Genomic DNA, 140,962 nt, shown 5'->3' with positions numbered 1-140,962 from the left:
AGACAGAGGCAGAGACAGAGACAGAGACAGAGGCAGAAAGACAGAGACAGAGACAGAAAGACAGAGACAGAAAGAAAGACAGAAAGACAGAAAGACAGAAAGACAGAAAGACAGAAAGACAGAAAGACAGAGACAGACAGACAGAAAGAGACAGAAAGTCAGAGAAAGAGACAGAAAGACAGAAAGACAGAAAGACAGAAAGACAGAGACAGACAGAAAGACAGAGACAGGCAGAAAGACAGAAAGACTGAGACAGACAGACAGACAGACAGACAGACAGACAGACAAAGAAAGATGACAAAAAGACAGAGACAGACAGAAAGACAGAGACAGACAAAAAGACAGAGACAGACAGAAAGACAGAGACAGAAAAACAGAAAAACAGAAAGACTGAGACAGACATACAGAAACAGACAGACAGAGACAGAAAGACTGAGACAGACAGTAAAACAAAAAGACAAAGACAGAGACAGAGACAGAGACAGAGGCAGAGGCAGAGGCAGAGGCAGAGACAGAGACAGAGACAGAAAGACAAAGACAGACCGAGACAGACAGAGACAGACAGAGAGAGACAAACAGAAACAGACAGAGACAAACAGAGACAGACAGACAGAGACAGACCGACAGAGACAGACCGAGACAGAAAGAAAGAGACAGAAAGACAGAGACAGAGAGAAAGACAGAGACAAACAGAAAGGGAGACAGAAACTGACAGAGACAGAAAGACAGAGACAGAGACAAAAACAGAGACAGACTGAGACAAACAGAGATAGACAGAGACAGACAGAGACAGACAGACAGAGAGAGACAGAGAGAGACAGACAGAAACAGAGACAGACAGAAAGAGCGACAGATAAAGACAGACAGAGACAGAAAGACAGACAGAGAGAGACAGACAGAAAGAGACAGAAAGACAGAAAGAGACAGAAAGACAGAAAGACACACAGACAGAAAGACAGAGACAGACAGACAGAAAGACACAGAAAGTCAGAGAGAGAAAGTCAGAGACAGAAAGTCAGAGACAGAAAGACAGAAAGACAGAAAGACAGAAAGACAAAAAGACAGGAAGACAGAGACAGGCAGAAAGACAGAAAGAGAGAAAGACAGAAAGACGGAAAGACAGAAACACAGAAAGACTGAGACAGACAGACAGAGACAGACAGACGGGCAGAGAGAGACAGAAAGAAAGCGACAGAAAGACAGAGACAGACAGAAAGACAAAATGACAGAAAGACAGAAAGACAGAAAGACAGAAAGACAGAAAGACAGAGACAGAGACAGAGACAGAGACAGAGACAGAGACAGACAGACAGAAAAAGACAGAAAGTCAGAGAAAGAGACAGAAAGACAGAAAGACAGAGACAGACAGAAAGACAGACAGCAAGACAGAGACAGGCAGAAAGACTGAGACAGACAGACAGACAGACAGACAGACAGACAGACAGACAGACAGACAGACAGACAGACAGACAGACACAGAAAGACGGGCAGACAGAGACAGAAAGAAAGTGACAAAAAGACAGAGACAGACAGAAAGACAGAGACAGACAAACAAACAGAAAAACAGAAAAACAGAAAAATAGAAAAACAGAAAATCAGAAAGACTGAGACAGACATACAGAAACAGACAGACAGAGACAGAAATACAGAGAGAGACAGAGAGAAAGAGACAGAAAGACAGAGACAGACAGAATGACAGAGGCAGAAAGAGAGAAAGAGAGACAGAGAGACAGAGACAGAAAGACAGAAAGACAGAAAGACAGAAAGACAGAAAGACAGAAAGACAGAGACAGACAGAGACAGAAAGACAGAGAGAGATAGAAAGTCAGAGAAAGAGACAGAAAGACAGAAAGACAGAAAGACAGACAGACAGAAAGAGACAGAAAGTCAGAGACTGAGACAAAGACTGTCTCAAAGACTGAGACAGACAGTAAAACAAAAAGACAAAGACAGAGAGAAAAACAGAAAGACAAAGACAAACAGAAAGACAGAGACAGAGGCAGAGACAGAGACAGAGACAGAGGCAGAAAGACAGAGACAGAGACAGAAAGACAGAGACAGAAAGAAAGACAGAAAGACAGAAAGACAGAAAGACAGAAAGACAGAAAGACAGAAAGACAGAAAGACAGAGACAGACAGACAGAAAGAGACAGAAAGTCAGAGAAAGAGACAGAAAGACAGAAAGACAGAAAGACAGAAAGACAGAGACAGACAGAAAGACAGAGACAGGCAGAAAGACAGAAAGACTGAGACAGACAGACAGACAGACAGACAGACAGACAGACAAAGAAAGATGACAAAAAGACAGAGACAGACAGAAAGACAGAGACAGACAAAAAGACAGAGACAGACAGAAAGACAGAGACAGAAAAACAGAAAAACAGAAAGACTGAGACAGACATACAGAAACAGACAGACAGAGACAGAAAGACTGAGACAGACAGTAAAACAAAAAGACAAAGACAGAGACAGAGACAGAGACAGAGACAGAGGCAGAGGCAGAGGCAGAGGCAGAGACAGAGACAGAGACAGAAAGACAAAGACAGACCGAGACAGACAGAGACAGACAGAGAGAGACAAACAGAAACAGACAGAGACAAACAGAGACAGACAGACAGAGACAGACCGACAGAGACAGACCGAGACAGAAAGAAAGAGACAGAAAGACAGAGACAGAGAGAAAGACAGAGACAAACAGAAAGGGAGACAGAAACTGACAGAGACAGAAAGACAGAGACAGAGACAGAGACAAAAACAGAGACAGACTGAGACAAACAGAGATAGACAGAGACAGACAGAGACAGACAGACAGAGAGAGACAGAGAGAGACAGACAGAAACAGAGACAGACAGAAAGAGCGACAGATAAAGACAGACAGAGACAGAAAGACAGACAGAGAGAGACAGACAGAAAGAGACAGAAAGACAGAAAGAGACAGAAAGACAGAAAGACACACAGACAGAAAGACAGAGACAGACAGACAGAAAGACACAGAAAGTCAGAGAGAGAAAGTCAGAGACAGAAAGTCAGAGACAGAAAGACAGAAAGACAGAAAGACAAAAAGACAGGAAGACAGAGACAGGCAGAAAGACAGAAAGAGAGAAAGACAGAAAGACGGAAAGACAGAAACACAGAAAGACTGAGACAGACAGACAGAGACAGACAGACGGGCAGAGAGAGACAGAAAGAAAGCGACAGAAAGACAGAGACAGACAGAAAGACAAAATGACAGAAAGACAGAAAGACAGAAAGACAGAAAGACAGAGACAGAGACAGAGACAGAGACAGAGACAGAGACAGAGACAGACAGACAGAAAAAGACAGAAAGTCAGAGAAAGAGACAGAAAGACAGAAAGACAGAGACAGACAGAAAGACAGACAGCAAGACAGAGACAGGCAGAAAGACTGAGACAGACAGACAGACAGACAGACAGACAGACAGACAGACAGACAGACAGACAGACAGACAGACACAGAAAGACGGGCAGACAGAGACAGAAAGAAAGTGACAAAAAGACAGAGACAGACAGAAAGACAGAGACAGACAAACAAACAGAAAAACAGAAAAACAGAAAAATAGAAAAACAGAAAATCAGAAAGACTGAGACAGACATACAGAAACAGACAGACAGAGACAGAAATACAGAGAGAGACAGAGAGAAAGAGACAGAAAGACAGAGACAGACAGAATGACAGAGGCAGAAAGAGAGAAAGAGAGACAGAGAGACAGAGACAGAAAGACAGAAAGACAGAAAGACAGAAAGACAGAAAGACAGAAAGACAGAGACAGAAAGACAGAGACAGAAAGCCAGAAAGCCAGAAAGACAGAAAGACAGAAAAACAGAGACAGAAAGACAGAGAGACAGAAAGACAGAAAGACAGAGACAGACAGACAGAGAAAGAAAGACAAAGACAGAGAAAAACAGACACAGAGAGACAGAACGAAAATGACAGAAAGCCAGAGCCAGACGGAAAGACAGAGGCAGAAAGACAGAGACAGACCGAGACAGACAGAAAGACAGACAGACAGAAAGACAGAGACAGAGACTGACAAAGACAGAAATACAGAAAAAGAGAAAAACATTCCTGTTAAGAAAAGTTGTATTAATGGCAACAAGTATTTGATTTATTATTAGACACTGCGCTGCTCACGAAAGTGTGCTGGCCACACCCCATTGGCGTGGGATAGTGTGCCTGGTCTATGTAATTAGAGCCCATTATCTAAAACTGTTGGTCTTACATAAAAATGCACACATTTTATTGCATTCAATGTTTAAAAAAATGTATATGGCTCTCACAGATACACATTTTAAAATATCTGGCCTTCATGGCTCTCTTCGCCAAAAAGGTTCCCGACCCCTGCTGTAGGCGAAGAGGCACTACTACTCAGAAGAGAGCTCCGCATTCGTAGGGAAGTTATCCACAGGCCGAGATTGGACACGCTATCATTTCCAGATAATTTTCTTTTCGAACGGTACCGCTTCACTTCACCATCCATCACTTACATCCATAATCTCATCCGTCAGGACATTCAAAACATCACCAACCGTGGACGTCCACTGTCATCCACCCAGATTCTGTGTGTTGCTCTTCGGTTTTTTGCCAACGGAAGTTTTTTATATAATATAGGTGATGCAGAAAACATTAGCAAGGCCACCGTCTGCAGAGCTGTGAGAAAAGTGTCCCTAGCACTAAAAAGACGAATCAAATCCTTCGTTGTGTTCCCGGGACATAAACCCGTGGGGGTCATCAAGGAGGACAGGTACAGAGACAGAGACAGAGGCAGAGGCAGAGGCAGAGGCAGAGGCAGAGGCAGAGGCAGAGACAGAGACAGAAAGACAGAAAGACAGAAAGACTGAAAGACTGAAAGACTGAAAGACAGAGACAGAAAGACAGAAAGACTGAAAGACTGAAAGACAGAGACAGAGACAGAAAGACAGAGACAAACAGAAACAGACAGAGACAAACAGAGACAGACAGACAGAGACAGACCGAGACAGAAAGAAAGAGACAGAAAGACAGAAAGACAGAGACCAACAGAAAGGGAGACAGAAAGACAGAGACAGAAAAACAGAGACAGAGACAGAGACAAAAACAGAGACAGACTGAGACAAACAGAGATAGACAGAGACAGACAGACAGAGAGAGACAGAGAGAGACAGACAGAGACAGACAAAGACAGACAGAGACAGACAGAAACAGAGACAGACAGAAAGAGCGACAGATACAGACAGACAGAGACAGACAGACAGACAGAGAGAGACAGAGACAGAGACAGACAGAGACAGCCAGAGACAGACAGAAACAGACAGAAACAGAAACAGAGACAGACAGAAAGAGCGACAGACACAGAAAGACAGAAAGACAGAAAGACAGAAAGACAGAAAGACAGAAAGACAGAAAGACAGAAAGCCAGAAAGTCAGAGAAAGAGACAGAAAGACAGAAAGACAGACAGACAGACAGAAAGACAGACACAGACAGAAAGACAAAGACAGACAGAAAGACAGAAAGACAGAAAGACAGAAAGACTGAGACAGACAGGCAGACAAAGACAGACAAAGACAGACACAGAAAGACGGGCAGACAGAGACACAAAGAAAGCGACAAAAAGACGGAGACAGACAGAAAGACAGACAGAGACAGACAAAGACAGAAATACAGAAAAACAGAAAAACAAATAGACTGAGACAGACATACAGAAACAGACAGACAGAGACAGAGAGAGACAGAAAGACAAAGACAGACAGAGAGACAGGAAGACAGAAAGACAGAAAGACAGAAAGACAGAAAGCCAGAGACAGACAGACAGAGACAGAAAGAGAGAGACGTCGACAGAAAGACAGAGACAGAAAGACAGAAAGACAGAAAGACAGAGACAGACAGAGACAGAAAGACAGAGAGAGATAGAAAGTCAGAGAAAGAGACAGAAAGACAGAAAGACAGAAAGACAGACAGACAGAAAGAGACAGAAAGTCAGAGACTGAGACAAAGACTGTCTCAAAGACTGAGACAGACAGTAAAACAAAAAGACAAAGACAGAGAGAAAAACAGAAAGACAAAGACAAACAGAAAGACAGAGACAGAGGCAGAGACAGAGACAGAGACAGAGGCAGAAAGACAGAGACAGAGACAGAAAGACAGAGACAGAAAGAAAGACAGAAAGACAGAAAGACAGAAAGACAGAAAGACAGAAAGACAGAAAGACAGAAAGACAGAAAGACAGAGACAGACAGACAGAAAGAGACAGAAAGTCAGAGAAAGAGACAGAAAGACAGAAAGACAGAAAGACAGAAAGACAGAGACAGACAGAAAGACAGAGACAGGCAGAAAGACAGAAAGACTGAGACAGACAGACAGACAGACAGACAGACAAAGAAAGATGACAAAAAGACAGAGACAGACAGAAAGACAGAGACAGACAAAAAGACAGAGACAGACAGAAAGACAGAGACAGAAAAACAGAAAAACAGAAAGACTGAGACAGACATACAGAAACAGACAGACAGAGACAGAAAGACTGAGACAGACAGTAAAACAAAAAGACAAAGACAGAGACAGAGACAGAGACAGAGACAGAGGCAGAGGCAGAGGCAGAGGCAGAGGCAGAGACAGAGACAGAGACAGAAAGACAAAGACAGACCGAGACAGACAGAGACAGACAGAGAGAGACAAACAGAAACAGACAGAGACAAACAGAGACAGACAGACAGAGACAGACCGAGACAGAAAGAAAGAGACAGAAAGACAGAGACAGAGAGAAAGACAGAGACAAACAGAAAGGGAGACAGAAACTGACAGAGACAGAAAGACAGAGACAGAGACAGAGACAAAAACAGAGACAGACTGAGACAAACAGAGATAGACAGAGACAGACAGAGACAGACAGACAGAGAGAGACAGAGAGAGACAGACAGAAACAGAGACAGACAGAAAGAGCGACAGATAAAGACAGACAGAGACAGAAAGACAGACAGAGAGAGACAGACAGAAAGAGACAGAAAGACAGAAAGAGACAGAAAGACAGAAAGACACACAGACAGAAAGACAGAGACAGACAGACAGAAAGACACAGAAAGTCAGAGAGAGAAAGTCAGAGACAGAAAGTCAGAGACAGAAAGACAGAAAGACAGAAAGACAAAAAGACAGGAAGACAGAGACAGGCAGAAAGACAGAAAGACAGAAAGAGAGAAAGACAGAAAGACGGAAAGACAGAAACACAGAAAGACTGAGACAGACAGACAGAGACAGACAGACGGGCAGAGAGAGACAGAAAGAAAGCGACAGAAAGACAGAGACAGACAGAAAGACAAAATGACAGAAAGACAGAAAGACAGAAAGACAGAAAGACAGAGACAGAGACAGAGACAGAGACAGAGACAGACAGACAGAAAAAGACAGAAAGTCAGAGAAAGAGACAGAAAGACAGAAAGACAGAGACAGACAGAAAGACAGACAGCAAGACAGAGACAGGCAGAAAGACTGAGACAGACAGACAGACAGACAGACAGACAGACAGACAGACACAGAAAGACGGGCAGACAGAGACAGAAAGAAAGTGACAAAAAGACAGAGACAGACAGAAAGACAGAGACAGACAAACAAACAGAAAAACAGAAAAACAGAAAAATAGAAAAACAGAAAATCAGAAAGACTGAGACAGACATACAGAAACAGACAGACAGAGACAGAAATACAGAGAGAGACAGAGAGAAAGAGACAGAAAGACAGAGACAGACAGAATGACAGAGGCAGAAAGAGAGAAAGAGAGACAGAGAGACAGAGACAGAAAGACAGAAAGACAGAAAGACAGAAAGACAGAAAGACAGAGACAGAAAGACAGAGACAGAAAGCCAGAAAGCCAGAAAGACAGAAAGACAGAAAAACAGAGACAGAAAGACAGAGAGACAGAAAGACAGAAAGACAGAGACAGACAGACAGAGAAAGAAAGACAAAGACAGAGAAAAACAGACACAGAGAGACAGAACGAAAATGACAGAAAGCCAGAGCCAGACGGAAAGACAGAGGCAGAAAGACAGAGACAGACCGAGACAGACAGAAAGACAGACAGACAGAAAGACAGAGACAGAGACTGACAAAGACAGAAATACAGAAAAAGAGAAAAACATTCCCGTTAAGAAAAGTTGTATTAATGGCAACAAGTATTTGATTTATTATTAGACACTGCGCTGCTCACGAAAGTGTGCTGGCCACACCCCATTGGCGTGGGATAGTGTGCCTGGTCTACGTAATTAGAGCCCATTATCTAAAACTGTTGGTCTTACATAAAAATGCACACATTTTATTGCATTCAATGTTTAAAAAAATGTATATGGCTCTCACAGATACACATTTTAAAATATCTGGCCTTCATGGCTCTCTTCGCCAAAAAGGTTCCCGACCCCTGCTGTAGGCGAAGAGGCACTACTACTCAGAAGAGAGCTCCGCATTCGTAGGGAAGTTATCCACAGGCCGAGATTGGACACGCTATCATTTCCAGATAATTTTCTTTTCGAACGGTACCGCTTCACTTCACCATCCATCACTTACATCCATAATCTCATCCGTCAGGACATTCAAAACATCACCAACCGTGGACGTCCACTGTCATCCACCCAGATTCTGTGTGTTGCTCTTCGGTTTTTTGCCAACGGAAGTTTTTTTATATAATATAGGTGATGCAGAAAACATTAGCAAGGCCACCGTCTGCAGAGCTGTGAGAAAAGTGTCCCTAGCACTAAAAAGACGAATCAAATCCTTCGTTGTGTTCCCGGGACATAAACCCGTGGGGGTCATCAAGGAGGAATTCCACAGAATTGCAGGTGAATGTAGAAATCAGTTAAAATGTATGATTATAAATCATATTCAGTTAATGACATGGTGCTGCAACCTCACACTGGGATTTGTCATTTTAATTTCTTTTAGGATTCCCTGGTGTGATAGGGTGCATCGATGGGACGCACATTCCCATCGTTGCTCCTTCAGAAAATGAAGGAGACTATGTGAACAGAAAATCCATTCACAGCATCAATGTGCAGGTAGATTGAATGTCAGACTGCATCAAACTGCAAAAACTCAAAATCATACCAACAATATTTGTTTTATTTCTCGTCAAAATGTTTAATTTCTGATCAAAACGAATCACACCTAAAAGTAAATTGTTTTTAGACAATGTTCATGTGTTTCAATCACATTTCACTTAAAAAAATAATTAGAAAAATCTGTCAGTGGAGCAAGTTTGTTATTTCTACTTATTTCAATTGAAAATGTGCGTGAAACAAGTGAAAATTGCCTGAAAACCAGTTACTTTTTATGTGGTGTCTTAAGTGTAAAGACATTTGATGAGAAATGTAGACCAACTACATGGTCACCCATGGTGAATCGAGGGAACGGGGCTTCATTGATTAGGGCTTTTTAAAGTCGTGGTGCACGCGCTTAACTCAGAGTGAACAAACTCTGTGTTGATTGAACCAATTGAAATCACCTGTTCTGAAACCCGTAAGTCAGAGTTTCCTGTCTCAGAGTAGATCAACTCAGAGTTCAGGGTTAGACTCCAGAGTTGGTTGAACCTGCTTCGTGAAACGGGGCCCAGGAATCACTCATCACGTAAGGGTTAAGCTGAAAGTTATAAGCATGGCTTCAGATACTACTCACATTGCACAGCCACTACAGCATGCTACCCTCAGGTCAAAGATACAAATCACTTACATTTAGGACTAAGAGAGCCATGTCAAGTTTCTTTTATCATTGATTTTATCCTGTGTTACTGTGCTAGCAGGCTTTCTTCTCTATTGTTGATTGCAAAATGGTTGATTGTATTTGTTGACAGTATGTGTTGTATGTATTATGTCGTATTGTTGGGTACATTAACTGCACACGCTTTGATGCTCTGCACAAATGAAGTTCCTAATGGATAAATAAAGTAACTTGTAAATTGTACTGTATAAAACTGGTAGCTGGGTTCCCAGAAAGTTACCGTAAAAAAACGGTGATATCACTGTTACATTTACAGTAGTACACTGTAAAAATAACAAAAAAACTGGCAGCTGGGTTGCCAGAATTTTACTGTAAAAATGACTGCGTTCCTGCATTTTTAATTACAGTAAAATATTTTTATTACTCTTTATTTTACAAAAAGCTGATGTTTGCTACAACATTTAACTGTAAAAAGTATTTTTTTACATAACAATAAACCTATTTTTATTTTACCACATTGTCTTTACTGTACATAAAACTTGTGTTTTTGTTGAAATTACTGTTATTATGTATAGATTTTTTCAAAAATTTAAAAAATCTTCTAAATAAAATGAAAGGGATCACCATGTTGTTATAACTCAATGTAGACATTTATTGATTTACTTATTTATTTTATTAATATTTTCTTCTCGGACAGACTTGTCCACAAATGATAGGTTATAAACATGGAAATAAAAAGACCTTGCATGATATCACAAATACAAATTATATATATATATATATATATATATATATATATATATATATATATATATATATATATACATACACACACACACACACAAACATGTAGATATTTATTATTAGAATTTTTTTATAGGTAGTTATGTGCAAGATAATAATAATCTAGTAAGTTGTCAAGATAAACCCATCAAATATTAGCGTGAAGTATTGTTGTGTAACGTAGCTTTATAGTAACACCGCACATTGCACTGAAAAAAATAACTAATTGGACTAACGAAATTAGTAGCCAGACGGAAAGACAGAGGCAGAAAGACAGAGACAGACCGAGACAGACAGAAAGACAGACAGACAGAAAGACAGAGACAGAGACTGACAAAGACAGAAATACAGAAAAAGAGAAAAACACAAAGACTGAGACAGACAGAAAGACAGAAAGACAAAGACAGACAGAAAGACAGAAAGACAGAAAGACAGAAAGACAGAAAGACAGAAAGACAGAAAGACAGAAAGACAGAAAGACTGAGACAGAGACAGAAAGACGGACAGACAGAGACAGACAGAAAGACAGAGACAGACAGAAAGACAGAGACAGACAGAGACAGACAGAAAGACAGAGACAGAGATAGAGACAGAGACAGAGGCAGACAAAGACAAAGACAAAGACAAAGACAGAAATACAGAAATACAGAAATACAGAAATACAGAAATACTGAAATACAGAAAAACAGAAAGACTGAGACAGACAGAAAGACAAAGACAGACAGAAAGACAGAAAGACAAAGACAGACAGAAAGACAGAGACAGAAAGACAGAGGCAGACAGAGACAGACAGACAGACAGAGAGAGAGAGAGACCAAGACAGATATACAGAAACAGACAGACAGAGACAGAAAGACAGAGTGAGACAGAGAGAAAGAGACAGAAAGACAGAGACAGAAAGACAGATACAGACAGACAGAGAGAGACAGAGAGAAAGAGACAGAGAGAAAGAGACAGAAAGACAGAGACAGACAGAAAGACAGAGACAGACAGAGAGACAGAACTACAAAAAGACAGAAAGACAGAAAGACAAAGACAGAAAAACAGAGCCAGAAAGCCAGAAAGCCAGAGACAGACAGACAGAGACAGAAAGACAGAAAGACAAAAAGACAGAAAGACAGAAAGACAGAAAGACAGAAAGACAGAAAGCCAGAGACAGACAGACAGAGACAGAAAGACGGGCAGAGAGAGACAGAAAGATAGCGACAAAAAGACCGAGACAGACAGAAAGACCGAGACAGACAGAAAGACAGAGACAGACAAAGACAGAAATACAGAAAAAGAGAAAAACAGAAAGACTGAGACAGACAGAAAGACAGACAGAAAGACAGCGACAGAGACCGAGACAGACATACAGACAGACAGACAGAGACAGAAAGACAGAGACAGAGAGAAAGAGACAGAAAGACAGAGACAGAGACAGACAGAAAACAGAGACAGACAGAAAGACAGAGACAGACAGAAAGACAGAGTCTGTCAAGTCAACCTTGTCCAAAATAATTTAGATAAGACAAACATGAAAAAAAAAATAAAAATAAAAAATAATTTTCATAGCCCTCATTAAGGAAATAATAAATTTTCGTTGCAATTATCACGTTATCTTGCTAAATTAAACACGGGAGATCAGGTGGGAAAAATCTGAACCGGAAGTGGGGATCAGCTTTAAGCGCACCTGGGCGTCTGCGTTAGGGCGCACTTCCTTTTTTTAGCAGGTAAGGCTGCAGACAGGTGGGATCGAAAGGTAGTCAGAGCTGTGTCCCAAACCTTGTGCAAGCTGGAGCTACAACACTGAAGGCAGCCGTTAAGAAATTCCCCTTGATATTAGCGCTGTGGTTTGACGCACCCGTGCCACGTAAGGCACAAGTCTTTTTTTTTTTTTATGAGACTTGTGCCTCGCTAAATATAAACCAAAAAACAGCAAAAGCATCGAGTGGATCCAGTCTTTCCTCAGTGTGGCTACTCAGTCCCCCTTTTTCAAGTTCAGGGGATGTGCAAGGCAAGAAGAAACTGGTCAGAGTCAGAGAAATGTTTTTGCCTTCTTTAGGTCCTGCCAGGACCCCTGATGAACGTGTGGTGTTTTTTGTCCACCTTCCGGATGGGAAAAGTGCCATTTAAACAGCTCAAAGGAAGTAGAAAAAACATGAAAATGACGTGAAAAACAGGCAAAAAACTAAGCATCATAAACGAGGGATTTTTTAGGTCCTGTGGGAGCCCTAATGAATGGTGTGGTGGGTTTTGTCCTCCTCCAGGATGGGAAAAGTGTCATTTAAAAAGTGACAGTCGTGGACCTGATAAACTGCCAAAAAACGAAAAGGCATACAGGCAAGATACAAAAACACAGGAAGAAAAAAAACAATGACAAAAGCTTTGCGGCCAAAATATCAAGAGGTTGAACAAAACAACACCTTGGCAAAAACCAACGGGCTTACAAAATACAGATTAAAAGACAGAGAGCGAGTGAACAAGGGAATCATGCATGTGGTGGAAGGGACAATCTGGTGATTAGTAATTCTTCTTCTTTTGGTTTAATGGCGGGTTGCATCCATGACTTTAAAAAAGGTGCATACCGCCACCTACTGTACCAGAATATGTACGTATCTATGGGCACTTTACTTATTTTATGTTCGGATGAGTAGGAGAGATATCAAATCATATTACTACTCCTAATGTTAATATTGAAATATTCATGATAATTGTAATATTTTAATTAATTTAATTATTGTAATAAATCTTTTATTATTTTATCTATATTCTTTTATACAGTCCTGTGCCCTTTAAATACCTTATCACCGCCCTCTGTATATCTGTAACACCCTCACCAACTGTCCCTAATATACTCTCCATGCTCCACTCCTTTCCTATTTTAGTAATCCTTTCCCTTAGCTTCATTCGCTCTTCCCTATATTTCCTACAATGTAGCAGTACATGTTCCACATGTTCTATGGCCTTACATTCTATACATACTTCACATGTGCTTTTACCTACTAAAAACAATGTTTTATTTAACCCAGTATGATCAAATCGTAGCCTTGTTAAGATAGTTTCCTTTTTTCTGTTTTTCATCTTCTCACCCCTTGTGTTTTAACATCTTTTTGTACTTTGTAGTATTTGCCTTCCCTTTTTATCTCTATCCCATCTGCTTTGCCATTTTCCATGATTTGTTTTTTGATAATTGCCTTTATTTCTCCTTTACCCATAGGTACATTAATCATGTCCATCATTCTCGTCCCTCTTTCAGCTATTCGATCAGCTCCCTCATTCCCCCTCCACTCCGATATGTGCAGGTACCCAGCAGAATCTTATTTCTATTTTTAACATTCTTAATTGGAATAGGCTTTGGTGTATTTCCAATAATAAATCCTCTCTACTTGATTTCATACTTTTAATACTGTATAAGGCTGACAAAGAGTCAATGCAACATACCACTGTCTCTGGTTTAACTTTCTCTATCCATTGCAATCCCATAATGATTGCCATCATTTCAGCTGTATAAACTGAGAGCTGATCTGGTAGTATTTTTGCAATACTATAATTCATTGATGGTATATAAAGTCTGATCCCCACCTTCCCTTCTTTGTTTTTTTTTAGCCATCTGTATATATATCTAAGTAACTATAAGAACATTACTAAAGGGTGTTGGATTAGTAATATCTATAGTATTTAATTTATATTCCTCTGCTATGCCTTTAATTTTCCATCCAAAGTTATTGCTTTTAGTTGAATTATACACCCAGCAGTCCTGGATCACACTCTTAGCCAAGTTTCCGTGTCGGCATCCTACATCCATCAGTCTACTCCAGTATGTCAGGCGATTAGTACAGCTGTGAGCAGAGCTTATGTAGTCAGGAGGATGATTGGAATCAGGTGTGTGCAGGAGTGGCCCACCTGCTGCTGGTCAGGATGCACTGCAAGAAGAAAGCAGCAGGCGGCAGCAGAGTGACAAAACACAAACACTTGGTTCGGTTCACTATCAAACATTCATTGCAACCCACTATATAAAATCATAACATTGAGCAGCAAAATAATTGGACTACAGCAGGGCCCCGTTTCACGAAGCAGGTTTAGTGAAAACTCGGAGTATGTTAACCCTGAAATGAGGGAAACTCTGAGTTTTCCGTTTCAAAAAGGGAGGTAAGTCAAACCAGAGACAGAGGAGTAACTCCAGCCTGTTTCACAGAGAGAGGTAACTTAACCTCGGTGTCAGTTACTATGGCAACAGACTCTGTGAACATAACCTGGTCGGGACCAGGTTTTCTTCAATTAACCTCGAGTTTCTTTCTGTCTCCGCCCTCTTACGCTACACACGGTGTGATTCATTCATTGTCGTGCGTGTTTAAAGCCAGTTTGGTCGTTTTTCTTCAAGGTGTGCTGTGTGTCGCATTGTTTTTTGAACCATGGCATGTCCGTTTGTAGAAGACCCTGTAGACCAGAGGTAGGGAACCTATGGCTCGGGAGCCAGGTAGGGCTCTTTTGATGACTGTATCTGGCTCTCAAGCATTTATTACCACAATAAACATTTATTTTTGCTAACATTTTAAAGTAAACCATCACACAAATGACTGTAAAAAATAATATTAAAAATCAACAACTTTCTTATGCATTTTAATTTGTCCATCTATATTCTGCTGCAATACGGCCAACCATATCTATCTTTCCTGATGATATTTTCCAGGTCAAACACCAAAACTTGATTATTACTGGGTAATGCTGTAGTCTACCTCGGTCATTGAGATGTCAAAAAAACATGTAAATGTAAACTTTCCTCCTTTAGTCAAATAGCTAAAGCTGCAGAACCAAGCCTTCTGACAAAGATGGCCAAAAGAATGAAATACGTCTACGGAGTACGGTGCAAAACTATGCAGCAGCAGAAGTTGTATTAATGGCAACAAGTATTTGATTTATTATTAGACACTGCGCTGCTCACGAAAGTGTGCTGGCCACACCCCATTGGCGTGGGATAGTGTGCCTGGTCTACGTAATTAGAGCCCATTATCTAAAACTGTTGGTCTTACATAAAAATGCACACATTTTATTGCATTCAATGTTTAAAAAAATGTATATGGCTCTCACAGATACACATTTTAAAATATCTGGCCTTCATGGCTCTCTTCGCCAAAAAGGTTCCCGACCCCTGCTGTAGGCGAAGAGGCACTACTACTCAGAAGAGAGCTCCGCATTCGTAGGGAAGTTATCCACAGGCCGAGATTGGACACGCTATCATTTCCAGATAATTTTCTTTTCGAACGGTACCGCTTCACTTCACCATCCATCACTTACAGTGAAGAAAATAAGTATTTGAACACCCTGCTATTTTGCTATTTCTCCCACTTAGAAATCATGGAGGGGTCTGAAATTTTCATCGTAGGTGCATGTTCACTGTGAGAGAGATAAACCCAAAAAGAAAAATCCAGAAATCACAATGCATGATTTTTTAAAAATTTATTTGTGTGATACAGCTGCAAATAAGTATTTGAACACCTGTGTATCATCTAGAATTCTGACCCTGAAAGACCTGTTAGTCTGCCCATTAGAAGTCCACCTGCACTCCATGTATCATCCTGAATCAGATGCACCTGTTTGAGGTTGTTAGCTGCATAAAGACACCTGTCCACCCCATACAATCAGTAAGACTTTAACTTGTAACATGGCGAAGACCAAAGAGCTGTCCAAAGACACCAGAGACAAAATTGTACACCTCCACAAGGCTGGAAAGGGCTACGGAGCAATTACCAAGCAGCTTGGTGAAAAAAGGTCCACTGTTGGCGCTATCATTAGAAAATGGAAGAAGCTAAACATGACGGTCAATCTCAATCGGAGTGGAGCCCCATGCAAGATATCACCTCATGGGGTCTCAATGATTCTAAGAAAGGTGAGGAATCAGCCCAGAACTACACGACAGGACTTGGTCAATGACCTGAAAAGAGCTGGGACCACCGTTTCCAAGGTTACTGTAGGTAATACACTAAGACGTCATGATGTGAAATCATGCATGGCACGAAAGGTTCCCCTGCTTAAACCAGCACATGTCAAGGCCCGTCTTAAGTTTGCATATGACCATTTGGATGATACAGAGGAGTCATGGGAGAAAGTTTTATGGTCAGATGAGACCAAAATAGAACTTTTTGGTCATAATTCCAATAAGCGTGTTTGGAGGAAGAAGAATGAAGAGTACAATCCGAAGAACACCATCCCTACTGTGAAGCATGGGGGTGGTAGCATCATGCTTTGGGGGTGTTTTTCTGCACATGGGACAGGACGAGTGCACTGCATTAAAGAGAGGATGACTGGGGCCGTGTATTGTGAGATTTTGGGGAACAACCTCCTTCCCTCTGTCAGAGCATTGAAGATGGGTCGTGGCTGGGTCTTCCAACACGACAACGACCCGACGCACACAGCCAGGAAAACCAAGGAGTGGCTCCGTAAGAAGCATATCAAGGTTCTAGCATGGCCCAGCCAGTCTCCAGACCTGAACCCAATCGAAAATCTTTGGAGGGAGCTCAAACTCCGTGTTTCTCAGCGACAGCCCAGAAACCTGACTGATCTAGAGAAGATCTGTGTGGAGGAGTGGGCCAAGATCCCTCCTGCAGTGTGTGCAAACCTGGTGAAAAACTACAGGAAACGTTTGACCTCTGTAATAGCAAACAAAGGCTACTGTACCAAATATTAACATTCATTTTCTCAGGTGTTCAAATACTTATTAGCAGCTGTATCACACAAATAAATTGTTAAAAAATCATGCATTGTGATTTCTGGATTTTTCTTTTTAGTTTATCTCTCTCACAGTGGACATGCACCTACGATGAAAATTTCAGACCCCTCCATGATTTCTAAGTGGGAGAAATAGCAAAATAGCAGGGTGTTCAAATACTTATTTTCTTCACTGTACATCCATAATCTCATCCGTCAGGACATTCAAAACATCACCAACCGTGGACGTCCACTGTCATCCACCCAGATTCTGTGTGTTGCTCTTCGGTTTTTTGCCAACGGAAGTTTTTTATATAATATAGGTGATGCAGAAAACATTAGCAAGGCCACCGTCTGCAGAGCTGTGAGAAAAGTGTCCCTAGCACTAAAAAGACGAATCAAATCCTTCGTTGTGTTCCCGGGACATAAACCCGTGGGGGTCATCAAGGAGGAATTCCACAGAATTGCAGGTGAATGTAGAAATCAGTTAAAATGTATGATTATAAATCATATTCAGTTAATGACATGGTGCTGCAACCTCACACTGGGATTTGTCATTTTAATTTCTTTTAGGATTCCCTGGTGTGATAGGGTGCATCGATGGGACGCACATTCCCATCGTTGCTCCTTCAGAAAATGAAGGAGACTATGTGAACAGAAAATCCATTCACAGCATCAATGTGCAGGTAGATTGAATGTCAGACTGCATCAAACTGCAAAAACTCAAAATCATACCAACAATATTTGTTTTATTTCTCGTCAAAATGTTTAATTTCTGATCAAAACGAATCACACCTAAAAGTAAATTGTTTTTAGACAATGTTCATGTGTTTCAATCACATTTCACTTAAAAAAATAATTAGAAAAATCTGTCAGTGGAGCAAGTTTGTTATTTCTACTTATTTCAATTGAAAATGTGCGTGAAACAAGTGAAAATTGCCTGAAAACCAGTTACTTTTTATGTGGTGTCTTAAGTGTAAAGACATTTGATGAGAAATGTAGACCAACTACATGGTCACCCATGGTGAATCGAGGGAACGGGGCTTCATTGATTAGGGCTTTTTAAAGTCGTGGTGCACGCGCTTAACTCAGAGTGAACAAACTCTGTGTTGATTGAACCAATTGAAATCACCTGTTCTGAAACCCGTAAGTCAGAGTTTCCTGTCTCAGAGTAGATCAACTCAGAGTTCAGGGTTAGACTCCAGAGTTGGTTGAACCTGCTTCGTGAAACGGGGCCCAGGAATCACTCATCACGTAAGGGTTAAGCTGAAAGTTATAAGCATGGCTTCAGATACTACTCACATTGCACAGCCACTACAGCATGCTACCCTCAGGTCAAAGATACAAATCACTTACATTTAGGACTAAGAGAGCCATGTCAAGTTTCTTTTATCATTGATTTTATCCTGTGTTACTGTGCTAGCAGGCTTTCTTCTCTATTGTTGATTGCAAAATGGTTGATTGTATTTGTTGACAGTATGTGTTGTATGTATTATGTCGTATTGTTGGGTACATTAACTGCACACGCTTTGATGCTCTGCACAAATGAAGTTCCTAATGGATAAATAAAGTAACTTGTAAATTGTACTGTATAAAACTGGTAGCTGGGTTCCCAGAAAGTTACCGTAAAAAAACGGTGATATCACTGTTACATTTACAGTAGTACACTGTAAAAATAACAAAAAAAACTGGCAGCTGGGTTGCCAGAATTTTACTGTAAAAATGACTGCGTTCCTGCATTTTTAATTACAGTAAAATATTTTTATTACTCTTTATTTTACAAAAAGCTGATGTTTGCTACAACATTTAACTGTAAAAAGTATTTTTTTACATAACAATAAACCTATTTTTATTTTACCACATTGTCTTTACTGTACATAAAACTTGTGTTTTTGTTGAAATTACTGTTATTATGTATAGATTTTTTCAAAAATTTAAAAAATCTTCTAAATAAAATGAAAGGGATCACCATGTTGTTATAACTCAATGTAGACATTTATTGATTTACTTATTTATTTTATTAATATTTTCTTCTCGGACAGACTTGTCCACAAATGATAGGTTATAAACATGGAAATAAAAAGACCTTGCATGATATCACAAATACAAATTATATATATATATATATATATATATATATATATATATATATATACATACATACACACACACACACACAAACATGTAGATATTTATTATTAGAATTTTTTTATAGGTAGTTATGTGCAAGATAATAATAATCTAGTAAGTTGTCAAGATAAACCCATCAAATATTAGCGTGAAGTATTGTTGTGTAACGTAGCTTTATAGTAACACCGCACATTGCACTGAAAAAAATAACTCATTGGACTAACGAAATTAAATTGTTGGCAGAATTTCCATCCAATTAAAATGTTTAGCCCCAAGTCACAAAAAGTATGTTTGTACATTGTAATATATTTGTGTTAGTTGATCTTGTTCTTTTCCTGTTAATCCAACTCAAATTAATCTAAATGAGGTAAAAAAATATAATTGAGATGGGTCTATCCAACTCTACAGGTAACACAAATTAATTTCATTAAACCCTCCAAAAAATAACGAATTGGACTAACTCAATTAAATAGTAGGCAGAATTTCCATCCAATAAATATGTTTAGACCCAACTCAAAAAAACTATGTTAGCACATTGTAATATATTTGTGTTAGTTTATCTTTTTTTCTGTTCATCCAACTCAAATTATAGCAATTGAGGTAACAAACTGTAATTGAGACAGTTCTATCAATTTCTACAAAGTACAGTTAACACACAGTAATTTAATTAAACTAATGAATAGTTTTTACTTCATTTTAACTAAAAATGTGTGATTAATACAATTAGTCAAATTAATCCCAAACTCCTGAAGAATATACAGTACAAGGAACTACACCTGACAAGAATTTATTTAAAACAAGGGATAAAGCCACATTTCTGTACAACATAGCCAAAACTTCAGCTTTTTACAATAAACATGTTAGAGATGCACTACAGCTTTCCTTCCAAAATTGTCATTATTAGAAATAACAATCCGAAAATATAATTTAACCAGATCAACCACTGAAAGTGCAACCGCTATCATTTGTGAGTTACAAAGTGCTAATATGTCAAACGTCACACTGTCTGCTCATGATGGGCTGAGGTATATTGTTAATATTGGCGTCACTACTAATATGGTACCTTTACATTTCTACTTATGTGCGGTGGACCAAATGGGACAAAATTAAATAAATCAATCTCTAAAGAACTAAATGTGTCAAATAGTTAATAGTTAAATTTTATTATTTCACGGCTCTGGGGTGCAGCGTCATGAATTATGTATCACAAACACCCATCAAAATCTGTGGGTGTGACTAACGTCAATCTGGTCGAATGGTCTGAAGTCCAGAAGTTATACAAACTCCTAACTTTCCCGGGAGTTGGTGAAAGGTATTTTAAACCTTACAGAGTATGTGGAAGCAGGATCTGCTGATCTAGAGATCACATAAGTCAGGGAGTTGGGAGTTATTTCCACACAATTCATAAACATGCAACCACAACTCCACAAAACAATTATAGTGAAAAAATTAACTACATTATTAAAATAACTAATAATAATTAAATAGTGAAATAATTTGAAATACTTATGTTTCTACAGTAAATGAGCTGATATTTGACTTAAAGACAGTTATTGACGCATTTGATTACTTAATGGTGTATTATGTAATGACTAATTTAAAGATTTGTAAAATTTAACTACCGACATGTAATTATTTAAAGATGCATTTATCTATTTCATTCTGTCCCATTTGGTCCTCCACACTTGGTTTCTTGAGGTAAACAGGTTTAGAAAAGTAGTGCAATTTCAAATGTTTAAACATGTTAGACAACAGGCAACAGAACAAACAATAGGCCAAAGTTCATACCTCCATTTAGATGAACATCTTCATTTTCAACTGCTGTATTTTCACATTGAGTTTGTGTCCATCCATATTCATGAGAATCTTCTGGACAAACTCAAATGTGTATTTTAGGTTGTCTGGATAGCTGAGATCCAAGGCATAGATAAGCCCAAAGAGCAAGGCAAAGGCCACAATGACACTTCTGACATTGGAGAGGACTTTAACTCCTTCAATGACAACCCATATGTTATCAGGAAAGTCACGCTCACCACCTCTGACAACAAAAATGCACATAACAGTTGTTGCAAGATCATTTTCTGCATCCTCAATAGCAGTTGCCTGAAAAACAGAAACAGATATACAGAAAGAATAAGCTCAGGAAAATGCTAGTTTTGAATATTTCATGTTGATGGATGAATTCCTTCCTAACCTAAATACATTTCTCTACAATGTAAATCCAATTAATCCGTTCCAAAAATGTTAAGACAAAACATGTTTTTTATAGTTTTAAATGTGGAAAACAATTGGAAATGTTTATGAATGATGAATGGAAGAAATAAATGAACATTTGAGGTTACTTTTACCTTCACTGTAAAACTGAAGGTGGTGATATTTGATCCCACATTGACAACAGTCACGTCTTCAATTAAGGCAGAAGTAACCTTACATTATGAATTTATTCCTTTCATTGTAGTTTATATTACGCATTTACAATTGTTTTACACATGTAACATAATGTTAACATGGGGTTAACATTTTTGAGAGTCAACCATAGATGGTCAATGTAATGTAGTTCAGTTTGCCAGCCATTTTGTTTAGTTAGCTAATAGGAATTCTAATAAAATTGATGTTTTCTGATAAACATACATCAAGAACAAAGATGGGCAACAATGCATTAACAATACAACAATGTACTGTATGTCAAGGAAGTGAACAAATGTAACAGACTGTAAAACTAATAGATGGAAGGGTAGGGTACAATAAGTAAGGTGATGCGTGTTTAAATTAATTAAACCATGACCATTGTATGATAACCAAAACATGCATGCAATTCAAGGAAAAATTGTACATAGATTTTTGACTAATCCCCCCCCCCCCCAAAAAAAAAAAAATTAACACTAACACTGGCAGACACTACCCAATGTTCTGCTATTAATTAAAGAAAACAAAGATTAAACACTGGAACATACTACCAGTGCTAAGACATGCTCTTTTGTTAAAAGTGAAATTTACCAGGTACTCCTTGACGAGGGAAGCTGGATCCTCGTTGAGGTAGATAATCAGGCTCTTCAGAACACACTCCCTCTTCGCATCTATTTCATCACACTGAAACACATGTACATGTATTTGGCTTTAATAAGGGGGACATGGTAAACAACGTAAAAAGCCAGTTGTGGAGATAATGACTTTTTCTTGTTTTTATCAATTACATAGAACATTGCAGTTTTTAAAGGGTAACTGCAGTTTTTGGAATTTTGCCCATCATTCTCAATCTTTATGTGAAAAATTAACATATTTCTTTCCCTTTTCTGTGCATTATAACACGAGAAAACAAGTTAGAATGAGCTAGCTTACAATGCTGTCATTGGGATACAGCTATTTCAACTATGAATACATCAGTCATCTTCCAGTTTTCAAAGCTCATTTCAATTTAAGAGAAATGGAAATACTTCTGCAGACTGAGATAAAAAGTTCAAGTTAATAATTATCGTGTGCTGGGGATCAACCATAATTACACCAAAATGATCAAAAAGCCAAAAAATTTACAATTGAAAAACATGTTTTGACTTTGACAAAAAATAATGCACAGAGTAGTGAATTCACTTCAAATCAATTCATTCATTCATTCATTCATTCATTTTCTACCGCTTTTTCCTCACGAGGGTCACGGGGGTGCTGGAGCCTATCCCAGCTGTCTTCGGGCGAGAGGCGGGGTACACCCTGGACTGGTCGCCAGCCAATCACAGGGCACATATAGACAAACAACCATTCACACTCACATTCATACCTATGGACAATTTGGAGTCACCAATTAACCAATTCCTGTATGATAATTTGCCACTTGGCATTAAAAATTAAATTTCATACCGGAACAGCTGGGATAGGCTCCAGCATGCCCACGTGAGGGTAAGGGCTGTAGAAAATGAACGAATGAATGAATTTGATAACATCAATGTAATTAAAACCCACCTCATCATAGACTGCCAGGATATTCTTCATCTTCTGTCCCTTCGCTCCTCCTTTGGACTTGAAAAGGGAGTTGAGCTTTGGAGTAAAGTGGTCAAGCTGGCCGAAAAACTTTGACAGTAGTGGTTTTGTGGTGATTCTCATGAACTCATCATTCACCTGTGGGGGAAAAAAAAAAAAAAAAAAAAAAACTAATTAAATGTAAATACAATCACATACAGCAAGTGTGTGGAACCAGGACCGGACGACCGGACCTAAAGCTAGGAGAAATAACAACAACAGCTGAACAGCTGTCAACAACCCAGTTCTAAACCATATCAAAATGCAATAGTCCACCGTGGTGTATACTTACACCACTCTCCTGAAACAAGGCTGGCCATCGGTCTTTGAAGTCTTCGATCATTGGTCTCTCATCCACAATTTCCAGTCGTCTGTGGGAAAAAGTCTTTTCCATTTTTGTCTTTATCACCACCTCATTGAAGCGTTTCTTCATTTCTGATAGTATACTGATTCGCTCCTCCTCCAGACTTTCTGCAGTCTCGCCTTTTGGGTGCAAAGGAATGTAGTGAACTTCTGCCTTCCTTGGCTTCTTTATACTGGCTGCTGCTTTTCCTTGTCCCTTCCTCTTGTGTTTTAAGGAGTTCACATGAATTTCAGGATCACCTAGCCGCCCCAGTTTTGTCCGATAGTTCTGCAGCTTGTATTTCAGTGATTGTTTCCAACCCCAAACCCCTGTCCTGTTCCCCAACTGCCCCAGACAAGGATGGGCTCTAGTTAAGGCTTCAGCCACCTCTTCACACTGATAATCTTTGGGATACTTTGTGTATTTCATTATTTCTTGAGCCAGTCCATCAAGAATTTGTCCTTTAAGTTTTGGTCCTGGGTAGAAATATGCGCCATCTCTCTCAAACTCATCATTTTTCAACTGCAACTCCAACTCAGCCTCATATGAAAACTTTGGGACCACAAAAATCTTAGGCCAGCAGGAGCACTTGGAGAGCTGTACTTGAGGTGATGAATGTGGTGTTGATGTGTGGACTGTATCATCACTGCTGGATGAAGCCAATGAAGTGGTTTGGGGTAGCAGGGAGTCGGGAGATGTTTCAGGAGGTGAGGTTGGGTGTGGATTCAACTGCCCTGGGTCCACTGGATACAGCATAATGGTAGGTTCTTCAGGCAGCATGGTTGTCGTGCATATTACCTTCACTGTGCCTTTATCTTGAACATCTGACATATCTGTTAGGTTCATGAAAGCATTGAAGTCAGAATCCATATACTGGAGGCGGAAATCTTCTGCCAGCTGAAAAAATGTCTTTAACGTTGTTTGGAGCTCTTCCACAGTTGCTGGAAGTCCAGACACCAGGGGTAGTCTTCTTGAGTCGGAGTCATCACCGAAGATGATTCGCAGAACAGCAGGACATGTCATTTTCAAACACTTCTTACTCTGTGAAAAAAACAAACAAATGTGTTTTAGATAAAAAAAAATATATGTTGTAATTTTAGCACATCTATCACTGCAAATAAGCTAGGACTACCTCCTTTCACTTGTATAGTGCTTTTCCACCTCCAAGGCTCTTTGATACTGTTAGCACATTTACCTACTGATGCATCAGGAGCAAACGGGGGTTTAATATCTTGCCCAAAGGATATTTAGAGACATGGGAGGATGGAGGATCAAACCCACAACCTTCAGGTTGAGAGACAACCACTCTACCTCCTGAGCCATGTTGCCTCCTACAGTCAACATTAGGGCTACTCCTAGACTATAATACTAAATGAGGATGAAAAAAGCAGCATTATAAGTTGATCAGTGGCTGATTATTAAAAATGGTACTAACCTCTGACAATGATTAATCTTTTCAATATCAACATCCGCAAACCCCCAACCATATACTCAACAAGGGGATCAGGTCAGCCTCTCCAGTGCTTGATGAAGATAGCTTACTCCAAGGGCAATCGGTGTAGGGACATGGATATCGATAACTACCTCGAAGATGCCCATGCACCTGCCTAAAATGTTTCAACACCAAGTACCTGGTATCCGCTTCCAAACTGCACTCTTTGCAAGTCCACATTTATGAACCTATAAAACAAAAACAACAAATCACACACAGTAAATTAATAGTGTAGATAAATTAAAAAACTATATACCTAAATACTTACAAACTGTGAGAGGCTGCAAAAAGAGAGCTTGGTAACACAGCAAACCATATTGAACATTGAGCATCCATATTGAAAATAGGACAATGAAATAGTGACGTGCAGTACTAAATCCAGGTCAAAAACATTTTGCACCATCAGATTTTACTGAAATTTCATCTGCAGATAGATATTGACGTCAATTTATATCCTACACACTTTTTATCTTGTCCTGAAGCTCTGATTCATTAGTTTCAAAGGCTTAATGTAATGGACTTAATATTCAAAGTATTCTTTTCAGATTATGTGGTCCAACACACAGTATATTTTAAATTGAAGCTTTACCAAACGAACATCTATATATCTTTTCCTGTGAAAGAAATGCATTTTCACCGATGTCCCCTGCACGGACTCGCTTGCATTGTCAGATTTTAGCATCGCTACACACTTGTCGGCTCAGGCTAAATATGCCTGGGCAAGTTCACAGCAAGCCTGTAAGCAATGACATGCACACGACATGCATGAATGAATGCACATAGTCTTCTTAGCGGACTAGATCCGCTAATAACAAAAACATGTCCACCGTACACGAAACTGCAACGCCATGTTGTTTGAATATACACAATACGTCAGTCTATAAGCGCGCCCACAGGCCCTGCCGTAGCTTGTCGCCGTGGCGTGAAAGCGAGAGCAAAGTACTTGCAGCAAAGTAGCAATGCTAGTGTTAAAATGAAGGGATAACTGCCTTTTATTAAAGTTATTGGACAACGAACTTCGCTTCGAAATTAAATAATGGTTGAATACGTTTGTAAAGCGAACCAAAAGAAGCAAGCATGCACACAGTATAGTCAGAACAATGGCGGTGGCAACTCTAACTTACTGTCCTGCTCAACAACTAACCTCCAGAACATTTCACAATACTAAAATATACTTACCCAAAACACAATGTTGTTTTCCCTGATCCAACGACGCTGACTTTGTAAAATTGCTGAGTCCCAAAATGGCGGACGCGGGTGCTCGCACAAGTAGGGAGAGAATGGCCAAGGTGTTTAGGGGCGTGGTCTTGCCCCGACACAATATTATGGTGTTACAGGTCCAAATGAGATTCTCTTCAGTCACACTTCTTAATTTTTATTGAATTTTATTTGAGGTAATACATTTTCACTGGACTAACAATATAATAATGTGTTACCTCTAAGAAGGGCTTGAGTCTGTTCTTTTGTGTGACCCATTGTTTTTGTGTTACAGGTCCAAATGAGATTTACTCCAGTCAGACTTATTAATTTTTTTTTAGTTTTTACTGTAGGTAATATATTTTCACTGGACTAATAATATAAAAATGTGTTACCTTTAAGATGGGCTTGAGTCGTTTTTTTGAGTGTGGAATCCACCAACAATGACAACTAAACGAACTAAACATTACCCAGCATGCAATGCAAACAGGGAAGGAACCAATCAGGAGCTACAACCAGGAAGCTATAAGCAGGAAGTATCCATGTCTCAGCGTAGCGCTACAATTCATTACACCCCCGTGTGTGAACCAATGAATTCAAATCAGGCAAGTGAGCCTCCCATTACACACCTGCACTCCATCACTGTTTATCACCCAGATGCAACAGTGTACATTTTTATTGTGTAAGGTTGAAAAAACTAAAATCTTTATATTTAGTGTTTGCACTACAAAAAGATAGGAATGTTGGGATTTTCGATGACATTTCAGGATGAAGCTAAAATGCAGAATGACCTTTACAGGTGAATTAATTAATTAGAACTTTTCTGTTCACTTCATTTCAGTTTCAGTTATTTTTGCAGTTCTTGCTGTTCTCTAACAAGGAACTGAATGACAAAAAGTACCGAAAGTTTCAACTGTTTGACTTCACTAGGTTCACTAGCTACATAATGCTATACTGCATTTATAGCCATAACTTTGTGTGAGTAGTGTATAGCAGTAAGAATATTCTCTTTACAATCAATAATGACAATTATGCTTGTGATAATGTATGTGACTTACTGCATGTTAAGCTCTATTACTTTAACTTATATAACATGAGGAAAGACAAGAGGAAGGAAAAGACAGTCCAATAGCCCCTCCAGGACATGGTCTTTATTTCTTGTAAATGTACATCACAAATCCTCTGTGGAATGGCCACAAGGAATCAAGATCCCAGACTGTGTTCTAGCATCTAGCATCTGTGTTCTAACATGCTAACGGCTACCATGCTAGCGCCTACCAAGACAGCCTTGAGTCCCAAAAGTGTGAAGGCAGTCCCATAGTGTCCCCACATCATGCCATGTGTGTATTTGCCTTTAGACATTAGTAAATTTGCAAAAATGCAAACATGCTAACAGTCATCATGCTAGCACCTAGCAAGATAGCCTTGAGTCCCAAAAGTGTGAAGGCAGTCCCATAGTGTCCCCACATCATGCTGTGTGTATTTGCCTTTAGGCATAAGTAAATTAGCTTAAATGCTAACATCCTAACGGCTACCATGCTAGCACCTAGCAAGACAGCCTCAAGTCCCAAAGTTCTTGAGGTAGTCCCATAGTGTCCCAACATTAACCACGTGTACACGAATTAGCTAAAATGCTAACAGCCATCATGCTAGCACCTAGCATCAAGTTTAGCCTCAAGTTTAGAAAGTGCCATGGCTGTCCTATAACCTCCCTACATCATGCCATGTGTGTATTTGCCTTTAGACATTAGTAAATTAGCTTAAATGCTAACATGCTAATGGCTACGATGCTAGCATCTAGCATCAAGTCCTAAAAGTGTTAAGGCAGTCCGATAGTGTCCCCACTTCATGCCATGTGTTTAACAATTGCATGCAGCACTTGCCTTGTCATGGAGGGAAATGGAGTACTAAAGGGCAGAGAGGTAGTGACGTGCGGGTCGATACCAAACTATCAATCGATCGATACCAATCGATTCCTGATATGATAACACAGCTGAATGCTGTATCATGGATTCTATGAAAATGTTGATATTTTGATACTCCGGTCTTTGAGGTGCCTGGAGTCACTGTGCTTAATTAGAAAAATCTAACTTTTAAAATCTACCAAATGCATGAGCTGCATGGTATCAGCTGGGAAGGGAATAAAGTGTAGAGTGAAGAAGGAGATGATGAACGTTTCTATGGTAACCAACTATATATTAAATGTGTAAACAAAAGTGTAAACAATAAGGAAAATGTATATAGTTTATCATGCTCAGTATTTAACAACTGATCTATTTATCTGCTAATGTAATTAACTACTGAGAATATATTATCAAATGCAGACCATAGATGACCTTTTTTACTGAATTATATTTTCCCTTTTCAAGGAGAGACCCACTCCCACCACAAATTCCTCCAGTGTCACTATATGGGGGAAAGAGGAAGTTCCTGCAGCTGTTCCTGAGGAGCAGCTGATCAAAACTAAACTTGCTAGTTACCTGCTCCACAAACCCCCTGGACGTAGGGAATGACCCCTTGGAGTGGTGGAACACACACAAGGGACAATACCCACATCTGTCCATGCTGGCCAGGTAATCCCTGTGCATAACTGCGACCAGTAGCCCATCAGAAAAGGTTTTTAGTACAGGGGGGAACATTGTTACTTGCCATCGTAGCTCCCTGCAGTAGATGGATATTGTTTGGGTTTTGGCTTGGGCTTTTTATTTATTTATTTTTTTAATGGAGTCAATCTCTAAGTTTATGTTCTGTATTTATATTCTGAAAAATCAGTACTGCAATATTTTAGTTAATCACTTCATTCAGTGTGTACTGCACTTTATTTTTACATTTACATATTACATTTAGTTTACATTTTGAGTGACTTTGATCTTGTTTAGATTGCATGTTATACCAAATTGCACACACAGAAAAAGATGGTTATTTATCCATTTATTTTTGTTGATTTTGTTGTTTTATTTACAAGGTATGATGTATATGCCTTTTTAAGCCTCAGCAGTTAACTAAGCCTTGTTGTTCCATGTTTTAATCTTTATGTTCAAAAATGTTTCAATACAGTTTAAAGAAAATTTAAAAAGTGGAGATTCACATTTTAGCAAGAATTGCCCAGCACTACCCTGTGCATTATGGTGGACAATCTTCAAAGTCAGAGAAGCCGTATGATCAAAGTGCAGCAGCGGAAAAGAAAGAAGCCTGCAACATGTTGTCCAGTTGTCCATTGCCAAAGCCTTGTTGGGATCAGCATACATTTTGTTCTAATCAAAGTTGATGTTCTTCAGTCGGTGGAGTGAGGTTGTGCGACTTAGGCCATTTTGGGTTTAAACACACGCTTCAGAGATACGACTGCAGAAGATAGCGAAGATAGACAGTTTTGCCGGGAATTGCCACCTCACCTGTCCTTTAATGCTTAAACTTTCCTCTGACTTTGCTATGTAGGCCAAGTGATGCCCAGGTCCCTGAAGTTTCTTCTGAAATTTCAGGCCTGCTACCGGATTGTCCAAAGAAATGCCAAGAAAAGTAACAGCGGCCTGCGATCCTGGACAATTTTCATGGTGGTCCCGAAGGTGCAGTTCCCAAGACCGTCCTCAATGTCCAAGTTCTGGCTTTATATTGAATGTGCTCTGTCTCTTCAGCTTTACCTGCAGCAGTTGAGCCTCACTACGTGGCCTAGGTAGTGAGTCCACTGCTGCTTCCATTTCTGACTGTACGCACACTACTGAGCCATGGACAGTTCGTTGCCGTCCTTTGGACAATGCTACAATTTTCGCAAAAGGTATAATTTTTGCTATTAGCTGTCTCCCAAGTACATTTAAATCAGACAGCTCTTGGGAAATGGGTGCAAGATCCAACTTATTTGCAACTGCCAGAGGTGGCACTGCAGGTCTCATAAGGTGGGAGTCACAGGTGTGACATATCCATTCCTGCTTTCTCTCTTGCAGGGCAGAACAATTGTTGCTGCAGACATGAACATATTTTTCCTCAATTCGACACCCACAGATGAATCTTAAAAGGAGATTCCTTTCAGGACATGGAACTGTGTGTCCGACACGGTGGGCTGCAATATGGGGCCCTGCAGGGAACGGTCCTGGCTCTGTTCCTTTTCACCCTCTACACTGCAGACTTTTGATACAACACACCAACCTGCCACCTGCAAAAGTTGACGACTCTGCAATTGTTGGCCTCATCACAGATGGGGACGACAGGGAGTACAGAGGACTGACACAGGACTTTGTGGACTGGTGCCAGCGGAACAGCCTCCAAATCAACGCGGGGAAAACTAAAGAACTGGTGGTGGCTTTTCGCTGGCGCATCCACTCTCCTCCAACACCAGTGAACATTCAGGGAAGTACCTGGGTGTTCACCTCAACAAGAGACTGGATTGGACTCATAACACTAACGCACTACAAGATATTTTATTACAATTATTATTATTTTATTTTATTAGAAGAAAAGTCTAAAGGACTATCTGCTCAGGAGACTGAGGTCTTTTAAAGTGCATTTTCCAAGGAGTAGTCTGCTGGGGTAGCAGCATTTCGGCTGCGGACAGAAAGAGACTGGACAAGATCATCAAGAAGGCAAGCTCTACCCTGGGTTGCCCCCTTGATCCAGCGGGGGTGGTGGGAGAGAGGAGGATGATGGCTAAGCTGTCAATCATGTTGGAGAATGACTCCCACCCTCTGCAGGACACTTTGACAGGACTGGAGAGCTCCTTCAGCGATATACTGCACCCCAAGTGTGTGAAGGAGCGATATCGCAGGTCTTTTCTTCCTGCAGCTGTCAGACTTTACAACCAGCACTGCTCCCAATAGACTTCTACACCGCTATGTAAATCTGTGCAATACTTTTATATCCAATATATTTATTCTAGATCCATTCACTGTGCAATACTTGATCAAGTCCCAAGTGCAATATTCTTAATGCTTCATATTTAATTCACTAGCAAGATCCCATAGGGTATATTTACTCATTCATATTTCATATCATCTTGTAAACTGTATTGTATATAATCCTGGGTAAAACTGTTAAACTGTTATTACTTTAGGCTGTTTATATCGTTTATTTTTAGCGGTTTTATTTTTTACGCTTTCAACGCTTTCTAGAAGGATCTAGAAGAACAAAAATCGGAGTGTGTGTATAGTGCCAAAGACGTGGATGAAGCATAAAAACACTTTCTACATACTTATAAATGAAGCTGTATGGTAAGAACTGTCCCTGGAGAGAAAAGTCAAAGAAGCAAAAGAAAAACAACCAGCCATGGATGACAAAAGGCCTTACTAATGCTTGCAAGAAGAAGTACACACTATACAGGAAATTCATCATTCAACAGACCAAAGAATCAGAAAGAACATACAAGACTTATAAAAATAAGTTGACTACAATCCTAAGAGCATGTAAGAAGGAATATTATAGCCAACTACTAGACAAGCACAAAAACAATATTCGAGCAACCTGGGGCATACTAAATAGTATTATCAGGAAAAGTAACAAGAAGACAGACTACCCTAATTATTTCATGGTGGGAAACACCTATAATGATGATATGGATGAGACAATTGAAAAGTTCAATGACTACTTCGTCAATATTGGTCCCAAACTAAAAGAAGCGATTCCTTCTTCTAGTTTTCCTTCTAGGGTTCCTTCTAATACAGCACTCCCAAACAATCTTAACTATTTAAACATCCGCAAAGTATCTCTAGATATAAACCAACATATTTAACTGCTGGAAAAGTTACAGTTCACAAAAAACAAACCTGGAAGATCTGGAGGAGTACATCGACGGGTGCTTCAATAGTATCGTCATGGGCAAGTCACCCAAGACGCCGAACTCCAAGCGTAGCCGTCCTGAGGACTCCCCTGTGGAGACGACGCCACCAGGCACAGACATCAACGACATACTCGATTCCATCGACAAGAGGCTGATTTGCTTGGACGGCCGCCTGGTTCTTGTCGAGGTACTCCATAAAGAATTTCAGGCCATCCGTGAGTCTCTGGACTTCAGGCAAAAACAAATAATCTCCTTGGTGACGGAGAACGCAACCCTCCGCGAATCGGTGAAGTCCCTCACTGACGGAGTTTCACAACTCTGCCAGGAAAACAAGTCCATGAAGGAAACAATCTTGGACCTTCAGGCTCAAAGCACGAGGGACAACCTCGTCTTTGCAGGAATTCCGCAGAAATCTGAGGAAGACCCGGAAGAATCTGTAAGGACCTTCATGGCGCAATGGCTCAAGCTCCCACCTGACGTCATCGGGGACATCACCTTCCATCGCGTCCACCGCCTGGGAGCCAAGAAGCCAGAAAATAGAAGGCCGAGACCCATCGTGGCAAAATTTGAACACTTCAAGCAGAAGGAGCCAAGAGGCCGAGAGGCCGAGAGCTGAAGGGGACGACTTCAGCGTGAACAACCAGTTTCCAAGGGAGCTCCTCGACAGACGCCGTCGCCTGTTCCCTATCCGAAAAAAGTTCATCAACGAGGGGGCCGAGCTGTCATCATAGTGGACAAACTCTTTGTTAATGGACAGCTATACCGCGATCGTGAAATTACACCGTGGCTGTATTAATCATTCTAACATGGTCACTGAATATGCTTGGTAAGGTAAGGTAACATCCTACTTTTTCATAGCGACATGATAAAGGTTCATATATCATAACACGCTCATCCCTTGTTAACACCTGCACTCTGCCTTCAAATTACTCCCCATTTTTCTCCCTTGCATGTCACCTCATTCGTTTCCTCCCTGTCTCGCACACTTTCTCACTGTCTTTCCCCTCTTTCACTCACTTATATTCCTGTTTGTCACTTGTCTGTTTTCTGCACCAACATGTCTAAACAGTTCACACACACTCACATAATCACAAACCGGCAAATACAAACATTGTACATAAAGACACATATACAAGCACACAGGTGGCTCGTACTGTACATCTGACACATAATCCTACCACACTGCCACTTACACACATGCATATCTCACACATGCATACACCAACATTACACCTTCACTAGTCAGCAATGTTGATGACCCCTCTTTCTTTCACACCTTATTTTCTTTTCTCTCTGCACACGTGGATTCAAGCTTGATCTTGGGAGGGGACTTCAACTTGGTATTTAATCCAGATATAGATAAGTCTAGTCCAGCTGGGGGACATTGTGAGTCTCAATCAACAACAACACTGAAGAAATATATGACTGATTTTGGTATTTGTGATGCTTGGCGCTCTTATCACCCTACTCACAGGGAATATACGTATTTCTCACCAGTGCACCACACTTACTCTCGAATTGACTACTTCTTAACAAGTAGCTCAATCTTATCAGACATGTCAAATATTCACATACACCCTATCATTATTAGTGATCACGCACCAGTCTCTCTCTTTCTCACTAACCAAACCACAAGTACACCTACTAAATGCTGGAGATTTAATACATCATTGCTTAAAGACCCAGACTTTTTAAAGGACTTTGAGAGAGAGTGGACAATGTTTTTAGATTTGAATGACCAACCAGAAACCTCGGCTTGTGTTCTCTGGGAGACAGCAAAAGTAGTAATGCGCGGGAAAATTATCTCCTATTCATCATAAGAAAAAGAAAGAAAGATTATTGGAATTGCAATTGGAGAAAAAAATCAAACTCCTTGAGACCGCTTATGCAGATTCACAGGATGAGAATACTCTGAATAATCTTAGAAAATTTAAATTAGATTTAAAAGAAATTACTGATAAGAAAATTCAATTACAAAGACTACGTTTGGAGAAGTTTGAACATGGCAATAAATCTGGAAAATACTAAAATAACCAACTAAAACTTAATAAAGAAAAGGTGAGTGATGTTACTTTCCATTAGAAACTCAGAAGGTAACATCACTCATCTTCCGGAGGAAATTAATTCAGTCTTTAGGGACTTTTATAAAAAACTATACACACCTCAGATTAACCCTTCTGTTCCAGACATTGAAACATTTCTTAGCACCATAGAATTACCAAAATTAGAAAAAAATCAGGTGACAACCCTGGACTTACCCATTTCACTAACAGATCTTTATGAGGCTCTACAGCAAATGCCAAATAACAAGGCATCAGGACCGGACGGGTTCCCTGACGAATTTTATAAAACATTCTGGTCATTGCTAGCCCCAGTATTTTTTTAAATGGTTCAGGAAATAACAGAAAATGCACCCCCATATATGAACTCTGCTACAATCAGTCTCTTGCTAAAACCAAAAAAGGACCCAACATTACCTTCCAGTTATCGTCCAATTTCGCTTATTAATGCGGATCTTAAAATAATATATAATATATATATAATAATATATATAATATATATAATATATATAATATATATAATATATATAATATATATAATAATAATATATATAATATATAACATATAAAAATAGTATTAGCTAAAAGACTGGAAAAAGTTACCCCTCATATAATACATCCCAATCAATCAGGGGAGACATTCAGTTAGCAATGTACACCGCTTAACCAATCTGATTGATCACTCTATCATCCATAATTTGGAAACCACAATCGTCTCACTAGACGCTGAAAAAGCATTCCACAGAGGTCACTGGAAATTTCTCTTAGCAACCCTACAGAAATTTGGCTTTGGAGAGTCATTTAGAATGTGGATCCAAATATTATTGTCAGGTTCAAAATCCCGACACTTGTAAAAAACACTGCCTGTACAAAGGAAGACACAGAGAGGTGAGTTTCTTTTTACTTGCAAGGAGAGTGATCAGGAACCGTTCAGTAACAATTCGCCACCTCACTCTGAAGCAGCTCCTGCCCTCTTGCCTTTTTATTGAAGGAAGGCCCTGGTTACAATCAGGTTTCAATGGCTGAGGGAAGGGGGGGTTTAATTATTCCAGTTGAAACCAGTTTATTCGCACAACATGTTATCCATAATGTGTGGATATCTCATCCTTGGCATGTGATTCTCTGGGGACACACACACACATACACCTTGAGGTCATATCTCCTTCTGACCCGTGCCTATGTCCCCTGAGGGTGTTAAAACTATCTGCTGAGGAATGTTCTGTCATGTTCTGTTTTCCCTAAATCATGATGTACACCACAAGTGCAGGCGTCACAGCATTAATCTTACATTGTTATGTGAGTGATATGAAGCACATGTACAGCGTTAATCTTACTTGTTATTTGAGTGATACAAAGGCCTATGTTCGAACATATAATCTGATCTCTCCAGAATTCACTTTACAAAGAGGTACTAGGCAAGGTTGTCCACTCTCCCCCTCATTGTTTGCTATCTTCATTGAACCTCTTGCAGCTACAATTCGACAACATGTAAATATTAAAGGGATCCACACAACGAATGTTCATCATAAATTAAGCCTTTATGCTGATGATGTGTTACTACCAAGCTATCACACTCATCAATAACTATAGCACCTTTTCGGACTACTCTATTAACTGGTCTAAATCCACAGTATTGCCCATTAATTTCATTTTCCAGAGCACCCCTTCTATACCACTGCGCTCAGGGAATATCTGGTATTTGGGTGTCAACATTTCCTCCAATCTGTCAGACCTGATGAGCTTGAATTATACCCCACATCGATTGAGGATGAACTTGAACGTTGGAGAACTTTGCCGATCTCTCTTATGGGCAAAGTATCCACTGTGAAAATGATGACATTACCAAGGCACAATTATCTGTTCTCTATGATCCCAACCAAACCATCTATAACTTTGGCTTAAGTCATTAGATTCATATATAAATACATTTCTTTGGAAAAATAAGCCTAAAAACATTACAAAAATCTAAAGAATGTGGAGGCTTAGAACTGCCAAATTTCCCCAGTTACTTCCTGGCAAATAGGCTACAATATATCTTAAAATGGAAAAGACCTAACCCCTTGGATCAGTTATGGCTCGACCTTGAACAATCATTTAGCCAAGAAATGCCCATCTTTATCTTACCTTTCATAAGTCAAATCCTTAGGAAAAACGATTGTTTTAAAAGTATAAATATTAAAACCACTCTTACAGCTTGGTGGGAATTTTTTAAAATAACTAGGTCCTCGCTCACTCCTTGCCAGTACACTCCGATCTGGAATAACCCTGATATATTGCTTAAAAAAAACCTTGGATTTTACAACATGGTATGAAAAGGGAATAAGTTGCATGGAAAATATGATAAGGGGGAAAACGTTTGTGTCATTCAATTACCTTGTCACACAGTATGGGTTAAGCCAGAATAAATTTACACTCACAAATTAAATCCATAATTAGAGCTAGTTTCCGTAACATATCTTGGGAAAGCTATCCCACCATTGACCAATTCTTAAATGTATCCGCTCCCCAAACATTATCCAAGCTGTACATTCTATTGTCAACGTGTGACAACACCGTTGGGGTTCCAGTCTCCAAATGGAACCTAGATTTATCTACAAGCTGTGTCCCTGAGTTCTGGAAGCAAATATGCTTTAATTCTTCCCATCTAATAAAAAAATCCCAACCTACGGTTGGTTCAGTTCAAAACCCTTCAAAGAGCACACTACACAGGACAGAGAATGTTTAAAATGGGTCTAACTGACTCTTAACATCTGTGTACACTGCCCAGATCATGTAGTAGATGATTATTTACACTCCATGTGGGCTTGTGCCCCCATTAGTAATTTCTGGCAAGCAGTGTGTGAAGACCTAGCTTTGGCACTTTGGCACCTGTATTATGCTTGTTGGTCTTGCTCGCCGGGTTGCTCTGGTGTCTGGGGGGTGGGCGGGTGGGTGCCGTGTATCTCTGTCCCTTCTTGCTGGGCTGACCCCCTGGAGATTCTGGTGGGGGTTGGTGGGTGGCTGTCCGGATCTGGGGATGGGGCGTGGGTGGGGTGGTGGTGGTCGTCCCGGGGGTGGTGGGCGCATTCACTTTTTACGGCTGTTGGGGTGTCGTTTTTCTTGTGGGCTCTGCTGTGTGGTGTGTGTGTCTCTGTCCCGCCCTGGCACTCTTGGCTCACGTGCCCTGGGGGCATGGTTGTGCTCTGCCCCATGCGGGTCCTGGTTCTCCTGCGGTCTCTGTGGTGACACTGCCATGGTAAAGGATGTGTTGCCGGGGTGCGGTCCCTGCTGTTCTGGCGGTTGTAGGAGCTGCCTCGGGGCGTGTGGTTTGTCCGCGGCTCCTGGTGGTCCGGGGGTGGCGTAGCTGGCACAATCTCTGGTGGGGCCCCCTGCGTGGGGTGACCGGAGGCCATCCCCGGGGGGGGAGTTGGCGGGCCGGACTGGTTGCCACGATGGGCTGGGTGGGGCTTGTGGCCGGTCCTGTGGCCCACGGCTTGCTCCGGGCGGCTGGCTTGCCCCGCTCGGTTGGTTGGTAGTGCGGGGTGGGCGTGTGTGGGGCCCCGATCCTCCCTACTGCACTGCACTACCTCACATACATGACCTTGAGGGGTGCCCTGCAACTGGTTGTGCCGGGGGTGAGGGGTTTCCTTGCGGATCCCCCTTTGTCCTCGGCATTCCTCTGGCTTGGTCACCCTTCAATTTTAACCGCTCGATGCCGTCAGAGATGAGTCCGATGAGGGTGGTGTCGTCCGCTAACTTCAGGAGCTTGACAGACTGGTGACTGGAGGTGCAACTGTTTGTGTACAGGGAGAAGAGTAGAGGAAAAAGAACGCAGCCCGGGGGGGATCCGGTGCTGATGATTTTTGTATAAGACACGTGTTTCGGCGTCATAAGCATCCCTGACTGTAGTGTAACAGTGATCCAGAATATTCTCCTCTCTGGTTGGGCATTTGATGAACTGTCTGTATTTAGGGAGTTTGTGGGTGAGGTTGCCTTTGTTAAAATCACCAAGGACAATAACTAAGGAGTCCGGGTTGTTCCACTCCACACACAGTATCTTGTCCGCGAGCATGCGCTGTGCGTCCTGCACATTGGCCTGCGGCGGGATGTAGACGCCGACCAGAATGAATTAAGCGAACTCACAGGGGTGAATAAAAAGGCTATATAAGGTATATCAGATTATGTAGGACTACAGTGCTACTCTCAATAAATATGAGGCATCAGTAATACTGTCTACTCTATATTACTGTTGTTGATATTAGGCTTGCTCAGCTATTAGCTAACTGTCATTAGCAAACTGTAGCTAGCTAATGTTAGCTACAGTAGAGGCAATGGGCACTAAATACCTATAAATATGACTACAAATCATTCAAACTACACTGCTCACAAAAATTAAAGGAACACTTTAAAGAAACACATTAGATACATCAGATCTCAATATGAAGTTGGATATCTATACAAATAATGACAGGGCAGTGTCTTAGGAACAAAAGGATGCCAAGTCTTTTAATGGAAATAAAAGTTTTCAGCCTACAGAGGGCTCAATTGTGTAGACACCATAAAATCAGAGTGAAATGAAGATGTGGCAGGCCAGTCCATTTGTTCCAAAACTTAATTTCTGCAACTCCAAATGCTTTTCAGTATCTTGTGTGGCCCCCACGAGCTTGTATGCATGCTTGACAACGTTGCGGCATGCTCCTAATGAGACGACGGATGGTGTCTTGTGGCATTTCCTCCCAGATCTGTGTGAGGGCATCCATGAGCTCTTGTACAGTCTGAGGAGCAACCTGGCGGCGCCTAATGGACCCAAACATAATGTCCCAGAGATGTTCTATTGGGTTTAAGTCAGGGGATCGTGAAAGCCATTCAATTGTTTCAATTCCTTCATCCTCCAGGTACTGCCTGCATACTCTTGCCACGTGAGTCCGGGCATTGTCGTGCATTAGGAGGAAACCAGGACCTACTGCACCAGCGTACGGTCTGACAATGGGTTCAAGGATTTGATCTTGATACCTTATGGCAGTCAGAGCACCATTTCCAAGGCAGTAGATCTCTGTGCGTCCCTCCATGGATATGCCTCCCCAGACCATCACTGACCCACCACCAAACCTGTCATGTTGAACGACGTTGCAGGCAGCATAACGTTCTCCTTGTCTTCTCCAGACTCTTTCACGTCTATCACAGGTGGTCAGGGTGAACCTGCTCTCGTCTGTGAAAAGTGCAGGGCGCCAGTGGTGGACTTGCCAATTCTGGTGTTCTTGAGCAAATGCCAGTCAAGCTCCACGGTGCTGGGCAGTGAGCACAGGGCCCACTACAGGACGTCGGGCCCTCAGGCCACCTTCATGAAGTCTGTTCCTGATTGTTTGGGGACACATTCACACCAGTGGTCCTCTGGAGGTCATTCTGTAGGGCACGAGCAGTGCTCAGCCTGTTCCGCCTTGCACAAAGGAGCAGGTATCGGACCTGCTGTGGGGTTGAGGACCTTCTACGGCCCTGTCCAGCTCTCCGAGGATAACCACCAGTGTCCTGAAATCTCCTCCATGTTCTGGAGAATGTGCTGGGAGACACATTAAACCTTCTTGCTGCAGCACGTGTGGATGTGCCATCCTGGAGAAGTTGGACAACCTGTGCAACTTCTGTAAGGTTAAGGAATGGCCTCATACTGCCAGTAGAGATGATTATGCAAGCCAAAATCAGCACGAGTGGAAAACCAGCCAAAAAATATCAAGAGGGAGAAACTTGAAATGACCTCCACATGTAAAACCAGTCCTGTTTTGAGGGTTTTCTAATTGTTGCCACTGAAGTGGACCTGTTGTTAATTCCATGAACACCAGTAGAGTTGAAATTGATTAACGAGGCCCTCAGCTGCTTAACCAACCAGAAAATTATCAGACAGGTTTAATTCAATTCATGCCAGGGCCAATAAAAAAAATAATTTTTGTGAGCAGTGTACAAAGACAAAACCGCAAATTTGGTAGTAATATGTAATAGGAGTATAAATACTAACAAAAACATAAAGATCACCTCAGAGTTCTTTAGCTGCAGTCTTTGCTGACCTCAAATCTCCATGGCGACCATTGAACCATTGACAATTTCTACGTGTATTGGAACACTTTAAGTACCCATCCATATCAAAATTCAATAATTGTGTTTTTTGATGCACCCTAGGATATATACAGTGAAGAAAATAAGTATTTGAACACCCTGCTATTTTGCTATTTCTCCCACTTAGAAATCATGGAGGGGTCTGAAATTTTCATCGTAGGTGCATGTCCACTGTGAGAGAGATAAACTAAAAAGAAAAATCCAGAAATCACAATGCATGATTTTTTAACAATTTATTTGTGTGATACAGCTGCTAATAAGTATTTGAACACCTGAGAAAATGAATGTTAATATTTGGTACAGTAGCCTTTGTTTGCTATTACAGAGGTCAAACGTTTCCTGTAGTTTTTCACCAGGTTTGCACACACTGCAGGAGGGATCTTGGCCCACTCCTCCACACAGATCTTCTCTAGATCAGTCAGGTTTCTGGGCTGTCGCTGAGAAACACGGAGTTTGAGCTCCCTCCAAAGATTTTCGATTGGGTTCAGGTCTGGAGACTGGCTGGGCCATGCTAGAACCTTGATATGCTTCTTACGGAGCCACTCCTTGGTTTTCCTGGCTGTGTGCGTCGGGTCGTTGTCGTGTTGGAAGACCCAGCCACGACCCATCTTCAATGCTCTGACAGAGGGAAGGAGGTTGTTCCCCAAAATCTCACAATACACGGCCCCAGTCATCCTCTCTTTAATGCAGTGCACTCGTCCTGTCCCATGTGCAGAAAAACACCCCCAAAGCATGATGCTACCACCCCCATGCTTCACAGTAGGGATGGTGTTCTTCGGATTGTACTCTTCATTCTTCTTCCTCCAAACACGCTTATTGGAATTATGACCAAAAAGTTCTATTTTGGTCTCATCTGACCATAAAACTTTCTCCCATGACTCCTCTGTATCATCCAAATGGTCATATGCAAACTTAAGACGGGCCTTGACATGTGCTGGTTTAAGCAGGGGAACCTTTCGTGCCATGCATGATTTCACATCATGACGTCTTAGTGTATTACCTACAGTAACCTTGGAAACGGTGGTCCCAGCTCTTTTCAGGTCATTGACCAAGTCCTGTCGTGTAGTTCTGGGCTGATTCCTCACCTTTCTTAGAATCATTGAGACCCCATGAGGTGATATCTTGCATGGGGCTCCACTCCGATTGAGATTGACCGTCATGTTTAGCTTCTTCCATTTTCTAATGATAGCGCCAACAGTGGACCTTTTTTCACCAAGCTGCTTGGTAATTGCTCCGTAGCCCTTTCCAGCCTTGTGGAGGTGTACAATTTTGTCTCTGGTGTCTTTGGACAGCTCTTTGGTCTTCGCCATGTTACAAGTTAAAGTCTTACTGATTGTATGGGGTGGACAGGTGTCTTTATGCAGCTAACAACCTCAAACAGGTGCATCTGATTCAGGATGATACATGGAGTGCAGGTGGACTTCTAATGGGCAGACTAACAGGTCTTTCAGGGTCAGAATTCTAGATGATACACAGGTGTTCAAATACTTATTTGCAGCTGTATCACACAAATAAATTTTTAAAAAATCATGCATTGTGATTTCTGGATTTTTCTTTTTGGGTTTATCTCTCTCACAGTGAACATGCACCTACGATGAAAATTTCAGACCCCTCCATGATTTCTAAGTGGGAGAAATAGCAAAATAGCAGGGTGTTCAAATACTTATTTTCTTCACTGTACATACATGTAATTCTATCAGGATATATATATATATATATATATACACATACATATATATATTTACATATATATACATACATACATACATACATATATACATACACACATACATATATATATATATACATCCATACATACATATATATATACATCTATAAATATATATATATATATATGTATATATATATATATACGTATATATATATATATATATATATATGTATATATATATACGTATATATGTATATATATATATATATATATACATACATACATATATATCCTGTGAGAATTACATCCTATTCCTCAATCTTTGCAATGAATATATTCATTCATTCATTTTCTACACAAGGGTCACAAGGGTCGCAGGGGTGCTGGAGCCTATCCCAGCTGTCTTCGGGCGAGAGGCGGGGTACAATCACAGGGCACATATATGTAGCATGTTTTTGGCATGTAGGAGGAAGCTGGATTGGCTGTGATTGGCTGGCCACCAGTCCAGGGTGTACCCCGCCTCTCGCCTGAAGACAGCTGGGATAGGCTCCAGCACCTCCCACGACCCTCGTGAGGATAAACGGTAGAAAATGAATGAATATATTATCCCGTTAGAATTACACATTAACACAAGTACATTCATAAAAGAAAACAGAATTTGAACGTGATGTACACAAATGACTTTATTGTTATGTTCATAACATGAAATGTTTTATATGTATATATTTATATATATGCATATCCTGTTAGAATTACATCCTATTCCTCAAACTTTGCAATTAATCAATTAATACAGTAGATGAAAAAGGCAGCAGCAAGTGAAATGTAAACACAAGATCATATTAACACAAATACAATCATGAAAGAAAACACGGAATTTTAACATGATGTATACAAATAATTACTTCATTTTGTTATGTTCATAACATGAAATGTTAGTAAGTAAGTAAGTAAGTAAGTAAGTAAGTTTTATTTATATAGCACCTTTCTCAGACAAAAGTCACAAAGTGCTTCACAAAAGGCAAAACACAGGGTTAAAATACACATAAAAAATACAATAAAACAATGTACAATAAAAATAGACATAAAACAGTACATAAAAACAGTATACAATAAAATAGACTAAATAAATATATGATGGTCATAATACCCTAAATCTACTGAGCTGGGTATGCCTGCAAAAACAAGTGAGTTTTAAGGTTACTCTTAAATGCATCGACAGAGTCAAGCGAACGCAGGGAGGGTGGAAGGTCATTCCAGAGCATCGGCGCAACAACCTGAAAAGATAGGTCTCCTCGGGTCCTAAAACGACTACGAGGGACCATGAGTAAATTTTGATCTAACGATCTCAGCCTCCGAGAGGGGGTATAGGGACGCAACAAGTCTCGTATGTAGACAGGGGCCTGGCCGTGCAAGGCTCTAAAAGTGAGCACCAGGATTTTAAAATTCACACGGAATGAGACTGGGCATTAGGCAGTTAGGCATTTATATAACAATAGGAACATCGAAGCAAAATCTTTCCACGTTGTGGGGAAAATGTATGACTTTACATTCAAACGCTGCGCACATCAAACTCAACTTACCCAAATATATCAATACTTACGATTTACAAACAAATTAATACTTATTAATTCTTCAGTACTTACACTTGATTCTTTGAGCCTTGCACCGTAATGTTGACTTTTTTCAGGGCTTGACAGAAGCGCGCAAAGAATGTTGGGATATGATGGCCACGGAGGTTGGTTTGAATGTTGGCGTTTTCTCAATGGTGGAGGGGGACACATTTGTCGGCCGCATTTGGAGGAGCCTTCGCGCAGCACGATGACGTCATGCAGCCTACTAATGCGCACTTTTAGGATGCAGACCCCGAGTTCAAACATAGCCTAAAACCCTATTGGGTTTAGAGAACAGCTTTGGACTTTCAGTGTCCATCCCACTGCTGCAGCTGTCACGTGACACCGTCGGTTTGTTTTGGTTGTTACATCAGCTGGGCCTGACATAAGTTGGCATGCTAAGCTAATTGGCTAGCTGTTGACAGCGAACAGGTTTCGTGCTGCAGTGACTGTTGGCCAGGGAATATCAAGCCATACTTGACTTGGAGCTAATTTTCCACTGCTCAAATAAGGTATTGAAAGCTCATGTCTGGAAGTCTTCGCGAGCTAAAAGAAGAATTGTCTAGCTTTTAGCGCCATCGTCGTCCATCGGTACGATGTGGCTCAAGTTGTTCTTTTTGCTCCTGTATTTCGTCGTGTTGTTTATGCTAGCACGGATATTTGAAGCGGTAGTCTGGTATGAGACCGGCGTGTTCGCAACACAGCTCGTCGACCCTGTGTCGCTCAGCTATAAGAAACTAAAGACCATCCTGGAGTGTCGAGGGCTGGCATACACTGGGCTGGATGAGAAGAAGGATGTCAGCCAGCTGGTGGAGAAATCAGGTAACATTGTTACACTTACGGTCCTGCATGCACGAGTTGTGTACTCGTCCAACCACATATTTGACCAATCTTTTTCACCCTTTCAGGATGAATAGTTTTTTTGTCAGAAAATTACATGACTTACATTACTACATTACTATTCCACAACACTGTAGATCATAGAATGCGGCTGCAGTATTTTTGGATCTGACAAAATCCTTTGATACAATTAATCATAATATCAGAATTGCACAATTAGAGTGGTACGAAATCAGAGGATTAGTTTTAAATTGGGTTAAAAGTTATCTTGCCAACAGGAAGCCATGCGTAAAGCTAGTACAAAATACATCTGTAACTTTTAATATTACATGTGGTCAATACTGGGACCAAAACTGTTTAGTGCTCACTTCCAACTAACCTGTATATCAATGACATCTGTAACGCGACAAAAGACTTAAAATTGGTATTTGTAGATGATACTACTGCCTTATGTTCTGGGGAAAGCACATAAGAGGAATGAATGAATGAAATGGTTATATCAAAAAGTCGGTTTCAGAGAAACAGATGATCTTTGAACCTAAGAAAAACAAAAAATGCGATTTGGTAATAGCAGAAAGGACATGTATGAGTAAATACAAATAAACAGAGTGAATATTGAAAGGGTGAACAAAATAAAATTTGACTGATCACAATAGATTAAAAAATAAGATGGAAAACATCCATCCATTTTCTCACATACATACGGTGGCGAGAAACACTTCAGTATTGAATAAAACAAAATTTGTTATTGATCAAAAATCATTATACTTGTTGTTGCTCTTTGGTTTTACGATATCTAATTCATTGTGTGGAGATATGGGGTAATAAATATATTAAGCTCTGTTCCTTCCTGGTCCTTTTGGAATTGTGGAACTGTGCTTTGAATTATATTATCTATTCCATTGTACATTTTATATATATACATATATATATATATATATATGTATATATATATATTAAAAGGGACTTATTATGCTAATTTTTCTGCTCTTCGTATTGAGTTTTGGACTGTTATAGAGCAGCTACAAATGATAACCAGCAGAGAAAGTGTTCTAGTTCTTCCAGAATCTACACATATTCAGTTGTATTTGTTTGGATTTTGTGGTTTCCGTGAAAACGGTCTGTTTTAATGTATTCCACCCACGGTCCGCCTCCGGGCATGCCTACTCTGCTGTGGTTGGGGCCAAAACTGTTCAACTTGTACATCAATGATATCTCCAAAGTCACGAAAGACTTAAGCTGGTATTATTTGCGGATGATACCACTGCTTTTTGTTCTGGAGGGAGTACAGACGAAATCATTAGAAAGGTCAGAGAAGAAATGGTCACACTAAAAAGATGGTTTGTTGATAATAGATTGTCCTTGAACCTCGGTAAAATCATCCTCAAACCTAAAATCATGCTGTTTCGTAACAGCAGAAAGGAGACGCACCAGCAAATACAAATAGACGGTGTGGGCATTGAAAGGGTGAATGAAAATAAATTTATGGGGATCACAATAGATGAAAATATGGGCTGGAAACCTCATATTACAAATATACAACATAAGGTGGCCAGAAATATTTCAGTATTGAACAAAGCAAAATGTGTTCTCATTCAGAAATCACTCCACACTCTTTATTGTTCTCTGGTTCTACCATATCTTACTTATTGTGTGGAAATATGGGCTAATAACTATAAAAGCAATCTTCACTCACTAAATGTACTGCAAAAAAGGTCAGTAAGGATAATTCATAATGCCGCCTACAGAGAACATACTAGCTCCTTATTTCTAAAATCACAAATACTTAAACTTGCTGATATAGTTAATCTTCAAACAGCTAAAATAATGCATAAGGCTAAAAACAACCAATTACCTAAAAATGTCATCCAATACTTCTCTACAAGAGAGGAGAAATATGATCTCAGGGAAGAACTAAATTTGAAACACTTATATGCTAGGACTACGTTAAAAAGCCATAGCATTTCAGTATGTGGAATCAACCTATGGAATGGATTGAGTAAGGACCTCAAACAATGCACAACGATGAGCGAATTCAAGAAACAATACAAGCAGTTGATGTTTGCTAAATACAAAGATGAAGAGTCTTGAATCAGTCATGGTGTGCTTTATATATCACTATATTGACAGTTACTATGGTACCCATAATGTCATTGTATGGTCATATCACCTCGTACTTCAGTACGAGGTACATTATTTAAAAAAAAACAAACAAACCTTAAACTGTATTATGGAAAGCAGGAAGTGAACAAATGTAACAGTTACTGATTGTAAAAGTACCAGATGGAGGGGTAGGATTTAATAAGCTTTGCTTCTTCCTACTCCTTTTGGACATTAGGAACTGTGAACTCAATTGTAATCTGATGCATGTTCAAATGAAATAAAACCATTACCATTACCATTGGTCACACTTCCGAGGGCATAGAAACGCTTCCGGTTTGTGCCGGTAACTATTTAGGAGTTAATAGACGATGATTTATCTTTTTGAAATGTCAGCTATTAACAGACAGCCGTATGTGTTTGATTCCAAATCCAATCCGGAAGTGGAGACAGTACAGTCCAAAGTTTGTCAAGAAAAGAGATTACTTCAAGACATCTCTCAATGGTAAGTAGCTGTAGCATTTTAGCGTAAAGTTTTCGACAGCATCAGTAACATGTAATGTGTTTTGCGGGAAAACCAGTGTGTAAAAAAAACGTGGGTAGAACTATTAGCAACCTCACTTCCTCTATCCTATATTGCTACACAGACAAGCGTTTTTTCTCCATGACTTACACAAAATAAGCTAGTTAGAACCAGGGTTGGGCGATATTTGTACAGTGGGGAGAACAAGTATTTGATACATTGCCAATTTAGCTGGTTTTCCCACTTGCAATGCATGTTGAGGTCTGTAATTTGTATCACAAGTACTCTTCAACTGTGAGGGACGGAATCGAAAACAAAAATCCAGAAAATCACATTGTATGACTTTTAAATAATATATTTGCATTTAAGTGCGTGAAATAAGTATTTGATACATCAGAAAAATGGAACTTAATACTCATTTGGTACAGAAAGCCTTGTGTGCAATTGCAGATATCACACGTTTCCTGCAGTTCTTGACAAGGTTTGCACACACTGCAGCAGGTATTTTGGCCCACTCCTCCATCCAGACCTTTGCCCAAGCCTTCAGGTTTGCAACACGACAACACAGACTTTCAGTTTCCTCCATCATCCAGATCGTCATTGGCAAACTTCAGATGGGCCTGGACATGCACTGGCTTGAGCAGCGGGACCTTGCGTCACTCTGGAGAAGATTTGGATGGAGGAGTGGGCCAAAATACATGCTGCAGTGTGTGCAAACCTTGTCAAGAACTACAGGAAACATGTGATATCTAATTGCAAACAAAGGTTTCTGTACCAAATAAGTATTAAGTTCTATTTTTTTGATGTATCAAATACTTACTTCATGCATTTAAATGAAAATTTATTATTTAAAAATCATACAATGTGATTTTCAGGATTTTTGTTTTAGAGTCCGTCCCTCACAGTTGAAGAGCACTTGTGATTACAGACCTCCACATGCTTTGCAAGTGGTAAAACCATCTGTAGTGTATCAAATATTTGCTCTCCCCACTGTATATACTGGCATATTAAAAAAAGTGCAGATTCTGAGTGAAAAAAAATATGGTAATGGTCTAATTTTATTTGAACATGCATCAGGTTACAATTGAGTGCATCACATAATCATTTCACAGTCCCACATGTCCAAAAGGAGTAGGAAGAAGCAAAGCTTATTGTAGTTTTGAAGTAAGAGGTGATATGACCATATAATGACATAATGGGTACCATAGTAACCATCAATATAGTGAAATATAAAGCATCATGACTGGTTCAAGATCCTTGTATTTAGCAAACATCAACTGCTTGTATTGTTTCTTGAATTCGCTCATCGTTGTGCATTGTTTGAGTTTCTTCCTCAATCCGTTCCATAGTTTGATTCCACATACTGAAATGCTATGGCTTTTTAATGTTGTCCTCGCATAAAAGTGTATTTTTACACTTATTTTAGTTCTTCCCTGAGATCATACTTCTCTTCTCTTGTAGAGAAGTATGAGATGATTTTTTTAGGTAATTGGTTATTGTTAACTTTATGCATTATTTTAGCTGTTTGAAGATTAAGGAAGTCCGCCCCTCTGTGTTGTCACAAAGGAACGGTTTTACAGCGTCTTTTGTGTTATAGGCCATAAACTTTTTTAGTGTTCACTTCCAAATGCACAAACCTCATTATCTGCAACTTCAGCATCGTTTAACATGAGAATACAACATTCTAAGTACATTTATAGGTCAGAAAAGTAGAAAAAGCATCATAGGTCCCCTTAAAACACTACCAACACTACTACTTTATCAGGTTTGGGTGATAAGGACCTTAGCATATATCATGATATTTTGGGCATGTATCACGATATGACGATAAAATTCATTATAAAAAGCTACAAACTTTAACCCATATAATGAAATACACTAGTCTGAACTTGTGAAGCACATTTATTTCTTGGTAACAAGAAAAATTTTTGTTATTTACTTCACCTCCACCTTTCCCCCAGTTGTCTTGAACGCAGCATAATTGTGGGATTGGACAATAGCGGTTTGGGGGGGAGGGGCTTGGCAATTGCTGCATTCAGAGCCCTACCGCATGGCTACAATGAGTTTGTGTTTGTCTGGGTCCAGCACATTATTATTATTTTTTCGTTGGTCATATTGAAACACCAGAGATCCGGCACGGTGCCGGAATACTTTAAGCCCTGCATATAGCAGACAAACAGTGATATTTGAGTGACATGAAGTTGATAAGATTTACAGAAAGTGTGCAATAATTACTTTAACAAAACTAAGCAGGTGCATACATTTGGGCACCTCAACAAAAAAATGACATCAATATTTATTAGATCCTCATTTTGCAGCTTCCTATAGCATCTGATGTGGTGTGGTTTAAATCACACCACAGATTTTTTATAATATATCCGAATTTATAATATTCGGATCCAGAACGTTGTACTTGTTCCTCTGGATGATTGCGTAGAATTTGAGCAGTGTTTGGTGTCCTTGTCTTGTTGAAGTATCCAGCCCCGGTGCAACTTCAACTTTGTCACGGATTCTTGACCATTGTTGGCCATCTGTTGCTACTGACTGGAATCCATGCGACCTTCAACTTGAACAAGATTGCTCCCTCAATTTATATGAAAAATTACAATGATAACAAATATTACAGGTCTCAAGTTTAAACAAATATTTATTGAAATGTAAACACTGAACACAGTAGGATTCAGCTTTCTTAAACACACATTTAAACTGCATTATCAATTTTAAAAGGAGTAAATATTCAACCATGTGCAAAACATTTCTGTCGTAGTTGAAGTTTTATCTAGCATCGATGTGATTGCTTTGAGAGAGTGCTTTTATTCGTCTGTAGCGTTGGTATGTGATGTTTTTGGTGATGTTTTTGGGATGTCTTGTTGTCACACCATGACTTAAACTGTTATGCCTAGCAGTCACCCAGTGAAATGTGAAGGGCTGTGTATGGTGTAAAAAGCAAGCTTATTCTTTTACTTGGCATTCATGTTACCTATTTCAAAACAGATGGCAATATTTCAACTAAGACTAACTGTTAGAGGCTAATTAAAAGTTGGAAACATACTCTTGTTATGATGTGGCGGCGGGGTGCTGCGACTGTGTGTGTTGCAGGGTCCTCCGGCAACACATAGCTGCCCGGCGGATGCCTGTCTGTAAATCATGCGGCGGAAAAATATATCGGCAAAACTACGCATGTATCGGCTGATACCGATTCAAGTAAAGAACGCTAATATCGGCCCGATATATCGGCCGGCCGTATTTAGTTTAATCAGTCCAAATGCTTGTCCAAATGTGCTTTAGCATGCCTCAAGCGACAAAGTTAGTGGCATATGTGCAAAAAAGGCTTCTGCTGCATTACTCTCCCATACAGCATCTCCTTGTGCAAAGTGCCCTGAATAGCTGAACGATGCACAGTGACACCATCTGCACCAAGATCATGTTGTACGTCTTTGGAGCTGGTCTGTGCGTTGAGTTTGACTATTCTCACCGGACTTCGCCTCCGCTTATCTGAGATGTTTCTTGGCATGCCACTGGCCTTAACTAGAACTGTGCCTCTGGTCTTCTATTTCCTCACTATGGATCCTCACAGTGGATCTCAGAGATAGCTTTTTGTTTCCTGCCGCTAAACCATGATGTTGAACAAGCTTTGTTTTAAGGTCATTTGACAGTTGTTTTGAGGCTCCCATGTTGCCAGGAGGAGAACAACCCGTTATAAACGAGTAAACATATATATATATATATATATATATATATATATATTAGGGTGCATCAAAAACACAATTATTGAATTTTGATATTGCTGGGTACTAAAAATGTTCCAATATATGTAGAAATAACACATACAGAATATTTTTTGCCAATACATGATTTTTTAGGGGTGCCATCATACATCTGTTTTTGTGGAATAAAGTGGTGAACAGTGTTCAATGGTCACGTCCACCTGATTCCTGCGTACAGGCAGAAACTAAAGCTCTGCAAACCTGTAGTGAGGACATCAAGGAAGTGGACCAGGGAGGCTGTGGAGGATCTCCAGACTCCACTGACTGGGATGTGTTCAGGACTGCTACCAACAGTCTGGATGAGTACACAGAGGCTGTGACGTCCTACATCAGCTTCTGTGAGGACTGCTGCGTTCGTTCCATCACGCACCAGGGTGAGCTACAACAATGACAAACCCTGGTTCACAGCCAAACTCAGACAGTTAAGGTTGGTGAAGGAGGAAGCCTTCAGGATTGGGGACAAAAACAAGTACAAAGAGTCCAAGTACAAGTTTAGCAAGGTGGTGAAAGAGGCTAAACGACTGTACTCTGAGAAGCTCCAACACCAATTCTCAGCTAACAACTCTGCGTCTGTCTATAAAGGGCTCAAGCAGATCACCAACTACAAGCCTAAAGCCCCCCACTCCATCAACGATTGATGCCTAGCCAACGATCTGAACGAGTTCTACTACCTAGACAGAAGGACAGTCCAGCAACCATCCCCCTCGACACCTCCCAACTGCTCCAGCTCCAGCCACCTCCACCAAGACCCGCCTTAAAGGCCCTCCCCTCCCTCTCCTCACCTACCTCAGTGACGACTCTTTCCATCCAACAAACTCTTCAGGAGACAGAACCCACCGGAAAGCAGCTGGACCAGACTCTGTGTCTCCGTCCGCCTTGAAGCACTGCGCTGATCAGCTGTCTCCAGTGTTCACAGATATCTTCAACACCTCACTGGAGACATGCCACGTGCCTGCCCTCTTCAACCATCATCCCTGTTCCCAAAAAGCCAAGGACCACAGGACCACAGGACTTCATGACCACGGAGGTCAGGGCGACGGGTCTGAAGTCATTAAGTCCTTTGAGTACCTTGTGCTCTCACACCTGAAAGTCATCACTGACCCTCTCCTAGACCCCTGCAGTTTGCCTACAGAGCCAACAGGTCTGCAGTCAACTTGGCCCTCCACTTCATCCTCCAGCACCTGGACTCTGCAGGAACCTACGCTAGGATTCTGTTTGTGGATTTCAGCTCTGCCGTCAATACCATCCTCCCAACTCTGCTCCAGGAGAAGCTCTCCCAGCTGAGCGTGCCTGACTCCACCTGCAGGTGGATTACAGACTTCCTGTCTGAAAGGAAACAGTGCGTGAAACTGGGGAAACACGCCTCGGATACAAAAACCATCAGCACCGGATCCCTCTAGGGCTGCATTCTGTCTCCTATGCTCTTCTCCCTGTACACAAACAGTTGCACCTCCAGTCACCAGTCTGTCAAGCTCCTGAAGTTTGCGGATGACACCACTCTCATCTCTGACGGCGACGAGTCCGCCTACAGGTGGGAGGTTGACCATCTGGCGACTTGGTGCAACCTGAACAACCTGGAGCTCAACGGTCTAAAAACAGTGGAGATGGTTGTGGACAACAGGAAGAACTCCGCCTCTCCTGTCCCCATCACCCTCTGTGACTCTACATTGTGGAGTCATTCCGCTTCCTGGGTACCATCATCTCCTAGGACCTCAAGTGGGAGCCGAACATCAGCTCCCTCATCAAGAAGGCACAGCAGAGCATGTACTTCCTACGGCAGCTGAAGAAATTCAGCCTGCCAAAGACAATGATGGTGCACTTCTACACATCCATCATTGAGTCCATCCTCACCTCCTCCATCACCATCTGGTACGCTGCTGCCACTGCTAAGGACAAGGACAGGCTCCGTGTCATTCGGTCTGCAGAGAAGGTGATTGGCTGCAATCTCCCGTCTCTCCAGGATCTGTACGCCTCCAGGACCCTGAGGCGTGCAGAAAAGATTGTGGCCGATCCCTCTCACCCCGAACACAGACTTTTCGTGACGCTCCCCTCTGGCAGGAGGCTGCGGTCCATCAGGTCCAAAACCTCACGCGGTCATTTTACAAGAAGGCCAGCTTGCCTGTGGCAAGCTTGCCTGCCACAAGATTGTGGACTTAGTCAATGCCAACAACAAGCTGCGGATAATCTCCAAAACCAAGCGCTCCAGTGAGGCTGCAGTGAAACAGCTGAAGAAAATGGAGTGCAGACTTGATGCCACATTTCCGCTGTGGCTTCCAAATGTTGAGAAGCTGATTGATAACCCTGAAGACCTAGCTTTCCTGGCGAGCATGAAGACGGACAGAGTGGCCACATTTGGTGCATTAGATAAAAAACTGGGTGGCAGGTGGGATGACTAATCTGGGTTTAGATGCACCAGTGAGGTTCAGTTCAGATTTCATCTCTCCCTTGTGATGTTCCTCAGTGGAGAGGACTCTGGCACAATAGATCGAGCAATTACTTTTGAAGTTTAGTTAAGTAGAGAGTAGAGAGCCTGTTATTTAAATGTGTTACTATTGCCCCTTGTGTTTACGATAAATTAAATATAATAAGAAAAATATATATATACATATATATAAAAAACAAAGTGTTTAAACTTCATATGTATGTCCAATATCCATCACAGCTACATAAAATTCAGGGTAAGGCCATGTGAACATGTCCCATTGACCGCCATTCATTTTGTCAATAGGACAAATGAATGGAGAATCTTGAAAGTTGAATTCTGAGAAATACCCAATCTGCCCAAAGTATAGAAGTTCATTGTACTCAACATTTCCAGGTCAACTTTATGGCAATTAGACTAGAAATTTTACAAAAGTTTATGTGAGGTGGCACCCCTAAATCTCAATGGATTTCCTCAAAACTTTACAAAAGGCATTTTTATGTTCATTAGAAAAAAATGGAATGCCAGCCAAATTGATATTATGAAATTAAAATTTCCCATTCAAATTTGATACACCCTAAAATATATATTATATAATCATAAATAAATAAGCGTGTATCCGTTACGGATAATGATTTTTTTCCGGATATGAGTATGAAACGAGTACATTGATCACTATCTGTCATTCATGTAAAAAAAAAAAAATGCTCATTATGTATTCACTTTTCACACTCTATGATTGGCCAGTCACACACAGCGACCCCACATCCCTAGACGATAGTCAGCGAAGCTGACACATAATTAATATCTTTATTGCCGTGTTTGCATGAATCACACTTCACATAAAACTTAAACTACAACAGAAATGTTTGGCACATGGTTGAATATTTACTCCTTTTAAAATTGATAATGCTGTTTAAATGTGTGTTTAATAAAGCTGAATCCTACTGTGTTCAGTGTTTACATTTCAATAAATATTTGTTTAAACTTGAGACCTGTAATATTTGTTATCATTGTAATTTTTTTCATAAAAATTGAGGAAGCAAAAGCAGTATCGGCCACAAATATCGGCCCAAGCAAAATCGGCCATCGACTAAGGTTGATGGAAAAAAACATATTGGTCGATCCCTAGTTAGCATGCTAGCACAAAAGTGCAGAGAAAGCATTCCAACATCATGCCATGTACACACTGCTCAAAAATTTGGGATCACTTGCAAATTTCTTTGTTTTCCAAAGTAGAACACATTTTCATGCATTTCACAAACATTTTATCAATTTCACAAACAATTAAAATTAATCAGATGATTTTCAAAGAACGACCTCCGACCTGTCAGTCAATTGTTGTGCTTAGAAAGGAAGGCTATTCAATGCAAGAAATTGCAAAAAAATACTTAAAATCTCTTACCATGCTGTTAACTACTCCCTTCAGAGAGCAGCACAAACTGGGTCTAACAAGGACAGAAAAAGGAGTGGGAGGCCCCGATGCACAACTGTGCAAGAAGACAAATATCTGAGAGTGTGTAGTTTAAGACAAAGATGCCTCACAGGTCGTCACCTGGCAGCTGCTAAATAGTAGCCGTCAAACACCAGTGTCAATATCAACAGTGAAGAGGCAACTTCAGGATGCTGGACTTCATGGCAGGATTGCCAAAAAAAAGCCATATCTCCGACAGACCAATAAAAAGAAAAGACTGAGATGGGCAAAAGAGCCCAGGCATTGGACACTGGAAGAGTGGAAGAAGGTGTTGTGGACAGATGAGTCCAAGTTTGTGGTCTTTGGATCAAACAGAAGAACATTTGTGAGACACAGAACAAATGAAAAGATGCAAGAACAGTGCTTAATACCATCGGTGAAGCATGGTGGAGGCACTATGATGGTCTTGGGTTGCTTTGGAGCTGGTAAAGCAAGGGACCTTGAGGAAGGAATGCTATCACAGAATTTTGCAAAAACATGCCATTCCCTGTGGACAGCGCTCGAATGTGGCCAATTTCATCCTACAACAGGATAATGACCCAAATCCCACCTCCAAAATGTGTCAGCAATATTTAAAGAATAAGCAGTCAGCCAGAATTCTGACTGTAATGGAGTGGCCAGCACAGTCTCCAGATCGGAACCCTATTGAGCTGTTGTGGAAGCAGCTTGACTAAAAGGTATGGAAGAAGGCTCAGTCAAGCCAATCCAGCTTGTGGGAGATGCTCCAGGAAGCATGGGGCGAAATCTCATCAGATTACCTTGAAAAATTGACTAGAATGGCTAAGGTCTGGCAGGTTGTAATTGCTGCAAAAGGTGGCTTTTTTGATGAAAGCAAAGTCTGAATTACACATTCATCATTTCTATTAAAATCATTATTTCCAACTCTGACAATGTCACCTTGCCCTGTGCATTTGCTATATTTCCTATTCAGACTAATCTCATGTATGTTTCCAAGGGGAAAAAAACCCAAGTGATCCAAAATTTTTGAGCATTAGTGCTTGTATGCTTCACAACTCTTCATTTTGTTGTACCTTGAAAAATCTATCAAAATCCTGACAAAAATGGTATTGGTATTGAGAGGGATGGCTTTTGAAAAATGGCTGGTATTGACAGACTTAATTATTGCTCAAAAAATCTTGTGAGTTGTGCGAGAGAACTTGCACATACAAAACATTGTGGCTGTGTAACTCCACCCGTATAAATAAGTGAACCCCAAAGCAATGTAGCGCTCAATTTTTTTCTGTGTAATGTGACTTGCTGTTTAATGGATTAGCTCATCACTAGAGGGTAGCATTTACCTATATTTAAGTTGTCAGGCGCCTGGTCCAATGTAGTCATGTTATAGGGTTGGGCATCATTTGAATTTGAGCAATTCAGGTTCCTAACGATTCCCGATTGCGATCATTTTTAGAGGGAGGGTAAAAAAAATAGGCCTGGTTGAAATAAGGGCACTAACCAAAGTTCTTGGGTGAAATGTTTAAAAACAATGACTTATTAACATTAATTTCTCTCAGGGCTATTAATAACCTGTATATCAAACAATTGAACATGAACATAATTATTTAAGAGTCTATGTATAGGAGTACACGTTCAAAAATGATTTGTATTTCTAAAAAGCTTATGAAAAAACAATGGCACATATGTTTATGTGTGGGAGAGTTTCTTATGATGCAGAATAGACAAAGTGTAACTTAACCATGTTAGTTCCTACTAAACTGCATGGAGGAAGTCAATGGTTTGCTTTAGAATAAAGTTTTTTTTTTAATCTTCAATGCAATAGTCATATTTATTGACTCTCCCGAGTATAAGTGGGACCTATGTCACCAGTGTAACCAGATATTTAATTGGTTATTTAATATTTAATAGCGATTATTAAAAACTGTTGGAAAATATCTGACTACGATCAGAAGAGATTAGGCAAGACTCAGGGAGAGAGGAGAAACAACCCGGATACACAGTCCCTACATAGCAACAGTGATGGCACTGTTGCTAGGGAGCCATATATCCAATTGCCAACTTGAAATCAACAGCGACGGAGATGAACATACAACGGCCAATGTGAAAAACTAACTTCATGGTAAACAAGTAAAGTGAATAGAGTAATGTGCGGTCAGCTTCCTGGCCAAAGCTAGCTGAATCCGGGTGTGTTTAATCCTGTGAGTGGTGCATCCTTCTTTGCGCAATCCGGTTCCAATCGATGCTTGATGCCCAAACATACTTTGTTAACCTTGGATGTGGATGTTACATTGCAAAATGATGGTTTCTTCTCAAACCAAGACATACTTGTCATCCAGGAGAACTGACACATGGGGAGCTGTACTCTGCCGTCAAGAAAGAGAAGGAGCAAAAAGAGGCTGGAGAAGTCAGCAGCACACACTTCAGTGGAGAGATGCACTTCTATGAATTAGTGGAGGACACTAAAGATGGGATCTGGTTGATTCAGGTAATGTTTCAATTGACTTACAGGTTTCAGACAAGATTTCTGTTGCATTGTCTTCAGGACTTTAAATAATAGCACATGTAAATTGTTAGTGTCTATGTACCTGCTCAATTATTTGACTTTTGTTGTAAATGTGGAAAATGCAGATAGGCACCGTGCCTGTCAGTACTCCATAATTATGGGCTGACTCAGTAAAAAGATATCAAAGATATCTTAATCTTCCCATTTTTGTGCGCATAATGCGGCCAAAACCGCAAGAAGGACCCCCACACATGGTACACCGCAGGAAACGTGGCGCTTGGGACTACAGCGGTATTTATTTTTTGGAACGTTTTGTGTAACCATGGCGACGCTATTCGCGATAGAAAAATGCAAAAAACACTGGGTCACTAGATTAGGTACCTTTGTGCTATTTTTAGAACAGCACATGCCAGAGAAAAAAAAGAGAATTTACATACTTTTCACAGCCTTGTAGCCCAGCCATACGGCCATGTAGAAACGTGATTAACGGCTCATTTTTGAGATAAACTTCTCAACTCTCTCTGTGGCTAATTATTTTTTTCATCGGATGTTTAGTTTTCTTTGTCAGACTTTTGGGACTTGAAGCTATCTTGCTAGGTGCTATTATGGTAGCCGTTAGCATGTTAGCATTTAAGCTAATTTACTCATGTCTAAAGGCAAATACACACATGGCATGATGCAGGGAGGTTATAGGGCAACCTTGGCACTTTCTAAACTTGAGGCCCTCCTGCTAGGTGCCAGCATGGTAGCCGTTAGCATGTTAGCATTTTAACTAATTTACTCATGTCTAAAGGCAAATACACACATGGCATGATGCAGGGAGGTTATAGGATAACCTTGGCACTTTCTAAACTTGAGGCCCTCTTGCTAGGTGCTAGCGTGGTAGCCGTTAGCATGTTAGCATTTAAGCTAATTTATTCATGTCTAAAGGCAAACACACACATGGCATGATGCAGGGAGGTTACAGGACAACCTTGGCCCTTTCTAATCTTGAGGCGCTCTTGCTAGGTGCTAGCATGATGACTGTTAGCATGTTAGCATTTTACCTAATTTACTCATGTCTGAAGGATAATACACACACGGTATGATGTGGGGACACTATGGGACTACCTCAAACTTTTTGGGACCTGAGGCTGTCTTGCTAGGTGCTAGCATGGTAGCCATTAGCATGTTAGAATTTAACTAATTTACTCATGTCTAAAGGCAAATAGACACATGGCATGATGCAGGGAGGTTATAGGACAACCTTGACAGTTTTTAAACTTGAGGCCCTCTTGCTAGGTGCTAGCATGGTAGCCGTTAGCATGTTAGCATTTAAGCTAATTTACTCATGTCTAAAGGATAATACACACGTGGCATGATGTAGGGAGGTTACAGGACAACCTTGGCACTTTCTAAACTTGAGGCTTGCTTGTCAGGTGCTAACATGACGACTGTTAACATGTTAGCATTTTAGCTAATTTACTCATTTACAAAGCCAAATACACACATGGCATGATGTAGGGAAATTATAGGACAACCTTGGCAGTTTCTAAACTTGAGGCCCTCTTGCTAGGTGCTAGCATGGTAGCCGTTAGCATGTTAGCATTTAAGCTAATTTACTCATGTCTAAAGGCAAATACACACATGGTATGATGCAGGGAGGTTATAGGACAACCTTGGCACTTTCTAAACTTGAGGCCCTCTTGCTAGGTGCTAGCATGGTAGCCGTTAGCATTTAAGCTAATTTACTCATGTTTAAAGGATAATACGCATATGGCATGATGTAGGGAGGTTACAGGACAACCTTGGCACTTTCTAAACTCAAGGCTCTCTTGCTAGATGCTACCATGTAGCTACCATGTGCTCTTAGCATGCATTTTAGCTAATGTTCTCATTTATGAAGCCGAATACACACACGGCATGATGTCGGGACACTATGTGACTGCCTGAACACTTTTGGGACCTGGTACCTACTTGCTAGATGCTATCAAGCTAGCTCTAAGCATGTTAGAATTTTAGCTAATTTGCCGCTTTCTAAAGGCAAATACACACATGGCATGATGTAGGTACGCTATGGGACTGCCTCTTCGCTTTTGAGACTCGGTGCTTTCTTTTAGCTGCTACCGTGCTGACTGTTAGCATGTTGGCATTGTAGCATGTCAGCTTTGTTGCTAAATTCCTTGTCTAATGTACGCACGGTATTGCTCGGCTACGCGGCACGGCAGACACCAGGCCCGAGGTTCACAGCACAGGTGGCAAGCCCATCAAAATTTCTGCGGGAATTTTCTAGGTCTACGTTCATCTTTCACGGCTAGCTTTGTGGTCATGACACCAAAACACACATTAATCTTGTTATTTCCACCATAAAAAATAACATTGAAAGTTGGATATGATGACATTAAACAATATAAAATTTAGCTTAAGCCAAACAAATTTATAATGATTAATCACCATTAACAACTACAATATGTCTGAAATATGCCCATTTTTACTGTATTTGATGAACAGAAAGTAGGGCTGTCAAATGATTACAATTTTTAATCAGATTAATCATGGTTTCAAATTAATTAATAGATTAATCACTTTGTCTTAGTATGTCTGAAATATTTTTACTGTATTTTTATTGAAAGAAAGACAATTATAGGGCAAGATTATGTATAGTTGCATGTTTTAACAGCGCCAAAATTTAAATCACATTAAGAAATGGCACACGTGTGTGAAAATCTATTTACCTAACACTGCTTTATTTAATTCTCACCTGAAGTCAGCTGGCATATTCTCCAGCATACCCCTGCAACCCTAGTGAGGATACACGGCACAGAATGTGGATGGATGGTTCCTATCATAGCAGATTATTTGAATCAGACCTGAAGTGTTTTAATATGAGCAATGAGGAGTTGCGTTCAAAATCATCACAACATTTAAGATGAATTCACATGTTTTGAGTGAATTTTATGGGCTTTCACAGCATCATTAAATGCACTGAGCATTAAGGGTTACAAAGTCAGTGACTATACACTTGTTTTTATTTGCATTTTGGTTTTAGACTGGGGCCAGCAACCTTTTTGAAACCGAGAGTTACTTCTTGGGTCCTGATGAATGCGAAGGGCTACCAGTTTGATACACACTTCTCAAATTTGCCTTTGCAAATTTGCCTAACATATAACTACGTATATGTTATTGTGAATCATCAATGATATTCGTCTACCCCACTGCAGTGCTTATAAAGCTAGCAGTTAGGAACATAAACAAATGCACAGTAACATAACATCTCAGCTGTAAGCAGTACAGTAAACACATTGAAACAGCATGCTAACAACATCATGAATTAGTGGCAATGGCTAACTTAGCTCAGCAGTTAGCGATCAGCTCAGCAGCTGAATCCCAACACACTCCAATATGTCGGTGCAAACAGCATCTAGCATTGAAGGAATGACAAATAACCAGGTTACTCACATTTATAAGCGCACGCTGTTAGTTGAACATCAAATGTTACGACGACTCTGAAAACTGCGCGGCTGCCCTGGTTAATTCAGGTGCCCATTTAGTGTTGTAAATGGAACCTGCGTTTAATCATGTTCACTTAAAGCAGCAAAAGAGATTGGACACTATAAACCAGTCTTTTGTACAACTGTAAAAGTATCGTAAATAATATTGTCCTTTCCCGTTTACATGTAATTGCAATTTAAACAAGAATAATAATGAAAAAAATTAGATGCAGCTTGCCGGTTGTTGTGATGTTCGGGATGCCAGTCATAGCATGTTGTGATCTTGTCTGAGGTACCGCCAGGAGCCAGTGGTTTGATGACCTAAGTGCCCTGGTAGTCATATGAGGCTTTAAACGTTCAGTTAAATAAGGTGGAGCCAGACCATTCAAGCACTTCGCTGACTGGCTAAGACCTACAAATAGAGAATTACAGTAGTCCAGGCGTGATGTAATGCCCTCTCAAGGTTTTTCTTTGGGAGCTTTTGCTTGGCCAATAATCGTAACTGGAAGGAAAACGCTTTTTACAGTGGAACATATCTGTCAAGTTTGAGTTCACTGCCCAGAATAACACCAATGTTTTTGCAAAGCCATGACAATAAGAACTTAATGTGCCAATGGCGCTATAATACCCATCGAGAAGGTTTTGTTGTAGCGGTCATCAGCACAGGATGTGGCCAAAGGACGTCCACTTCTACGCCTTTCTGTGACTCTTCCAGTCTCTCGATATCACTGTTGCAACCTGCTGATGACACTGTGTGACGCTCCAAACTCAGTGGCCACTTCGTCTGAGAACATCCTGTTTGAAGCATCACAATGGCAAGAGACTGTTGATCCATTGTTAGGTGTCGTCTTGGTCTCATGATGTCAAAATGTGAACACCATGATGAACTAGTACATTTATTGGTCAATTCAAGGATGCACATGCTGATTTTTGCTGTTAAGCTCTTCGTTAGAGAACAGCAGCTTGTTCAAAACTTACTGAAACATTTAACAGTTGTACATGTGCAATCAAAAGCTTAGAGAAGGTCACATTAAGATAAGATAAGATATGCCTTTATTTGTCCCTCAGTGGGGAAATTTGTATTGCACAGCAGCAAGAGTACAGAGTCAGTTAAGCAGTACAAAATACACAATATACAAAAATAAACAATACAAACAACCCAAGTATTAACAAAATCAACAGTTTTTCCCAGAGTTATATATAATACAGTGTGTAGATAATATGAAACCAGATGAGATATATGACCAGTCTATACACTGAGATCTTGTTAGTGAGTTAATATGAGGCATTATGGAAACACTTCACATAGAACTTAGTATATTGCATTTAGAGCCCTTAATATTGCACATGGAGGTTGATCAGATATTGCACAGTGAATGGGGTCTGGAGTAACTATACTGACTATAAATGCAAGTATTACACCGATGTACATAGTGGTGTAGAAGTCTATTGGGAGCGGTGCTGGTTGTACAGCCTGACAGCTGCAGGAAGAAAGGACCTGCGATATCGCTCCTTCACACACTTGGGGTGAAGCAGTCTATCGCTGAAGGAGCTCTCTAGTGCTGTCAAAGTGTCCTGCAGGGGGTGGAAGTCGTTCTCCAACATGGATGATAGCTTAGCCAACATCCTCCTCTCTCCCACCACTTCCACTGGGTCAAGGGGGCAACCCAGGGCAGAGCTGGCCTTCCTGATGATCTTATCCAGTCTCTTCCTATCCGCAGCCGAAATGCTGGAGCCCCGGCAGACCACTCCCTGGAAAATGGCTGAAGCCACAACAGAGTCATAGAACATCTTGAGGAGTGCCCCTTGCACTTCAAAAGACCTCAGTCTCCTGAGCAGATAGAGTCTGCTCATGCCCTTCCTGTAAAGTGCTTCTGTGTGATGAGTCCAGTCCAGTCTATTGTTGAGATGAACACCCAGGTACTTGTAGGATGTCCCTGAATGTTCACTGGTGTTGGAGGAGAGTGGATGCGCCTGCGGAAATCCACCACCAGTTCTCTGGTTTTCCCCGTGTTGATCTGGAGGCAGTTCCGCTGACACCAATCCACAAAGTCCTGTGTCAGTCCTCTGTACTCCAAGTCGTCCCCATTTGTGATGAGGCCAACGATTGCAGAGTCGTCAGAGAACTTCTGCAGGTGGCAGGTTGGTGTGTTGTATGAAAAGTCTGCAGTGTAGAGGGTCAAAAGGAACAGAGCCAGGACCGTTCCCTGCGGGGCCCCCGTACTGCAGACAACCGTGTCGAACACACAGTCCTGTGTCCTCACATACTGTGGACGGTTGGTGAGGTAGTCCAGTATCCACGATGTGAGGTGCAGGTCCACCCCTGTGTGCTCCAGCTTGTCCCTCAGAAGTGCTGGCTGGATGATGTTGACCGCACTGGAGAAATCAAAGAACATGATTCTCACAGTGCTTCCGGGTTTCTCCAGGTGAGAGAGCACTCTGTGCTGGAGGAAGATGACCGCGTCGTCCACCCCAGTGCCAGGTTGATAGGCGAACTGAAGCGGGTCCATCAAAGGACCCACCAGGGGGCAGAGATGGTCAAGGATCAGCCGCTCCAGGGTCTTCATCAGGTGTGATGTAAGTGCCACCGGGCTGTAGCTGCTGAGGTCCTTGGGGTGCGGCGTCTTGGGGACAGGAACCACGCAGGATGTCTTCCACAGCTGTGGCACCCTCCCCAGCTTCAGGCTCAGGTTGAAGATGTGCTCAACAATCCCGCACAGCTCGTCCGCGCAGGACTTCAGGAGCCTGGAGCTGATGCCGTCTGGTCCCGCCGCCTTCCTCGCCTTGGTTTTTTGGAGCTGGTTTCTCACCTGGGATGTTGTGAGGGACAGGTTGGAGCAGGGGGGCTGTGTGCGGGGGGCGGTTGGTGAGGAGGTTGAGCTGATTAGGTGAGAAGTGGTCGGGGATGGCCGTGTGGAGGAGGGGGAAGTGGGGGTAGGGCTATCCACTCGAGGTGTTGATGGGGGGAGTTTCGGCAGGAGGTGCTGGGCCGGGGGATGGGCAGATGGTTCATCGAACCTGTTGAAGAATAGGTTCAGGTTGTTTGCCCACGCCTGGTCCCCAGTAGCCTGGGAGTCGGGCCCCTTGTGCACAGCCTTCAGCTCGTCCCTATTTCCTGACTTAAAGACCCTCTTCTTCTCCTTTAGGAGAGCCTTTATGTCCGGATTAATCCACGGTTTGTTGTTGGAGAAACACCGTGCAGTCCTGGAGGGTACAGTGTTTTCCACACAGAAGTTTATGTAGTCCGTGACGCAGTCAGTGAGACTGTTTATGTCATCCCCATGAGGATGGCAGAGTTCCTCCCACACTGTTGTGTTGAAACAGTCCTTCAAAAGAATGAAAAAGACAGAATAAAGAAGAAAAAAACTCAACGAAGAGCGAGAGCTGCTGTAGCAGGCTGCCACCAGAGCGCCGGCAAAGTTGAAATTCCGCTGAAGGAAGGTTTGAATGCATTTTAAGCTTGTCCCGACATTTCACCTGAAAACCGAATAGCCCTAACTTTTTGTGAGTCATGTAGATGTGCATAAATGTTTGCATATGGGTGAATGTGTAATTGTCACTGACAATGTATGAAAGGAGAGGGACTGCCTCCTACCACCCAGTAAACTCTGGGATTTCAAATTGATGGTTATAGTATAGCAATGGCGGCGGTGCGTGTGGCTAGCCGTCTGTTCCTGCCTCTGCTCTATATGTGTTTGTGCTGTGTATGTCGCCATATGTCAGTTCCCTGCTGGTGTACAATCGCCAAGCACTGTTGGATTTAAGACTTCATGCTGAAAATCTAGCATGGTTGGGTCATAATGGACATGAGAACGTGCCCCAGCTCCTGGTGAGAATCCCTGCCCACCTTTTCCGCACCCCGGCCTTACCTTCTCTGTGTAAGTGCACCCGTCGTCGGGTTGGCGTAGTGGTCGGCTGGTGACGCTGAAGGCTGCCATGGTGGCCTCTTCTCCTCCCCCTCCTGGACTCAGCTTGGAGTTGTGCGTGGCGTCTTTATTTCCCGGCGCTCAAATGATCCTGTCAACTCCTGCTTGTCACCTCTCATTGGCCCGGATGAGGTGTTCCAGCCTTGCACTCCCTGTTCTCCTCGTCCCCGCTGGCCAGGGCTAAATATGTAATTGCAACCTGCGGCCTCTGTGTTGGGCTCCTGCGACACCTAAGCAGCAGACTCCCTGGTTCCTGTCAGGCTTGGGCTGGTAAACGCTAGATTGCTAGCAAACAAGACTTTCGCGCTAAAGGATTTCTTTACTTCACGTGGATTGGATTTTATGTTTGTGACTGAGACATGGATAACGTTTGGTGAGTCCAGCATTTTACCGAACTTGTGCCACAGGATTGCTGCTATTTTAACTCCCCCCGGATGTCTGGCTGAGATGGAGGAATAGCCTCTGTTTTTAAGCGCTTTTATAAGTGCAAGCAACTATATCCGTCATCCTTCGTCACCAGCTTTGAATTAAGTTTATTTGAGCTGGGTCACTCTCACACTGTATTGTGTGCTGTGGTCTATAGGCCTCCGAAATACAATAAGGACTTTATCGATGAATTCTCTGTTTTCCTGGCTGAAATCCTGCCTCAATATGACCGTGTCCTTATTGCTGGTGATTTTAATATTAATGTGTGTTGACCTGATAAGCCAATGACAAAGGACTTTTTATAACATCATTGACTCTTTTAATCTTGTGCTGTTTGTGTCTGGACTTACACAAGAACGCAGACACAGACTCGATCTTGTTTTGTCTTACGTCTACCTGTTTTTAATCTTGAGGTTTGTGACGCCTCCTCTCTTTGGCTTTTAACACTTAGTAGGAGGCTGACTTTTTACTTTTCTTTTTAGATTTTATTTTTTCTTATTTTGATCGTACTGTATTTTATCACATTTTGTTTTATTTTATTGATTTTATATTTAGTTTTATCTTATTTTATTCTAATTTACCAAACTGACTTCATTTTTATTGTCCCTTTTTAATAAAAAAAAACATTTGAGTTGGGTGTAAGTGAGGGTTGCGTTCAAGACACCTCATAATTTCAGTTGAATTCACATTTTCACTGTATTATCTGGGATTTTGAAGCACACTTAAATGCTGATTTTTTTTTGTTTATTTAGACCACACATACACATGAAATAAAGATGTTATGATGTTCAGAGTTCGGTGTCCATGAATGCACCTCGAGAATGAGGACGTGTGTTCTGAAGGCATATGGTAGATGTGGTAGTTGCGTATACATACAATATATGGTGCTGGGAATGCACTGCTGTTTATGGGTTCAGGTCAAGAATAAAGTAATAGACTAGACTCTGTCTGACTGTGGGGGTTGCACTTTGCCTCCATCTGCCGTCATAAAAGAGAGATGTGGTTTGCCTTGATTCGTTACATTAATTCAGCTAAATATTAGCTTATATTAACTAAGTTAATATATTAACTAATGAAGTAATTAGTTACCACTGTTGACGCACATCATTTTTGACAGTTGTAATAATAATATAACTACAGGAGCATATCAGTATATATTTGTCCATCTGTTTATCCATTTGTTTGATAAAACTGCCGGAAGCACTGTAGACCTCTAAAGCCTTGTGGGCTATTTTTGGCTTCCATTATAGTTCACTATTCACACTTGTCCTATCATTTTTTGTTTGTTTTCCTTTTAGTTGCTTCGCGTTTTCTAATGGTAACTTTTTGTCCTGTGCCGATCATGAGATGCGTACTGTGGGGATTTTTAAACTGCTTAAATGTGCAGTACCAGATGTATAGTGCCAGGTGCAAAAGTGTATAAGCCGTTTACCTCTTTGACCCTATTATATGTCTGTCTGGTGTACAGGTCATTGCCCAGGACCGAGAAGCTCTGCTTGGTAAGTCTAACTGGGTGAAGATGGTGCAGAAGGTATCTCAGTTTGGAATCCGAACTGGAACATTTAACTGCTCTCATGACCAAAGGTAGGAAGAAGGGCCTTTACTTACTATTACTACAATACACAAGATGTGCTGAACTCTGACTGTATTTTGAATTACATTTTAGATTTAAATATAATTTCCCAATTCTGTTGAAAATGTTGCACGGCCACTTCAATGTTGAGGGAAGGAAGGAAACAACAAAGTCATAATTTCTCACATTTAACCATTGATAAATACAAGGGCTGTCGAAGTTAAAGTACTAATGACATGTTAACATGAGTTTCCTTTAACGACGGTAATTGTTTTGACGCGCAGTTAACGTGTGCTCCTCCTGTTTGACCCTCGGCCCACACCGTAGTTTGATTGAAGCACGATAACTCTGTAGTCACAAGCTGGAATAAATATTGAGCAGACATAGAGAAAGAAAAGAGGATTTCCATTGGCAAAGTTGGTTTTAAAGCCCTGGCAGATGGCTTTTTCAGTATGACCAAAGTTATTTGTATCTGCTGTAGCTGTGTTTGAGCTATGCGGATTACATCTCCTGCCCGGAACTGAAGCAGTTCAGGTATTGTTTTTATTGTTGTATACAGTGGTACCTTGGCATAAGATTGTCAACCAGTGTTACATTATTTATTTATTTATTTTTTACATTTTTACATTTCTTTGCTGATTTGCTAATGACAGGCTGTCATTATTTTCTACATTTTGTCATGTTACAGCCTCATTCCAAACTGAATTAAATTAATCTCTTACCTCAAAATTCTACACAAAATACTCCATTATGACAATGTGAAAAAAGGTTTTTTTGACATGTTTTGCATTTATTAAAAATAGAAAACAAAAAAATCACATTTACATAAGTATTCACAGCCTTTGCCGTGAAGCTCAAAATTGAGCTCAGGTGCATCTTTTTTCCACTGATCATCCTTGAGATCTTTCTACAGCTTAATTGGAGTCCACCTGCAGTAAATTCAGTTGATTGGACATGATTTGGAAATATAATAACTGTCTATATAAGGTCCCACAGTTGACTGTGCATGTCAGAGCACAAACACCAAGCATGAAGTCAAAAGAACTGTCTGTAGACCTGCGAGACAGGATTGTCTTGAAGCACAAATCTGGGGAAGGATACAGAAAAATTTCTGCTGCTTTGAAGGTCCCAATGAGCACAGTGGCCTCCATTATTCGTAAATGGAAGACGTTTGGAACCACCAGGACTCTTCCTAGAGCTGGCCGGCCTTCTAAACTGAGCGAGCGGGGAAGAAGGGCCTTAGTCAGGGAGGTGACCAAGGCCCCGATGGTCACTCTGTCAGAGCTCCAGCATTCCTCTGTGGAGAGAGGAGAGCCTTCCAGAAGGACAACCATCTCTGCATCTCTGTATGGTAGAGTGGCCAGACGAAAGCCACTCCTTAGTAAAAGGAACATGGCAGCCCGTCTGGAATTTGCCAAAAAGCACCTGAATGACTCTCAGACCATGAGAAACAAAATTCTCTGGTCTGATGAGACAAAGATTGAACTCTTTGGTGTGAATGTGAATGTTTGGAGGAAACCAGGCACTGCTCATCACCAGGCCAATACCATCCCTTCAGTGAAGCATGGTGGTGGCAGCATCATGCTGTGGGGATGTTTTTCAGCAGCAGGAACTGGCAGACTAGTCAGGATAGAAGGAAAATGAATGCAGCAATATATAGAGATATCCTGGATGAAAACCTGCTCCAGAGCGCTCTTGACCTCAATAGACTGGTCATGTACCTTGACCATATAGACAGTAGACATTAGCACACAGCCAAGATCTCAAAAGATTGGCTTCAGAACCACTCTGTGAATGTCCTGGAGTGGCCCAGCCAGAGTCCAGACTTGAATCCGATCGAACATCTCTGGAGAGATCTGAAAATGGCTGTGCACAGACGTCTCCCATCCAACCTGATGGAGCTTGAGACTTATTGCAAAGAAGAATGGGCAAAACTGCCTAAAGATAGGTGTGCTAAACTTGTGGGATCATATTCAAAAAGACTTGAGGCTGTAATTGCTGCCAAAGGTGGATCAACAAAGTATTAAGCAAAGGCTGTGAATACTTATGTAATTGTGATTTTTTTGTTTTCTATTTTTAATAAATTCAAAACATGTAAAAAAAACAAAACTTTTTCACATCATGTCATAATGGAGTATTTTGTGTAGAATTTTGAGGTAAGAGATTAATTTAATACAATTTGGAATGAGGCTGTAACATGACAAAATGTGGAAAAAGTGAAGCGCTGTGAATACTTTCCGGATGCACTGTAGAGCTAGCATCCCGCTTAGTGGACTTTTCAGAGAGGTTGTGTACCAAAATTATGCACATTGTGTACCAAAATTATGCACATTAGCACTAATGTGACGTCGTCCATGTAGCTCCTTAGTGGTGGGAGCCTCTCTCCTGATGGTAGCCTGATCCCTCCAACGACTTGCCTGGCCCCTCTGAGGATAACTTCGAAGGCTGTTACAAACAGGATTGGGGAGATGGCGCACCCCATGGCGATTCCTCGTTCTAGCCGTTGCCATCCAGTTGTGCAGCCTTCCAGCAGAACGCACATGTGCAGGTTGTCAGAGTCTCTGGTGATGATGTTCTTTCTACACTCTGGAACATGGAAGAAGTCCAAGGCAAAGTCTATTAACTTATGTGGCACTGAACCGTATGCATTGGCGAGATCTAGCCACACGACGTGCAGGTCCCGCTTTTCCCTCTTTGCCTGCTGGATTTGTTCCCAAATCATGGAGGAGTGCTCAATGCATCCAGGGAAACCAGGGATTCCAGCCTTCTGGCAGCTTGTATCGATGTACTCATTTACCATGAGGAAGTTAGTCATCCTCCTGGCCAGGATGGAGAAGAATATCTTCCCCTCCACGTTGAGCAAGGCAATGCTTCTAAATTGGCTGATGATACTGGAGTTTTCCTCTTTTGGTTGCTTGCTGCCACTTTGTCTGCACTTGCTGGTTCTTCCAAGCTGTCCTCATGAGTCTCCACTGTATCCTCACCACTTGTGGGCAGTTCTTGTACAGCTTATAAGGGAGCCCATTTGGCCCGGGGGCTGATGCTGACCTTGCCTTCCTGATGACATCCTCCACTTCCCGCAACTTGAGGAGGTGTCAAACTGTGTTGCTGGTGGGTTTGGGCATGGGACATATCCTGGGGAACTGAGCGGGATGGCTCATCTGTTGTCACTGTACTGGCTCTTGATGTACCGCTCCAGCTCTTCCTTGAAGGCATCTAGCTTCCAGCTCCGCTTCTCATCCAGTAACTGCCGAGCATACTTGAATGGGTCTTTAAAGAAGCTGGTTCTCTCTTTCACTCTCTTCTTCTTCCTCCTTCTGATCCTCTCCACCCTGCGCAGCCTGGCGAGCTTTTGCCTAAGCTCGTCCCACAGCTCCTTAAGGCCAGCTTTCTCCTCAGGTGTAGCTTTCCGTCGGAGCTGCTGCCTGTCTCTGACAAGCTGCTCGATGTCCCTCTCCCTCCTTCCTTTCCCTGGGGCTGTGGGCTGCCTCTTTTTGACCTCGCCAAACCTCTCCTTGCATTCTTCAAAGATAATCTTGCCAAAGGTGTTACGGTTGCTCTCCGCTCTTCCTCGCAGTGTCAGTGTCAACAACTGGCTCAACTCTGCGTCAAGCTTCTGCCAGCCTACCTGGTCGCTCGCCTTTGGCCACTTGATCTTACAGGGCATGCTAACTCCTTTGCTGCTGGTTTTACTTTCGGACGGGCTCTTGTCTCCGCTGGGGTCCACCTCCCTCCCAGAGCTACCTTCCACCACGTCAGACATCCCAGCACTGTTGGGTCCTGCAGCGCTGTGGTTGCAACCTGGCTTTGGGTCCCTATCGTCTGATCTGCTTGTGCAGTGTGATGGATGCTAGTCTGGCTGCTTTCTACATTTCATCCTCCCCTGGTGGATGTGTAGGCGCCTGCGTGACGTCACTTTCTCCCATCCGCATGTGCATCTCCGGAGGATTTTCTCATTGTCGTTAACCGTTCCAGTCGCTACCACTTGGTCTGTCCTATCTTCCACCCCGCCTCTCAGAGGGCCTTCGGGCCTTATATTTGTTGGAGCAAATATAAGGTGAAAGAAAAAGGGAAAAAATACATCCAAATACATCCATACATTCCTCTGTGCATCGGAGAATGGTAGACAGTGCATTCAATAACCATCAAAAAAGTAGGACAAATTGAAGCTCGCATTAAACTGGGGGATTTCCAACTAATAGTTACAGTATTGTAATAAAATAATATTTACTGTAATATAATTATAAATTTCTATGTATTGTGTGTATTGTGTTTTAAAAGAGAAATGGAATTTCATTGTGTTTGCAATTTTTATTCAATGTTTTATGTCTATTGCCCCATGTTTTGGTTATTTTCGTTTGTACATTTCACAAAGGAAAGGTGCATTGAGACAAATGTGTAATAATTGTTTCTGAATGATCCTAAATAGCGTTTATTACTCACAAACATTTAGAATTTAAAACCAATATTGTAGGAGACAGGTTTAGGTTGCCGTCTGTGGGGTGGAGGTCACATGGTCACTGGTGGGGGGTGTGTGTGGAAGTATAAAAAGCACATGGATGTCATCGAACAGGGAGGAGAAAGGAAAGGCAAAGAAGCCGTATTTTTGTTGACCGCTTTGTATGAAACGTATTCTGCCCCAATTGCTTTACACCCTCAGTTTTGCCACCCCGGTCTCAATTAATAAATCACACCGAAGCCTTCCGGATTTTGTGTCTTTGTTGAGCGTGTCACAAACGCAAAGACCAAGCCTGACCCTCTCAGCGGCAAGGTAAAAGCAGGTCGCCGCAAGTATCATAAATAAACAATTAGCTGACACAAATAAACAAAAACACGTTCTGTCAGTGTGAGAGGTCACACTCGCTCACATTTTGCATTTACTGAAAGTTTGTGGGTGAATTTAACAGCTAATATGCTAATAATAAAGGAAAATACTATAATAATAATAATAGCAAAAATATGCTTGCTGACTGTATTGTTTTAAATAATGGCCCGATGACTTTATTGTTTTATTGTTCTGATATCCTTTACATGAAATTTGATGTACGTAATTATCATTCTAGTTGCACATCGAATCGTTTACCACAAATATATTTCTCCTAAGTATTATTGATAAAAACTTGCGATTAATGCGGTTAATTCTAAATGCGATTAATTCTGTGTTAACTATGGACATAAAATATGATTAATCACAATCAAATATTTGTATCGCTTAATATCTATCTCTTATAACTACACACTTGCGTTAAAGGAAAACTGCACTGTTCCTGAAATTTTGCCCGTCATCTACACTTCTTACTGGGATTCATTGAATTTTGCCAAGGAGCTCACACTACATCTGTCAACAGCAGCAACAGCATAGAGAAAGCGACAACACTTACAATGTCTGCCCTCTTTGGGATAGCTGTGTCTTTCAGCACAAGACTTGTGCTCCAGTCCTTATGGAAAAAATGCTGACAGAAATTCTTGTTCTTGTTGAGGCTTCGTAGCGAAATTGAGAGCTAGACGTATCCACTTCCACCTATTCTGTCGCTGAGACGAGCAGCTGCAGAGGCATTGTGTTAGTCCGCCAGATAAATATAGATTTGTTAGCTGGTACAATAACAATATCACTGTAGCCTGATTAATACAGTATAAGGGCTGCAGCTATCGAATATTTTAGCAATCAAGTGTTTTACCAATTATTAATTGGATGAAACATATTTGCTTGGGTAAAGAACAATTAATACACAAGAGAAAATAAAATATTTTACTTAATAATGAACTGGTTAAATTGGTAAATTTTTTTTAGATAGTCAACCGTTTTATTTCTTAAAGGGGACCCAATATACTTTTTCCAGTTGTCTGACCTATTCATGTTGTTAGAATGCTGTATTTTCCTGTTCCTCAGATAATGGGGTTTGCACAATTGGAAGTGAGCCCTGAATTAAGTTTGTGCAAATTTTGAGTGGCCGGATTGGAGCAGGAGGGGATAGAATAGAAGAAAAAAGAAAACAAAGAGGGGAGTGCAGGGACAAGAGGGGGGCAATACAAAGAGAGAAAAGAGCAACAGCAACAACAATTGCAATGACAATAACAGAATAACATCAGCAAATGTCTATGATGGCTCTAAAAGGCCATAATGGAATGGACATAGTATGAAACAACCACAGTGATGAAATGAAACAGTCAAACATATTAGTGGTAATAGTAGTAATGAGGTGGACGAGTGGTTGGAGTGAAGGCCACACAGCTAGGAGACCTGGGTTTGATTCCCCCCTTGGGCATCTCTGTGTGGAGTTTGCACATTCCAAAAACAATGCAAAGAAAAAGCAAAATTCGTCCAAAAATCACTCCACACTCATTATTGCTCTCTGGTTCGACCATAGCTAACTTATTGTGTGGAGATATGGGGTAATAACTATAAAAGCAATCTTAACTCACTAAGTGTACTGCAAAAAAGATCAGTGAGGATAATCCATAATGCCGTTTATAGAGAACACACAAACTCATTATATCTAAAATCACTAATAAAATCCAAAAATGTCATACAATACTTCTCTACAAGAGAAAAGACATTTGAACTCAGGGAAAAACTACACTTGAAACACTTACATGCGAGAACAACGTTAAAAAGCCACATATGTGGAACCAAACCAAACCAAACTACGGAGCAGATTGAGTAAGAAACTTACATAATGCACAAGGATGAGCAAATTCAAAAAACAATGCAAGTACAAAGATACTTGCTGGTGGAATGAGGAGATGCAGGAGTGTATACAGCGAAAAAGGTTAGCTAAGAAGAAGTGGGACATTGAGAGGACTGGAGAGAGTAGACAGGAGTTAGGCGTTAGGTGGACTTTCGTTAGGTGAAAGTAGAGGTGGCCAAGGCCAAACAAGAGGTCTATGATGACTTGTACGCTAGGTTGAACAGCAAAAAGGTAGAGGTGGATCTCTACAGGTTGGCAAGGCAGAGAGACAGAGATGGGAATGACGTGCAGCAGGTTAGGGTGGTCAAAGATAGGAATGGAAGTGCACTGACAAATGCCAGTTGTGTGATGGGAAGATGGAAAGAGTATTTTAAAAAGTTGATGAATGAGGAAAATGAGAGAGAAGGAAGAGTACAAGAAGTGTCTGCTGTGGACCAGGAAGTAGCAAAGATTGGTAAAGTGGAAGTGAGAAGAGCGTTGAAAAGCATGAAGAGTGGCAAGGCACTTGGTCCTGATGGTATACCTGTGGAGGTATGGAAGTGTCTAGGAGAGGTAGAAGTAGAGTTCCTGACTGGGTTGTTCAGTAGGCTCTTAGGTGGTGAGAAGATGCCTCAGGAATGGCGGAGTTGGTTCCCATTTTTAAGAACAGAATTTTTAAGAAGGGGATGTGTGGAGCTAAAAAGGTATAAAGCTAATGAGCCATACAATCAGAATCAGAATGCCCTTTATTGTCATTTTACATACAGTAGAATGAAATTGCAGCAGCTCCATTTTCAGTGCAAGACAGTATGACAGTACAAAATATAGAAATTAGAAATTAGAAGAATAAATAGAAGAATTAAAAGAATAAATAAGAAACTAGAAAATTCCCGCGGAAATTTTGATGGACTGGCCACCTGTGCTGTGAACCTCGGGCCCGGTGTGCCAACGGCTACCGCGGTAGCACCTAGCAAGAAAGCCTCAAGTACGGAAAAGGTTGATGCAGTCCCATAGTGTCCCCACATCATGCCATGTGTGTATTTGCCTTTATACATGAGTAAATTAGCTTAAATGCTAACATGCTAACAGTCATCATGCTAGCACCTAGCAAGAGGGCCTCAAGTTTAGAAACTGCCAAGGTTGTCCTATACCCTCCCCACATCATGCCATGTGTGTATTTGCCTTTAAACGTGAGTAAATTAGCTTAAATGCTAACATGCTAACAGTTATCATGCTAGCACCTAGCAAGAGAGCCTCAAGTTTAGAAAGTGCCAAGGTTGTCATATAACCTCCCTACATCATGCCATGTGTGTATTTGCCTTTAGACATGAGTAAATTAGCTTAAATGCTAACATGCTAGCAGTTAGCATTTAGCCACAGAGAGAGTTCAGAAGTTTATCTAAAAAACGAGCCATCAATCACGTTTCTACGTGGCCGTATGGCTGAGCTACAAGGCTGTGAATAGTCTCTAAATTCTCGTTTTCTCTGGAATGCGGCTGTTCTAAAAATAGAACAGGTGTACCTAATCTACTGGCCCATTTTTGAACGTTCCGGTTAATAGCGTCGCCACGGTTACACAAAACGTTCCAAAAAATAAATACCGCTGTAGTCCCGAGCGTCACGATTCCAACGGTGCAACATGTGTGGGGGTCCTTCTTGCGGTTTTGGCCGCATTACGCTCGCAAAAAGCGGAAGATTAAGATATAATAACTAGAAAATTCCCGCGGAAATTTTGATGGACTGGCCACCTGTGCTGTGAACCTCGGGCCCGGTGTGCCAACGGCTACCACGGTAGCACCCAGCAAGAAAGCCTCAAGTACGGAAAAGGTTGATGCAGTCCCATAGTGTCCCCACATCATGCCAAGTGTGTATTTGCCTTTAAACTTGAGTAAATTAGCTAAAATGCTAACATGATAACGGCTACCGTGCGAACACGTAGCAAAACAGCCTCAGGTCCTGAAAAGTTTGGGGCAGTCTTACAGTGTCCCCACATCATGCCATGTGTCATCATGTGTGTATTTTCCTTTAGACATGAGTAAATTAGGTAAAATGCTAACATGCTAACAGTCATCATGCTAGCACCTAGCAAGAGGGCCTCAAGTTTAGAAAGTACCAAGGTTGTCCTATAACCTCCCCACATCATGACATGTGCTTAGTAGCCTTTAGGCATGAGTAAATTAGCTTAAATGCTAACATGCTAACAGTCATCATGCTAGCACTTAGCAAGAGAGCCTTACGTTAAAAAAGTGCCTGGGTTGTCCTGTAACCTCCCTAAATCATGCCATGTGTGTATTTGCCTTTAAACGTGAGTAAATTAGCTCAAATGCTAACATGCTAACGGCTACCATGCTAGCACCTAGCAAGAGGGCCTCAAGTTTAGAAACTGCCAAGGTTGTCCTATAACCTCCCTACATCATGCCATGTGTGTATTTGCCTTTAAACGTGAGTAAATTAGCTCAAATGCTAACATGCTAACGGCTACCATGCTAGCATCTAGCAAGAGGGCCTCAAGTTTAGAAACTGCCAAGGTTGTCCTATAACCTCCCTGCATCATGCCATGTATGTATTTGCCTTGAAACATGAGTCAATGAGCTTAAATGCTAACAGTCATCATGCTAGCACCTAGCAAGAGAGCCTCAAGTTTAGAAAGTGCCAAGTTTGTCCTATAACCTCCCTACGTCATGCCATGTGTGTATTTGCCTGTAGACATGAGTAAATTAGCTTAAATGCTAACATGCTAACGGCTACCATGCTAGCACCTAGCAAGAGGGTTTCAAGTTTAGAAACTGCCAAGGTTGTCCTATAACCTCCCTACATCATGCCATGTGTGTATTTGCCTTTAGATATGAGTAAATTAGCTTCATTGCTAACATGCTAACGGCTACCATGCTAGCACCTAGCAAGAGGGCCTCAAGTTTAAAAACTGCCAAGGTTGTCCTATAACCTCCATACATCATGCCATGTGTGTATTTGCCTTTAGACATGAGTAAATTAGCTTAAATGCTAACATGTTAACGGCTACCATGCTAGCACCTAGCAAGAGAGCCTCAAGTTTAGAAAGTGCCAAGGTTGTCTTATAACCTCCCTACATCATGCCATGTGTGTATTTGCCTTTAAATGTGAGTAAATTAGCCTAAATGCTAACATGCTAACAGTCATCATGCTAGCACCTAGCAAGAGGGTTTCAAGTTTAGAAAGTGCCAAGGTTGTCCTATAACCTCCCTATATCATGCCATGTGTGTATTTGCCTTTAAACGTAAGTAAATTAGCTTAGATGCTAATATGCTAACAGTCATCATGCTAGCACCTAGCAAGAGAGCATCAAGTTTAGAAAGGCCAAGGTTGTCCTATAACCTCCCTACATCATGCCATATGTGTGTTTGCCTTTAAACGTGAGTAAATTAGCATAAATGCTAACATGCTAGCAATTAGCATTTAGTCACAGAGAGAGTTCAGAAGTTTATCTAAAAAATGAGCCATCAATCACGTTTCTACGTGGCCATATGGCTGAGCTACATGGCTGTGAAAAGTCTGTAAATTCTCGTTTTCTCTGGAATCTAAAAATAGAAAGGGTGTACCTAATCTACTCGCCCATTTTTGAACGTTTCGGTTAATAGCGTCGCCATGGTTACACAAAACGTTCCAAAAAATAAATACCGCTGTAGTCCCGAGCGTCACGATTCCGACGATGTAACATGTGTGGGGGTCCTTCTTGCGGTTTTGGCCGCATTACGCGCGCAAAAAGTGGAAGATTAAGATATAACTAGAAAATTCCCGCGGAAATTTTGATGGACTGGCCACCTGTGCTGTGAACCTCGGGCCCGGTGTGCCAACGGCTACCGCGGTAGCACCTAGCAAGAAAGCCTCAAGTACGGAAAAGGTTGATGCAGTCCCATAGTGTCCCCACATCATGCCATGTGTGTATTTGCCTTTAGACATGAGTAAATTAGCTTAAATGCTAACATGCTAACAGTCATCATGCTAGCACCTAGCAAGAGGGCCTCAAGTTTAGAAACTGCCAAGGTTGTCCTATACCCTCCCCACATCATGCCATGTGTGTATTTGCCTTTAAATGTGAGTAAATTAGCTTAAATGCTAACATGCTAACAGTTATCATGCTAGCACCTAGCAAGAGAGCCTCAAGTTTAGAAACTGCCAAGGTTGTCCTATAACCTCCCTGCATCATGCCATGTATGTATTTGCCTTGAAACATGAGTCAATTAGCTTAAATGCTAACAGTCATCATGCTAGCACCTAGCAAGAGAGCCTCAAGTTTAGAAAGTGCCAAGGTTGTCCTATAACCTCCCGACGTCATGCCATGTGTGTATTTGCCTGTAGACATGAGTAAATTAGCTTAAATGCTAACATGCTAACGGCTACCATGCTAGCACCTAGCAAGAGGGTTTCAAGTTTAGAAACTGCCAAGGTTGTCCTATAACCTCCCTACATCATGCCATGTGTGTATTTGCCTTTAGATATGAGTAAATTAGCTTCATTGCTAACATGCTAACGGCTACCATGCTAGCACCTAGCAAGAGGGCCTCAAGTTTAAAAACTGCCAAGGTTGTCCTATAACCTCCATACATCATGCCATGTGTGTATTATCCTTTAGACATGAGTACATTAGCTTAAATGCTAACATGCTAACGGCTACCATGCTAGCACCTAGCAAGAGAGCATCAAGTTGAAAAAGTGCCAAGGTTGTCCTATAACCTCCCTACATCATGCCATGTGTGTATTTGCCTTTAAACGTGAGTAAATTAGCTTAAATGCTAACATGTTAACGGCTACCATGCTAGCACCTAGCAAGGGAGCCTCAAGTTGAGAAAGTGCCAAGGTTGTCCTATAACCTCCCTATATCATGCTATGTGTGTATTTGCCTTTAGACATGAGTAAATTAGCTTAAATGCTAACATGCTAACTGCTACCATGCTAGCACCTAGCAAGAGGGCTTCAAGTTTAGAAAGGGCCAAGGTTGTCCTATAACCTCCCTACATTATGCCATGTGTGTATTTGCCTTTAGACATGAGTAAATTAGCTTAAATGCTAACATGCTAACGGCTACCATGCTAGCACCTAGCAAGAGAGCCTCAAGTTTAGAAAGTGCCAATGTTGTCCTATAACCTCCCTATATCATGCCATGTGTGTATTTGCCTTTAAACGTGAGTAAATTAGCTTAAATGCTAACATGCTAACAGTTATCATGCTAGCACCTAGCAAGAGAGCCTCAAGTTTAGAAAGTGCCAAGGTTGTCCTATAACCTCCCTACATCATGCCATATGTGTATTTGCCTTTAAACGTGAGTAAATTAGCATAAATGCTAACATGCTAGCAATTAGCATTTAGCCACAGAGAGAGTTCAGAAGTTTATCTAAAAAATGAGCCATCAATCACGTTTCTACGTGGCCATATGGCTGAGCTACAAGGCTGTGAAAAGTCTGTAAATTCTCGTTTTCGCTGGAATCTAAAAATAGAAAGGGTGTACCTAATCTACTGGCCCATTTTTGAACGTTTCGGTTAATAGCGTCGCCATGGTTACACAAAACGTTCCAAAAAATAAATACCGCTGTAGTCCCGAGCGTCACGATTCCGACGATGTAACATGTGTGGGGGTCCTTCTTGCGGTTTTGGCCGCATTACGCGCGCAAAAAGTGGAAGATTAAGATATAACTAGAAAATTCCCGCGGAAATTTTGATGGACTGGCCACCTGTGCTGTGAACCTCGGGCCCGGTGTGCCAACGGCTACCGCGGTAGCACCTAGCAAGAAAGCCTCAAGTACGGAAAAGGTTGATGCAGTCCCATAGTGTCCCCACGTCATGCCAAGTGTGTATTTGCCTTTAAACTTGAGTAAATTAGCTAAAATGCTAACATGATAACGGCTACGTGCTAACACATAGCAAAACAGCCTCAGGTCCTGAAAAGTTTGGGGCAGTCCTACAGTGTCCCCACATCATGCCATGTGTGTATTTTCCTTTAGACATGAGTAAATTAGGTAAAATGCTAACATGTTAACAGTCATCATGCTAGCACCTAGCAAGAGGGCCTCAAGTTTAGAAAGTACCAAGGTTGTCCTATAACCTCCCCACATCATGACATGTGCTTAGTAGCCTTTAGGCACGAGTAAATTAGCTTAAATGCTAACATGCTAACAGTCATCATGCTAGCACTTAGCAAGAGAGCATCAAGTTGAAAAAGTGCCAAGGTTGTCCTATAACCTCCCTACATCATGCCATGTGTGTATTTGCCTTTAGACATGAGTAAATTAGCTTAAATGCTAACATGTTAACGGCTACCATGCTAGCAGCTAGCAAGAGGCCCTCAAGTTTAGAAACTGCCAAGGTTGTCCTATAACCTCCCTGCATCATGCCATGTGTGTATTTGCCTTTAAACATGAGTAAACTACCTTAAATGCTAACATGCTAACAGTCATCATGCTAGCACCAAGCAAGAGAGTCTCAAGTTTAGAAAGTGCCAAGGTTGTCCTATAACCTCTCGACATCATGCCATGTGTGTATTTGCCTTTAGACATGAGTAAATTAGCTTAAATGCTAACATGCTAACAGCTACCATGCTAGCACTTAGCAAGAGAGCCTCAAGTTTAGAAAGTGCCAAGGTTGTCCTATAACCTCCCTACATCATGCCATGTGTGTATTTGCCTTTAGACATGAGTAAATTAGCTTAATTGCTAACATGCTAACGGCTACCATGCTAGCACCTAGCAAGAGGGTTTCAAGTTTAGAAAGTGCCAAGGTTGTCCTATAACCTCCCTACATCATGCCATGTGTGTATTTGCCTTTAGACATGAGTAAATTCGCTTAAATGCTAACATGCTAACGGCTACCATGCTAGCACCTAGCAAGAGGGTTTAAAGTTTAGAAACTGCCAAGGTTGTCCTATAACCTCCCTGCATCATGCCATGTGTGTATTTGCCTTTAAACGTGAGTAAATTAGCTCAAATGCTAACATGCTAAGGGCTACTAGCAAGAGGGCCTCAAGTTTAGAAACTGCCAACGTTGTCCTATAACCTCCCTGCATCATGCCATGTATGTATTTGCCTTGAAACATGAGTCAATTAGCTTAAATGCTAACAGTCATCATGCTAGCACCTAGCAAGAGAGCCTCAAGTTTAGAAAGTGCCAAGGTTGTCCTATAACCTCCCTACGTCATGCCATGTGTGTATTTGCCTGTAGACATGAGTAAATTAGCTTAAATGCTAACATGCTAACGGCTACCATGCTAGCACCTAGCAAGAGGGTTTCAAGTTTAGAAACTGCCAAGGTTGTCCTATAACCTCCCTACATCATGCCATGTGTGTATTTGCCTTTAGATATGAGTAAATTAGCTTCATTGCTAACATGCTAACGGCTACCATGCTAGCACCTAGCAAGAGGGTTTCAAGTTTAAAAACTGCCAAGGTTGTCCTATAACCTCCCTACATCATGCCATGTGTGTATTTGCCTTTAGATATGAGTAAATTAGCTTCATTGCTAACATGCTAACGGCTACCATGCTAGCACCTAGCAAGAGGGCCTCAAGTTTAAAAACTGCCAAGGTTGTCCTATAACCTCCATACATCATGCCATGTGTGTATTATCCTTTAGACATGATTAAATTAGCTTAAATGCTAACATGCTAACGGCTACCATGCTAGCACCTAGCAAGAGGGCCTCAAGTTTAGAATCTGCCAAGGTTGTCCTATAACCTCCCTGCATCATGCCATGTGTGTATTTGCCTTTAAACGTGAGTAAATTAGCTTAAATGCTAACATGCTCACAGTTATCATGCTAGCACCTAGCAAGAGAGCCTCAAGTTTAGAAAGTGCCAAGGTTGTCTTATAACCTCCCTACATCATGCCATGTGTGTATTTGCCTTTAAATGTGAGTAAATTAGCTTCAATGCTAACATGCTAACAGTCATCATGCTAGCACCTAGCAAGAGGGTTTCAAGTTTAGAAAGTGCCAAGGTTGTCCTATAACCTCCGTATATCATGCCATGTGTGTATTTGCCTTTAAACGTAAGTAAATTAGCTTAAATGCTAATATGCTAACAGTCATCATGCTAGCACCTAGCAAGAGAGCATCAAGTTGAAAAAGTGCCAAGGTTGTCCTATCACCTCCCTACATCATGCCATGTGTGTATTTGCCTTTAGACATGAGTAAATTAGCTTAAATGCTAACATGTTAACGGCTACCATGCTAGCACCTAGCAAGGGAGCCTCAAGTTGAGAAAGTGCCAAGGTTGTCCTATAACCTCCCTATATCATGCCATGTGTGTATTTGCCTTTAGACATGAGTAAATTAGCTTAAATGCTAACATGCTAACGGCTACCATGCTAGCACCTAGCAAGAGGGCTTCAAGTTTAGAAAGGGCCAAGGTTGTCCTATAACCTCCCTACATTATGCCATGTGTGTATTTGCCTTTAGACATGAGTAAATTAGCTTAAATGCTAACATGCTAACGGCTACCATGCTAGCACCTAGCAAGAGAGCCTCAAGTTTAGAAAGTGCCACTGTTGTCCTATAACCTCCCTATATCATGCCATGTGTGTATTTGCCTTTAAACGTGAGTAAATTAGCTTAAATGCTAACATGCTAACAGTTATCATGCTAGCACCTAGCAAGAGAGCCTCAAGTTTAGAAAGTGCCAAGGTTGTCCTATAACCTCCCTACATCATGCCATATGTGTATTTGCCTTTAAACGTGAGTAAATTAGCATAAATGCTAACATGCTAGCAATTAGCATTTAGCCACAGAGAGAGTTCATAAGTTTATCTAAAAAATGAGCCATCAATCACGTTTCTACGTGGCCATATGGCTGAGCTACAAGGCTGTGAAAAGTCTGTAAATTCTCGTTTTCTCTGGAATCTAAAAATAGAAAGGGTGTACCTAATCTACTGGCCCATTTTTGAACGTTTCGGTTAATAGCGTCGCCATGGTTACACAAAACGTTCCAAAAAATAAATACCGATGTAGTCCCGAGCGTCACGATTCCGACGATGTAACATGTGTGGGGGTCCTTCTTGCGGTTTTGGGCGCATTACGCGCGCAAAAAGTGGAAGATTAAGATATAATAATAATAGCTAAACAGGAATAACAATATTCTGTAAGTAGCAGTCTATGGGCTGGCTACTGAGCCAGTCCATAACTAAACACCACAAGGAATAACAATATGGGCTGGCTCAGTAGCCAGCCCATAGACTGCTACTTGCAGTAGCAGTCTATGGGCTGGCTACATAACTAAACGCCACATAGAATAACAATATGGGCTGGCTACTGAGCCAGTCCATAATAACTAAGGGTTTACATTGTAGGACGATTGCTTGCCTTGGTTGAGAGAGATGATGGCTCGAGGAAAGAAAGAAAGTTTTTTAGTCTGTTTGAATTGAATGAAGTTATGGGAAAGAGTAGTTGAATGTATACTAAGGGCAGAAGTCAGTATTTGTGAGTAGCATTATGGTTTCATGCCAAAAAGAGTACTACAGATGCAGTATTTGCTTTAAGAATGTTAATAGAAAAGTACAGAGAAGGTCAGAGGGAGCTGCATTGTGTCTTTGTAGATCTGGAGAAAGCCTATGACAGGGTGCTGAGAGAGTAACTGTGGTATTGTATGATGAAGTCTGGAGTGACAGAGAAGTAAGTCCAAGTGGTGCAGGACATGCATGAGGACTATAAGACAGTGGTAAGATGTGCTGTAAGTGTGACAGGCTCAAGGTGGAGGTGGGACTGCATCAGGGATCAGCTCTGAGCCCCTTCTTGTTTGCTATGGTGATGACAGATGAGGTTAGACAAGAATCTCCATGGACTATGATGTTTGCGGGTGACATTGTGATTTCTAGTGAGAGAATGGAACAGGTGGAAGAGATGCTAGAAGAGTGGAGGTTTGCCCTGGAAAGGAGAGGAATGAAGATTAGCCGCAGCAAGACAGAGTATATGTATGTGAATGAGAGGGACCCAAGTGGAAGAGTGAGGTTACAGGGAGAAGAGATACAGAAGGTGGAAAATTTTAAGTACCTGGGGCCAACAGTCCAGAACAATGGAGATTGTGAAAAGGAGGTGAAGAAGCGTGTGCAGGCAGGATGGAATGTGTGGAGAAAAGTGTCAGGCGTGATGTGTAACAGAAGAGTTTCAGCTAAAATGAAAGGAAAGGTATCCAAAACTGTGGTGAGACCAGCCACGTTGTTTGGCCTGGAGACACTGAGGAATAGACAGGAAGCAGAAATGGAGATAGCAGAGATGAGTATGCTGAGGTTCTCATTGGGAGTGACCAGGATGAATAGGATCAGGAATGACTTCATCAGAGGGAAATGACATGTTCGAAGCCTTGCAGCTCAAGTCAGAGAGGCCAGACGAGATGGTTTGGACATGTCCAGAGGAGAGATAGTGATTATATTGGTAGAAGGGTGCTGCGTTTAGAGCTGCCAGGTAGGAGGCGAAGAGGAAGAGCAGAGAGGAGGATTATGGTTGTAGTGAAGGAGGACATGAGGGTAGTATGGTGTGAGAGAGACGGATGGGTTGGATGGAGCGTTGCTGTAGCGACCCCTGAAGGGAAAAGCCGAAAGAGAAAGAAGACATAGGCCAGGGGTGCTCAAATGATCTACCCACTACAAAAATGCAAAACATCTATTTATTTTCAAATGTATTGAGGATTATTTGTACGTAGAAGGTCCTCAACCCCACAGCAGGTCCGATACCTGCTCCTTTGTGCAAGGCGGAACAGGCTGAGCACTGCTCGTGCCCTACAGAATGACCTCCAGAGGACCACTGGTGTGAATGTGTCTACCCAAACAATCAGGAACAGACTTCATGAAGGTGGCCTGAAGGCCCGACGTCCTGTAGTGAGCCCTGTGCTCACTGCCCAGCACCGTGGAGCTTGACTGGCATTTGCTCAAGAACACCAGAATTGGCAAGTCCGCCACTGGCGCCCTGCACTTTTCACAGACGAGAGCAGGTTCACCCTGACCACCTGTGATAGACGTGAAAGAGTCTGGAGAAGACAAGGAGAACGTTATGCTGCCTGCAACGTCGTTCAACATGACAGGTTTGGTGGTGGGTCAGTGATGGTCTGGGGAGGCATATCCATGGAGGGACGCACAGAGATCTACTGCCTTGGAAATGGTGCTCTGACTGCCATAAGGTATCAAGATCAAATCCTTGAACCCATTGTCAGACCGTACGCTGGTGCAGTAGGTCCTGGTTTCCTCCTAATGCATGACAATGCCCGGCCTCACGTGGCAAGAGTATGCAGGCAGTACCTGGAGGATGAAGGAATTGAAACAATTGAATGGCCTTCACGATCCCCTGACTTAAACCCAATAGAACATCTCTGGGACATTATGTTTGGGTCCATTAGGCGCCGCCAGGTTGCTCCTCGGCCTGTACAAGAGCTCATGGATGCCCTCACACAGATCTGGGAGGAAATGCCACAAGACACCATCCGTCGTCTCATTAGGAGCATGCCGCAACGTTGTCAAGCATGCATACAAGCTCGTGGGGGCCACACAAGATACTGAAAAGCATTTGGAGTTGCAGAAATTAAGTTTTGGAACAAATGGACTGTAGGCTGAAAACTTTTATTTCCATTAAAAGACTTGGCATCCTTTTGTTCCTAAGACACTGCCCTGTCATTATTTGTATAGATATCCAACTTCATATTGAGATCTGATGTATCTAATGTGTTTCTTTAAAGTGTTCCTTTAATTTTTGTGAGCAGTGTAGTATGTATATATGTGTGTGTGTGTATATGTATATACGCACTACCGCTCAAAAGTTTGGGATCGCTTGCAAATATCTGAACAGAACATTTTAATCAGATGATTTTCAAAGAAGTATCTACATTTTTGCACAGAGGATTACGATCAACAACTGTCAGTCGTCTGCATCAATCTCTTGGTATGGCTGCTCATCCAAGCTAATCATTTTATAAAGCTATTAGATTATTAGAAAACTAATCTAAACTAAAACTAAAATATCTTACCACTACTCCCTTCAGAAAGCAGGACAAACTGAGTCTAACCAGGACAGAAAAAGGAGTGGGAGGCCCCAATGCACAACTGTGCAAGAAGGCAAATATCTGAGTGTGTAGTTTAAGACAAAGACGCCTCACAGGTCGTCACCTGGCAGCTGCACTAAATAGTACCCGTCAAACACCAGTGTCAATATCAACAGTGAAGCGGTTACTTCAGGATGCTGGACTTCATGGCAGGATTGCCAAGAAAAAGCCATATCTCAGACTGGCCAAAAAAATGTCCAAGTGATCCCAAACTTTTGAGTGGTAGTGTATATACATACAGTACAGGCCAAAAGTTTGGACACGCCTTCTCATTGAAAGTGTTTCTTTATTTTCATGCCTATTTACATTGTAGATTCTCACTGAAGGCATCAAAACTATGAATGAACACATGTGGAGTTATGTACGCAACAAAAAAGCTTAAATAACTGAAAACATGTATTATATTCTAGTTTTTAAAAAATAGCCGCCCTTTGCTCTCATTACTGCTTTGCACACTCTTGGCATTCTCTCGATGAGCTTCAAGAGGTAGTCACCTGAAATGGTTTTCTCTTCACAGGGGTGCCGTATCAGGGTTAATTAATGGAATTTATTGCTTTATCAATGGGATTGGGACCATCAGTTGTGTTGTGCAGAAGTCAGGTTACTACACAGCCTACAGCCCTATTGGACGACTGTTAAAATTCATATTATGGAAAGAACCAATCAGCTAACTAAAGAAAAAGGAGTGGCCATCATTACTTCAAGAAATGAAGGTCAGTCAGTCCGAAAAATTGCAAAAACATTAAATGTGTCCCCAAGTAGAGTAGCAAAAACCATTAAGCGCTACAACGGAACTGGCACACAGGAAAGGAAGACCAAGAGTCGCCTCTGCTTCTGAGGACAAGTTCATCCGAGTCACCAGCCTCAGAAATCGCAAGTTAACAGCAGCTCAGATCAGAGACCAGATAAATGCCACACAGAGTTCTAGCAGCAGACCCATCTCCATTTCTAGAACAACTGTTAAGAGGAGACTGCACCAATCAAGCCTTCATGGTCAAATAGCTGCTAGGAAACCGCTGCTAAGGAGAGGCCACAAGCAGAAGAGATTTGTTTGGGCCAAGAAACACAAGGAATGGACATTAAACCAGTGGAAATCTGTGCTTTGGTCTGATGAGTCCAAATTTGTCATCTTTGGTTCCAACCACTGTGTCTTTGTGAGACGCGGAAAAGGTGAACGGATGGATTCCACATGCCTGGTTCCCACTGTGAAGTATGAAGGGGGAGGTGTGATGGTGTGGCGGTGTTTTGCTAGCGACACTGTTGGGTATTTATTCAAAATTGAAGGCACACTGAATCAGTCATCAATCAATCATGGCTACCACAGCATCCTGTAGGACATGCCATCCCATCTGGTTTGTGTTTAGTTGGACCATCATTTATTTTTCAACAGTACAATGCCCCCAAACACACCTCCAGGCTGTGGAAGGGCTAGTTGACCAAGAAGGAGAGTGACGGAGTGCTGTGGCAGATGACCCGGCCTCCACACAGACCTGAACCCAATCGAGATGGTTTGGGGTGAGCTGGACTGCAGAGTGAAGGCAAAGGGGCCAACAAGTGCTAAACACCTCTGGGAACTCCTTCAAGACTGTTGGAAAATCATTTCAGGTGACTACCTCTTGAAGCTCATCAAGAGAATACCAAGAGTGTATTCACAGAGTAATCAGAGCAAAGGGTGGCTATTTTGAAGAAACTAGAATGTAATGTCCCTTATGCTGTTCTCCCTTAGCTTCTGCCCCACCTTCCTCCTGTAGGCGTCTTTTGCCTCTTTTAGGCAGCATTTCACCTCCCTCTGTGCTGCTTTCATCTCCTCTTTGTTATTTGTCCTAAAGGCTTTCTTCTTTCTATTGAGGACATCCTTGACTTCCTGTGTGATCCATTGTTTGTTGTTAGGATAGCACACAACTGTCCTGGTGGGGGCAACTACATCTGCACAGAAGTTGAGGTAGTCTGTGAGACTGTGAGTCATCCCTTCAATGTCCTCATTGTGTCCACCCAGTAGTACGTCCCAGTCTGTGGTATTGTAGCAGTCCCTAAGGGCATCCTCTGCTTCAGGAGTCCATCTTCTGATGGAGCGGATGGAGGCAGTCTGTCTTTAGGCGGGGCGTACTAGGGCTGCATGTACACCAGGTTGTGGTCTGACTTGCCCAGTGGGGGAAGGGCAGTGACTCTGTATGTTAGTATACAGTAAGTCAATCGTCCTATTCTTCCTGGTGGGGCAGTCAACCACCTGGTGACAAACAGAGGTGAGGTGTGATATGATTAAAGTCTACAGATATTATCATGAAGGCCTCAGGATGTCATGTCAGCAGTCGTGCTGTGACTCTCACATGGAGCGGCAGGGTCTGCCTTTGGAGGAATGTAAACACAGAGGGGACTCCCTCCCCTGAGAGAACTCCCTCAGCAGATAGTATGGCCAGAGGCTAACAGCTAACAGTTCACATTTAGGGCAACATAAGACCTCCTTCACTGTGACATGGCTGGGGTTACACCAGCAAACATTAATGTAGATGATAAGTCCCCCACCTTTTTCCACAAGCCTTAATGTCCCTGTGTCTTCAGGATGGCCAGCTCGTCCATCTTATTTGGCAGTGAGTTGACATTGCCCATAATTACTGAGGGAATCGACGGATTGAATTGGAAGCAAATACACAGTATAATCAATTGTGTGTGTACACCCAAACAATTTCAGAAAGAGGAGCTCAGCTCTGTGAACCAAAGCCACATAAGAAGAATGAAGCAGAAAAATGCATCCAAATGTTGCTATTTCCTTTGAGTTTTTGACTGGCGTCTTTATCTTCTCTGGGGTTCAAATAGACTTGACTTAGCAATATACACTTTATTATAGCCACGCTGACCAGTCCGGGGTGTGTCCTCATCCTCTGCACCCAAAGTCAGCTGGGATAGGCTCTGAATCTTCACTTCACAAATCTTCATGGCTGTCAGTGGGTCAGATAAAGTTTCATGAAATAAATCCACTCACTCACATCCACTCAGAGACTACAAAGGGATGTCGGTTGTCAGGTTCAAACTCCCGTGACACTTGTAAAAACATTTAATTGCAGAAGAGACAGACAACAAAATTCTTGAGTTTCTCAACTCAAGGAGAGTGAAACAACATACCCAGTGACATGCCACTCCACTCTGAATATGCATTTCATGCTCTTCTCTTTTCATTTTCTTTAGGAGGTCCCTACTACATGGTCGTGCAACTCTTAAGGGGGGGGGGGGGGCAATTGCACTGGTTGTACTTGTTCGTCTATGTGTGTGTGTGTGTGAGAGAGAGTAATTACTTTTATGTGCATGTGTTCTTAACTTGGCACATTCTTGCAAGATGAACAGGAACGTCCTCAAGGTCACTGCTGGCACTCCCAGGCACCTCCAAGACCAGTGGCGCTGGGAGTTGCTAGTCAGGGTCACAGCTGCATTCCTGCTTCAAAACACTCAAACACTCTTTCTATTGTGGTGATAACTAACACGATAATAATTGTATCAACATTTTATTCTAACAGATGTATGTGAAGATAATGGTTGTTCTTTGTTCTCTCCACAAGGTCGTGTATCAGACGTGGCTGGGAACATTCCACTCTCATCATGTCAGTTCCACAGACTTCTGCATCAAAGGGCAAAGTCATGCTGAAAGAATACAATGGACGCCGCATTGAAACCGAATATATCTTCCGCTGGATGACTTCACATATGTCGCACCGCATCAAGACACTGTGTGATACTGAGAAACTACTGGAGGAATGGAACCCTGACCCACTCCACCCATTAAAGATGTTTCTGTTTGCCCCCTTGCCCCAGCCACCAGTCTTCTTCTCATCACTCTCTGTTAAGTTCACCGGCAGGATCGAGTTCATCTTTGTGGATGTTCGTCACTGGGACAACCAGAACAGCCTATTAGAGCTTGGTGTTACACAGAGCGCTGCCTACATCTTGAAGATGCCAGAGGGGCTCTATCATTATGGCAATAGGTGATTCAACAGGAAACTGATTGTATGTTATTATCATCTACTGTATTTAATTTCTGTCTTACGTTCATTGTTTGCAGTACTGGCGAGTTCTTGTCTGTAGCAGCCATGGACACCTTTCTACGTTCAGTTCAGCCAGAAGTCAATGACCTTTTTGTCCTCAGTCTTGTTCTGATCAACTTGTTAGCATGGATGGACCTCTTCATTACACAGGTTAAGTTCTACTTCTCTACATTTCATAGTCTGTCTGTCGTAATATTTTATACCTCTGATCAAAATCTTTAGACTAGCTGAAAAATTATTTACATTTTGCACAGTTTGATCATCGACAGGTTATAACTAGAGCTTCAAAATGCAAATAGAATAAATGTGTGAGTGAGAAAAAAAAAGACTATAAATATATATATATATTAGCGCTGTCAAACGGAAGTTCCCTTTAACGGTGGCAAATTTTTTGATGCGCGATTATTGATGCTCCTGTTTGACCCTCGGCCACCACCGTAGTTTGATTGAAGCACAGTAACTCTGGTGGAACAAATATTGATGGGAATTGGAGAAAGAAAAGAGTCGGTAACGCTAGTTTCAAAGCCCTGGCAGATGGCTCTTGTAGTTATTTGTATCTACTACGGAGTACATTGTCTGGCAGAGACTGGAGCAGTGCAGGTATTGTTTTTATTGTCATATTGGCAAAGGAGTGGTCCAACTAACCGGTGTTTTTCACATTTTTACATCTCTCTGCTGATTTTTTTTTTTTTTACATCTCTCTGCTGACAAAGCAGGAAGTAAATACAAAATAAGGGCGTCCGAACAGAAACTAAAGCCCAAGAAGGGAACATAAACAAACTGTCACGTGGGAACCTACACAGGCCGGGGCGACAAGCACGGTGGAGCCTGCAAGATCCCTCCAAGCAATGGAGGGAATGGCTGCGTTGGCAGAGGTGGCAGGCACCCTCGGGGGGGCGCTCTGGACAGTGAGCGAGGTTGGCACCTGGGGGGCGCCCTGGACGATGAGCGAGGTAGGCACCTTCCGTGGGGCGCTCTGGATGAAGAACCTGACTGGGCCGGCGGTGGAGCTGGGCTCCGGTAGGAAGCCCAACAGTGAAATTTGCAGCTGAAAGCAGTAATCGAACAGCAGAGAGAAAGTTTGGAGTCAGTGAGAAACTTGTTGGGGAGCGGCGTAAAGCGGAGGCTACTTTTACTGCGATGAAGAAAACTAAAAAGTTAATCATTGGCTCAAAGCTAGGTGACCACAGCTAGAGGACCGAGTTCGCCACTGGGTGCTTGAACAGCGTGATGCGAGGAAAGGCTTGTCAACAGTGCAGTTGCGTCTCCACCCTCAGTTAGTTGGCAAGGAGATGATTATTAACGACTTTGTGGGAGGATCTTCTTAGTGCTTCCGCTTCTTGCAACACCTGTGATGTATATGTGAATGTATGTATATATATATCATACATATGTTATGTATATGTATGCGTGTGTGTGTGTATGTATGAATGTGTATATATATATATATATATATATATATATATATATATACAGTACAGGCCAAAAGTTTGGACACACCTTCTCAGAATCTACAATAGTCATGAAAATAAAGAAACGCATTGAATGAGAAGGTGTGTCCAAACTACACTGTGTGTGTGCATGTATGTATATATGTATATGTATGTATGTATATGTATATATATATATATATATATATATATATATATATATATATATATATATAAACATATTTTTTCAAATTCTCTTGGACAGGGAGCAACAGTGAAACGGTTTGTTGTTCTTATACGAACACTTGGAACCTACAACTCCATGCTGCTGTTGTCCTGGCTTCCAATTCTGGTAGGAATTTAGATTTATTTTTTGCCTTTTTAAAGCTTTGGGACTCCAGTCAACCACCGTGAGAGCCAGTCTCCACAAATAGTGAAAACGTGAACCATAAATTCTGATCGACAATGTCTGGTAATCTGTTTGTTACCTGAAGCTAAAACCAACTTGGGTTCTGCAGAAGGACAATGATCCAATGTTCAGTTGTATTGTCATTGACTAATATTTAAATTTGTTGATCGGAAACATTTAAGTGTGTCCAACATGCAAAAAAAAAAAACATCAGGAAGTGGGCAACCACTACACCACTGTATGTAGATCAGATCATATCATTGGACAATTTGAGTCCAAAAGAATGTACTTCTGATTATTTTCCAGTTAGTCAAAATTTACTGAAATACTAAAAAAAAAAAGTGGATCCGTTTTTTAATTGTCAAACTACAATACAAATCTATCTCACTGCTTGAACACTCCACTGAACTTGAACAACTTGATAAAAATGATGTACAATAATCACTTGGTTAACTGGTTCCAGAACTGACCGTCATCAGTCAGTTCACACAAAGTAGGATTCCTTATTTATGAATTGATTGATTCATCTGCTTTTGCAGTGCCAAAAGCTTCTCCGAGATCTTCTCCCTTCTGTGATTCACAGTCAGAGTGCTAACAGCTTTACCCACCGTATCAATCATGATGGGCAGCTGTGGCTTCTGCCGCACTAATTCTGGGCAGTGCCTAATGCAATCAGCAACAGACCTGTTGTCACGGTTCCGATTAGGTAGACGCCTTCCATGTCCTCCACAGAAAGAAGCGCGACTGACCCCAACTGTCTATCACGTATTCGGAAGTGAACGTTCCGTCAGGGTAGGCAGTTTCCCCTGAACCTGAGCTTCTTGTAGAGAAGAGCTTGTCAAATGAACATAGTTAATTTAGCAATTTCTGTATGCTTAATACCTAATTGAGTTAAAAAAAAAAATACCTGCAATTGGCGAGGGATGATATTGCTATAAATTGCCCCCTACTGCAATAACATCATATGCCACGATACAGTGGAACTTTCACAACGATATCTCAACAGGCGCTCAAACAGTAGCTTACAAAGACAACTGAGAACGACAGAACACAAATGCCCCCCAAAAGAAAATCTTATTCTGCAGACTACAAACTGCAAGTAATGCAATTTGCAGCTGAAAACAGTATTCGAGCAGCAGAGAGAAAGTTTGGAGTAAGTGAGAAACTTGTTCGGGACTGGCATAAAACGGAGGTTACTCTTACTGCGATGAAGAAAACAAAACAGTTACTGTACTTAAAACTGTTTGTTATGTTACATAAACACGTTTATGACACCAGGGCTCTACATTAAAAACCAAAATGACTTGCCCATAGGGAATCCTTAAGGTGAGAACTACTTGCCCGAACTTGCCCCATGTAAAATGAAGACTGCCATAATGATATCATGTAATTTTTTATGGCATCACATGAGAATCTCAAATAAATAAAATAATAAAATAAATAATACCTTACACATCGTAGTCGTAGTAAGCAGTGATATTTATAAGTTGTGCACCACAATGAAACATTATTGAATAGACACATTTGTGTACTAGTAATGTGTCTATAATCCAGAAAAAAAAGCTCAATGGTCAAGCAATAATTTATGAAGCAAAGGTGAGAAAAATCCACAGAGAAATGGAAGCGCTAGATTTTGTAGCTTGTGCAAAATCAGCACTTGGTATTGGATCTAATCGGTGGTGTTTCATTGTGACCACTTCAAATTGTCACAGCAATGTGATTCACTGACCTGTGCCATCATTTGATTTGCTGCCGCTAATAAAATACTTGTTTTGGAGGCACTGGTTCATCACTTTTTGCTAATTAGACGATGTTGGCAGCGACACCATGATGGATGTTTTCGTAGTCAAACGATCGCTGATTGGTTGATCGCGAACAACGGTGTGGGTAAAACGCGGACTGTGGATTACGGACCGCGGGCTAAATAAACGATTCTGATTGGTCCATTTCAAGATTTGCAAGGATTGCTTTGCAAATTACCACCGGAATTACGCAGTCCGTGTTTTACCAACACCCAACAAGAACCGCTTTAAAAAAAAACTCTTGGCAGTATGGCATGCCAAAGTGCACTTGCCCGACGGGAATACCACTGATTAGATTTACCTGCCCGAATTTTGTTTTAACTTGCCCTGGGCCATCGGTACATTGTTATTGTCGAGCCCTGGACACGTTCATAAAGCATGTTTTCATGTAGCTGAATAAGCATTGTGTTAACATATCTTACACCTATTGAGGTGTATATAATAATAATAATACATTTTATTTGCATAGCGCTTTTCAAAATACTCAAAGACGCTTTACAGAAGAATGAAGTTGAATAAAGCAAGTAAACAGAATAGAAGACACACCAAAGTAACATTCACAAAACATTCATCGGTTAATACACAGTTAAAACATGAATAAAAGCGGGGCACGGCACAGCAGTCAGATATAAAAAGTTAGACATTAAAAACAGATTTAAAGAGGTGGGTTTTGAGTTGTTTTTTGAAGGAGGGAAGGTCAGGGCAAGCACGGAGTGTATGGGGCAAAGAGTTCCAGAGGATGGGGGCAGCGATGGAGAAGGCTGTCTCCCCAGGTTCGGAGCTTGGTCTTACAGGGGAGTGCCAGGAGGTTGGAGTCTGAGGAGCGAAGGAGACGCGGGGATTGTGTGGATGGAGCAGGTCTGTGAGATATGGGGGGGGTCAGATCGTGGAGGGCTTTGTAGGTGATGAGAAGAATTTTGAAGTGAATGCGTTGGGGAATGGGAAGCCAGTGGAGGTTTTGGAGGATAGGGATAATGTGTTCACGGGAGTGGGTGGAGGTGAGGAGGCAGGCAGCGGAGTTCAGAATATATTGTAGTTTGTTGAGGGTTTTGGATGGTGTACCGTAGAGAATACTGTTGCAGTAGTCCATTCTGGAGGTGATGAATGCATGGATCAGGGATTCAGCGGCAGAGAATGTAAGTGATGGACGGAGTCGGGCTATGTTTTTAAGATGGAAGAATGCAGTCCGGGTTAACTGTTTGATGTGGGGTTCAAATGAAGGGGTGGGGTCCAGGAGGATACCAAGGTTGCGGATGAGCGGGGATGGAGTGAGGGTGGCGCTGTCAAATTGAAGACAGAAGTTATGGGTGGGTGTTGTGGTGTTTTTGGGATTGATGATGATAATATCTGTTTTGTCACTATTAAGTTTGAGAAAATTTTGTTCCATCCAAGTTTTGATATCAGCTAAGCAGTTGGTGAGGGTGGAGTAGATGTTGGAGGTGATGGAGGTGGTAGAAATGTATAATTGAATATCATCGGCGTAGCTGTGGAAATTGAGGCCATGTCGACGGATGATATTGCCAAGTGGAAGGATGTAGAGGATGAAGAGAAGAGGACCAAGCACCGAACCTTGGAGAACACCTTGAGGTAAAGGGGCTATGGAGGAGGAGCAGCTATTTATGTGCACAAACTGTTGACGGGCAGTGTTTAAGGCAGGGGTGCTCACACTTTTTCAGCATGCGAGCTACTTTTAAAATGACCGAGTCAAAATGATCTACCCACTACAAAAATGCAAAACATCTATTTATTTTCAAATGTATTGAGGATTATTTGTATGTACAATGTATGTTGATGTACCTTACACAACCACATGAGCCAATATTGCAAAACACACATAATTAACTATTAACATTTTTTGTAATTACCTGAGTTTACTTTGATGACTTGCACTGAATTGAATCAGCCAGGGATGCATCGTCCGGACAGTAGCTGCTGATAGCCAGCCTCACGCACACTTTCAAATGTTCATCAGTCATGGTGGAACGGTATATGGACTTAATGATAATAATTTCTCTTCTTTGGTACTGCGATGGTAGAATGGCATATGAGGCAAACGCACTTCGAAAAAGACATTGTGAAAAAAAAAGTCCACCTCCCATTCCGTATGGAAGTGATATGTTTTTGCCTTTTTACTTGGTCCAGCTCCTTCACTCATTTTAGTGACCATAAACTTTAGCGAGGGCTTAAAATCTGACGCAATTCGCCGACTAGCTTAGCACTTTGCATCGTTGTTTACGCATGAGCGGTGACCTAAAGGTCAAAATTCAGTTGTCATCTGACTGGTTGTCCTGTATGTCAATCAAGTAACGGGGATGGATGATAGGCTGACATCGTAAGTTCTGCTGCACTTAGAGACGTTGTTTGATTTGATTGGTCACCCGAAGGGCAACATTCAGTTGTCATCTGAATGGCTGCCCTGTATATCAATCAAGTGACGGCATTGACGCTAGGATGATATTTTTTTAATGTCACGCCGCGATCGACCAGCGATCGACCAGTACCACCTCCGCGATCAACCGGTAGATCGCGATCGACTTAATGAGCACCCCTGGTTTAAGGCATCTTTATATTGCTGTAGAAAATCTGTGTAAGCTTGGAGATGAACAGTTAGGCCAGATTTCTTGTACAGTCTCTCAAGCTGGCGTTTACGGGACTTCATATTATGGAGCTGAGGGGTGTACCAGGGGGCAGTGTGGGAGAAGGAGACCAATTTGTTTTTTTTAGGGGCCAGTTCATCAAGACAGGAGGAAAGGGTATTGTTGTAGTAGGAGACAAGTTCAGAGGGGTCCACGGACAGCGGGGGAGGGGAGACAAATTTTGTGGTTAGAAGTGAGGTAAGGGCATGAGAGTTGATGGATTTAAGATTCCTGAATGTTATTTCACGTTTGATTTTTGAGACACTAAGAAATGTGTGTAAATCAAATGTGATGGCCAGATGGTCTGATATGTGGAGGTTATGGCTAGTGAGGTTGTGAATATTGATACCAGTAGAGCAGACAAGATCCAGGATGTGTCCTCTGGTGTGGGTGGGGAAGTTAACTTGTTGAGTGATGGATAAACAGCTGAGAAGATCAAGGAATTCTGTCGCGGGTTTGGAGTTGGAATTGTCAATGTGAAGGTTGAAATCACCGAGCAGAAGGATGGATGATGAGATGGCATTTAATTGGGTGATGAGGTCCGTAAAATCTGATAGGAAAGAAGAATTTGGTTTTGGGGGGGCGATAGATGACAGCAGTGACAAGGGGGGGTGGACCGGACAGTTTGAAGGCAGTGAATTCGAAGGAATTAACATTTTGGAGGGAGATTGGAGTGACTTTGATGTCCTTTTTATATATGACTGCTGTGCCACCGCCACGTCCATCAGGACGAGCGTTTTCAAGGTATGTAAATCCAGGAGGTGTTGCTTGGTTTAGGGAGAAATAGTCCAAAGGTTTGTGCCAGTATATTGTTCTCTTTTCTTTTATTATTGTTACAACTTGCCTTCCAAGATGACGTAATTCTGTTTTGGTCAAGTAGTTTGTATAATAAATCACCCACAAAAAATGCGACTTGTACTCCAGTGCGACCTATGTAGTTTCTTTCTACCTAATTTAGCATTTTTGGTGTTGTGCAACTTATACTCTGGAGTGAGTTATAGTCCAGAAAATAAGGTACTTTTCAATCACCATGTAGTTTCCAGCCTGATGATGGTGATACTATGACAGGGGTCTCTATCTCAACAGCTGATTTTTAGTCACTCCCCATAGGCTCAAAGAATATTTGTTTAAACTCTTCGTAGTTTATTATTATAACGGTTGAATTCAGACTTTATGCCTTTATGTAATGACAAATGACCACACAATAGGATGAAGATGATGGCCATGCAGGTTGGAGAGTGGAAATGCTTGGTAAATAGTATACAATTTGTAAATGTTGTATCTGTTAATTTTCTTATCTTAAGCTAAAAAAAATAATTATTGAACAGTTCATTTCATCCCATTTGTGCAATTTTGGGAGATTAAAGCGATTCACAGTGCATATCGTTGAAATTATTTGCTCAACTTGTGTGAGTCTACATGATTCATTCATTCATTTTCTACCGCTTATCACAAGGGGGTGCTGGAGCCTATCCCAGCTGTCTTAGGGCATAGGCAGGGTACACCCTGGACTGGTCGCCAGCCAATCACAGGGCACATGTAGACAAAAAACCATTCACACTCACATTCATACTTATGGACAATTTGGAGGGTGGAATTGAACTCGGGTCTCCTAACTGTGTGGCCGTGCACCCCGAGTTTACATGATGTGACATAAAATGGTAAATAAAACTTGCACCTTTAGCGTCAGACATTATAAAAGTAATGCTTCTAAGTAGGGATGTTCTGATCTGGATTAATGCTGCCAATACCAATAATCCATGAGGGAATAATACCCGCACATAATATCACATACATGCAGTGTAAATGTTTAAATGTAATAGTGACTATATTAGGGTCACCAAGTTTTTTTCTTGTGAGAACTACTTTTACAAAATGAAAATGGCCAAGAGCTACTCATTTTTGTGACAGTTATTTTGATATTGATATTATTTCAAGCCAAACAAAGCCAATATGCTCGTTTTACCAGAACATGAAAAAATACTGGTATCCACAAGTCACATTTTGTATTTCGCCGTGCATTTATTTCGAGTGCTCTCACATTATTAACTGAAAGCCTGAATGAAAAGCAGGTTTATTCACCTCTGATGGGCTCCACCAGCCTCATCCCCTGCCTTCTGAAGTGCAAATGCAGCTGACTCCCTCTGCTGGGCCCAGAGAGGAGTTTAAATATCCCGTTCCAAACACTCATATGTCGCACTTTTTGCACGTCACGCACCATCCGGAGTTCTTCCTGCACTCCTACACAGTTCCACCTGCACTGAAAGTGCTTCATAGTGTCTACATGCTCCCAAATCCTTACTGACGTGTTACTGATCCCCAAATTTTGACCACACTTGCAAGTACAGCGGGTTGGGACCGGGACTTTATAGCTGCTGCCTAACGGATGATCATATTGCAAGTCTCAAACTCAAGTAGAAGTACTGTTCATGTTCAATGTATGCAATTTCTGATTTACCAATCCTTTGCTCTCACCACCCAGGCTCTCCTCCAGCTGTCCTACCTGGAAAGTCTGTACGGGTACAGTCTGAAGCTGCTTCGTTATACTGACACCACCACTCTGGCCAGCCTGGTGAGAACTGACTGGACTTTCTATTCATCCCACCCAGCTCTGTTCTTATCTACCTACTTGGCTCACGGCCTACTGGTTGATTACTTTGAGAAAAAGCGTCGCAGTGGCAACAGAAACCAAGAGGACAGTAGCACGAACTTGGAGTGGCTGGCCAGTTGGTGGGAATGGTATACATCCTATCTGCTCCACCCAATCGCATCACTACAAGTGCCATCAGACTGGGAGGATGACCCTAATGTGCTCTTTGAACGTTTGTCTTTCCCTGATCTGTGGCTTCGCCCATTAGTGAGCACAGACTACATTAAAGCTTTACCGACCTGGAAGTTTAGAGGTTGTTGTGCAGACCCACTTGATGGGAAGCTGGAAGAAAACACAGACAGCAGCCAGCTAAGTGATCACCTTCCAGACAGACCCCCACAAAGCAGCAAACGGCAGGAGAGCATATCATACAATCAGGATGACAACACACAGTCTTCCTGCAGCAATGTGGAGTTGGTGTGTGCCGCCAGGGCATTGTTGGACTCCTGTCACCATGGTGACACAGACTCCCCATTAACTGATGACATGTTGGAAAAGGTGCACCAAACCAAGGAAAGCATCTCTCATCATGAGCAGAGTGACTGGTCCGCTTGGCCCTGCAACATGTTGCAGTGCTCAGAGTGTGTGGTGTGCTTGGAGAACTTTGTGAATGAAGAATTACTGATGGGTCTCCCGTGCAGCCATGCCTTCCATCAGCAGTGCATTGTGGTGTGGCTAGCTGCTGGCCGACACTGTTGTCCAGTGTGTCGCTGGCCCAGCTGTAAAAAGAAAGAGCAGCCACTTGTGCACAGTAGTCATGGTGCGGACACCTAATAACCTTACTGATGTCTACATCTTCTCCTTTGAGTCCTGCTTTTTGGGTTCACATCTCACTAGGGTGAAGGTGGGGCTTGGGAGGGATGACAAAGCTAACATTTTCTGTTGGTGTGATCCTAACTGCTGTTGTGAAAAAAACATCAATTTCTTTTTTTATTTCTGTGCTAAAGATTATGATCCAGCCACGAATAAAATTAACAGCTCAGTAGCACAGTGTCTCTGGTTAAGGTTTAGTGAGTAGTCTGTAGGTGTGGTAAAGGAATGCCGTATGCTGCAATAATTTGTCATTACTTCAATACATGACTTGAATGGAACACGTCTGTTGCATGTTGCTGCCATCTAGTACTATTTAGCATGCCTTCCTCTTTGATGTGTGATATTGTGGCAAAAACCAACTTAAATATCAGGTGGTAATACAGTAAAGTTGAATATGGGATTCACAGGATTAATGCACCAAGTAAAGGGTTAATAATATTAGCACATTCACCATTTAGATCCTGTATATTGTTGATTTCATATTATTTAATGAAATTCAATGTTTAAAAAAGTTCTGACCTTAAATCCTAATGTTTTTGATTAATCTGTTAGAAAGGTATCAGCAGGTACTCATTTGCAGATGCAATGCATTCCACTGACTGCTCTTTCTAATAATTAATACCTTCTGTGTAACTAAATGAGGTAATGATGGAAATAAAATGTTCCGCTATAAAGGCAACAAGGACCACTTTTTGTTAAATAAATTTGTAGTCTAAATTTTAAAAAAAAGTCATCTCCCCTTATGTTTTCTTTTATCTACAATTAGGAAATAAGACTCACACTAAGACTCACACTCCAATTGAAAGTTTACAAAGTATATTGAAAATCGATATAAAAACAGGAGTGTGTGGAGTATTCACTGGCAGGCCGCTCAACACTGAACAATCCCCTCCAGACCTAAAAAGGTTGAAATGGCGATAAACCTTATCATTTCACTTTCTGGCATTTTTGTTTACATGCCTGGCTGACGGCATTGAGCTAGCTCGGAGCTACAAATTGCTAATAAGTTTATGGATTACATCAATCATCACATTACATTCTTTAAAGTGTCACTTGTTGCTTCTCTTCTTATATAATACTTTTGGCTTGTTTTCAAAACACTAGCTGTTGAAGCACCTGAAAATCAATATTAATATTTTATATGTCTTATATTCAAACACGACACCTGTATTTAATGACAAAGGGGCAAACTGAGAGGAGATGTGCTTCATACAACGTACAATTTAAATGTTGGCAGTCACATAAAACACAAAAATGTATCACCTCTACTTTTATTTAATAAAAGTAGTTTTAATTGTTTAAATAATTATTTGGAGATAAATAAATCCGTCCATCCATTTTATATGCTGCTTAGCCTGACGAGCATCACAGGCATGCTGGAGCTTATCCCCGCTGTCTTCAGGAAGATTATTGCCAGGCTCTGTCCAGCCAAGCAAGAAGCAGAATCTGTAAGTGTGTGCAAATCTTGAAAAGTGTTACATTTTTCATCCCATTTTTCATTGACCAACTCGTGGACTCATTGCTATTCAATACGCTCTCACAGTAAACATGGAAGGAAAATAAAAGTGCCAGATTTCCCACAGCTACATATTTCAAATTCCTGAAAAATAAATTAGAGATGTAAAGGAAAAAAATAGCAGTATGGGAACTTGTTGGTAAACATATCAGGTAAGTTACATTAATTTAGTATGTAAATTATCTCCAATGATAGATAGATAGATAGATAGATAGATAGATAGATAGATAGACTCCCTTTATTGTCATTGCACAAAAACACAGTAGTGAAATTGCCAACGAAATGTCATTGCCTGGCTCTCCCAGACACAAAAGAAGATAAGTAATAATAAATAATAATAATAATGTGGAGAATAAATAGATAGAATATGAACAAAATAATGTAAAGTGCAGCGTGAACAGTAAATTGCCCAAATAATTTAAATAATTTAAATAAATAATAATAGTGTAAGTAAAGGTAGAGGGGCTTATTTGGCATTCAGCAGTCTGATGGCCAGGGGGAAGTAGCTGTCTCTGAACCTGGTCGTCCTACAGCGGATGCTGCAGAGCCTTCTCCCCGATGCCAGGCGAGAGAACAGTCCATGCTGGGGGTGTGTGGGGTCAGAGCAGATCCGATGGGCTCTAGATACACACCGGCTGTTTGCTATGTCCTTAATGGGGGGGAGCTGGGTCCCGATGATCTTCTCCGCTGTCCTCAACACTCTCTGCAGTAACGTCCAGTCCGAGGCCTTGCAGCTCCCAGACCAGACGGAGATGCAGTTGGTCAGCAGGCTCTCGATGGTCCCTCTGTAGAAGGTGGTAAGGATAGGAGGGGAGAGGGAGGCTCTTCTCATCCGCCGCAGGAAGTGCAGTCGCTGCTGTGCCTTCTTCGCCAGAGCGGAGGTGTGGAGTGACCAGCCGAGGTTGTCTGTGATATGCACCCCCAAGTACTTGGTTGCACTCACAACTTCTACGGCTGTGTCGTTGATGCAGAGTGGAGTGTGCCTGGGTCTGGATCTCCTGAAGTTGACGATGATGCCCTTTGTTTTGTCAACATTCAGGATCAGGTTGTTCGCCTTGCACCAATCCACAAGGTGTCGCACTTCCTCCCTGTAAGCCAGTTCGTTGTTGTCCTGAATGAGGCCCACAACTGTCGTGTCGTCCGCGTACTTCAGGATATGGTTGCTGCTGTACTTGGGGCGACAGTCTTGGGTCATTACGGTAAACAACAGGGGGCTCAGAACACATCCCTGGGGTGAGCCGGTGTTCAGGGAGATGACACTGGATGTGTTGTTGCCCACTCTGACATACTGGGTTCTATCTGTGAGGAAGTCAAGCAGCCAGTTGCACAGGGAGGTCTTGAGGCCCAGTGGCTCCAACTTGCGTACCAGGTCCTGGGGGATGATCGTGTTGAATGCTGAGCTGAAGTCTAGGAACAGCATCCGTACATGGGTGTTTTTCTTCTCCAGGTGCTCCAGGCTCAGGTGGAGAGCAGTGGAGATGGCGTCTTCAGTGGAGCGGTTTGGCTGGTACGCGAATTGGAAAGGGTCGAGTGATGGGGGGAGTATGGAGGTGATATGGTCCTTAACCACCCTCTCGAAACATTTCATAATGGTTGATGTGATACTTGCAATATCCAATATTAGTAAGACTACTCGATCAACTCCACCTTTTCTCATTTGAACTACTTTGACGCCCCCCAAATTCTCTCCAAATTTGACTGTGGCAGACTCATAATTTGCTGTGGATGTGAGCTCACCACAGCTGTTTGTGGCGTCAGGTAGTGGTAGGTAGTTTCACCAAGATGATACTATCATAACCCTACTAGTTGGCATCCGTTACACGTGCACACAGCAGATCTATTTGTTGTATTCTGTTGTTAGAACAGGTAAAATAAAGAATGATTCAAACTATTATACCTTTACAACAGAACTGGCCCTAAAGCCCCACAGCATGATAGAACCACCAAAAAATGTTACCGGGGGTAGTAAGTGTTTGTCTTGCTGTGTTCTTCATCCGCCATGCATAACACCCTATGTTATGTCCAAATAACTCCATTTTGGTTTCATCAGTCCACAGCACCTTATTCCAAAATTAAGCTGGCTTGTCCAAATGTGCTTTAGCATACCTCAAGTGACTCCGTTTGTGGCATGTGCTTCTTCTGCATGACTCTCCCATATTAGCTGAATTATTGGAACTGGTCTGTGGGTTGAGTGTGACTGTTCTCACCATACTTCACCTCTGCTTATGAGATTTTAGTTTTAATCTCTGACCTACAGAAGAACACTTACAACTGGCCACCTTAAATACTCTTTCTCTCTTCTGGATATGTCTGAACCATTTCAGTCTGGCCCCTCTGACTTTATATCCAAGGTCTCTAACATTTAATGTCCCTCTGATGTACTTGTTGATCCTATCCGTCCTCATCTTTGCTACCTCCAGTTCTGCTTCCTGTCTTCTCCTCAGTGGCACTGTCTCTCGACCAAACAACATGGTTGGTCTCACCACAGTTTTGGATACCTTTCCTTTCATTTTAGCTGAAACTCTTCTGTTACACATCACGCCTGACACTTTTCTCCACCCGTTCCACCCTGCCTGCACACACTTCTTCACCTCCTTTTCACAATCTCCATTGTTGTGGACTGTTGGCCCCAAGTACTTAAAATTGTCCACCTTCTGTATCTCTTCTCCCTGTAACCTCACTCTTCCACGTGGGTCCCTCTCATTCACATACATATACTCTGTCTTGCTGCGGCTAATCTTCATTCCTCTCCTTTCCAGGGCAAACCTCCACTCTTCTAGCATCTCTTCCACCTGTTCCATTCTCTCACTAGAAATCACAATGTCACCCGCAAACATCATAGTCCATGGAGATTCTTGTCTAACCTCATCTGTCAGCCTGTCCATCACCATAGCAAACAAGAAGGGGCTCAGAGCTGATCCCTGATGCAGTCCCACCTCCACCTTGAGCCTGTCACACTTACAGCACATCTTACCACTGTCTTACAGTCCTCATGCATGTCCTGCACCACTTGGACTTACTTCTCTGTCACTCCAGACTTCCTCATACAATACCACAGTTACTCTCTCAGCACCCTGTCATAGGCTTTCTCCAGATCTACAAAGACACAATGCAGCTCCCTCTGACCTTCTATGTACTTCTCTAACATTCTAAAAGCAAATACTGCATCTGTAGTACTCTTTTTGGCATGAATAACTTCATTGTATGGCTCATTGGCTTTATACGTCTGTAGTTGCCACAGCTCTGCACATCACCCTTGTTCTTAAAAATGGGCACCAACACACTTCTCCATTCCTGAGGCATCTTCTCACCACCTAAGATCCTATTGAACAACCCAGTCAGGAACTCTACTGCTACCTCTCATAGACACTTCCATGCCGCCACAGGTATGCCATCTGGACCTTCCCACTCTTCATCCTTTTCAATGCTCTTCTCACTTCCTCTTTACCAATCTTTGCTACTTCCTGGTCCACAGCAGACACTTCTTGTACTCTTCCTTCTCTTTTCCTCATTCATCAACTCTTTAAAGTAGTCTTTCCATCTTCCCATCACATTCCTATCCTTGACCACCCTAAATTGCTCCATGTCCTTCCCATCTCTGTCTCTCTGCTTTGCCAACCTTCTTAGCTAACCTTTTTTGCTGTATACACTCCTGCATCTCCTCATTCCACCACCAAGTGGCTTTGTCTGCTTTCTTTCCAGATGACACGCTAAGTACTCTCCTACTTGTCTCCCTGATCACATTTGCTATTAGATTAGATTAGATTAGATTCAACTTTATTGTTATTGCTCATGTCACTTGTACAGGGCAACAAAATGCAGTTAGCATCCAACCAGAAGTGCAATTTTTATAAGTACATTAGTAGTAAGTATTGACAGATCTATGTAAATAAAAAATATACAGGCTATGACTATAATACAGTGAGGATATGTACAGGGATATAAATGACTATAATATGGCTATTGTAGATTATACAGATTATAAACAGTATGGATATGACAATATATAATAACAGTAATATGTACAGTATTGCAGTGAAGTGACTAGAGTAGAGTATGGTTATTGCAGATTATATAAATTATAAACAGTATGATCAATGAATCAACAGATAGTAGTATGTACAATAGTGCAATAGTACAATAGTGCAATGAAGTGGTGGGGGAGGGCATAGATCAGCGGGGGGATGTAAGTAGTGGAAGGGGTGGGCAAAGGGGGGCAGAGTTCAACAGGGAGACAGCTGTTGGGAAAAAGCTGTTCCTGAATCTGGTGGTTCTTGTCCGTAAACTCCTGTAGCGCCTCCCTGAGGGTAGGAGGGCAAACAGTCTGTGTGCTGGGTGGTGTGAGTCTTTGGCAATTTGTGATGCTCTCCTGAGACAACGCTTCCTGTAGATGTCCTTGATGGCAGGAAGTGGGGCTCCGGCAATGCGTTGGGCAGATTTGACTACTCTATGCTATACAGTGCATCCGGAAAGTATTCACAGCGCTTCACTTTTTCTACATTTAGCAATGTTACAGCCTCATTCCAAACTGAATTAAATTAATCTCTTACCTCAAAATTCTACACAAAATACTCCATTATGACATGATGTGAAAAAGGTTTTTTTTTTTACATGTTTTGAATTTATTTAAAATAGAAAACAAAAAAATCACAATTACATACTAAGTATTCACAGCCTTTGCTTAATACTTTGTTGATCCACCTTTGGCAGCAATTACAGCCTCAAGTCTTTTTGAATATGATCCCACAAGTTTAGCACACCTATCTTTAGGCAGTTTTGCCCATTCTTCTTTGCAATAAGTCTCAAGCTCCATCAGGTTGGATGGGAGACGTCTGTGCACAGCCATTTTCAGATCTCTCCAGAGATGTTCGATCGGATTCAAGTCTGGACTCTGGCTGGGCCACTCCAGGACATTCACGGAGTGGTTCTGAAGCCAATCTTTTGAGATCTTGGCTGTGTGCTAATGTCTACTGTCTATATGGTCAAGGTACATGACCAGTCTACTGAGGTCAAGAGCGCTCTGGAGCAGGTTTTCATCCAGGATATCTCTATATATTGCTGCATTCATTTTTCCTTCTATCCTGACTAGTCTGCCAGTTCGTGCTGCTGAAAAACATCCCCACAGCATGATGCTGCCACCACCATGCTTCACTGTAGGGATGGTAATGGCCTGGTGATGAGCAGTGTCTGGTTTCCTCCAAACATGGCGCCTGGCATTCACACCAAAGAGTTCAATCTTTGTCTCATCAGACCAGAGAATTTTGTTTCTCATGGTCTGAGAGTCATTCAGGTGCTTTTTGGCAAATTCCAGACGGGCTGCCATGTTCCTTTTACTAAGGAGTGGCTTTCGTCTGGCCACTCTACCATACAGGCCTGATTGGTGGATTGCTGCAGAGATGGTTGTCCTTCTGGAAGGCTCTCCTCTCTCCACAGAGGAACGCTGGAGCTCTGACAGAGTGACCATCGGGGCCTTGGTCACCTCCCTGACTAAGGCCCTTCTTCCTCGATCGCTCAGTTTAGAAGGCCGGCCAGCTCTAGGAAGAGTCCTGGTGGTTCCAAACGTCTTCCATTTACGAATAATGGAGGCCACTGTGCTCATTGGGACCTTCAAAGCAGCAGAAATTTTTCTGTATCCTTCCCCAGATTTGTGCCTCAAGACAATCCTGTCTCGCAGGTCTACAGACAGTTCTTTTGACTTCATGCTTGGTGTTTGTGCTCTGACATGCACAGTCAACTGTGGGACCTTATATAGACAGTTATTATATTTCCAAATCATGTCCAATCAACTGAATTTACTGCAGGTGGACCCCAATTAAGCTGTAGAAAGATCTCAAGGATGATCAGTGGAAAAAGATGCACCTGAGCTCAATTTTGAGCTTCATGGCAAAGGCTGTGAATACTTATGTAAATGTGATTTTTTTGTTTTCTATTTTTAATAAATTCAAAACATGTCAAAAAAACTTTTTTCACATTGTCATAATGGAGTATTTTGTGCCAAGCGGCGAGGTGTCCCGGATTCCTCCAGTGCCCAAGCCACGCAGCCCCAGGGGTCGCCGCGTCAGGCCTGGACGCCGCCTGCTTCACCGTCGCCGCGTCAGGCCCGGACGCCGCCTGCTTCTCCTCGATTCCCTGCTGGAGCCCAGGTTCTACACCCAGGGCGCCCGCCCCCCTGAGGATGCCTAACGCATAGTCGGGGGCACCCCCCGGAGGGGTCTTGCTGCCTCTGCCGGGCCTGCCGCCCCGGCCGACCCCGAGAAGGGTCCCGTCGGCGACCCACCTCTGGTCCTCCCACCACCCATCCCTCTTTGACTTGGAACTGTCTTGGACGTCTGGGATCCGTCCTTGAGAGGGGTGTACTGTCACGCTCTGTGTGGGTTCCCAGGTGGGTTCTCCATGTTCCCTGTCTGGGCTTTGATTTTAGAGCTCTCACGACCGACCGTGACATGCAGTGCACATATATATATATATATATATATATATATATATATATATATATATATATATATATATATATATATATATATATATATATATATATATATATATATATATATATATATATATATATATATATATATATATATATATATATACTATATACACACACATACATATTACAAGTGTGCACTGCAGCCTGTATTTGTGTGTGTATATATATATATATATATGTATGTGTATATATATATACGTATATATGTGTGTGTGTGTGTGTGTGTGTGTGTGTGTGTGTGTGTATATATGTGTGTGTGTGTATATATATGTGTGTGTATGTATATATGTGTATGTATGTATGTATATGTATATATGTGTATGTATGTATGTATATGTATATATGTGTATGTATGTATATGTATATATGTGTATGTATGTATGTATATGTATATATGTGTATGTACGTATGTATGTATGTACAGTGACATACTGTATGTATGTATGTACTGTATGTATGTATGTATGTATGTATGTGTATGTATGTATGTACATATATGTATACATATATGTGTGTATGTATGTGTATATATATATATGTGTGTGTGTATGTATATATGTATGTATGTATATGTATGTATGTATGTATGTATATGAAAGACGCTTCAAAGGTCGTCACCTGACAGCTGCACTAAATAGTACCCGTCAAACACCAGTGTCAATATCAACAGTGAAGCGGTTACTTCAGGATGCTGGACTTCATGGCAGGATTGCCAAGAAAAAGCCATATCTCAGACTGGCCAAAAAAATGTACAAGTGATCCCAAACTTTTGAGCGGTACTTCTAAGCAACCCCCTATACACACACACACACACACACACACACACATATATATATATATATATATATATATATATATATATATATATATTAGCCTTATAAAATGATTAACTTTGATTAGCAGCCATACCAGGAGATTGATGCAGACGATTGACAGTTGTTGATAGTAATCCTGCAAAAATGTAGATCCTTTAAAATCATCTAATTAATATTAATTGTTTGTGAAATGGAAAAAATTGTTTGTGAAATACGTGAAAATGTGTTTTTCTTTGGAAAACAAAGGCATTTGCAAGTGAGCCCAACTTTTGAGCGATAGTGTATATATATTAATAATATATAATATGATATTGTTATATATATATATATATATATACTACATATATATTAGTGACAGAAACAAGTTTTCATAGAGGGATTTATTTTAACTTTATTTGCTTGTTGGCAATTCCAGTAAAATTACAGTGAGACTTGCGCATATTTGCTATGTTCTCTTGCATCAAATAGTGAATTGCATACTACAGTTTATGCAGACTGTTGCATGGACAACTCATGAACAATAAATAATATTAAAACGCAAGACATTTGTAAAACTTCAGATGTGGAGTTATGTAAAGCTCTGTAGGATCAGTTATGGTTCTCGAGTCTGGAAATGTGGTTTCATGGGGCCCAGAATTCTTGTGTATATTGTATATGTAGTAGTATATACTGTAGTATGTAGCATATACAGCTACATAGCTACTGTATATGCTCTGGTAATGTAGTGCATGTCCTAAGTACACATATAACTACTTGCACTACATTAGTTGCATGTTACAAGTATGTAGTTACAAGTACATAAGTGTACTAACTACTTGCACTACATTACCAGTGTAAGTAAGTACTTCCAAGTACTTAGTAGTTAGTACTTGTGAAGAAGCTACTTTTAGATTGACGTGTATGACACGTGACGTAATCAAAGCTAACCAAAGTCCAACTCAAAAAATATAAAAACATAAGAGAGAGCGCGTGCGCGCGTGTGAGTGGTGGGGGGCGGTGGCCAGCCAGTCAGACGCCACAGCTTCAACTTGCCTCCACGCAGCGGCTCCCGGCGACCCTGGCTGGACGTTTTCTACGTGAGCGGATTGACAGCAGGCAGCTATGAAGGCGTTTTTGCAGCTATGAAGACGTTGTGATGTTATTCCGTGGTTTGGGTCGTGCTGCTGTGGCGGACACCATTATTTCCAGCTAAGTTCACGTCTCTGCCGTCTGAGCTCTGCATCATTTGCGACAGTTTTAATGCTTTTGTTTTGTTTGCAAGTTTTTGAATATCGTAGCAGTTTTAATGAAGAGATTGAAGTTTTCGTGCAAGTCATTTTCAGCAGTTGCAGTTGTGTGGTGCAGTCTGTAGTGTAGTGTACAACAGTGTGGGTTATTCACAGTGCTGCTATGCAGACTGGCTGGAGCCACTCGGACAGATCGACTGGAGCTTGAGTTTTATGTTGTGGATTTGAGCGCTCTCACACAAAGCAACAAAAGCTAGCAAAAGCAACAAGAAAAATAAGCGTTGGGAGAGTAGAGAGTTGAGCACTCTTATGGAATGGCAGATGTTCCTCAGCTTTGGCTTATTCGGGATGCTGCTATGCAGACTGAGTGGAGCCACACAAAAGCTCCTGCTCGAGTTCAAGTAACGTGCATGACATTGCAAAGCAGGGTCTTGTCTTTCAGTTTGCCGCTGATTTTTTTTTTAAGTTCAGTTGTGTGTATTGTGTGAAGTTGTATCTGCCAATACACTTTCTACACTGTGACATGTTTGCTATATTGACTTGATTTCACCAAAGTCTCTAAGTCATTATGGTCATTGCTTGAAAAATGAAGGACCCTCATCCACTTACTAATAACTGGATTCAATCCAGCAAAGACGCTGTGCTTATCTCCATGCAAAGTTCTCACAAGAAGTTCAAGAGAAAGTCTCGTGAACCTAAGAAGCTTTTCAGTAGCTCTGAAACTGAAGGGATGAAAACCTACACGGTGGATCCACCGGAAGGCGACATGCTGAAGGACGCTTGTAATGTCAGCAGTTTGGCTCCACTCCACAGACACCTTCTGGTATCCCATGAGGCTGTGCCACCACAGAGCCGTGCCATAGACATGAGGATCGGGAGTGCTGTAACTTCCAAACTGTCTCAGTTAGCCACGTCTCCATTCTCTCACCCAGAGATTGTCCACTGGCCTACAGCAATCTCTCAGCCCCTGTCCAACAGACTCAAACTGGGCCCCCGCTCTAGCTTGCCCAGTCACAGCCTTTCACCCAAGCAGCCCACCTCTGTGGACTCAGTGACATCACTGCCGGGCCAAACGACAACTTTGCCTCTCTCGTGTACCTCCCATGAACACATTGCAGAGCATCACGTCCGCTCACCTAAGGTAACCATTTTGGCAGTCTTGCTAAATTGTTAGCGTGAATCAGCTCTTTTTCAGTTTATGAATAATCAGCGATCGCATGCACACAGAAACACAGACAGCTAAGATCTTTCCAGCTCATCTTTCCATTTTGATGTGACCCTCTGGTAGGACTCTTCAGCAAAGCAAGTTGGAATCACAATGGATGGAGCGAGTCGTCTTCCAGAGGTCAAAGCCATCCAGCAGACCAGGAGGCTCTTAGCTAACGCCCGTGAGAGAACACGCGTCCACACCATCAGTGCTGCATTTGAGGCCCTGAGGAAACAGGTCAGACTGAGAGCACACAAAATACTCAAACCTCCTGTCAGTAGGTAGTAGTGTTGGGCAATATGGACCTAGCATATATCATTTTTGGGATCTTTAAATTTAGCAGGACCTTAACCCATATGATGAAATACACTTGTCTCAAATTGTAAAGCATGTATTTAACTTTCCTATGGGATGTCAGCCTCTGCACACATTGCAACTCAATCTTCAACAAACTGTAATGCTTGTGTTTAAGGAAGATGTAGTCACCCATGCAATTCCAACAACATATGTAGATATTTTTTATGAGTCTCTTATTTACACAGTTAGACGGCAAATGGCGATTGTCCTCCGTGTGTTGAGAATGTGTGTACGATGAGTTGGGGACGAGAATTCTGCACGAGAATTCTCTCCCACATTGTGAAACACACCTTACATTCAAGTGAGTCACGCATGCAACCACACAAGCATGCTAAATGAAGCTAACCCCACTAGCTTCCATTCAGTCTCAGAGGTACCGCCGGTGCTTATCACCATTTCAACCTGTTTAGTTCAGTAGGAGGCGGTTTACTGAACGGCCCACCGAGTAAATACTTACAAAATACCCTACAAACTACTTCTCCTCAGCATTTCATTCATCTTATGTATCAAAGTCCGCCGTGGCGTACCTTGGCTTGTTTACGTTTATATCATTTATACCAGTATATCATTTTCTTATCATTGGAAGTAATGATAAACATACAAAATATTGCCCAACCCTAGTGGCTAGAAAAGTCAATGCATCCCTTTCATATTTTATTTCAAAACTTGAGGTAGTATGCATTTTTCCACTTGTTGGAGGGTTGTAATTACACCTTGAGGATTTATTGTTTGAGCGTCACTTCCTGTTGACAAGGACGTACATGGGTGGCATGAGCTCTGGCTTCGCTGCCAGAGTTTTTACGTTTTTTTAAAGTTTTTGTTGGGAACATTCCTGACCATTACTCATGTCAGCACCTCGAATTACTCTGCTGAGAACTCTGTCTTAATTCTGGACAAGGGAGGTCTGAACTCCCCACATCAACAAGCTGTTAGGAGTCGACAGCCATTACAAGGCTAGCTAGCAAGCTGGTGGCTAGCTAGCTGGTGGCAGCTTTTAGCCTCCATAACTTCCATAACATCTCGGAACCATCGTGGGGACATTCAGGGCTGTAACATCGAGTGGTGAGAGACTATATTCGCTATAACAACGGACACTAAATTTCGAAGACAGTCGTGAAAGCAAGCTAACAACGGTCGGTGTTGACAAGGCGTCGCTTAGCAACCGCAACTATGCGGAGATCCAAGGGGAAGGGTTCACCCCGTGGACAAAATAGTGAACCTCTCAGCCCAAGTACCTTGAATCGAAGTGTACCTGGGAGCTCATGTAGCTCGGGCCGAAGCACTCTGGACACAATTATAGACACGGAGAAAGTCTTCAAAGATCTGCCGCCGATTCCCACTGGAAGCGATCTCCCCCTGATGCCGCAGCCGCTAATGGAGAGTAGCATACGAGAGATCCTATCGAAGCTGCTAAATAAGGTGGATTACTTGGTGGATCACATGGATAAGAAATTAAGAAAAAACGGTGATGAACTGCAAAAGGTGACTCTGAAGTTGGAAAAATCGGAACAGAAGATGGATGAGCACGTTCAAACCCACATGAAAAAGATGATAGATTTGAAAGACGCATATAAAAAATTACAAGGGAGCGATACCAACATCAAAAAAAATAATGAGTAGAAAGTCTATTTTGTCATTCAGGAGCTGAAAAATACAATCGACGACATGGATCAGAATACTAGGATGAACAACATAATAGTGACAGGGCTGAAGATCAAACCCAGGTCTTATGCCAGGCCAGTCAGGGAACAGCGAGGAAGCAGACGAAATGGACGTCGCCTCAACGGAGCAACAAGTAGTGGATTTCTTAACATCTAAAGAGGTAGATGTTGACATTGAATCCATCAACACTTGCATCCCACTGTATGGCAGGAACAGAACCACACTGGTCGTCATCATCAAGTTCACTAACAGGAAATCCAAGACCGCTGTACTAAAACAAGGAAAGAAGCTGAAAGGTACAAATGTCTACATGAATGACCACCTGACCAAACGTAATGCTGAAATCGTGAAGAAAGCACATGACCTGAGAAAGCAAGGAAAGATTCAAAGCTATTTGGAGTGCCAACTGCAAAATTTCCAGGACTGGAAGCCAGTGTGCTCGTTGTCAAAAATATCGCGGCTCTGGAACAATTTTAAGTTGAAAATGGAAAACGGTTTAAACATCAACATTATGACACACGAAGAGCTGCAATTGGACACATTTGGCTCTACAAATCACAAACAGTTGGAATTGGAAAAGGACATACATCCGGACACAATTTTTTTTTCACACATGAGAATTGACTGTTGTTATTATACAGAATAGCAATACGACAACAATTTATATATTGGTGACAAGTTGTCAATCAGACATATAAACTGCAGAAGCATGTACGCAAACTATGATAACATCAAACAATATTTGAACGTATTCAAGGACCCTTTCAAAGTAATTGCAATATCGGAAACCTGACTGAACGAGGATAAAGGCACAGACTTTGAGTTGGAAGGTTATGAGATGACCTGCATCAACAGGAACAACACAAGGGGTGGAGGAGTCACCCTGTATGTGGACAAACAATTACATTACAAATTGGTAAAGAATATGTCAGTTGCTATTGACAATATCCTAGAATAACGTATTGAAATAACATAAATAACATAAATAACAAAACAATAACATAACAATAACATAACAATTGAAATCTGTAAAGAACAAAGCAAAAACGTGTACATAAGTTGTTTATACAGAACGCCACACTCAAGGATAGAAATGTTTGAAGATTGGATCAAAACAACCTTTTCAAATAACAATCAAAAAAAATTTTCATATGTGGAGACATATGAACAAGAACACAAGAACAAGGTAATTGACGATTTTATAGATACAATCTACAGCTTAGGTTTGTTTCCCAAAATCACCAGACCAAGTAGAATAACAGACCATTGTGCCACTCTAATTGACAATATATTCACCAATTCACGACTTTGATAACAAAACCACTAGTGGCCTGCTAATCAAAGACAACAGTGATCATCTTCCAGTGTTCACAATTTATAACCATCATTACAACAACACACCAATGGAGGCTACAAAGACTGTCCGAAGACTACGTTCAGAGGACAGAGTCAACGCTTTCAAGAAGAACAAAAATGGGAGTGTGTGTACAGTGCCAAAGACGTGGATGAATCATACGCACACTTTCTACATACGTTTATGAAGCTGTACAATAACAACTGTCCCTGGAGAGAAAAGTCAAAGAAGCAGAAGAAAAACAGCCAGCCATGGATGACAAAAGGACTTACTATTGCTTGCAAGAAGAAGAACACACTATACAGGAATTTCATTGTTCAACAGACTAAAGAATCAGAAAGAACATATAAGTCAATAAGTTGACTACAATCCCAAGAGCGTGTAAGAAGGAATATTACAGCAAACTACTAGAAAAGCACAAAAACAATATTTGAGCAACCTGGGGCATTCTAAATAGTATTATCAGGAAAAGTAATAAGAAGACAGACTACCCTAATTATTTCATGGTGGTAAACACCTATAATGATGATATGGATGAGACAGTTGAAAAGTTAATAACTACTTTGTCAATATTGGTTCCAAACTAGAAGAAGGGATTATTGAGAAGCTATTCAACAATAGACTGGATAAATTTATTAATGCGAACAAATTACTATCAGAAAGTCAGTATGGATACAGAGCTAACATTTCTACCTCCATGCCACTGATCAAAATTACGGAGGAAATCACTAACGCTACAGATCATAGGAAGTGTGCAGCCACAGTATTCATGGATCTGACAAAAGCCTTTGATACAATCAATCATGACATCCTAATAACTAAATTAGAAAGGCATGGAATAAGAGGATTAGTTCTGAACTGGGTCAAAAGCTACTTAGCTGACAGAAAGCAATACGTAAAGCTAGGAGAATACACATCTGCAAGTTCATATATTACGTGTATATATATTACGTGTTCCCCAGGGGTCAATACTGGGACCAAAACTGTTCAACTTGTACATATCAATGATATCTCCAAAGTCACGAAAGACTTAAAGCTGGTATTATTTGCGGATGATCCCACTGCTTTTTGTTCTGGAGGGAGTACAGACGAAATCATTAGAAAGGTCAGAGAAGAAATGGTAAAAAGATGGTTTGATGATAATAAATTGTCCTTGAACCTAAGTAAAACTAAAATCATGCACGCACCAGCAAATACAAATACACAGTGTAGACATTGAAAGGGTGAAGGAAAATACATTTCTGGGGATCACAATAGATGGAAATATGAGCTGGAAACCTCATATTACAAATATACAACAAATAAATTTTATGTATAACAACAATGATAATTACATCAAATTTTTTGTAAAAGGATATCAATTTCAGAACTATGGGCCATTATTTAAAACAATGCAGTCAGCAAGCATATTTTTGTATTTTCTTTATTATTAGCATATTAGCTATTAAACTCATCCACAAACGTCCAGCAAATACAAAATGTGAGTGTGTGAGACCTTTCACACTGACACAAACATGTTGTTGTTTATTTGTGTCAGCTCAAAATAAGATTTGTTTATTTATGATACTGGTTTTAATTTCTAAATGTTCTAAATGTGAGTAAAAAAGCCCATTTAGGAACATTCAGAAATGATTATTATTAAACATTTGCCTCAATGAATTTCTGTTTGACATCTCTGTGTGGAGGTGTATCTTTTCCCTGTGTGTGATGTGATGTTTTTTACCGTAACTTGTTCAGCGTTTTGCAAAGAAATACTGCATGATCATGTCATTCTTCATTCTTCTAGGTACCTTGCTATTCATATGGGCAGAAGCTATCGAAGTTAGCCATCTTGCGGATAGCTTGCAACTACATCCTGTCCTTAGCTCAGTTGGCAGAGTTGGACTACAGTTCGGACCACAGTAGTCAAAGCTTCTCTCAGTGTGTGGAACAATGCACTCGTACCCTGCAAGCTGAGGGGAGAAGCAAGAAGAGGAAGGTAAGGGTGCTTTTCTCGAGTGTTTGAAAGTCTGTGTTGCATTGCAAAATAACAAAATGTTAAACACAGACCGTTCCACCTCCAGTTGATGTCATATTGTCATATATCATATTGTCGTGTTGTGACATGAGTTCTCGCAGAAGTGATGCTATTTCTCATTTAAGAGAAAAACCTTCTTGTGGGAACAGGGCAGCCAGACGTGAAATCATACTGTGAGCTATGGTATCACTGCTGTATTAGCAAGCTAATAGGACGCAAACAAGGACGTTGTGTGATTTTAAAAAATACAATAAAATACACAGTTTGACCCAAGCACCATTATATTATAAGCACCATTATTATATGCTAACCAGAGAATTATATTGCATCCGTGATCAAAAGAAAAGCAGAGACTTGTGGTTTAACTTTGTTCGTTAGTTATTGCTGATGATGGTCAACAGCGCTTTCGTTAGGGTTAGGGTTAGGGTTCGTTTCTGGATTCCAGTTGAGAGTAACAAACAGGAAGGTGTTGTAATAAAGACAACACAACACAGACTCATGCAGCACATGAATAATGCCACAAGACGGAGTCACCAATGTGTGGGATTCTTTGTTTGTGGAATGTTACATGGGTAACAGTGATCCCTTGGGTCTGATTAGTTTGGAACAATATGGATATAGGATGTGGATATTAAATCCGGTTTGTGCTGCTAACGGTTCAGGAGTTAAAAAACGGTATAAGAACTGATAATAAACTGCATTTCGCCCACTGCCAAGTGCATATAAAGACTTCTGGTTTGTGCTGCCAACTTTATAGGAGTTGATGAACAGCAAGAGAGTTTATATATAAGGAAATTTGCCCCTCTGTGATGGGTTTTATAGGAAAGGTTTTACCACTGTCAGGTTCAAACTCCTGTGACTCTTGTAAAAACACTTAATTACAGAAGAGACAGACAACAAAATTCAAAGTTTTCTCACAGTGAGGAGAATGAAACAACATACCCAGTGACATGCCGCTCCACTCTGAATATGCAGTTCATGCTCCTCTTTTTATTTTCTTTAGGAGGTCCCTAATACATGGTCGTGCAAGGGGAGGGGGGAAGCAAGCAGTTGCACAAGCTGTACTTGTTCGTCTATGTGTGTGTATGTGTGTGTGTATGTGAGAGTAATTACTATTTGTGCATGTGTTCTTATCTTGGCACATTTTTGCATGATGAACAGGAACATCTTCAAGGTCACTGCGGACGCTCCCAGGCACCTCCAAGATTAGTGGTGCTGGGAGTAGCTGGTCAGGGTCACAGAATGTTCCTGCTTCAAAACACTCAAAACTCTCTTTCTATTGTCTGAGCAAACGGATATAAGGGTGATAACTAATACTATAATAATTGTATTTACATTTTATTCTAACAATAAAAACCAAGTGTTTTGAACCATCCCAAATGTCTTTTAGGACTCACTTACAAATACGCAAACCTCATTATCTGAAAATCGTTTCACACAAGAATACAACATTCTAACTACATTTACAGGTTAGAAAAGTGGAAAAAGCATAATAGGTCCCCTTTAAAACACTGGGGCCTTTCTTTCAAAACTTTGGTCCATTTGAACTTTGCTCTAGTGCCTCTTCACTTACTGCCCAGGTTGCAGCATTCCAACCATCCTGCTGACTCATTCTTCCTCCATCATGTACCTCCTCCTGGAGCCACAACCTCTTAGTGTGTTTTTGTCTGATAATAAGACTAGAAACACTAGAAACACCACTTCAGTCTTCCAATAATGGGAGCTCTTATTATTGAAATATTTTGGTACTGAAATAGTCCATTTCAGAATACTTTGGTTTGCTGTGCCTGATAGTCAACAGCCATTCACACATAAGGACAATAACAATGAGCACATTTGAGCTGTTCAATGAGCATGGAACTTCAAATTAACATGTGACTGTTCTATTTTTATTTTTGTATTTTTATTTTTGTGATTGTGTCAAAAATTTGCTTCATCTTTTGTCAAACATGGTTCAATTATCGCTCCCTCGCTCTATCACCATTTTTCAAAAATCAATAATGACTGGCTCTAACATCCCCTCCTCGGAGCAACAATATTGGTCTGCTGCGACCGTTGGTTACAGCTACTGGCGGCTAAGCTTCATACTTCCACTCTGCTGGCCAGTGGCGATCTCCAGACAACACGCTCAATGCTGTCTGCGCCCGGTGGTTCGCTCTGCTCCTCTGCAGGATGACTGGAGCCCGCTTCATGTGGCTCTCTTTAACACCAGATCACTGAATAATAAGACATTTATCCTTAATGATTTTATCCACTTGAACAAATTGGATTTGCTTTTCCTGAAACATGACTTTGCCCAGGTGACAACAACCTATTTTTTCCTCAACACGGCACGATCTGCCCTGAGGGGCAGCGGTATTGCTACTGTCTAAGAGCAGGCTTTAGGCTTTAGGACTTTCCACCAAAGCCTATACCTATCTTTGAGCGTCAGTGTTTTGTATTCGCACTGTCCAGTCCCATTTTATGTGCTGTGGTTTAACACCCACTTCTCTGAGTTTTTGGCAGAAATCATGTTAAAGTTTGATCATACAGTGCATCCGGAAAGTATTCACAGCGCTTCACTTTTTGTACATTTTGTCATGTTACAGCCTCATTCCAAATTGTATTAAATTAATCTCTTACCTCAAAATTCTACACAAAATACTCCATTATGACAATGTGAAAAAGTTTTTTTTTTTACTTTTTTTGAATTTATTACAAATAGAAAACAAAAAAATGACATTTACATAAGTATTCACAGCCTTTGCCATGAAGCTCAAAATTGAGCTCAGGTGCATCTTTTTTCCACTGATCATCCTTGAGATCTTTCTACAGCTTAATTGGAGTCCACCTGCAGTAAATTCAGTTGATTGGACATGATTTGGAAATATAATAACTGTCTATATAAGGTCCCACAGTTGACTGAATGTCAGAGCACAAACACCAAGCATGAAGTCAAAAGAACTGTCTGTAGACCTGCGAGACAGGATTGTCTTGAGGCACAAATCTGGGGAAGGATACAGAAACATTTCTGCTGCTTTGAAGGTCCCAATGAGCACAGTGGCCTCCATTATTTGTAAATGGAAGACGTTTGGAACCACCAGGACTCTTCCTAGAGCTGGCCGGCCTTCTAAACTGAGCGATCGAGGAAGAAGGGCCTTAGTCAGGGAGGTGACCAAGGCCCCGATGGTCACTCTGTCAGAGCTCCAGCGTTTCTCTGTGGAGAGAGGAGAGCCTTCCAGAAGGACAACCATCTCTGCAGCAATCCACCAATCAGGCCTGTATGGTAGAGTGGCCAGACGAAAGCCACTCCTTAGTAAAAGGAACATGGCAGCCCGTCTGGAATTTGCCAAAAAGCACCTGAATGACTCTCAGACCATGAGAAACAAAATTCTCTGGTCTGATGGCTTTCGTCTGGCCACTCTACCATACAGGCCTGATTGGTGGATTGCTGCAGAGATGGTTGTCCTTCTGGAAGGCTCTCCTCTCTCCACAGAGGAACGCTGGAGCTCTGACAGAGTGACCATCGGGGCCTTGGTCACCTCCCTGACTAAGGCCCTTCTTCCCCGATCGCTCAGTTTAGAAGGCCGGCCAGCTCTAGGAAGAGTCCTGGTGGTTCCAAACGTCTTCCATTTATGAATAATGGAGGCCACTGTGCTCATTGGGACCTTCAAAGCAGCAGAATTTTTTCTGTATCCTTCCCCAGATTTGTGCCTCAAGACAATCCTGTCTCGCAGGTCTACAGACAGTTCTTTTGACTTCATGCTTGGTGTTTGTGCTCTGACATGCACAGTCAACTGTGGGACCTTATATAGGCAGTTATTATATTTCCAAATCATGTCCAATCAACTGAATTTAGTGCAGGTGGACTCCAATTAAGCTGTAGAAAGATCTCAAGGATGATCAGAGGACAAAAGATGCACCTGAGCTCAATTTTGAGCTTCATGGCAAAGGCTGTGAATACTTATGTAAATGTGATTTTTTTGTTTTCTATTTTTAATAAATTCAAAACATGTCAAAAAAAACTTTTTTCACATTGTCATAATGGAGTATTTTTTGTGTAGAATTTTGAGGTAAGAGATTAATTTAATTCAGTTTGGAATGAGGCTGTAACATGACAAAATGTAGAAAAAGTGAAGCGCTGTGAATACTTTCCGGATGCACTGTATATTGATAGTATGTGATGGCTTTAACATCCATGTGGTTTAATTCTCTTTTGGAATTCGGATTTTAGGGCCCTTGCCCCTTCACCTGCAGCCAAACCTGTTACCTCCTCCCACTGCCGGGTTATCACCTCCACAACAGCCAATAACTTTGCTGCAGCCTTCTGAGGCACACACCTAAGCCCACACACTTTTGACCTAAGCGTACACATTTGTCTCCTCTTTCTGCTCCACATGTTCCCAGATCGTGGACTCTGTGGCACCATTTAAGGACAAAACCACCAGATTCACACCTGAACCATGGTTGAATGAAACCACTAGTGCCTTGAGACGACAATGTTGGCAGGCTGAGCGCAATCGGAAGAAGGATTGACTTCTTATATCACTGGGCATGTTAAGGGACAGTCTTGCCACTTTCCACAAAACTGTGAAGGAAGCAAAAATCAAATACTTATCAAACATCATCTCCAAAATAGCCATCACCCCAGAGTATTATTTATTTAAAATTTTAGATGTTTATACTATGCGCCAACTCAGTCCTCATATCCCGTCTTGAACACTGTGTTGGTCTACGTGGGTCAAATGGTTTATATCATATCTCACGAACAGGAGTTTTTCAGTAGTTTTCAGTATTTTTTTCCAAAACCGCCCCCCTCTCTGGCATACCCCAAGGTTCCAGCCTTTTATCTATACCTTATTTTCACTGTACATGCTACCTTTACGATCAATCATCTCCAGGCACAATATCCATTTTCATTTTTATGCAGACCTACCGAACCCACTGAACCTACCGTTAATGCCCTGTGAGCAAGGGAGCGATAAGCACATTTTCAAAAACATTGTTTGAAGTACATATTTTTGAACTATAGCTGGATTTTACTTCCATTTTTATCCAATAGTAATCACAGTACAAAATTAAACTCTTGCACTCACTTACAGAATGAAACTCCTTTAGATGGAAACTCTGAGGACTTTTTCTCTTATAGCAGACTCTCCCTCTTTGTTCGTGCATGCCAGTGTGTGTGTGTGTATATGCATGTGTGTGTTCTCAAAGTCCCAGACACCAGATGTTTAGAGTGGAGGGGAAGTGGAGCTGGCGCCATGAAGGGCAGAGGGCAGTGAAAAGGCACGCGAACTGAACCCCCCCCCCCCCCACACACACACACATATAAAGTGCACACACTTGGCACAGTCCCCAGGAGCCTCTCCGACACATTCCCCCACTGCCTCTCCAAGCCATCTGCTTCAGCATACTTTGAAACAAGAACGGGAAAATACATCATCAGTTTGTCAGACAGCAGCAGCTGCTGGAGGGACAGCACAAAATGGGGTAGGGGGTGTCAGCCAGCATGAAACAAAGACAAAAAAGAAAATGCAATTAAATTGTAGCTACAGTGGGCATTGAAAAAAAAAAAACACTCATCAGCATCAAGCATCCGACGCAGTGGTAAAGCATACTTTTCACTTCACATTTGGGGTGTAAAGATTCATTTTAATAACCATTTGATTTGTATCATGATTTGTGATTGCTGATATAATTCAAGGATTATTGGTTTGTTTAGAACAATACGATCCAAAATATTTCATTCATTCATTTTCTACCGCTTATCCTCACAAGGATCCGAGCATAGGCTCCAGCACCCCCGCGATGTGGGATAGCCCAGCTGTCTTCCGGCAAGAGGCAGGGACACCCTGGACTGGTGGCCAGCCAATCACAGAGCACATATAGACAAACAACCATTCCCACCCACATTGTCCTATGGACAATTTGGAGTCGCCAATTAACCTAGCATGTTTTTTTGGAATGTGGGAGGAAACCGGAGAACCCGGAGAAAACCCACGCATGCAAGGGGATAACATGCAAACTCCACACAGAGATGGGCGAGGGTGGAATTGAACTCTGGTCTCTTAGATGTGAGGCTTGCACGCACTAAAGCATAAAAATTGGGTGATATCGGTATTTGGAAGCGATATAGAACATGCAGCACATAGCAGCATGGGTAAGGCAGTTAGTACTGTTACACTTAAACTTTCACTGTATTTTTAAGGGTTTTTTTTGTATTTTTTTAAAGGTTTTTTGTAGTTTTTACTTCTAAAATTACTTAATTAATTGCTGTTTTCTGGTTGAATATGTCCTAATACTTGTAAAAAAAAATATTGAAATACAAGTTATATGTAGCATTCTGGCCACTACATTGTCGCATGGAGCTTGTGTGAGCCTACAACAGGCATTTCAATCTTATGGAATGCTTCCAGCAGCCAGGGAAGCTTCGCGATAGATCCAGTGTCAATGTTTCTCTGTATTTTGCATCAACATCAACATTGTTCCTTACTTAATCCGTTCCAAAATTTGATTCCATATACTGAAATGCCCTGGGTTTTTAGCGTTGTTCTCGCATACAAATGTACAAAAGTTTAGTTTTCCCTTGAGGTCATATTGCTCCTCTCTTATAGAAAGGTATTTCTTGTAGAAAGGTATTTTTTTAATGAGCAAAGGTGTGGAAAATGTATGACATTTTCAGGTAATAGGTTATTGTGAGCTTACTTTTATTTCCATTGAAGATGGATCGTTGATGTGTGTTCCCACAATCAAGCAGGACCCAACATGGGCGCCATCTTCCTGTTTTTTATTTCTTGAATTAAAATCAATTAATTTATCTTCAGCAAAATGTTAGCATTTGTTTTGGTTAGTCAGACATTCAGGAATGGATTAATGACACTAACAAAAGTTCAGTATACTTCAGAGTTTTAAATAAATATATTTATGCTATATTATAATCTAAATATATTGTGCTGATGTTTTGTATTCTTTCTTCTCAGCATAGCTACAGTGAAGAAAATAAGTATTTGAACACCCTGCTATTTTGCTATTTCTCCCACTTAGAAATCATGGAGGGGTCTGAAATTTTCATCGTAGGTGCATGTCCACTGTGAGAGAGATAAACTAAAAAGAAAAATCCAGAAATCACAATGCATGATTTTTTAACAATTTATTTGTGTGATACAGCTGCTAATAAGTATTTGAACACCTGAGAAAATGAATGTTAATATTTGGTACAGTAGCCTTTGTTTGCTATTACAGAGGTCAAACGTTTCCTGTAGTTTTTCACCAGGTTTGCACACACTGCAGGAGGGATCTTGGCCCACTCCTCCACACAGATCTTCTCTAGATCAGTCAGGTTTCTGGGCTGTCGCTGAGAAACACGGAGTTTGAGCTCCCTCCAAAGATTTTCGATTGGGTTCAGGTCTGGAGACTGGCTGGGCCATGCTAGAACCTTGATATGCTTCTTACGGAGCCACTCCTTGGTTTTCCTGGCTGTGTGCTTCGGGTCGTTGTCGTGTTGGAAGACCCAGCCACGACCCATCTTCAATGCTCTGACAGAGGGAAGGAGGTTGTTCCCCAAAATCTCACAATACACGGCCCCAGTCATCCTCTCTTTAATGCAGTGCACTCGTCCTGTCCCATGTGCAGAAAAACACCCCCAAAGCATGATGCTACCACCCCCATGCTTCACAGTAGGGATGGTGTTCTTCGGATTGTACTCTTCATTCTTCTTCCTCCAAACACGCTTATTGGAATTATGACCAAAAAGTTCTATTTTGGTCTCATCTGACCATAAAACTTTCTCCCATGACTCCTCTGTATCATCCAAATGGTCATATGCAAACTTAAGACGGGCCTTGACATGTGCTGGTTTAAGCAGGGGAACCTTTCGTGCCATGCATGATTTCACATCATGACGTCTTAGTGTATTACCTACAGTAACCTTGGAAACGGTGGTCCCAGCTCTTTTCAGGTCATTGACCAAGTCCTGTCGTGTAGTTCTGGGCTGATTCCTCACCTTTCTTAGAATCATTGAGACCCCACGAGGTGATATCTTGCATGGGGCTCCACTCCGATTGAGATTGACCGTCATGTTTAGCTTCTTCCATTTTCTAATGATAGCTCCAACAGTGGACCTTTTTTCACCAAGCTGCTTGGTAATTGCTCCGTAGCCCTTTCCAGCCTTGTGGAGGTGTACAATTTTGTCTCTGGTGTCTTTGGACAGCTCTTTGGTCTTCGCCATGTTACAAGTTAAAGTCTTACTGATTGTATGGGGTGGACAGGTGTCTTTATGCAGCTAACGACCTCAAACAGGTGCATCTGATTCAGGATGATACATGGAGTGCAGGTGGACTTCTAATGGGCAGACTAACAGGTCTTTCAGGGTCAGAATTCTAGATGATACACAGGTGTTCAAATACTTATTTGCAGCTGTATCACACAAATAAATTGTTAAAAAATCATGCATTGTGATTTCTGGATTTTTCTTTTTAGTTTATCTCTCTCACAGTGGACATGCACCTACGATGAAAATTTCAGACCCCTCCATGATTTCTAAGTGGGAGAAATAGCAAAATAGCAGGGTGTTCAAATACTTATTTTCTTCACTGTATGTTGTAGCTATGTTGTAAATATTCAACTTGTAAAAATTCACCAGCAATATTTTCTGTACAGTATCAGTATAGATTTGGTAAAGGAAATCAATATCGCCCGTCACTGTAACTAACTACCGTGCAACGCCCCATGTGGCGTGATTGTGCAACATTGTCCCTGTGATTTAAGTGTATTTGCAGAGTTTACAGAAGATAAAACGAAAGATGGCATTGCACTTATGAAGATTAAGCTGGTGATTTTGAGTTTGTTTGTTCATTTTAATGCCTGCTACAGCTAAAGGTAAAATTGTCTCTACAAATATGACAGCACACATAGCTTTAAGAGTGTAATTTAAGAGCCATTTACGTGGCTTTCTTGATAATAACCAAAATCACTAAAGTCCTTACATCAAAGAACTTGGAATGCTTTTAGGCCTTCTATATTGTTGTGTTCATCACCCGCCTCAACAATTGAGGCACATGGCCCATTCGGACTCAATGTCTGCCATCTCCATCAGAACATGGTTGAAGCTCTCGCAGAGGTGGGAGTCCTTCTGACAGGGCACTCTGCCAGTTGTTCCTAGCAGACTCTCATAATACGTTTGGGTCTGCCAGGTCTTACTGGCATCCTCCCCCACCATCAGAGCCAACTAACCACTGCCTCTCTCTTCACCCGAATGTCCCTTCCATATGGCCGAGGTCACATGTGGACACATTCATGCTTGAACATTGTGTTTATCGACAATCCGTGCAGTAAAACACCGCTTTGGTTTAGCTCAGGGGCCGTTCATCTCAATCATGCCTTTCCAGGTGTCACTGTCGCGTGCCAATGTAAGTCCCCCAGGAGCACAAGAGAATCCCCTAAGGCAGGGGTGCTCACACTTTTTCAGCATGCGAGCTACTTTTAAAATGACCGAGTCAAAATGATCTACCCACTACAAAAATGCTAAACTTCTATTTATTTTCAAATGTATTGAGGATTATTTGTACGTACAATGCATGTTGATGTACCTTACATAACCAAATGAGCCAATATTGCAAAACACACATAATTAACTATTAACATTTTTTGTAATTACCTGAGTTTACTTTGATGACTTGCACTGAATTGAATCAGCCAGGGATGCATAGTCCGGACAGTAGCTGCTGATAGCCAGCCTCAAGCACACTTTCAAATGTTCATCAGTCATGGTGGAACGGTATTTGGACTTAATGATCTTCATGTAACGCACTTCGAAAAAGACATTGTGAAAAAAAAGTCCACCTCCCATTCCGTATGGAAGTGATATGTTTTTGCCTTTTTACTTGGTCCAGCTCCTTCACTCATTTTAGTGACCATAAACTTTAGCGAGGGCAAATCTGACCCAATTCGCCGACTAGTTTAGCACTTTGCATCGTTGTTTACGCATGAGCGGTGACCAAAGGTCAAAATTCAGTTGTCATCTGACTAGTTGTCCTGTATGTCAATCAAGTGACGGGGATGGATGATAGGCTGACATCGTAAGTTCTGCTGCACTTAGAGACGTTGTTTGATTTGATTGGTCACCCGAAGGGCAACATTCAGTTGTCATCTGAATGGCTGCCCTGTATATCAATTAAGTGACGGCATTGATGCTAGGATGATATTTTTTTAATGTCACGCCGCGATCGACCAGCGATCGACCAGTACCACCTCTGCGATCAACCGGTAGATCGCAATCGACTTAATGAGCACCCCTGCCCTAAGGGAATACAACCCCAGGGGACTCCAAAAAGTGTGTGTATTCTGAACTGCTGTTTGGTGCATAAACACAATTTGTACAATGAAAACATGAATGTATTCCTATTACTTTGCTTTTCTTTGAACAGGTTGGAAGGATGCCAGAGGATGAATGACGTTTGGAAAGGACCAGAAGTTTTGCTCCTCCATTGGAAGCATCACATTGCTGTTGTAGTGTTTGAAGTTTTCAGTCAAAAGAAAAATAATTTGTATCGTCCAAATGCAATAGATGAAGGTATAACCACAATGAATCCAGTTTTTTCAGATGTCTAATATTTAGTAGTTGATATAACTTGTGTGTGTAGCTAGCATGTGTTATGCGTGTTATGATAAGTTTTTTTCTGTGGAAAATGACTTCAAACATATTGGAATACTGGACATTTTCTCTTTAAACAAGGTAGCCCAATGTTTACATATACAATACATTTACAATACATTTACAATACAGTTTATACACTTGTAATATTTGGATTTTGTCACACTAGCATACTTGTTGGCTTGCTGATACAAATTAAAAAATAAATGTGAACTTTCAAAAAATATACAACAATGTCAGTATTTTTCAATACAGTATATGAAAACACTAAATATTAAATAAATAAATAAATGAACTAAATAAATATTTATTGTTTCTTTTGCCTTTCATTCTTGTACAACTAAATGATGTCAGTGGGGGTGGGGTGGGCTTCCTTCTTTGTCCTTTTGTGACATATGCACCTTGGTGACGTATGCACCTTGGTGACGTATGCACCTTGGTGACGTAAGCCATTCCTTAAAGCAGGGAAAAAAAATATTATGTAATATTCGCTGCAGCCCTATTACACTGTGTAGACTTTGAGAGGCACTAGCCAAGATAAAGTATTTTCATATTTTATATTGACATAATTTATATATCAAACTGTTCAAATCCTCATTGGGGGAGAGAGAGGAGGACGAAACGGATGGACAGACAGAATAGATAGACTTCCTTTATTGTCATTGCACAAAAACACAGCAGTGAAATTGCCAATGAAATGTTGTTGCCTGGCTCCGCTATTACACCAGAGACTAAAGAAGATAAATGATAATAAATAATGATAAAGAGAATAAATAGATGACATCAAATATAAACAACATAATATACAGCGTAAACTGTAAATTGCACAAATAATTTAAATATTTTAAATTATTGAAGTATTGCGTGAGGGCGGGTAGAGCTTATTTGGCATTCAGCAGTCTGATGGCCAGGGGGAAGTAGCTGTCTCTAAACCTGGTTGTTCTGCTGCGGATGCTGCAGAGCCTTCTGCCCGATGCCAGGTGAAAGATCTTCTCCGCTGTCCTCACCACTCTCTGCAGTAATATCCAGTACAAGGCCTTGCAGCTTCCAGACCAGACGGAGATGCAGCTGGTCAGCTGGGGGGAGGGAGCCTCTCCTCATCCGCCGCAAGAAGTGCAGTCGCTGCTGTACCTTCTTTGCCAGAGAGGAGGCATGGAGTGACCAGCCGAGGTTGTCTGTGCACCCGCATTCAAGTACTTGGTTGCACTCACAACTTCTACGGCTGTGTCGTTGATGCAGAGTGGAGTGTGCCTGGGTCTGGATCTCCTGAAGTCGACGATGATGCCCTTTGTTTTGCCAACATTCAGGACCAGGTTATTCACCTTGCACCAATCCACAAGGTGTTTCACTTCCTCCCTGTCAGCCAGTTTGTTGTTGTCCTGAATGAGGCCCACAACTGTTGTGTCGTCCGCGTACTTCAGGATGTGGTTGCTGCTGTACTTGGGACGACAGTCATGGGTCATTAGGGTAAACAACAGGGGGCTCAGAACACATCCCTGGGGTGAGCCGGTGTTCAGGGAGATTACACTGGATGTGTTGTTCCCACTCTGGCATACTGGGTTGTATCGGTGAGGAAGTCAAGCAACTGCACAGGGAGGTCTTGAGGCCCAGCGGATCCAACTTGCATACCAGGTCCTGGGGGATGACCATATTGAACGCTGAGCTGAAGTCCAGGAACAGCATCTGTACATGGGTGTTTCTCTTCTCCAGGTGCTCCAGGAGGGAGCACTTGAGGGTGGAGAGCAGTGGAGATGTTTGGAGCGGTTTGGCTGGTATGCAAATTGGAACAGGTCAAGTCGAAGTATGGAGGTGATGTGGTCCTTAACCACCCTCTCGAAGCATTTCATAATAGTAGTGCAACAGAAAGTCGTTTAGACATGTAATGGATGGTTTCTTGGGCACTGGAATTATTGTAGCAGACTTGAAACACGGGGGGACTGCAGCTTGGGCCAGTGAGGTGTTGAAGATGTCCGTGAGCACGTGGGCCAGCTAGTCAAAACATTCCTTGATCACCCGGCCTGGAATGGCGTCGGGGCCTGCAGCTTTCTGCATGCTGACCTTCCTCAGGACTCTCCGCACTGCAGCGGTATCAAGCCTGTTCATTGGGGTGGGGGGTCGCCTTCTTCACAGGGTTGTTATTCAGAGCTTCAAATCTTCCAAATAAGTTATTTAGCTCACTGAGGAAGCCAATGTCATTCTGGCACGATGTAACTGTGGCTTTGTCGTCAGGGCCAGCCTGGATGCCCTGCCCTGTCTGGTGTTGCAGGGGTCCTGGAAGAAACTTTAAATCCTCTGACTGTGGGCACGCTTTGCTACTCTGATGGCACGGTTCAGATTTGCCCTTGCTGATCTGAGTGCCAATCACATCACCAGATTTAAAAGCAACATTGCGTTCCCTCAGTCTTTCATGCACCTCCTTAGTCATCCAAGGTTCCTGGTTGGCCCGTATGATGATTGTCTCGGTGACTGTAACTCCTCCATGCACCACTGTATGTAGCCTGTTACAGGTGCAGCGTACTGTCCCACTTTGGTGTCTTGGTTGTCTGTTGCAGCCTCTCTGAGCATGCCCCATTCGGTGCACTCAAGGGAGGGAGCCATGTCTGCATGTCCGGCCACACCCTCACCTTCTGCACAGCTGGCAGAAGGTGAGCTCTGGTGAGCAGGGGCAGGAATTAGCACAACAGAGAGATGGTCTGAGGAGCCAAAGTGGGGGCAGAAGGCTGCTCTGAATGCTTTCTTGGTGTTTGTGTAAACCAAGAACGGGTGATTCCCCCCTCTAGTAGCAAAATCCACATGCTGGTAAAAATTTGGAAGCACCGTCTTCATGTTGGCCTGGTTAAAGTCTACAGCAACAATAAACACGCTGTCCGAGTGTGTGGATTGCATGTCGCTGATGGCGAGGTCGAGTACACTCAAGGCTTGCTTACAGTTAGCGTCAGGTAGAATGTAGACAGCAACTATGGTGACACCGGTGAATTCTTGGGGTAGGTAGAAAGGTCTGCATCTCACAATCATAAACTCAATGTCCACACAGCAGTGACTGGAGACCAGGGTAGCGTTGTTACACCAGCTGTTATTAGTGTAGATGCAAACACCGCTCCCTGGATTTTACCTGTGAGCACATGGCTCCTGTCGGACCTGAATATTGTGAGCTCGCCCGGGAACAGATGAGTTGAGCCATGTCTCCGTGAGGATGAGGATGCAGCAGTTTCTTGTCTCCGTTCCGTGTGTGAGTCAGGTGATCCAATTTGTTTTCCAAGGAGCGTACGTTGGCGAGCAAGAAGCACCGGTCGGAACGGGCTAGCTTTTAGCTTAGCTGGAAGTCCACCATTATAACCGCGCTTCTGCTTCCTCTCGCATCGCCTTCAATGTCTCCATTGGTGGCTTTTGCTGGAGGGAGACTCCGTGTACTGTGATCTGTTATTTCTAACCGGCATAACACAAAAAAACACAAGTTTACGGGATTCAAGTTGCAGATTTTTCTCAGATGAACAAAGCTCATACGACACATTAAGCGCACTTAAAGCATGAGTTGCACACTGCACTCAAGACCCCCAAGCCACCAAAAAATGTAACAATGGAGGGCTAGTGGGAAGCAAGTGGGTATCACGGACCACTTGCTGGAGTGTGTAAGTATAAGCACAACACAGCTGCCTACCCGACATCCTCTACTTGCTGGCCATAGCCAACAAATTTCCCAAAATTGCAGAGCCCATGCTTGTGGCGGTAATTCCCGCTTCATATTCTCATTTTCTGAGCTACTGAATTTGGGATTTTTATTCTTTTATTTATATTTCTAGTAATAATCATAACTTAAAATAAATAAACACTTGAAAGATGACAATTTGTGTGTAATAAATGTATTTAATTTAGTAGTTGTACTTTTTTGAATGTAATTACTGATAAAAATCAAGTTTTTGGTCATGTTCTAATTCATTGAGCAGTACCTGTACATTCTCCCAGGGAATTTGTACTGTTGTCAAACATTTAACATTTTCCAAAATGTTGACTTTTCAAACGCATTGAAAGGATGCATTTGTTTTGCAATGCTGTGAGCAACACTGTGAGTGCACACCATTTTGCGCTGTTTGTTTATATTTACTTTGCTAACCAAACGTTGACTGTCGGGACGAAGGCTCTGCTGCACCTCCAGTGGTAATTTTTTCCCAGTTGGGGAAAGTTAAACAGGATGTGTTTGAGGTGTGCATTTTTCTGGTGTTTCTCCTACTAGTAATCTACTGAATTTACGTGTAAATGTGTCATAAAAGCATTGTCTATCTTTTGCGTTGCGTAAAAACACAACATGCATCAGTCGCACATGAGACATGCGTGTCGGCTGGTGTGAATTGCCAGATGATGAAAATAGAAGCGATTTGAAAGCATATGAGAGCTGCCACACCAGCGCAATGTGATGCAATTGCAACCATCTGATGCAAATTCGGCTTTAGAAACTTGATCACTTCTGTGCCTTCATTTACGTTAGCATGTGCTCGCTCATCAGGCTAACTTGCTGCTAGCACTCTATATGTATCCACTGACTAGCAGCTTCAATTATAATCTCTATAGGTGGAGTCACTTTAACTGAGGCAAGTGAGTGCAATTCTTTGGATATTGTGGGGTCTTTTGTGACCTCTTTGAGTTGTCGCTGTGCTCTCCGAGTTAGGTTCACCACTGTTCCATGTTTTCGCCCCCTTTATGGATAGTGGCTCTCAATGTGGTTCACTGGGGTCCAAAGGTTTAGAAATGGCTTTAGAACCTTTTCCAGACAGATAAATCTCAATTATTTTATTTCTGGGAGCATGAACATAGGTTTGGATTTGTATTATCCGTTAATCATAAAAGGTTCATAAAAGGTTCACTAAAATTTTTTTATTTTGTGTTGAGTCGTGTTTTCACCGACTAATATTTAAATTTGTTTGATGATCTAAAACGTGTGACAAACATGCAAAAAATAAGAAATCAGAAGGGGGAAAACACTTTTTCACACAACTGTATGCATAAAATGGTTGATGATTGAGATGATTGAGCAGATCAACCAACAGTCAACAAAATTGGGCATTAATATCTAAGGTGAATATCTAAGCAGGTGAATTGCAGCTTGAAACAAGTTAGGGAATTTTTAAAGAAGCAAACCCATCACTTCAAAAATTCAACCAAGTGATTTTGATGTGGAAAAAGATGTTAACTCAAATGAATGGAATTCAGGGCTGAAGCAATACACTGCTGGGACACCACCAACACTTGATACAACTGAAGAGCAAATAAAAAATACAACACAAGAGTGTAAGTTTTAGAGAATGATTCAATGTATTCAATGACATTTGCAGTATCTTTGGTGAAATTGACAACTTATTAATTGTTCAGACACACATGCATCATGTAAATCATTTCACAGTCAGTGCAATGATATGACACATTCACCCTTTCTATACACCAGGACAAGGACCTTGTGATTGTTCATACATACATCAAGTATTTTGTTGTTAAAATTAAACTCTCTGAAGAAATCATGGAAGACAAGTAATCTACCGTATTTTCCACAATATACGGCACACTTAAAAGCCTAAACGATACGCCTAATAATCTGGTGTGCCTTATGTGTGCACTCAGTAAAGTTTTACTAAAGTAAAAGTTTTGTTATACTTCATTGGTAAGCACTCCACTTGATTGACTTACGTACCTGTTGACACAGGGAAGTAATACGCCGGCACCGATAAACCACACAGAGAACATTATGTAAAACGTACAGTACGTATGCTGGCAGCGATACACGAATCAGAGAACATGACATAATACGTACAGTACGAACGTTTAACATCCACCATGCCTCTAAGTCTGCAAAAAATCTCTCTCCGCTACTGTGAAAAACCAAGTGAAACAAATTAATTTGGAGCTTGCCATCATTCCAGGTGGATTAGGAAAAGAACTCTACATCACAGACATTTGCTGATGTAGTCTTGTTCTGGTGTTCTGTTTGTCATTGAAATTGTTGCTGTTGTCTCTTTATGTCCCCCTCTTGTCCCCGCCCTCTCCCGTTTTCTTTTTTCTTCTTTTCTATCCCATCTTGCTCCGGTCCGGCCGCTCCAAATATGCAGAACAACAAAACATGAAATAAAGCCAAATAACAGGGAAGGTGTAGCTTACACTTTTGGCCGAGAAAATATTTTTAGCATGTAGGGCATTTAGATCAATACTACTATCTGACCCAATGGTTAGACGGGACCAAATATATATATATATATATTTTTTTTCCATTGGTGTAATAGGGCGTTGTGGTGTAAAAGTGATATTGCAAGCAGAAGGATGAAAGACGAAGGACGGCGAACACGGAGGCAGCACTGGGTGAGTTACGCCACCATGTGTGGACAGCAGATGCTTGGGCTAACGAATCTACTTTAACTGTTGTCAGAGCATCATTGCTGAATAGCCACCTGACAACGAGACTGACTCCAACAATGATGAGAGGGAACCCGGCGTGTTTTTGATGGCGACATTGCCCAGCTGTTCAATTCAGATACAGAAGATGAGAAAAAATCTGGCGAGCTTACTGTCAAATAGTAGGATAAAGTTAAACTCTTTCAAGTTCTGTTGTTGTTTTTTTTGTAGAACGCATGTTTTAGCATGCCCTTTATGTATGTGTTAAGCACAGAAATAAACCTTGTAATTGTGACTGCAATTTATAATCCGGTGCGTCTTATGGTGCGGGAAATACGGTATGTGTGTTTGTGTGTGAGTGTGTGTACATCAGTGGACCACACACACATCCAGTATACAGAATTTGGCTCGACATGTGGGGCAGGGGACTATGCTGGACAACCAGGTCTCAGGTCTTTGCTGGTCTTGGCGGCTGGCAAACCACCGACCCAAACAGGACAAACACCACATGGGTCTGCAGAAACACTGCTCGCACTCCGACTCTGTGTCAGCTCCTACACGGGACATGAACACAATGATTTACACAATTATATACTGTATCTCATTTCCCTCACCTTTATATCTGATGATTTCTTTTCATGGGACAACACTAACAAAACAACACTTCTAATGTAAGTAGTCAGTGTAGAGCTTGGATAATAGCGTACTGGCCACTCAAAGTCCACTCATTCATGTCTAAATCACTGGCAACAAAAGTCACTTACACCCTTACTAACTTACTGTACTAACTCTACTAATTGGCCCATACTCACCATTTTCTTTCACGAGGGTCATGTGACTCATTAGTGTTACAAGATGATGGATTTGAATGGGGAGCAGGTGTGTTAAATTATGGTCGCGCTCATACTCATACTGGTTCAACATGGCACTTAATCACAAAGAACTCTCAGTATGTGAAAAAATGTATGTGCAAAGTGCAGCCTGGGGACTATTTGTTGCCCATGGCTGTTTTTTTTTATTGGCCAGCAACTAAGAATATAATTTAACTACAATTCTGAAAAGGCGAAGCACAAAAAATACGAAAATCAAAATTTTACAGGAGCTGTTCAGAAGCTGAAGCTTGACTGAAATGCTGTGGAAATAATAAAACTTCAAATGAAAGTATGTGTAAATTAGTAGTTTGAGCGCAAATCAGAAATTGAACCAACCATCTCTGGGTGAGGATCCAAGCACTCTCCCAGCTGCACTATATAACGTTTACTAATTTGCCATTCATTCACTGTGTCCCCTACAAGGTCCCCTACTTTTTTATCATTTGTCTTCTTCCCCTTGGTAACATTTGTCATTACTTTGGCATTCCCTTTATTGCTATGCTGATGACACAAATCTATAGCTCAACTAAGCCCTGCTCAACAGCACCCCCTACTGCCTTTGCTGACTCTCGAACTAACTGGATGTCCATCATCTGCTCAAACTAAACAGAAATAAAAGTGAAGTCTTCTTGTAGGCTCTAAGTCATCACTCTCCATGGCCCATCCCCTTACTATTCAAATTAATGGTTTCTAGTTTCTGTTTCTCAAGTTAAGAGCCTTGGAGTCATCCTTGACACACTCTCCTTCAAATCCCACATCAATACTATCTCACGCACAGCTTTCTTCCATCTCCACAACATCTCCCGACTCCGACCCGCTCTCTCTCGCTCTCGCTCTCTCTCGCAACACTCAGCTGGTTCTGAGAAATTCATCCATCAACTTCAGCTGATTCAAAACTTCGCTGCCGAAATTATTACCAAATGTAGATATTCTGACCACATTACACCCGTTCTCATTAACCTTTATTGGCTTCTAGCCGAACAATACATTCAATATAAAGTCTTCCTTATTACTTCCATAACTTGCTTGACCTGATCTTCCCCCACATCCCCCCTCTCACTCTGTTCATGTTCCGCTGCCCTGCTCTCCACCCCTCGCTTTAATTTGAGAACTTTGTTGCTTTGTTCCCCCTTTGTATTGACACACTATAAAGCACAAAAAGCTTTGTAGATCTTCCAGAATCTGAACCTGTTCTAGCTAGATTTCCTTGCATTGCCAAAATGGTCTGTTTTAATTTATTTCACCCACAGCCTGCCTCCACGCCCACTCCGCCATGTTTTATGTAACAATACATGTGTGTTTCTTGTGTGTGTGTGTGTATACATAGTATGAAAAAGTATGGGCACCCCTGACAATTTTCAAGATTTTCCTTTATAAATCAATAGTTGTTGGTATCAGCCATTTCAGTTATATGATATAGCAGACAAACAGAAGTTAAATGAAGTTTATCACATTTACAGAAAGTGTGCAATAATTATTTAAACAAGAGGTACATAAATTTGGGCATCCCAACAAAAAAATGACATCAATATTTAGTAGATCTTTCTTTTGCAGAAATAAATGCTTCTTATAGCTTCCAATGAAGGTCTCGATACTGGTTGAAGATATTTTTGACCATTCTTCTTTACAAAACATCTCCAGTTGAGTCAGGTTTGATGGTTTCCAAGCATGGACAGCCCGTTTACATCACACCACAGATTTTCAATAATATTTAGGTCTGGGGACTGGGATGGCAATTCCCTGTGTGTGTGTGTGTGTGTGTGTGCATGCTTCCGTATTTGCTATGGGAAAAATGCTTTAGAATTGTCAAGAAACTTTTACCGTCTCGGCAGCAGAGTCTGACTAGCTTGGTGTTTGCAGGAACCTGCATGCAGCCAATACAGAGCTCCACCTCCTGTGTGAATACAGAAAACATTGGAAATACTCACTTCTTTATCTTTCATTGTACTGTAACACCTACCTGTCCACTGGGCAGCAGGTAGAGTTGATTGAGCTCCACCTGAGCTCGGAATGTTTCGAGGAAAAGTTCACTAATGGTCTGATGGATGACTACATTGGCTGAGTTCCTGATGGGAGCATGCAGCTTCTCCCTGAGCTCTGCATACTCTGTAGAGTTCAACCTGACAAAAACAACAAGAAAGAAATAGAAATGGACAGTGGATGCTTTGAATGTTTACCTGATATTGAAGGGTTGAACTGCAGGATTGATGCTGTGCACTCTCAAGGTGAGCAGCTGTAAGGGAGAGTTGGACTCGGGGCTCAGCTGGTGGTGGGTGGAGTGGGTCACACTGACATGACAGTCACTCTGTGCAGCCATGTATACGTGATAGGTGGTCACCTGCTCAAAATGATATTAATGTCTTTTACCTTCAAGGGCTGAATGTTAACACAACATGTAAATGCACAAACGCACCTTTAACACCCAGCTGTCTGTGACAATAACTCGAGCTCCAGGTGCTCCTGTAACAAACTTATCAATGTGTCTGAATTCTGTGTTGATGCTGCTGGCCACCGAGCCCCAGTAAGTGTGAGGAGGCCGGACATGGGCCTGAAGAGCTCTACTCATCGGATGGTTGGACCAGTGATGGCGGGACCAGTAGATAATGAGCATCCAGCTTCCCAGCAGCAGGCACACAGAGAGACTTAGAAACACTCTCCAGCCGTCACTCACCTCAAAAAACACAAACAAGCATTTATTACAACACCCATAGAAATGACAGTGAAGTTGCTGCTAATCAGATTCCAACTTTTGCAAGACTTGACCTCATGTGTTACACTCAAAGCCCACAGAACCATTTTATTTTTACAATTGGTTAGCATCATCAATCCCTCCCAGAAGGTCCAAGTCTAACTGAAACACACTCAAACCAAATAAGAAATCAAGTAAACCCGATGAATCCATTCAAATTACAATCCAAATGTTTGTCATATAGCTTCAGTAAAACAATAAATGTGTAGAAAAATACAATCAGGATTATATTCTTTGTCGATTAATCTGAGGGGACCTATTATGCTTTTTCCACTTTTCTGACTTATAAATGGTTATGGTTTTATTTCATTTGAACATGCATCAGATTACAATTCAGTGTATCACATAATCAGTTCACAGTTCCACATGTCCAAACGGAGTAGTAGCCCAGCGGCATAGTAAAAAATATGAAACCAATTGTTCAAATTGTTCTAAAAGCACCAAAATTGGCACACATGTGGATTAATACATTCTGAACAATTTTGGATATGGAGGCATTCAAGATTATCCCTGTAGCACATTTGGTGGCCATTTTTCAAAATGGCCGCTATTTACCATTAGCGTCATTGAATATGTATCATAATTTGTCTTTTTGTGGATGCTAAAGGTGAGTTTAGCAGAGTTTAGCAAGGGACACTTCACAGTCCAGAAGACCAAGAGGATCTTCTCAGCAATCCCTCTTGACCAAGCACATGAGCAGAACAACGCGTATGTCAAGGGTGATGGAGGAGCCATCGGCCTCACAGACAATCCAACTGCACTGAGGCGCTGGATGGTTGCCGGACCGGAGGTTGCTAGAGTGATTGTGGAATTTGACGACTTCAATCTGCATCCACACGACCAAGAGGAGACACGTCACCACGAAGAGACACCAAGTGTGCAGAACACTTTTGCCAGAGATGTGCGCTCACTCGTGGCTATCATTGAAGAGCTAGGCAACCGTTTCGAGGAGGACAGTCAGGACTTGCTGGTGCTCGACACAAAGGAGATTGCAGACCCTGCAGTCATAGAAACAGTCCGTAACGCCAAGCAGATTGGCCAAGACCAGTTTGAAGCATTCTCAAAGGAATGCATCGTGGACAGAACCAAGTCCATTGAGGTCGCAATCAAACGGAACAAGCTACCACTGTTTGCGACCAAGAGAGGACCTAATATACCCAAAGGAAAAGAACAGGACAAATCTCTGAAGAATGATGTTGCGCTCTTTGCACGATTATATATCGGCTGCCAGACCCGTGATGGTAATCTAGAAGAGTTCTTCCAGCATGAAAATCAGCAATGCCCTCCAGCTTTATCTGACGGAGGGAGACTGTACCTGGGAGCAAGAGTGACTTGCTGGTGTGCCTTGAAGGCCATGCTGAGCCTCAGTCTGAAGCTCCTACTGTCACTGCTGTTGTCCTCGATGGAGCAGTAATCGTACAGATGTTGAAGCCGGGTACTGCCGTTCGAGGAATATGCACAGCAAGTGTTCATCCTATACGTTGTACAACATTTCCAACATGTATCACGTCTTGGCCTTGTGTGGGACAGCTACAGAGCAGATTCCCTAAAGGCATCAACCAGAGAACAGCGTGGAAAGGGAGTACGTCGGTGTGTTGTCGACTCTGCAGTCATACCAGGAAATTGGTTTCCTGTGAGTTGATAGCAACAAAGTGGAGCTCTTCAGCTACCTCTCCACCATGCTTGCAGAGTCCTTTCAAGAAGAAGGCAAGGAACTGGTGGTCACTGATGGGGAGCAGGTGATCTGTGTTCCACAGCAAGAGGACGTCAACTCACTCGCACCATGCAACCAAGAAGAGGCAGACACCGCATGATGCTACATGTAGCACATGCTGCACAACATGGTCACCACCAGATACAGGTTCGAACAGTGACGTCGTGGTCCTAGCAGTGATGGTAGCCCAGAAACTTGCCTTTGGGACAGGCAAGAACTACCGCTTCATTGCAGCCCATGAAATAGCTTCCTCCCTTGGTCCAGAGAAGGCATGTGCTCTTCCAATGTTTCATGCCATCACAGGGTGTGATACTGTGTCAGCCTTTGTCTAAAAACAATGCCACACACCCCCACCACCTTGAACAAACTTTCATAAGAATCTAACCTGGTGTACATACGTCGGGTGTTTCTCTGGAGCAGCGATACACATGCCCATGTAGTAACCTGCAGAGATGGATAGAGATAGTAAGTCATGACACACAATGACAATGTTTCATGTATTGACCCAACAAAGGTATGTGCTTATGTAGGCCATTTTAAACCAGAGAAAACCTTTCACTCTTATGTTCGATGCGATTTCAGAGTGAAATTTTCGAATTTCTTCCAATTTCTACATCCCTTATAATATTCCGGTTTCTGAAACATTCGGAACATTTACATGCTTGAGCAAACAGGGTTATTCCTGTATACATACTTGTAAACAATCGAGGTTAGTTTCCTCCTTCTTTTCCTCCTAATCTGCATCTCGTTTTTTTTCCTATGGGCTTTGTGTGCTGTCTGCTGGTCAAACTCCATGCAAACCACCTGCGTGTCTCTTGGGATTTTCCCCATTTTTGCAGGAAGTCAGCACATATGTCAGGATGTACATTCATATTGATAATGTTGTACAAAATGTAGCAGTGTTTCATGAACTTACTTGATATCACTAACAAAATGTAATATTTGTAATATTTTGTAATATTTATTTGTCATATTTACTCATCTGATAAGAATTAATCAAATGATCTCCCTCATATTTATTTTAAAATTGTTATTACATGGTGCTTTTTTTGTTGTTGGTTTTATATGGTGCTAAGTGTGCAGATTTGAAGGTGAGAAAAAGGTTGACAATTTCAATAAAACTGTAAGTAAAAGTAAGTATCATATTTCCCATTCCAAAGCAGGTGGCAATATTTCATCTAAGTTTAACGGTTAGAGGCTAATTAAAAGTTTAAAACCTTGTTGTGAAGCAGCCTCTGGGGTAATGCTGCTTTCACCACTCTTGCAGTGGGGGAGGGCTACAGTGTCTGCATGTGCTGCAGGGTCTTCCGGCAATACAAAGCTGCCCATGGATGCCTGTCTGTAAATCTGCGGCAAACCCACGTGCGTATCGGGCTATGCCGATTCAAGTTAAGAAACAAATATCGGCCGTCGATCCTTAGTATTAGTAACAATTTATCAGTGTCCTAAGTGTGTTTATTTTGTGTGTAGTCCAGTGTGAAATGGTGTTGACAGATTAAAATGCATTTCTTTTGCTGGTAGGGAATAAGGAACTCCCAACCACTTGTGCCTGATGGTGTCATTTTTTGGGAATTGTAAACAAAAGTGACTTTCCCATAAGAGCCATTGCTAACCACATAAACAGAGGAGCTGGGCTTGGGGTAGGGAAGAGAGCTTGTTTTACTGAAGCTATCTGACAAACATTTTGATTGTATTACCACTGTATTTTTAAAGAATATTGAAGCGGCAACCAGGTGACTGTCAGTTGAAGTCTTACTTCCGAAAAAGGCGGCATTTTGTTTTGTTTATAAATCCGACTAATCAATTGATAAAAAAATAGAAATAAACAGATTAATCAGTTACTTCAATAATCGCTAGCTGCAGCTCTAGTTGAATTAAAGTCCTGTGAAATGTGTTGCAACAGAATATATTGACATATTTAACACGTGTGTTGAACATGCTATGTATTGGCAAACAGTACCGAGTGGCAGTGCTGAGTGGACCAGCAGGGTGATGCTGCTCCTCCTGACGTGATACTGGATGAAGCCCAAGTCCTCGCTTCCCAGCCAGGAAGAAAAAAGGTTCTGGATAGTCAAACCTGCCGAACGGAACTCGTTGGGCGTAAATACGAAACAGAGGGAGAAAACGGTGTAGGCTAAAGTAAATGTTAACTCCGGACTCTCCATATTTGGTCCAGACGAAAAGTCCACAACAATGATAGTGAATAACAACTGCTCTACATCCGGCTGAAAGTCTTCTTCGTTGCATCAACGTTGTAAAAAAAGTGTCGATTTAGCCCATGCTGCCTCCTCTGGACGCTTTTTGGTAGTACTAAAAAAAAAGACCTCTGCAAATAATCCACAATTGGTATACAGACACACATTACATACATACAGTGAAGAAAATAAGTATTTGAACACCCTGCTATTTTGCTATTTCTCCCACTTAGAAATCATGGAGGGGTCTGAAATTTTCATCGTAGGTGCATGTCCACTGTGAGAGAGATAAACTAAAAAGAAAAATCCAGAAATCACAATGCATGATTTTTTAACAATTTATTTGTGTGATACAGCTGCAAATAAGTATTTGAACACCTGTGTATCATCTAGAATTCTGACCCTGAAAGACCTGTTAGTCTGCCCATTAGAAGTCCACCTGCACTCCATGTATCATCCTGAATCAGATGCACCTGTTTGAGGTCGTTAGCTGCATAAAGACACCTGTCCACCCCATACAATCAGTAAGACTTTAACTTGTAACATGGCGAAGACCAAAGAGCTGTCCAAAGACACCAGAGACAAAATTGTACACCTCCACAAGGCTGGAAAGGGCTACGGAGCAATTACCAAGCAGCTTGGTGAAAAAAGGTCCACTGTTGGAGCTATCATTAGAAAATGGAAGAAGCTAAACATGACGGTCAATCTCAATCGGAGTGGAGCCCCATGCAAGATATCACCTCGTGGGGTCTCAATGATTCTAAGAAAGGTGAGGAA

General features: G+C 41.6%; 4 protein-coding genes and 1 long non-coding RNA gene across 8 annotated transcripts; 2 read left to right on the top strand and 3 right to left on the bottom strand.

The window, feature by feature from the left end:
- Positions 1-20,298: 20,298 nt before the first annotated feature.
- Positions 20,299-23,917, bottom strand: LOC131107529 (uncharacterized). The gene is made up of 4 exons (XM_078788363.1): positions 23,598-23,917; positions 23,249-23,404; positions 22,292-22,384; positions 20,299-21,397 (listed from the first exon to the last, which is right to left on the bottom strand). Exons 1-4 carry the CDS (start codon positions 23,736-23,738, stop codon positions 21,089-21,091), a joined length of 699 nt encoding a protein of 232 aa, XP_078644489.1. The 5' UTR covers positions 23,739-23,917; the 3' UTR covers positions 20,299-21,088.
- A 65-nt stretch (positions 23,918-23,982) lies between these two features.
- Positions 23,983-26,383, bottom strand: LOC144894643 (uncharacterized). The gene is made up of 3 exons (XR_013625305.1): positions 26,320-26,383; positions 25,280-25,328; positions 23,983-24,689 (listed from the first exon to the last, which is right to left on the bottom strand). It is a non-coding gene; the product is annotated as an uncharacterized LOC144894643 (long non-coding RNA).
- A 17,280-nt stretch (positions 26,384-43,663) lies between these two features.
- On the top strand, positions 43,664-99,787 carry rnf103 (ring finger protein 103). 4 transcript variants are annotated; one of them, XM_078788361.1, is made up of 8 exons: positions 43,665-44,042; positions 44,182-44,352; positions 56,951-57,099; positions 66,408-66,523; positions 88,781-89,203; positions 89,281-89,413; positions 90,959-91,045; positions 98,023-99,787. In XM_078788361.1, exons 3-8 carry the CDS (start codon positions 57,046-57,048, stop codon positions 98,962-98,964), a joined length of 1,755 nt encoding a protein of 584 aa, XP_078644487.1. In that variant the 5' UTR covers positions 43,665-44,042; positions 44,182-44,352; positions 56,951-57,045; the 3' UTR covers positions 98,965-99,787. The 4 variants fall into 4 exon arrangements, with proteins under 4 accessions (XP_057919834.2, XP_057919833.2, XP_057919832.2 ...); XM_058063851.2 differs by lacking the exon at positions 44,182-44,352 and having other exon boundaries at positions 43,664-44,042; XM_058063850.2 differs by lacking the exon at positions 56,951-57,099 and having other exon boundaries at positions 43,664-44,042.
- Positions 99,788-108,702: 8,915 nt separating this feature from the next.
- Positions 108,703-126,558, top strand: atoh8 (atonal bHLH transcription factor 8). The gene is made up of 4 exons (XM_078788362.1): positions 108,703-110,191; positions 110,339-110,494; positions 115,417-115,608; positions 126,054-126,558. The coding sequence occupies exons 1-4, from the start codon at positions 109,637-109,639 to the stop codon at positions 126,078-126,080; spliced, it is 930 nt and encodes a 309-aa protein (XP_078644488.1). The 5' UTR covers positions 108,703-109,636; the 3' UTR covers positions 126,081-126,558.
- A 5,362-nt stretch (positions 126,559-131,920) lies between these two features.
- tmem129 (transmembrane protein 129, E3 ubiquitin protein ligase) lies at positions 131,921-140,243 on the bottom strand. Its single transcript, XM_058063641.2, has 7 exons — positions 139,951-140,243; positions 138,376-138,434; positions 135,941-136,198; positions 135,705-135,865; positions 135,488-135,647; positions 135,349-135,421; positions 131,921-133,209 (listed from the first exon to the last, which is right to left on the bottom strand). The coding sequence occupies exons 1-7, from the start codon at positions 140,153-140,155 to the stop codon at positions 133,025-133,027; spliced, it is 1,101 nt and encodes a 366-aa protein (XP_057919624.2). The 5' UTR covers positions 140,156-140,243; the 3' UTR covers positions 131,921-133,024.
- Between the last annotated feature and the right edge of the window lie 719 nt (positions 140,244-140,962).

Source organism: Doryrhamphus excisus, linkage group LG22, assembly GCF_037039965.1.
Source record: "Doryrhamphus excisus strain RoL-2023G ecotype Guam linkage group LG22, RoL_Dexc_Guam_v1.1, whole genome shotgun sequence".
Classification (NCBI taxonomy): Eukaryota; Metazoa; Chordata; class Actinopteri; order Syngnathiformes; family Syngnathidae; genus Doryrhamphus; species Doryrhamphus excisus.
The sequence above is the reverse complement of the archived record's forward strand: the minus strand, read 5'-3'. Positions and strand labels throughout refer to the sequence as shown.

What these genes read in the sequence shown, in the direction of transcription:
- tmem129 (XM_058063641.2), bottom strand. Translation starts at nt 140,155, where the DNA reads ATGGAGAGTCCGGAGTTAACATTTACTTTAGCCTACACCGTTTTCTCC. An exon ending in ACCCGACGTATGTACACCAG is followed by an intron (nt 136,199 to 138,375) that starts GTTAGATTCTTA and finishes GTGTTTTTTGAG; the next exon opens with GTGAGTGACGGCTGGAGAGT. An exon ending in GTTCAACCCTTCAATATCAG is followed by an intron (nt 135,648 to 135,704) that starts GTAAACATTCAA and finishes TGTTTTTGTCAG; the next exon opens with GTTGAACTCTACAGAGTATG.
- LOC131107529 (XM_078788363.1), bottom strand. Translation starts at nt 23,738, where the DNA reads ATGAAGAAACGCTTCAATGAGGTGGTGATAAAGACAAAAATGGAAAAG. An exon ending in CCTTGTTTCAGGAGAGTGGT is followed by an intron (nt 23,405 to 23,597) that starts GTAAGTATACAC and finishes TTTCCCCCACAG; the next exon opens with GTGAATGATGAGTTCATGAG. An exon ending in CCCTCGTCAAGGAGTACCTG is followed by an intron (nt 21,398 to 22,291) that starts GTAAATTTCACT and finishes TCTGTTTTTCAG; the next exon opens with GCAACTGCTATTGAGGATGC.
- atoh8 (XM_078788362.1), top strand. Translation starts at nt 109,637, where the DNA reads ATGAAGGACCCTCATCCACTTACTAATAACTGGATTCAATCCAGCAAA. An exon ending in ATCACGTCCGCTCACCTAAG is followed by an intron (nt 110,192 to 110,338) that starts GTAACCATTTTG and finishes ACCCTCTGGTAG; the next exon opens with GACTCTTCAGCAAAGCAAGT. An exon ending in GGAGAAGCAAGAAGAGGAAG is followed by an intron (nt 115,609 to 126,053) that starts GTAAGGGTGCTT and finishes TTCTTTGAACAG; the next exon opens with GTTGGAAGGATGCCAGAGGA.
- rnf103 (XM_058063849.2), top strand. Translation starts at nt 44,127, where the DNA reads ATGTGGCTCAAGTTGTTCTTTTTGCTCCTGTATTTCGTCGTGTTGTTT. An exon ending in AACTGCTCTCATGACCAAAG is followed by an intron (nt 66,524 to 88,780) that starts GTAGGAAGAAGG and finishes TCTCTCCACAAG; the next exon opens with GTCGTGTATCAGACGTGGCT. An exon ending in TGGACCTCTTCATTACACAG is followed by an intron (nt 89,414 to 90,958) that starts GTTAAGTTCTAC and finishes TCTCTTGGACAG; the next exon opens with GGAGCAACAGTGAAACGGTT.